Here is a 138,067-nt window from a genome sequence, read left to right as displayed (position 1 = left end):
TTATCATGTGGACATGGCCACACAAATGATCGCTGGATTGTCTATGGGGCCCTTACATTAGATGGGGAGATGAACTGCTGGTAAACAATTATTTTTAAGCATGTAGAAAAGGTACAAGCAAATGATTGATTGTCTGGCCTAGTTCGGCCTTAAAGTGACTGTACCACCAGGCCCGGGCTGAAGCACTGGAGGCGGGCCGACTCACCCCTAGTGGGAAGAATCATTGGAACCCTATCATAGAGGGGCTAGGGTTTCTTCCCACTAAGGGTGGGTCGGCCCGCCTCCAGTGCTTCAGCCTGGGCCTGGTGGTACAGTGACTTTGGGCAAGATGGCCACCTGTTCATCCCCAGCAACGCTGAGACAGGCTCCTCAGATACTGGCGGCAGCATCCCCTTTCGCCCTGTCACAGGACTTCCCTGCCCTATTACAGCCCACCGGGTCCCAGGACCATGCTGCTGAGGGTCAGCATCATGCCTCCCCCTCCACACAGGGACTCTACCTCCTCACACTACAAGCTCACATGGCGGCCATGCCCACTAATACAGATATGGAGGGGTACATAGCATGCATGGAGGCTGTGTGCAAAGCTGAAATCAGGTCGATGAAAGAAGATATAGGGACATTATCCACTACTGTGCATACTCTGGAGCAGGACACTGCTAATTTGCAAACAGCTCAGCTTTCTCATCAACAACAGCTAGACATGCATACACAACAAATCCAAGCCCTGTTTGATACGGTGGACGATGCGGAGAACAGAAACCGCCGCAATAACATTAGAGTGTGAGGGATTCCTGAGGCGGTTAAACAACCGGAAATCATGCCCACCCTTCAAGGTATCTTTAATACTCTCTTGTGGAAACCACTCACAGCCCCACTAGAAATTGACAAAGCGCACAGGACCCTGGGGCCACCGAGCACAGACCCTGACAGGCCAAGGGACATTGTCTGCAGAATCCATTACTTCCAGGTGAAGGAGGACATTATGAGTAAAGATAGGGAGGCGGGCTCAGTGGACTTTGATGGAGTCATGGTCTTATTCCTCACTGATTTGTCACACACTACGCTGGCTAAACGCAGAGCATTGCGCCCGCTGCTTAATCTCAGAGACATGGGGCTATCCGTTCCAGCTACAGATCAGATGTGAGAACCGCATTTAAAACCTGCGCACTCCGGCAGATCTTCCTCAGCTCCTGGAGGACTGCCCACAGTCAACATCACCGAGTGGCCTCCTCTCCCTCCTTTGCAGCAGAGAGCCCCACGACGTGTAGAGGGACCGTTCCCAGGGGCGGATTAACTTTACCATAGGCCCCGGGCTGTTCACCAAGCCTGGGCCCCCCTAACCCACTGTAACTATGTATCTAGTGTATTCCTCCTCCATAGTGCAGACTGTACAGGACCTGTGGTGATGACATTGTCACATGTTAAGGTCCATCAGCATGTTCTTTAATGTTACTGAATTGTCTCCTGGCTACAGATTTGCACTGATTTGTGCAAAATTGCTGTAAAAAAGCGGTGATTTTTTTTCAAATTATGGCAGAACTGCAGCCAGGAGACAATACACCATTGAAAGTATACGTTTGTTTGGGTGGCCATGGGCCCCTCAGGAGCTCAGGGCCCCGGGCTACCGCCCGAAACGGACCTATTATAATCCGCTACTAACCGTCCCTGGGTCCTTTTCCGAACAGGAGACGGAGGCAGCATTTGCCTGAGCGTGGTCCGACTCGGCCGGAGGACTGAGAAATTCCCTGTGGTAACAGGAGTATCTATGCAGGATACACTCACCGGCCACTTTATTAGGTACACCTGTCCAACTGCACGTTACCACTTAATTTCTAATCAGCCAGTCACATGGCGGCAACTCAGTGTGCAGTGTCCCAGAACATGCAGACTACTACTCCTATTATGGCCATTTCTATTGCTGTGTCCATGCCTGTTCTGGTAAGTGTTTGCACTGCAACTGCTGCTGGTTTTCCCCTAGTATTCTCATGTATTCCTGTGTATTATTGCATTGTACAGTGGTATGCAAGGCTGATGATCACGTGACCTGTAACCATGGTTCCTCCAATGGCCGACTAGCTCTGGCCAGGAGCAACCATGTGACCTCCTAACTTCCTCCTAACAAGTTAGTCTTCCCCCTGCTTCCAAGCAAGGAGGATGTGTGTCGTCCCTCTCCTGCCTCAGAGGAGTTGGGCTTTTTCTCTGCAGCTTCCACTTCACCACTAGAAGTGTGGATCAGGTGCTCTGCTATATTCAAGTCTTCGGCTGTATCTGCCTGCTCAAGTGTCCGGAGTCTTCTCTCTCATCTGGGTGTCATTCCGTTATCTCTCATCATCGCTACAAGGATTCACAGCAAGTATTATTCTCAAGCTAATCCACCCAGCAACGCTATCTCTCTCATACTCCTACTCCCATCATCCGGCACGTATTCTCACAGCCTATGCAGCACCACTCCTGCTTTATTTGTCAAAGCCTGCTATATACCCGGTTGCATCCGGACAGAACTGTTGCTACTGGTTACCTCATCTATAATAAAACCACTGTTACTGAACCCTGGCATTGGTGTCCACTAACTGGTGCCCTGACTAAGTGCAGCGAAGAATCGCATGCCCATCATCACCTGCAGATTCCACAGACCGGCTCTACAGCTGTGCCGCCCTCAGGCCTATACCGTGACAAGTATACACCCTGCAGCTGCCCCGGTCATTGCCCGCTCATAACACCAGCACTGCGGAAGTGGCCCCCAGGGGCCAGGGCATCGCAAGTGCATGTAGACATGGTCAAGACAATCTCCTGCAGTTCAAACCGAGCATCAGTATGGGGAAGAAAGGTGATTTGAGTGCCTTTGAACGTGGCATGGTTGTTGGTGCCAGAAGGGCTGGTCTGAGTATTTCAGAAACTGCTGATCTAGTGGGATTTTCACGCACAACCATCTCTAGGGTTTACAGAGAATGGTCCGAAAAAGAAAAAACATCCAGTGAGCGGCAGTTCTGTGGGCGGAAATGCCTTGTTGATGCCAGAGGTCAGAGGAGAATGGGCAGACTGGTTCGAGCTGATAGAAAGGCAACAGTGACTCAAATAGCCAACCGTTACAACCAAGGTAGGCAGAAGAGCATCTCTGAACGCACAGTACGTCGAACTTTGAGGCATATGGGCTACAGCAGCAGAAGACCACACCGGGTGCCACTCCTTTCAGCTAAGAACAGGAAACTGAGGCTACAATTTGCACAAGCTCATCGAAATTGGACAGTAGAAGATTGGAAAAACGTTGCCTGGTCTGATGAGTCTCGATTTCTGCTGCGAGATTCAGGTGGTAGGGTCAGAATTTGGCGTCAACAACATGAAAGCATGGATCCATCCTGCCTTGTATCAACGGTTCAGGCTGGTGGTGGTGGTGGTGTCATGGTGTGGGGAATATTTTCTTGGCACTCTTTGGGCCCCTTGGTACCAATTGAGCATCGTTGCAACGCCACAGCCTACCTGAGTATTGTTGCTGACCATGTCCATCCCTTTATGACCACAATGTACCCAACATCTGATGGCTACTTTCAGCAGGATAATGCGCCATGTCATAAAGCTAGAATCATCTCAGACTGGTTTCTTGAACATGGCAATTGTACTCAACTGTACTCAAATGGCCTCCACAGTCACCAGATCTCAATCCAATAGAGCATCTTTGGGATGTGGGGGAACGGGAGATTCGCATCATGGATGTGCAGCCGACAAATCTGCGGCAACTGTGTGATGCCATCATGTCAATATGGACCAAAATCTCTAAGGAATGCTTCCAGCACCTTGTTGAATCTATGCCACGAAGAATTGAGGCAGTTCTGAAGGCAAAAGGGGGTCCAACCCGTTACTAGCATGGTGTACCTAATAAAGTGGCCGGTGAGTGTATGTTGGTGTTATATTGAGACTGCTCAGAGATTTTCATGGAGACCTGTTTCCATCAATTTCCTCACATCACTTCGAGTGTGCCTTATATACTCTTTACATGTTATAATTTACTGTTAACTTAGGTCTACCCATAGACATACTGTAGGCTTGATTGTTATGTTATTCTTCCATGGGTGTCTTGCTCTGTCCCTACTGTAGGGGTTTCCTCTCCACTCCTCCCCCTGAAATGTAGGGGTGACCGAAATGGATTTCCTGTTCCGTATGGAGTCCCTGATGGCGGAAGACCACGACTGAGGGTCCAAGGTAGATCGCCTGTTGCTTCCATGGTCCTCTTTCAAAGAAAGCTTGGCCTTTCGCACTCCACCTCACATGAAGGCCCTCAGTGTGCTTTCATCTGTCCTGGCCGACTGATTTCTACCTCTCCGGATGATGTTCTTACCCCTCCTGAATTGCCCCCCTCCCCCAATCTTTCCTCCCCCCTCTTTCCTCTCCCCTCTGTTCCTGCCCCTATCCCTCTCCCTGTCCTCACTTTCCTTAAACATTTTTTCTCTACTATTCTCTCATTTTTATTTTTTTTTTCACTCTTTCAACACTGCTGTTTTTACTCCTTCAAATGTCTTTTTATTGGAGCTCCAGGTGACATCTGGCACTGTACATGGGTGTGATGTTGGCTTTTATTTCATGATACTCGTTATAGCTGAGAGGAATCAACATATTTTCTGCTCCATACCTCTGCACACAAGGTCATTGTCAGGACTATATCTTTGCGGAGCATTATGCGCACCTCGGCTCGTGCTGTGCGGCCGAGAAGGCGCTGATTTTCTTGCCATTCTGTTTCTGTGTTTTGTTTTGTAGTGTGTGAACACTGGTTATTTGCTCACCTTGAGAGAGACACCCGACTTCACCTGCTGAGTTGTGTCTAGCCATGTCTGGGTTAATCTGTGTTTTGGTTCTGCTGTGACTGACAGGTCTTCCTGCCAGTGGATCTGTTTTGTTATCAGGTGTCTGTGCTTGGAGATCAGGGGGATGGTCCAATGATGTTCTGGATCAGAACCCTGGCCTCCTATATAACTTCCTCAGTCTGGGATATCATTGCTGGTTATTGACTTAGTCTCTGCCTGCTTGAGTTCTGCTATTATCTGTCGTTACTCAGACCCTTCTGCCTTGTGTTCTGACCATCCTTGCTAGCCGCCTGCCCCTGACCATATTGCTTGTTTTTTTGACTCTGCTTATTGGATTGTGATTTTGTACTTTTGCTGCCTGATTGTTGTGACCCGGACTGTCGACTATTCTTCATTGTGTTTTGTCTGTCTGTCTTGTCTTTGTGTCCCACCTAGCCAGTGCAGGGACTGCCGCCCAGTTGCTCGCCGCCATCTTAGGGCGGATTGTGGCAAGTAGGTAGAGGACAGTGGGCGGGGCTGAGCTTAGGGCTCACTGTCTTGTCTTGTCCTGCTGTCCGGTTCCTAACAGTCATCTCCTTTCTCTTGTGAGATGTTGATGGCCCGCTTTACTGCATTTCTTTGTGTTGTACTGTTTATTGAACTTCTTTGTGGGGACTGCGTTCGCCTTTTGCATATTCTTCCGCTCTTCTGTGATAATTGTAAAATTCCTTATTAATAAACTCTGAGACTGTTCCCCTGCCCCTTGACAAGCTGCCTGCTCCACCCCTCTTTTCCCCTGCTCTATGGACCACAGAAATACGTCCTCTGGTGCTAGTGGTGTCAGATGGGAAGTACATTTTCAGCTTCTGCAGCAGGGCCAGTTGATATTGATTCACTCTCATACTGCGTTCCTCGGCAGGAATGAGAGTGGAAAAGTTCTGTTTGTACAGAGAGTCCTGGAGAGTGAACACCCAGTAATCGGTGTTGCCAAAAAATTTTTTAACCCGAGGGTCACAGGAAAGACAGCCCAACATAAAGTCAGCCATGTGCGCCAGGGTCCCAACACGCAAGAACTCCCTCTCCTCAATAGGCTCAATTTCCTCCTCCACCAATTCCTCCTCTTCAGGCCATAAGGATTGAGCATGGGTACCCTCTTTAGTCGCAGCAGCAGTCTGCTCCTTTTCTTCATACTCCTTATCCTCTACTCCGTGGTGAGAAACTGACGTCAGGGTGGTCAGGCTATCTAGCGGCAAGGCAAAGTCTCAGACTTCAGGCTGAGCAGGGAGGTTTGAAGCAGACACAGCAGTGGGATGGTAAGGCTGACCATCTGTGTTGACTCCTCAAAGGGTCCCAGTACCTGACAGCAGACATCCACGTCCACTCCTCATTGTAGATTTGAGGTAGCTGACTGACCTGACTACCGCTTGTTACCGAGGTTGACATCTGGCATTCCACAATGGCTCTGCATTGCTGGTAAACCCTGGCTACCATCTGGAAGGTGAAATTCAACCGAGTGGGCCTTTGCACAGCAGTCTGTGAGCCGGCAGTTGCAAGCGCCTTTGCACTGCCCTAAGGGTGGCAGCATCCGTGGTTGACTTGTGGAAATGCGCACAGATGCGCCGCACCTTGGTGAGCAAGTCAGCCAAATTGGGGTAGGTCTTAAGGAACCGCTGCACCACTAGGTTGAACACGTGGGTCAGGCATGGTACATGTGTGAGGCTGCCAGGTTGCAGAGCCGCCACCAGGTTCCGCCCTTTGTCAAACACAACCATGCCTGGTTTGAGGCTCCGTGGCACGAGCCAAAGATCTGTCTGCGCCGTGATGCCCTGCAACAGCTCCTGGGCCATGTGCCTCGTCGCCTAAGCTGAGCAGTTTCAACACCGCCTGTTGGCGCTTACCTACTGCAGTGCTGATGCAGCTAGCACTAGGAAATGGAGGCGACGTGCTCATGGAGGGTAATACAGAGGAGGAGGAAGAAGAGAAGGAGAAAGAGGTATACAAATCATGAGAGACCACGACCGAGGTAGGCCCCACAATCCTTGGTGTGGGCAGCACATGAGCGGAACCAGGGTCAGACTCTGTCCCAGCCTCTACCAAGTTGACCCAATGTGCCGTCAGGGAGATATAGTGTCCCTGCCCGCCAGCACTTGTCCACGTGTCCGTGTTAGGTGGACCTTGTCACTGACCGCGTTGATCAGGGCACGGATGTTATCCGACACATGCTGGTGTAGGGCTGGGACGGCACACCGTGAAAAGTAGTGGCGGCTGAGGACAGAGTACCGAGGGACAGCCACCGCCATGAGGTTCCTAGAAGCCTCTGTCTCTACCAGCCGATAGGGTAGCATCTCCAAGCTCAGCAGTTTGCCTATGTGCACATTTAAGGCTTGTGCGTGCAGGTGAGTGCCAGTTTATTCACGCTTCCGTGAGTGCTGCATGGACAGTTGAACGCTGCACTTAGACGCTTTGGTGGAGGGTGTGGAGCATAGTGAAGGTGAAGGGGTGCGTGTAGGGCGGAAGGCGCTCGTGCCTGGGGCCTTGGCGGGGGGACTGACAGAGCCAGCACGTGACACAGGGGAAGGAGCAGGGGTGCGACTTGCACTGACTGAACGGCCGTGGTTCCACTGAGTGGGGTGTTTAGCACTCATATGCCTGCGCATGCTGGAAGTGTTGGCTCCCCTGCTGATCCTTGCGTGGCACACGTTGCACACTACAGTCTGTCGGTCATCCGCACTTTCTTTAAAAAACCTCCAGACTTGGAAACATCTAGGCCTGGCCATGGGAGTTTGAGTCACAGAAACAGTTGCTGATCTACTCAGTCTGCGTCTGCTTCTCCCTCTGTCCACCCCTCTTCCTCTTCCAATCGGTCCTGCGGGTGAACTTGCCTCCACCTCAGAAGCACTGTCTTCACTAGGCTTTTCCACGCAGCTCGGGTCAGTCACCTTGTCCTCATCCACCAGCTCTTCCTCCAATTCCTCACTCTGCTCCCCACTTTGAGTTACATCCATGACAACAACCTCACTGTCTGAAACCGGGTCTCATCATCATCATCATCAGATATCTCTTGCAACCCCGCTTGCAAGTCCCCACTCTCATCACCCACTGACTGCGTGAGCTGCATAGTTTGGGCATCGGGACAGATCGACTGCTCCAGTTGCTCAGACTCAGGGAAGGGTCCAGAAAAGAGTTCCTGGGAACATGGTGGTGGATCTGAATCCCTTCTTTCCCTGGAGGGGCCAGTCTGTTGGGAAGGAGGCTGAGCTGCTGGAGAAAGGATTCCACTTCCTTGGGTAGCGTGGGTGGACTGCATGGAAGACTGGGTGGTGGATAAGTTACTGGACACATTATCCGCTATCCACGTGATCACCTGTTCACGCTGCTGCGGTTTCGATAGTGGCGTACCCTGAGACCCCGTAAGTTGCGAGAAGAAGCTAGGGAGTGAATGTCTGCGGTGTGCCACTGCTCCCTCCTCAATGGGTGCTGCTGTGTCACCCTGCCCTGAACCACGGCCTCTGCCAACTTTATCGCTTGGAACCCCTTGCCCACGCCCTCATCCTCAACCCTTACCCCTGGGGTTCATTTTATGGACACTGCACAGTATGGAGCTTAGATATGCCTTGAGTAAGAAATAGAGAAATCAGAAAATATACTAGTGGTGCCACTAGTTTTTGGGGGGCTGTGGGATACAATCTGTTGGTGGCTGCACACTGTGCAAGCAGTAGTGAACTTAGATATGCCTTGCGTAAGAAATACAGAAATCAGGAAATATAGTAGAGGGCCCACTAGTTTTCAGGGGGCTGTGGGATACAATCTGTTGATGGCTGCACCTATACACACTCTGTGACACCCCCTTTACACTGAACAAGCAGTAGTGCACTTATATATGCCTTGTGTAAGAAATACAGAAATGAAAAAATATAGTAGAGGTCCCAATAAAATAGTACTGAGCACTTCTTAGGAGTCTGTATGCAACACCTAATGTCCCCTTTCTGCCAGCAACCGATCACCACAGTGTGCTGCTGAAATCGTGGGAGCTGCACTGCAAGTCCCAGCCCGCAGTCTGTAGTAATACAATTTAAAAACGATTTGAAGCCCTTACAAGAGCTGTTTGGTTGTTTCGCTTGTATTCCCTCCCTAATGCTCTCCCTGACCAGCAGCAGCTCTGTCCCTAATCTCTTCCAGCATGCATGTGAGCCGAGCCTCTGCAAGCGAGATTTTTATATGGAAGGGTCATCTGATCTGGCCAACCAATCGCTGCTATCGACATGTATGGGTCCCACGTGATCGCAGGATGTACCATAAAAAGCGCAGAAACTTACAGGAAACGGATGATGAGATTTTCTCGAGTATTGCAAGATGCTCTTCCGAGTAATGAGTACCATCGAGTACCCTAATACTCGAACGAGTACCAAGCTCGGAAGAGCATGTTCGCTCATGATCCTGTAAACCTGAGCGGGGAACACGTCGGAAGACGTGGGGTGCATCGTATGACCAACCACAAGGGCCATAGTATCAGTAATTGATACACTGGATACAAAAAACACTTACTTAGTGATAGATTTTGAAGGCTTTTTTACTTTCTTTACTACTGAACCTACCAGAATACCCCGCCCTGACGGGACTATCCTAGAATAGGGTCATACTCTTTAAATTGGTCACTTGGACAAAGTAGAAACATAATCTCTATTTAGAAATTTTATGATCCACCACTGCAATGGCAGTATGTCACTTGTATATTTTACCAAATATACCTAATATAAGTTTGCATATACTTAGTAGTGTACTACAGTATTTCTTGCACTACTTCTCCATGCTTCCATGGTAACACATGGAGTCCCATAATGATAAGAGGGCAGAGTGCTAGTAGTAAAGGGACGTATTGCTTTGCACTCTTTTACCTTGGCTTCCCTATACATACCCAGTGTAAATCAAAACCAAGCCATTTCCCACTACCTGAATAAAGTAGAGGAACTTTCTGAAACTGTTCTTAACTTTTGCCCTAGACCCCTCAAGAGGCACCTTGAGGGGAACATCCCACCTTCGCTTACCCAACCAAGGCTCTTCTCTGGCACTCCTACATCCCAATTATAGGGATTACTCCTTCTAGTCTTACCACCATGACACCTATTCCCATCTAGATTACTTTTTCTTATAAACATTCAACAAAGGACTAGTTGGGGGTCCTATGCTCACTGATGGGCTAGTCCTACTGCTTACACAATATCTCCAACATAATACAAAGTTAAGAGTTTAGGTGGCTAGACTAAAATATAACTTTTTTATCATATAGCTAAAATGTCTTAGACAGCAGCTAAAAACCAAGTGTGTAAGAAAACAATACACACAAACAGAGACGGCCAGAGTGGAAGTGTTGTAGAGGGCGAAGGAGGGGGTGTGCACCCTCTGCTGGTACCCGGGATTTGGCCCTGCCTTTTGGGGTGACCCACTACCTTAAAAGGGTGGCCCCAACCATGGTGGCAGTCCCTACACTCCACTCATCTTCCTCTTTCTTCTCTCAATGGCAATTGAAATTGAACCCCTCATTCATCCAAAATTCTGCAGTACATCGGCCCCTAACAAACTATTTTGTACAAACGGCAATGGCACTTTATCTCCTGGTCAGGGCAATGCAGAGGGTGTCTCACTACTGTCAAGTTAAGGGGGCGCCCCGACCTTCTGAAGTTGCGGCCCCTGTGAACAGTGAACAGTGTGGCCAGCTACAGCTGAAGGCTAGTGCCTGGCACTGCAAGACCTGCTCTGGCCCTTTTACAGTTTAATGATGCAGCCCCCTGACCGACTGAGTGAAGCCATTGGCACAGGGTGCATCACCCCATCAATCAAAAGGGGGCGCTGCCGGGCGAACCCATCGGCACCCCCTTTTTAATGTCGGACAGACCCGCTGGAGGTTCAGAAGAGCCTGCAGTGGGCACCGACAGCTGCAGGGGCATCCCGGGAATCAAGGACACCTGTCTCGGATTCCCTGATGAGCGCTGCATTGAGACACACGGGAGGCGAGACTTTCGGTACAGGCAGTGTCTCCGACGCAATGTCTGTACCGTAGGAGAAGAGAGGAAAGGAGTGACGGCTGCCTGGAGAGGGGCTGCTGCGGTGGAGCCTGCCCTAGGTGAGTTTATTTGTTTGTTTTTTTATGTCTGTTGTTCATTGGGGGGATTACTATGGAGGAGCACAGGGGGGGATTAACATGGGGGAGCACTATGCGGAGCACAGAAGGATTACTATGGGGAGCAGAGCACAGGGGAAATTACTATTGAGGAGCCAGGGGGAAAGACACGATTACTTACGGGTAATCTTGTTTTCGGTAGCCCATGACAGCACCCCTGGAGAGGACCTCCCACCGCAGGACAGGAAACCTGAGAATATAAAAGCTTGACACACCTCTCCAGACCTCAGTTCAAATAAAAGTACTCCAGCGGAGGTAAAAAACAACATAGGTAATAATAAGGAAAGGTAAACAATATCTAGGCAACATTCGGTGTATATATATATAGGGTAGGGTATGCATGAGGGGTGCTGTCATGGGCTACCGAAAACAAGATTACCCGTAAGTAATCGTGTCTTTACCCTAACGCCCTATGACAGCACCCCTGGAGAATTAGAATAGGAGCTAATAACTAATTAGGGGGGGACTACTGCCGACAGGACTTTTCGGCCAAAGGATAAATCAGATATTGGCCTTTACTGTACTTTGTAGTGCTTAAAGAAAGTGTGAACCGAGCCCCAGGTGGCGGCTTTACAAATTTGATCTAGGGTAGCTTCAGCCCTCTCAGCCCAGGATGTTGCCATTGACCTAGTAGAATGAGCTGTGAAGAATGGAGGGGAATCTTTATTCTTACTAGTATAGGCTAGTGAGATTGATTGTTTTATCCATCTACTAACAGAAGCTTTGGAGGCTGCTTTACCCTTATTGGGTCCTGAGAATTGAATTAACAAATTTTCAGCAGACCTAAACTCCTTTGTTTTATCAAGGTATTTCAACAAGCATCTCCTTACATCTAGAGTATGGAAAGTGGCTTCCTTCTGGTTTTTAGGATTGTTACAGAAGGATGGCAAAATAATCTCCTGATTTTTATGAAATTCTGAAACTACTTTCGGGAGAAAGGTAGGGAGCGTTCTCATAATTACTCTGTCATCAAGGATCTGTGTATATGGAGGATGAGCGGATAATGCTTGTATTTCTCCTACTCTCCTTGCAGTTGTTATTGCCAAAAGGAATGCCATTTTGATTGTGAGCATCTTGATTGAGATATCGTCTATGGGCTCAAAGGGAGTCATCGTTATGGCATCCAGGACTAAGTTTAAGTCCCATTGAGGCACCAATATCTTTTTGGGTGGATTGAGACGAGAGGCTGCTGTTATAAACCTCTTTACTAAGGTATCTTCTGCTAATTTAAAATTTAGGAAAGAGCTCAAAGCTGAGACCTGAACTTTCAGCGTACTCGGACTTAAGTTCATCTCTAGACCGGCCTGCAGGAAGCTGAGTACAAGTGGGATGTTGGGTTTGTCTAAAGGATCCTGCTTACCTTTAGAGAACCTCAGGAAGGCACGCCAGACTCGAAAATAGATGTTAGATGTAACGTCCTTCCTACTTGCCAGGAGTGTATTGATTACATTGTCAGAATCCCCTTCTCTTTAGGATGCTCCGCTCAGCATCCAGGCCGTCAAGTGTAGATTCGGAGTGTCCGGGTGTACCACTGGGCCCTGCGACAGAAGATCTTTGATGTCCGGGAGTACCCAGGGTTGACTCACTGACATTTTCCTCAGGCAAGTAATCCATGGCCTTCTGGGCCAAAATGGAGCTATGAGGAGTATTGTCGCCCTGTCTTCCCGCATCCTCTTGATGATTTTCGGGATCAGGCGGAATGGAGGGAAGGCGTAACCTTTCTCATTCCCCCAATTGAGGGAGAAGGCGTCTACCTTTGTCGGGTTGTCCCGAGGGTTCAACGAACAGAACCTGTTTAGTTCTTCTTGTTGCAAATAGATCTATTGATGGTGTGCCGTACCTTTTTAGAATTAGGCGGAATATCTGTTCGTTCAGAGACCACTCCGTCTGCCTTAGCTGTATTCTGCTGAGAAAGTCTGCAACTCTGTTCTCCTTTCCCTTCAGATGGACTGCTGCTAGTGATGACAAGTTTATTTCTGCAAAGTAAAAAATTTGATAGGACAGATTCAAGAGTGTCTGGGACCTGGTGCCCCCCTGTCGGTTCACATAAGACACTGCGGTTGTGTTGTCTGAATAAACTACCACATGTTTGTGTTTGATTTGAGGTTGAAAGTTCTCCAGAGCTAGTTGTATCGCCAGTAATTCCTTGTAATTTGGAGAGCTTTGTTTGGTTTGTAAGGTCCAACGCCCCTGCCGATTTTGGTTGACTATGTGAGCTCCCCACCCCCATGGGCTGGCATCTGTTGTGATTCTCACAATTGGGTGAGGAGACCAATGGATCCCTGAAAAGAGATTGTCTAAGTTTAACCACCACCGGAGGGACAATCTGGCTTTGGAAAATAGGAGAAAGGGGCGGTCTAGGGTCTCCCTGGTTCTGCTCCAAGACGTCAGGATATTCTGTTGCAGGTCTCTGGACCTGGCTTGTGCCCATCTTACCGCTAGACCGACATGGCCTCTCTCAAGGATGGCTTGAAGGTCCAAAACAGGGTCTGAACTCTGTCCATGATTACCTGCTTCTTGATTTCCGGCAAAAAGGTCATCTGAACTGTTGAGTCCAGCAGGTACCCTAGAAAAATGCAGCGGGGAGATGGCGTCAGATTGGACTTCTTTAGGTTGACGTTCCAGCCTAGATATTTTATCATATCTAAAGCCTGTTCTAGATGGAGAAGTAGGGATTGAGTAGTGTCCGCCACTAGAAGGAAGTCGTCCAAGTATGGAATGAGAACTATATCCTTGGTCCTGATGAAGGCCGCCATATCTGCCACTACTTTTGTGAACACTCTGGGGGCCTGAGATACCCCAAACGGGAGGGCTTTGTACTGAAAGTGACACCATTGCCCCTTGATGTTTACTGCTAGTCTCAGGAACTTCTGATGCGATGGATGGATAGGGATATGATAGTATGCATCTTCTAAATCCACCGATGCCATCAGGCACCCTGGATAGAGAAGATGGATGGCTGATCTGAGAGTCTCCATACAAAACTTTTTGTATTTTAAGTGGACATTGAGACTCTTTAAATTGATGATGACTCGATAGGTGCCGTTTGGCTTTTTTACTAAAAACAGTGGGGAATAGAATCCCTTTCCCTGTTGATTCACAGGGACTGGGATTATAACATTTTTGTCTACTAAAGAGAGTACTTCCTTTTCTAGTGCTATCTGTTTTTCCCTGTCTGACATTAATCTGGTGGGAAGGTATCTGTCCGGGGGAGTGCTGACGAACTCCAGCAGCAGTCCCCAAGCTAAGGTACTTAACACCCAGGGACTGGAGGAAATTTCCTTCCAGGCTGGGAGAAAAAGGGACAGACGACCCCCCACCGGATGAATGTCATTAGGAATCTTTGGGTTTGTCTTTACCCGAAAAAAGGAATCCCTTCCCTTTTCCGGAGACCCTAAATCTTTTGCTGTTGTCCTGTCTAGGTCGAAAGGGCCTTTTGAAAGGTCTCTTCCCCTGTGCCGGCTCTTGAGATTTTTGTTGGCCTGGGAACTGTTTCTTCTTTTCAGATGCTTTTTCTAGCAGAGTGTCAAGAATTGGGTCGAACAGTAATTCGCCATTGCAAGGGATTGCACATAGTTTACCCTTAGAGGCTGTCACCTTTCCATGGTTTCAGCCATATCGCTCGCCTGGCTGAATTAGATAGGGCTGCTGCTCTGGCTGACATCTTCAATGAATCCACCGAAGCATCTGCCAAAAAATCAGCCGCTTTGGATAGAACGGGTAAATCTTCCAAGATTCTAGCAGGGACATTCTCATTAACCAGCTGAGTCTTTAGGTCTCCCAACCACAACCTTAAGGATCTGGCCACACATGTTGCTGCCACATTAGTTCTTAAGGCACAAGTGGACGCTTCCCATGTTTTGCGGTTGAAGTGGTCGGCCTTACGATCCATGGGGTCTGATAGGGACCCTAAGTCCTCGAATGGCAGGCTGTTTTTCTTGGCAATCTTAGCCACAGGAGCATCCACTGCAGGTGCTCTATCCCATGTCTTGCAGTCAGCTTCTTCAAAAGGATATTTCCTTTTAAAGACCCGAGGAATAAAAAATTTCCTATCCGGGTTCTCCCACTCTTTATTTATGAGGGTTTTAATGCTTGTATGGAGGGAGAATGTGCGGATCTTCTTAGGCTCTAAACCTTCATATAAGGCATCCTCTGCTGATTTAGGCTGTGTGACTTCTTCTTTTTTTTTTTTTATAAATGTATTTTTATTGAGAGTTTTAAAACATTTTATAACACAGTAATACACCAATGCGGACAATGCTAATAAAAACATGCCACGTGTGACAAGGTAATCCAGCATAGAGTTAAAAAGGCAAAACATCATCTTCCATTGAAAAGTACAATAGGAGAAATAAAGAGTGCAATAATCTTTAGAGTTCCGCTTCACACACCACAAGACAAGACTGACAGACAAACAAAACTAGGGGAGACATACCAGGAAATGGGGGGGGGAGGGGGGGGGGGAAGGAAGAAAAAGAAGCTCAGGTGGTCGCTCATCAAGTATAACCCTGTGTGGAAGAATAAGCATCCCACGGACCCCGCACCTGATCAAAGACTTCTATCTTTTCATGTAGGGAGGCCGTAAGGTGTTCCAAGGAGCGTATCTCTTTAATTCTGGACACCAAATCTGTGAAAGGAGGGAGGGTCTGTTGCTTCCAGTGCCGTGCGATTAAAGTTTTGGCCGCGGTCAATAAATTTAGTAAGAGTTTGGTAGGTTTTTTGCCAAACGTTTTAGGAATCAAGTTTAGTAGGCACATTACTGGGTCGCAAGGGATAGGGTGTGCAAAAATAGCAGAGAAAGCGTTGCAAAAATTTGCCCAGTAAGATTTAACAACCGGACAAGTCCAAAAGATGTGATATAGAGAACCTGTGGATTGTAGACACCTCCAACACATAGGGGAGATAGTCCCATTCAGTTTGTGCAAGAGCTCAGGGGTATGATACCAGGCCATTAGTAGCTTATATTGTGTCTCCTTGTAAGTCACGCAAATAGAGGAAGAGGCGGCCCGGTCCCAAATAATGCTCCAACACTCCGGAGATATCACCCGCCCCAAAGCCACTTCCCATTTATCCATATACTTGTGACGAGTTGGGGTGTCGTCTAACGGGGAACCCAGAATTCCGTAGATATCCGAGATCAGACCTTTGGCCGATGGGCTATTTCTAATCCGCTGCTCGAACGCTGTTGGCCTAGAAACTGTGGTGGTGCCCAAACACCCCCTCATATAATGTTGTAGCTGCAAATAAGTATACCTTTCAGAAGAGGGTATGTTGTGTTTGTCAGCTAGTTCCTCAAAGGGTAACAGCGTACGGGTAACCGGGTTAACCACATCAGCAAATTGAAAGAGTCTCCTGCCTCCCCAAACACGCACAACACTTGATTCCAGCCCGGGGGCAAAAGATGGATGAAGTAGAAATGAGATGAGCGGAGGGGCAGGAGACACAAGCCGAAATTTTGAGGTGCAAGTAGACCAGATACATCTAGTAAATGCAATAGGACCTAGTAGGCGTGTGGAGACAGGGGAGGGGGGAGTGTGGTGCCACAAGAGAGAGTTGGGGTGCATGGGGGCCAACCATCTCTTCTCAATTTCCGCCCATTTGTTATAAGCGTGATATCTGGACCAAGAGGCGACAGGCCGTAGATGAGCGGCCCAATAGTAATGCAATAGGTTCGGTACTGCCATACCTCCTTGAGATTTGCTGGACATCATAACCGATTTAGGTATTCTATGACGTTTATCATTCCATATAAATTTGAAAAGGGCAGTTTGGAGAGATTTAAGTTCACGCATAGGCACTTTAACAGGGAGGGTTTCAAAAAAGTATAAAAGTTTAGGTAAAATGGTCATCTTAACTGCTGCAATGCGACCCAGAAGAGAGATATAATGGCCTTTCCATTTAGTGAGTAACACTCTAATTTCTTTAAACAAATTGGGATAGTTAGCAGAATAAAGTGAGTTATAGGAGGGTGTCAAGCGAATGCCCAAATACCGTATGGAGGTGGAGGACCACTTATACTTGAAATTAGAACATAAAGTTCGAAAGATTGGATCAGGTAGGTTGAGGGGCAAAGCTTCTGTCTTAGACGTATTCACTTTATAGCCAGACACTAAACCAAAGGAGTCTAACAGGTCTTGTAAGATCGGGATGGTAGTATGTAGGTTAGTCAGTGTAAGGAGGACATCGTCCGCAAATAACATAATTTTAAATTCTTTCCCTCGAATGTTCACTCCAGTAATATTCCCATTGTCTCTAATGGCCGCCGCCAGGGGTTCTATACAAAGAACAAACAGCAATGGAGATAAAGGGCAGCCCTGGCGGGTTCCATTGGAGAGAGAAAATGTCTTGGATTGGTGATGAGCAGATTTAATAGATGCAGTTGGTCCAGAGTATAGGTTTTTAATGGCAGTCAAAAAAGGTCCCGCAAAACCAAAATGCCGTAGGGTCTCAAAAAGAAAGGGCCAACCGAGGCGATCAAACGCCTTTTCAGCGTCAAGGCTGAGTAACAAGGCCTGGTCCGATTGCAAATTAACCGCGTCTACTATGTCCACTGCTCTCCGCGTATTGTCTGCTCCCTGTCGCCCCAGAACAAAGCCCACCTGATCAGCATCCACTAGAGTAGGAAGCCAGTAACTGAGGCGATTAGCCAAGATTTTAGTAAACAACTTCAGGTCGGCGTTTAGCAGTGCTATAGGCCGATAACTGGCGCAGTCCTGCGGATCTTTGTCTGGTTTAGGGAGCAGAGTAATGAGGGAGTGCAGCATGGTGGGCGGTATGGGGGAGCCGTCAAGAAAAGAGTTAAAAAGAGAGACCAGGCGCGGGACTAGGTCAGCTGAATAAACCTTGTAGTACAGGTACGTGAAACCATCAGGGCCCGGTGATTTGCCCGGAGGCAGGGTCTTCAAGACCTCCTCCAACTCTTCAGATGTAATAGGGGAGTTAAGGTCAGCAAGCGCATCTACAGGGAGTCTAGGCAGGTGGCATTGAGCCAGGAAATTTCCAATCTTTCGCGCCCTGGCTTCAGGGTCTGAGGGCAGAGAAGATGGGAGAGAATAAAGCTTGGAAAAATAATCAGTTAGAATAGCTGCGGTGTCCGAGGGATGAAATTTAAGTGAACCATTATGGTCCCGCAGCGCTTGTGGAGACTGGGCAGCCGTGCGCTCCGTAAGCATGCGCGCCAGCAGGGTGTGGGCCTTATTTCCCTTCTCATAGAACCGTTGCTTCGAATAAAGGAGCAAGCGCTCTACTTTATGCATAGCCAGGTCCCGAAGGAGAGCTCGCGCCGCTATCAGTTTGCGCAGGACAGTCACTGAGGGTCTGGCTATTAGAGCCGCTTCCAGATCTTTAATTTTTTTGGTAGTATCAACCATCTGTGCCTGTCGATCCCTCTTGTGCCTGGCACTAAGCGCTATACAATGGCCACGAATTACAGCTTTGTGTGCCTCCCAGAGAACAGTCTGTGAGGACACAGAGCCTTCATTTTCTAGGAAATAGGAAGTTAGGCAGCTCTTAATGGAGTCTCGGGAAATCTGATGTTTCAATAGGGATTCATTGAGTCTCCAATGACATTGGCGAGTGGGGGTAAGGAGTGAAGCTAAGGTGACAATCACCGGGCCATGATCAGACCACGAAATCGGGCCTATATCTGAGTCTTTAAGTAGCCGCACCACAGGTACATTCCCAAAAAAGTAGTCAATGCGCGTATGTGTATTGCGAGGGTGAGAAAAGAAAGAATAGGTGGCCTCGGTAGGGTGTCCTATGCGCCATAGATCATACAGGCCATATAACCGAATCAGTTTCCGGAACTCCGTGGAGAGCCGTCCCTGTTCCGAAGTCGGGGGGTGACCCAGCATGGAGTGCCTATCAGCCCGCTCCGAGAAGGGCAGGTTAAAGTCCCCTCCCACAACAAGGGGGGCAGGGGAAGACTTGGCCAGGCGCTTAAGCACCCTCCTGAGGAAGGGGATTTGGAGCCTATTAGGGGCATAAAGGTTACAGAGGGTTACAGGCCTACCTTGTAGTGTGCCTTCTACAATAACATATCTTCCCCCTGGGTCGGAAAATGCAGCTGTGACTTGAAGAGGACAATTGCGTGAGACAAGGATAGCCACTCCTGCCCGTTTACAGCCCTTAGAGGCAGAGTATACCACTGGGTAGTGATGTCTAGCAAAATTAAAATTAGCAGAAGAGTCGAAGTGAGTCTCTTGGATGAATGCTATATCTGCATGGAGGGTGCGAAGCTCTTGTAGGAGGAGGCGTCTTTGAGAGTTAGAGTTAAGCCCCCTAACATTCAGAGATACTAGCTTAGCCATAAGATCCAAAACTAATTAAAAAATGCTGATTATCCAACTTACCCAGTAGTGTAAGTAGCGGGAACAACAGGGTAGGGATCAACTTACGCCCAATAATCGGCACCAGAAGCAACTTAGAAGGATCCACAGTGAGGAACACCTGTGCAGGGGGGGGAAGAAACAAGAGGAAAAGGAAGAGACATAGACGCCACAAGAAAACAAACAAAAACATGCACAACATAGCAAATGAACCAATGGCACTAGACCAAAAACCTACAGCAAAACCGGTAGGTAGGGGTAACACACCTAAAATGGTGTGGGACCACTAAAATCTTCCAAACCTAGCAAAGGTAGAGGAAGACTGAAAAAAACCCCAAGGGGGATACAGAAAAACCAACAAGGAGCAAAACTGAGTAAGGTGATATAACAATTAAACCGTGGACTCCGTCCACACAGTAATAAAGCAAAAGATATACTGGTAGAGAAGGCCTATGTAAGACTTATGCATAAGTAGGCCTGCCATCAATCATAAAGGTAGCCACTTCAAAGTTCAACTAAGGTGGGTGGTCTGGAGAGCCTTGGAGGGAAGAGGAGGGAGTGTGAGACTTCGATCTACGGCGTTTCTGAGCCACCTGCTGCCACACCGTAGCTGGGGGAGGGGGGGGGGGGAAGAAAGAGTCCAATCCTCTATCTGTGGCACTGGGATCTCTAGTGAGGTGCAAAAGGACTCCAGATCCCCCAAATCCCTGAGGGTGGCTGATCTTCCATCTCTGCGTGCCACCAATGCAAACGGAAAGTTCCAGCGATAATTAATCTGTCGCTCACGAAGGATGGCTAGGAGCGGGCGCAGGCAGCGTCGCTTTTGCAGGGTCACCCAGGAAAGGTCGGGGTAAAGTTGTATAAGTGCGCCATCAAAATCAAAGTCTTTGAGCTGCCGGGATTTTTGCATGATCCGCTCTTTTAGGGCAAAGTCATGTATGCAGCAAATGACATCTCGTGGGGTGCCAGAGGTAGACTTTGGCTTCAAAGCCCTATGAGCTCTATCCAATTTGATTTTATGTGAGGACTGCTCTCCTAAAATGCCGTTGAAGATGGCTTCCAATGTGTCCTGTAGGTCCTCATCTTGAGTAGCTTCAGGAAGGCCCCGCACCCTGATATTATTACGCCTTCCTCGATTATCAAGATCTTCCAGATGGCGTTGCATATTATTTAGTGCTGTGGATTGGTGATCGACAGTATCCCTCAGTTGGGCCACATAGGAGCGAGATTGATCATGCTCTTCCTCTAATGTCTCAACTCTGGAAGTAATGTGCTGGAGATCTTTCCGCAATCCGGAGATTTCCACCCTGCAAGCATCTTGTACTTTAGTAATGAGAGCGTTAAAGTCACTTTTAGTGGGCAATTGAGAAAGCAGCTTTTGCATGCCCCCCTGAGTTATTAGATCAGGGTGGGAAGAGTCAGAGTCCGAGTCCCCCTGTCGGGGCCAAAGGTCAAGTTGCGGGACTTCTCCTCTAGCCTTGTCCTTTTGTTTATGGGGAGTCTTTGAGGCCCTCTGCGCCCTAGTTTTGTCCCCCCTTGGGGGTTTGGGGGCTGCCGACATCTCGGTATCCCGCAATGTGGGATCTCTGGGAAAGGGCTCAGGGAGAAAGGTGCCACTAAAAAGATCCTGGGGGCCCCTCAGCAAGTCCAATCTGGAGCAGGAATAGGAAGCCACACACTCAGGGGAAGCCACACATTCAGGGGGTGTTGCAGGGGGGGAAGCCGCAGGACCACAGGGGGGCAGGGTAGGAGTATGGGCGGCAGGGGTTAAAGCAGGTGGCCATGTGCTTTGTGTCGGGGAGCTGTGCCCGGCAGTAGGCCCCAGGCAAGATGGCGCCCGCCTCTCTTCCCGCCCTGCTTCTCCCACACTCACTGTTTCCCCGCTGGGGCTGGAGGCTCTCCGAGGTGGCGACGGGGCACCGACCGATCCTTGCCCCTCCGGGCCAGCCACAGGTGAGCGAGTGTCTGGGGGTTGCCGGTGATCTCCCCGCGGTAGGCTGCGGTCCTCCAGGGAGCTAGGCGTCACGACGCTGTGGGGGCAAGATGGCGCCCGTCCTCCACTCCCTGCAGTCTCTTCGGCCCGGTCCGCGGCCGGGGTCGCGGCGGTCACCACCAGAGCGTGCAGGGGAGAATCCGCAGAGTCACACACAGGAGTAGCAGGGCGCCCAGGATCAGAGGTCCGGTGACGGTTTGGGACCAGGCGACGGCGGGGCCTCCTCAGATGCGGCGGGGAGCGCCGGGGCACAGCCGGATCAGGGAGCAGGTACCAGTCAATTGTCCGGTTGCCCGATTTCGGGCAGCAGACAGGTCCGGGTGGTTGCGGGGTCCCCTTAGAGGTCTTCCCCATAAGGGGAATCGGCAGGCAGGGCAGGTTATAGGCCTTTTTAGCTGGCTGTGTGGACGGAGCTCCTCACACACACGTCTGCTCACATCGGTGGTTCGCTCCGCCCCCCTGTGTGACTTCTTCTATGTTCATGGACTGCCTAATTGCTTTATTAAGCTGATCCGTATCATCTACAAGGCATAACGTATTACTAGTAGTAGGTTTCTCTTCTACTTCCTCCTCTTCTTCCCCCTGTTGCTCTACTTCTCCCTCTTCCACATCTACCCAGGTAATAGCTGGAGCCGAGTCAACCTGAGTACCAGAGGGACCAGGTATTTCTTATTGGGGGCCCTGGTCTTCACTGGTACCGGACTAGAGGTCTTTGAGCTTCTTTTTTCACCCCTTTCAGAGCAATCATGGCATCCTTTATCCCCTCCTGGAGGTTCCGACATCACTGCAGGAGGTGTACCAGCAGACCTTTCTGTGTAGTAGTAGGGCCGGCTGGTGGGAGTCTCAGTGCCTCCGGACGCAAGAGGCTTCAGACGCCGATCACAGCATCTGGGGCTTTCAAATAGGAAAATCCCGGGCGATACGCCGGAAGTGACGCGACCCGGCCGTGTCGTCATCCGGAAGCGCCGGACGTCACCACGCATGCGCACCCGCCGTGCGTCCTGACGTCATACGCCCGGGGAAACCGGAAGCCGACACTCACGGATGCCGGCGTTCCACCCCGAGACCACGCTACCCCAATGGCGATCATGGCGCGGTCCCACGGCCCAGAGCCGTGCGGTCGTCCGGTGAGTCCCCCAACAGACTTCCAGGCTGCTCCCAGGGAGAGACTTATGCCTGCAGGGAGCCTCATTGTGCAAAAGCAGATGGAGGACCTGCGGCCTGACTGGTTGTCAAACTTCTTTTTCTGCCCACATAGGAGCGTCTTCTCAGACCTCCCATCCCATCTGGGACAGGAAACCTGAACTGAGGTCAGGAGAGGTGTGTCAAGCTTTTATATTCTCAGGTTTCCTGTCCTGTGGTGGGAGGTCTTCTCCAGGGGTGCTGTCATAGGGCGTTAGGGTAAATTACTATGGAGGAGCACAGGGGGGATTTCTATGGGGAGCACGGGGGGATTTCTATGGGGAGCACGGGGGGATTACTATGGAGGAGCACAGGGGGGATTACTATGGGGAGCACATTTTGCCAAAAGCTAATTTTGCACAGGGCGCCATCTACCCTAAGGCCGGCCCTGCTCCCTATCCTGCTAACATGACGTAGCTGCAGGCAGTGATCACTCAAGCACCCCTTTCAGAGAAGAGGAGATGTGTTGTTGTTTTTTTTAATTTTGTTACGGAGGATGCCTTCAAGGGGGTAGTAAAAGGAGGGGGAGAGGGTAACTACCTACAAAGGGATGCTGCAACTAATGGTAGCTCACAACAAGAGCCCGAGGGACTTACAACATACAGGGGGATAAAGACCCCATATATGTTAGATAGAAACCATCTGAAGCTGGTGATTTTGGCAGGACCTACTAACTATATAATGCAATATTGTCCAACCTGTGGCAATACTACAACTTCCAGCATGCTCTGACAGTCTGATAACTCATTATTATTTTCTCCCCCCTCCCTGCCACCCCGCTCTGAACTGCCGCGATCCTGACTACTATCTGCAGCACGGGACCGCGGCTATTAGCAGGAACGGGCCAATTGCTGCTACCACTAATTAACACCGTTTGATGCAGCTGTCAAACATGACAGCTGCATCTCACAGTTTTATTTGCAGCCAGTGTCGGACTGGAGTGCCTTGGGCCCACCAGGGGAAATCATTCTTTGGACCCACCCTTCAGCCACCATACTTATCTATGGTAACATTAAAGGGGTAGTGTGTGTGTACATGTACATGTGTGTTATTTAGTGGATAAATGCTTTACACCGCACTACCCCTTTAATAAGGATCCAGTACAAAGAGATAGCAATGATTTTTACAGATGCACAGAAGATCAAATCAGCCGACTATGGGGCATTTGCTTGTCAGCTGATCTCTGGCACTTTTACATGGGGCTTCCTGGCTTGTATAATCGGGCTATAAGACAGTTTTCTTTGCATGATAACACTGTATACTTAGATACTTAGGTCATACAGCCACCAATAACACCAGTATATAAAGAGCAAATATCCCCACACATATTACCGATATTACTGATCAAATACAGTATACCAAGATTGATATTACCAATAATACCAGTATGTAGGAGGGACATATTATCACCATACATATTACCGCCATACTGTTACTAACCAGATCCTGTGTACTATGACCAATAATACCAGTATACAAGGGGGGAAATATTACCCCCACACCACAACCATCACTACCATATTGTTACTGACTAAATCCAGTATACTAAATGCAATAAAACACAGTACCAGATAAGTAACGAATAATACCACCACGCCATACTGACTAACACCACCGCTGCTACTGAATAACACCACCACATACTGACTAACACCACCACTGCTACTGACTAATACCACCACATACTGACTAACACCACCGCTGCTAATGAATAACACCACCACTGCTACTGAATAACACCACCACATACTAACACCATTGCTGATACTAACACCACCACATACTGACTAACACCACCACTGATACTGAATAACATTCACTGTGGACAGTGAATGCATATAGCCCCCTTATGTTGTCCAGATCCTCCCCTCCCCATATAGCCCCCTTATGTTGTCAAGATCCCCCCTCCCAATATAGCCCCCTTACGTTGTTCAGCTGCCCCCTCCCCATATAGCCCCCTTATGTTGTCCTTATCCCCCTACCCATATAGCCCCCTTATGTTGATCAGCTCCCCCCTCCCCATATAGCCCCCCTATGTTGTCTAGATCCCCCTCCCCATATAGCCCCCTTATGTTGTCCAGCTCCCCCCTCCCCATATAGCCCCCTTATATTGTCCAGATCCCCCTCCCCATATAGCCCCCTTATGTTGTCCAGATCCCCCCTCCCCATATAGCCCCCTTATGTTGTCTAGATCCCCCCTCCCCATATAGCCCCGTTATGTTGTCCAGAAGGGGGGCTTCTAATTAATGTAAAAGTGAAATGTCTTTATTAACCTCTTAGGGACATATGATGTACCCGTACGTCATATGTCCGGAAGAGGTGTTCAGAGCTGGGCCGCGCGGCGACCCCGCTCTGAACCGCCGCAATCCTGGGTGCCACGTGTAGCCCGGCTATTAGCGGGCACGGTCTGATCTAATCGGAGGCTGCTGTCAAAGTTGACAGCTGCAGCCGTTCCCTGGTGTCTAGTGGCAAAAATCGTTGTCCCGGAGTAGCGATCTCCGTGTCTATTACAGCAGCCGAAAGCAATCAAGTGCCGATCTCATCGATCTATGCTGTATAAGTATATACAGCTTAGATCAATGAGCGATCTGAGTGCATATACTAGAAGTCCCCCAGGGGGGCTTCTAGTATATGTAAAAAAAAAAAAAAAGTGTTGTTGTTAGTAAAAAGCCCCCTCCCCTAATAAAAGTTTGAATCACCCCCCTTTCCCCATGTTTTAAATAAAAGTAAATAAATAAATAAATGTTTGGTATCGCCGTGTGTGTAATCGCCCGAACTATTAATTAATTACATTCCTGATCTCGCATGGTAAACGGCGTAAGCGCAAAAAAATCCCAAATTGCACATTTTTGGTCGCATCAAATCCAGAAAAAATGTAATAAAAAGTGATCAAAAAGTCGTATATGCGCAATCAAGGTACCGATCGAAAGAACACATCATGGCGCAAAAAACTACACCTCACACAGCCCCATACACCAAAGGACCAAAAGCGTTATAAGTATGGGAATGGAGCGATTTTAAGGAACATATATTTGTTAACAATGGTTTGAATTTTTTGCAAGCCATCAGATAAAAGAAAAAGTTATACATGTTATACAGTACATCGTTGTAATCATAACGACTTGAGGAACATGCATAACAAGTCAGTTTTACCCCAGGGCGAATGGCGTAATAACAAATACCTCCCAAATAAAATAAATGTTTTTTTTTGTTCAATTTCACCACACATTGAATTTTTTCCTGGTTTCGCAGTGTACTTTATGCAAAATTTCAGCCTGTCATTGGAAAGTACAATTAGTGACGCAAATAATAAGGGCTCATGTGGGTTTCTAGGTGGAAAAATGCAAGTGCTATGGCCTTTTAAACAACGAACGAAAAAACGAAAACGCAAAAACGAAAATTGTCCCAGTCCTTAAGGGGTTAATAAAAAAACACTCCCCTAATAAAAGTCTGAATCACCCCACTTTTCCCATTTTATAAGTAAAAATAAATAAATAAATATGTTTGGTATCTACACGTGCATAATCATGCAAACTATTATTTATCACATTCCTGATCTCGCACGGTAAACGGCGTAAGCGCAAAGACCTGCCAAAGTGCAAAAATTGCATCAAATCCGGAAACATTGTAATGAAAAGGGATCAAAAAGTCGCATATGCGCAATCAAGGTACCGATAGAAAGAAGACATCATGGCGCAAAAAATGACACCTTAATCAGCCTTATAGACCATAATCAGCCTTATAGACCAAAGGATAAAAGCGTTATAAGCAATTTTAAGGAGCTTTTTTTTTTTCTGTAGGAGGTTTTATTTTTTTGAAAGCCATCAAATAATATAAAGTTATGCAAGTTGCATATCATTTTAATCGTACTGAGGAACATGTATAACATGTCAGTTTTTCCATAGGACAAACGGCATAAAAATGAAAAACCCCCAAAGAAGAAAAATTGCTTTTTTTTTTTCATTTTCACCGCGCATATAATTTTTTTTCTGGTTTCGCTGCATATTTCATGCAAAAATTAAGTCTTCTATTGCTAATTAGTGACGCAAAAATAAGGGCTCGTGTGGGTTTCTAGGTGAAAAAATGCAAGTGCTATGGCCTTTGAAAACACAAGGAGGAAAAAATGAAAACACAAAAATGGAAATTAGCTCCGTCCTTAAGAGGTTAAAGCTGGGACTTGGCTGCTGTTTAGTGCACATTCGGAGGAGGTAAGTGGCAATGTATAGCATTGGGCAAAGGTGTTGTCCAAGATGTCAGAAATAAGCCTGCTTTTTTTCCAAAAACAGCACCTCATCTATCCTCAGATTATATTGTGTATTTCAGCTCAACTCCATTGAAGTTAATGGGCTAAGATGCAATAAAAGTACAACCTAAAGTATGAACAAGCCAAAAAGACAGAAATGGCTGCACATCGCACCCATGGCTGACACGAAAGCTTGTTCAGCTACATTTAAAACCAACATCAGAAGTTAGTATATAATTTGGCCAAACCATATTGCCTCATGTACCACGTGCAGGTCTTCTGATACTCTGGTACAACCTAAAGACTGGCATGGAGCTATTTTGGGAAGGAAGCTTTTATTTTCGAATCATGGACAACCCCTTTTACCTTATTACATGCTGTGGGCCACATGCTCTACACCCAGATGCAATTTTTGGGGTTTTGAAGTGAGTGTATAAATAAACAGCTTTTCCCTTCTAGTTCTTCTGTTTACCTTATCTGAATAGGCGGACACAAGAGAGAGGCAACTTTAAGATGTGATTTATCCATTTCTACTACTGCTTTCATTATATATCTTGCATTATTGTTTAATCCCCTGAGGACCAAGCCCAAAATGACCCAGTGGACCGCGCAAATTTTCATTTTTGTGTTTTATTTTTTTACTCCTTCCCTTCTAAGTGCTCTAACCCTTTCATTTTTCTATCTTCAGGGCCATGTGGGGGCTTGTTTTTTACAGAAATAGTTGTACTCTGTAATGGCGTCTTTCATTCTACCATAACATGTATGATGGAACCCCAAAATTATTATTTATGAAGATATAAATTGGTGAAATCGTAAAAAAGAATGCAATATGGTAACGTTTGGGGGGTTCCTGTGTCTACGTTATGTACTATACAGTAAAAGTGACATAATACTATTACTCTATATGTCAGCCTGAACACAACCACTTGCAAGTTTACACAGATTTTTTAATGTTACATATATTTTTTCTTATTAAATCCTTTTTTTTTTAGTAATTTATTATTAAAAGTGGCCCTATTGTGATGCTTATAACAGCTTTAGTTTTTCACCTATGGGGCTTTATGGGGTGTAATTTTTTGCGCCATGATCTCTAGTTTTATTAATACCATATTTTTGTAGCTCGGATGTTTTGTTCACTTTTTAATACATTTTTATATATAATGTAACAAAAAAATCTGTAATCCTGGCGCTATTTTCCCTCTTTTCGTTTATGCCGTTCGTGATAATGATTGTTATATTTTAATAGATCGGACAATTACGCAGGCTACGGTATATAATATGTTTATTTATTTTTAGATTTTTTATTTATATAGTGGGAAAGGGGGGTGATTTTAACTTTTATTGGGGGAGGGGCTTTGGGGTACTTATAAAACCTTTTTTTTTACTTTTTTTTTAATACACATTTTAAGTCCCCTTGGGGGACATTCACATACAATTATTGCATTACATACACTGTACAATGCTATGCCATAGGCATAGATCAGTGTTATAGGCGTTCTGCTCATTGAACCTGCCTGTGGCAGGCTCAATGAGCAGAATGCCGATTGGACCGCACATAGAGGAAGGTAAGAGACCTCCGGCAGTCCGATACATCGATCTGGACTCTCGCAGTCAAACTGTGGGGGTCCCGATCGGTAAGTGACAGGGGACTGCACCTGTCACTTACACTTAAACGCTGCGGTCACCGCGGCGTTTAAGTGGTTAATGACATACTGCAGCATGATCGCTGCAGCCTGTCATTAACGGTGAGGGCCAGGTTGCTCACTGCAGCCGGCCCCCACCTGCTATGAAGCGCGCTTCATAGCTCAGGACGTACCGGTACGCCCAGGATCGTCTGGGGACAGGAACCCAAGGTGTACCAGTACAACAGGGAGCTGGGCCAAACGCTATGGGAAGCATGTAGAGGCTCCAACACCTGTAGTGGGGCAGGGCTGGAATATATAGGGAGTGATTGGTGCAACTAACCAATTAGGAGCGCACTGCCCCTTTAAATCTGAGACAGCCGGCCCTAGGAGGCCGAGACGCCCGCGCCGGCTGGCACAGTGAGAGACAGGAGCGGAAGAGAGGTGAGGCGCCCCCAGGGGCTGAACTAGCAGCAGCGCCGGGTCCCTGCACAAGGACCCCGGCGGCTGCATGGGGCAGGAGGAGGTCGCGGCGGCGGCCCAGAACACGGGAAGCCGCCGCGGCTGTGACAGTACCCCCCCTTTGGCCTCCCCCTCTTTCTTGCCTGCAGATGGCGGCAAATCAGTGATGAAGTCCATCCCTATGTGGTGCCAGGGAAGGTCTGGACCTGGCAAGGGCTGTAATAGGCCGGCAGGCCTTAGTCGGGAGGACTTGTTTTTGGCACAGATGGTACAGGAAGCCACAAAGTCCTTGACATCTTGGAACAGACTGGGCCACCAGTAGTGGCGGGAGATCCGTTGCCCGGTCTTTTGGACTCCAGGGTGCCCGGCCTCCAATGAGGAATGTCCCCACTTCAAAATACTTCTTCGAAGCGCAGGGTGAACATGGGTCTTTCCAGGGGGTATTCTCTGAAGAGTAGGTGACGACTGGTACTAGGTGATCGGGAGGTATAATGTGGCGAGGGGATGTGGATTTGTGGACGAGATCCTTCTGTAAGTTCTCCCGGATGTAGGAGGACATGGCCTCAGTCTCGGGTACGGAGAGAGGGTACACCCGACCTCGAGGAGAAGGAGTACCAGGAAAGAGGTCTTTGGGACAATCGTACGCCCGGTGAGATGGTAGAGAGTCCGCCTCCTCGGCAGAGAAGGCATCCGCCAAGTCTTGGTCTTACGCCGGTAGGCCGGATAGAGGCTTGGCGGGGTCAGGTGACGACATAAAGTACTTGGTCTGAGGTGACTTGAGACATTGGTTGGAACAGTCCTGACCCCAACTGAGAATCTCCCCGGTTCTCCAGTCCAGCTTAGGGGCATGTAATTGCAGCCAAGGAAGTCCCAGGAGGATGGCGGGAGAAGAATGGGGCAGGACGTAGAAGGATATCTTTTCCTGATGTAAAGAACCCACCTGGAGGACTAGAGGTGCGGTCTGGTAGTGCACATGGTCGGTAAGAATCTCGCCATCTTTGGACAAATGTTGCCGCAATAAAACTTCCTGCTGACCCAGAATCGAGAAGGGCAGTAGTCTGGTGATTTTGTCCTGAGGGTGTCTGGATGGAAACCGGCATAGACAAACTTGAAAAGGTGGCATTCACACCTAGGGACACCTGTCCCACCGGACCTAGGTGCGAGCATTTCCCGGACGCTTGAGGACGTTGGGGACATCTCAGCCGAAAGTGATCCGAACCACCGCAGTAGAGGCAGAGATTCAGCTCCAGACGACGAATTCTTTCATCAGGTGTCAGGTGAGCCCGTTCCACCTGCATAGGAATCTCAGGAGAGGGCTGGGACACCAGAATGTCAGGGTTCTGGAAGACCGGCGCCAGCTGGTGATGGCGACGGGACAGGCTTAGTCGTTGTTCATGCCGAACCTCCTCCCTCTCCGAAAAACGAGTATCAACTGTGGTGGCCAGTAGGATGAGTTCGTTCAGGGAGGTAGGTAGGTCTCGGGCGGAAAGCACGTCTCTCACCCGACTGGACAGGCCCTTCTTGAAGGTGGCTATTAGAGCGGCCTCATTCCAGTCTAATTCTGCTGCCAGGGTACGGAACTGGATGGCATAGTCACCAACAGAGGAGCTCCCTTGAGAGAGGTTGAGGAGAGCAGTTTCAGCTGAAGAAGCACGGGCAGGTTCCTCAAAGACGGAGCGAAACTCGACTAGGAAGGTTCGGAGATTGGCAGCAGCAGGGTCATCTCGGTCCCACAGCGGCGTGGCCCAGGCCAGAGCTCTACCCTCCAATAGGCTGATGATGAAAGCCACTTTAGAGTGGGCCACTCGGTGGGAAACTGACTACTTAAAAGTTCAATATGCATGGTGCACTGAGTCAGGAATCCTCTGCACAACTTGGAGTCACCAGAGTATTTGCTTGGGAGAGCCAGTCGAAGTGTAGAAAAAGCAGCAGGAGGTGGTGTGCGCTGGGCTGTAGTATGCTGCTGTAATGCGGCAGTGAGTTGCTGGATCTGCTGCGCCTGTTGGGCGACCACACGGGCTACGTCACGGATATCAGGCACCTCGCCGGGATCCATGGTTGGAGACTACTGTAACGCCTGGAGTGGTGGATCCACTGGACCGTCATCAGCGATGGCACTAACCTCACCAGGGAGCGGAGTCTAAGGGGCCGCTGGTTTTCACCAGAGCCCGCCGCAAGGCGGGATGGATTTGCTGCGGCAGGCGACACCCAGGTCGCTACCCCTGGCTTGGTTGCTAGTGACGGCAGGCGAGGCGTGGCAGGAGCAGTAGGCAGGAGATGGTGCTGGCAGAGGTCAGTAAGCGTAACCGCAGGTGACAGGCTGAACACGGGAGCAACGGTGTAACAGGGGAACAGGAACCAGGAACAAGGACTAGGGACCAGGTAGCGGATAGGAATCAGGAACAGGGACTAGGGACCAGGTAGCGGATAGGAATCAGGAACAACAGGGAGCTGGGCCAAACGCTATGGGAAGCATGTAGAGGCTCCAACACCTGTAGTGGGGCAGGGCTGGAATATATAGGGAGTGATTGGTGCAACTAACCAATTAGGAGCGCACTGCCCCTTTAAATCTGAGACAGCCGGCGCGCGCGCGCCCTAGGAGGCGGGGACGCGCGCGCCGGCCGGCACAGTGAGAGACAGGAGCGGAGGAGAGGTGAGGCGCCCCCAGGGGCCGAACTAGCAGCAGCGCCGGGTCCCTGCACAAGGACCCCGGCGGCTGCATGGGGCAGGAGGAGGTCGCGGCAGCGGCCCGGAACACGGGAAGCCGCCGCGGCCGTGACAAGTATAAATACATTTAGAATCTATATTATTAACTATATGTATAATATGTACTGTATTAGTGTCATTTTTTGCCATTTTGGTTGGTGGTGTGCCCCTGGATTTTTTAAGTATAAAAAGTGTGCCGCAGCTCAAAAAAGGTTGAAAATCACTGGTCTAGAGGTTAAATTTAATTGTATGAATTGGCTCCATCAACTACTGATGCCAATATCCATTACATTGTTTTTTAAATGTGATGGTATGGTATCTGACTCGACTTTTATTGCCCTCCTGTTCACAATCTACTATCTGTCACCCCTGCCTTTTCACATCTCCTCCACACCCACCCCATGTTTCACACATAGTACGAGTTCTTAGCTAGTTAATTCACTATATATTGAACTGCTCTAGTCATTCCTGACCATGGTCATTGCTGATTTGCTAAAGTGTATGAAAGAATTAACCCCTTAGGGAGGGACCAAGCCTGTTTGGGCCTTAATGACCAGGGTCATTTTGCAAAATCTGACCTGTCTCACTTTATGCGCTTATAGCTCAGTGATGCTTTAACATATGCTAGCGATTCTGAGATTGTTTTTTCGTAACATATGGTACTTTATGTTAGTGGCAAAATTTGGTCACTGTCTTATGTGTTTTTTTGTGAAAAACATCAAAATATAATGAAAAATTTGAAAATTTAGCACTTTACGAACTTTGAAATTCTTTGTTTCTAAAAAAAAAAAAAAAAAGGCACATGACAAAAATTAGTTGGTAAGTCACACTATCAATATGTCCTCATTATTCTGGCTTCATTTCGTAAACGTATTTCACTTTTTTAGGGTGTTACGGGGCTTAGAAATGTATCAGCAAATAATCAAATTTTCATGAAATTTACAAAACTGATTTTTTTAGGGACCAGTTCTTTTTTTAAGTTGATTTAGGAGGCTTGTATACTGAAAACCCCCATAAGTGACCCCATTTTGGAAACTAGACACCCTAAAGAATTAATCTAGGGGTATAATGAGCATTTTAACCCTACAGGGGCTGGAGGAAAGTATTCACAATTAGGCCGGAAAAAAATGGAAAATAGAAATTTTCCAATAATATATTTGTTAAGATTAAAGTATCTCATTTTCATAATAAACATGAGAGAAAATGCACCCCAAATTTTGTAACGCAGGTTCTCCTGAGTACAAAGGTACCCCATATGTGGGCGTAAACCACTGTAAGGGCACACAGCAGGCCTCAGAAGGAAGGGAGCGCCTATTAGCATTTCCAGTTCAGATTTTGCTGAAGAAATTTCTGAGTGCCAGGTGCGTTTGCAGAGCCCCTGTAGGGTCAGCAGAATAGAACCCCCCCAAAAGTCACCCCGTTTTGGAAAGTACACCCCTCAAAGAATACATCTTGGGGTGTGGTGACCATTTTGACCCCACAGGTATTAGAGGAAAGTATTCAAAAGAAGACAGTAAAAATGAAAAAATAGAATTTTTCCAATAATATGTTTGTTTAGTTAGAAATTTCTCAATTTCACGAGGAACAGGGGAGAAAACTCACCCCAATATATGTAACGCAGGTTCTCCTGAGTAGAATGGTACCCCATATGTGGGCATAAACCACTGTGTGGGCACACAGCGGGGCTCAGAAGGGAAGGAGAGCCAATTAGCATTTTCAGTGCATGATTTTTCTGAAGAAGTTTCTGAGAGCCAGGTGCGTTTGCAGTGCCCCTGTTGTGTCAGCAGGATAGAACCCCCCAAAAGTCACCCCATTTTGGAAAGTGCACCCCTCAAAGAATTCATCTTGGGGGTTGGTGACCATTTTGACCCCACAGGTATTAGAGGAAGGTATTCAAAAGAAGACAGTAAAAATGAAAAAATAGAATTTTTCCAATAACATGTTTGTTTAGTTTGAAATTTCTCAATTTCACGAGAAACAGGGGAGAAAACTCACCACAATATATGTAACGCAGGTACTCCTGAGTAGAACGGTACCCCATATGTGGGCATAAACTACTGTGTGGGCACACAGCGGGCCTCAGAAGGAAGGGAGCGCCAAGCATTTTCAGTGCATGATTTTTCTGAAGAAGTTTCTGAGCGCCAGGTGCGTTTGCAGTGCCCCTGTAATGTCTACAGAATAGACCCCCCCCAAAAAAAAAGTCACCCCATTTTGGAAAGTACACCCCTCAATGAATTCATCTTGGGGTGTGGTGAGCATTTTGACCCCATAGGTATTGGAGGAAAGTATTCAAAACTAGACCGTAAAAATGAAAAAAATTTAATTTTTCCAATAAAATGTTTGTTTAGTTTGAAATTTCTCAATTTAACTAGGAACAGGGGAGAAAAAGCACCCCAAAATTTGTAACGGAGGTTCTCCTGAGTACAATGGTACCCCATATGTGGGCATAAACCACTGTATGGGCACACAGCAGGGCTCAGAAGACAAGGAGTGTCATTTTAGTTACAGGCAATATGTGGGTGTTTACTGGTTATCTGGGGTGGCAACAGGCAATCTGGTGGGGTTATGGGCAATCTGGGGTGGTTACGAGCAGTCTGTGCCAATCTGGGTGGTTACGGTCAATCTGGGGTGGTTACGGGCTGTATGGGGTGGTTATGGGCAATCTTGGGGTGTTTACTGGCTATCTGGGGTGGTGATGGGCAATCTAGGGGTTTTCACTGGCTATCTGGGGTGGTGACGGGCAATCTGGTGGTGTTCACTGACTATCTGGGGTTGCAACGGGCAATCTGGGGTGGTGACCGGAAATCTGGGGTGGTGACGGGCAATCTGGGGTGGTTGTGAGCAATCTGGGGTGGTTGTGAGCAATCTGGGGTGGTTACAGGCAATTTGGGGTAGTTACAGGCAGTCTGTGGAAATCTGGGGTGGTTACGGGCTGTCTGGAATGGTTATGGGCTATCAGGGGGGATATGGGCGATCTGGGGAGATTACGGGCAATCTGTGGTAGTGACGGGAAATCTGGGGTGGTGACGGGCAATCTGGGGTGGTGACGGGCTGTCTGGGATGGTTATGGGCTGTCTGGGATGGTTATGGGCTGTCTGGGATGGTTATGGGCTGTCTGGGGTGGATACGGGCAATCTGGGGTGGATACGGGCAATCTGGGGTGGATACGGACAATCTGGGGAGATTACAGGCAATCTTGGGTGGTTACGGGCAATCTGGGGTGGTGACGGGCAATCTGGGGTGGATACAGGTAATCTGGGGTGGTTACAAGTAATCCAGGGTGGTTACGGGTAATCCAGGGCACTTGACTTTGGTGACAGGAGTAAAAAAGTGCCGGCACCATTTGGAACAAGCCATCAGTGGTATATAGTATATACCGCTGATGACTTGTACTGGGACCACACCGGGTGGTCACCGATCATTGCCCCATGCTCTCCGCCACCTCCGGTGGTGGAGAGAATGAAGCTTTGATCATTTTTAGGAATCCATCACTGTGAACAGAGTCTGTTCACAGTGATTGCGGTGGCCATTTTGGATCAGATGGCCGCCCAGGGAGGGGAGGGTCAGTGGCCAGGTCACTAGGGTTAATTCTGGGGACAGGGGGGGACATGTTCTCATCTCCTCTCACTGTGGATTCACTGTGAGAAGAGATGAAAGCGTTCAGCTGCACTGGCAATGCAGCTGCACTGCCGGGACTGACCCCACACTCTGCCCCAACCCCTCAGCTACCTACGATAGCTGAGAGGAGGGGGCTGCGGGCATTACCGGCGCTGCTGCACTATTCTGCACCATCGCCATAAAGAGCTGATGGCAGCAGTATAGAGCCCATTAGTGATCGCCGTAAAAATCCGTATCGGCGGTCACTAATAACATAATACATGTATTCTCTGGGTCGCTACGGTTACGGCAATACCACATTTGTATAGTTTTTTTTTAACTATTACCGCTTTGGCGCAATAGAAACCATCTTCCTAGCAAAACCCCACAAAAACTGTTGCCGCATTGCAAGATCCATAGCGTTCTCATCTTTTGCGTGACAGAGCTGGTTTTGGGCTTTTTTTTTGCGGGAAGACCTGTAGTTTCTATTGATACCAAGTTTTATATGTATATGACTTTTTGATCTCTTTTATGACGTATTGTCTAAAGTGGATTGATAAAATACAGCTATTCTGGTACTGTTTTTTTTTTGTTTTTTTTACAGCGTGTGTCGTGCGATATAATTATTGATATAGTTTTATAGATTGGGTCGTTACGGATGTAACGATACCAAATATGTATAGGATTTGTGTTTTTGATCACTTTTATGTAATAATTTATAGTGTATGGGGAATGTAATGCATCTTTATTATTGGGGGGGGGGGGGCTGTGTTGTGTTTGGTGCACTTTTTTTAACTTTTTTTTTTTTACTTTTACACTAGTATAAAATACTTAGATCATTGATACAATACATTGCAGTGCCTGATGTACTGCAATGTATTGTATCATGCCTCATGCTGACAGGCAATAGCCACAGCCACCCCTGTCAGAATGAGGCATCTCCATGGTGACCCCGGGGACCTTCATTAGGACCCCGGGATCACCATGGAGACATCGGGACCCCGGACGGCGCCGCGGGACATCGCGATCATGTAAATGGACCTGCGGCGCCGTCTGGGATCCACTGGGACCCGTTAAATGCTGCTGTCATGGTTTGACAGCGGCATTTAACGGGTTAAACTGCCCGGAGCGGAGAATCCTCCGCTCCGGGCAGTTGCAGGAGGGTGTCAGTGGTCACACTGACTGCTGATCACCCGTCCTGCAGCCGCTGCCGGGCGGTAATTTATTCCGATGCGCCCGTTAAAAGGCGTACGCATCGGAATAAAGCCCATTAGTGGCCGCCGTGAAAAGGCAGCATGGCGGTCACTAAGGGGTTAAAACCAGAATTGAACTATAAGGGAACTGAAGGTAAGTGCATTCCATGCACTTCTTTGCTTCTCCCCCCACATCCAAAAATGCTCATCTTTGCTATCACTATTGCTTCCCTAGTACTCAAACTCTGTTCTTACCCACCAACTCCTACATGAAGGAGGAGGATGAGTTATACTGCACTTTTCAGATCATTCCCCCTGCTGTCACAACACCTTTAAAACCACCCTGGACAAACTTGCACCCCATACCCCAAACAGCCTGACACAAATCTGGCACACATCTAAAACTTGTTTTCCCCGATAGTGCTCTAGGTGTGCCAAACTTCTGCAGAGGAAATCTAAAACTGAAAACAGGTTGGTGTGTACTCGAGCGCTGTCTGTGTGAACTAGCTGCGTACTAAGGACAGATGGGATCACCCGAATATCTCAATAGTAGTACAAAAAAACAACAAAGTAATTGTACCTGTTCCGCGCATATGATATATAGAACGTGCAATAGAAAGGCCTACACTATGGCTGTATAACCAGTACTAACCTCCAGATACATGTTCTATCCAGAGTGAGGTTTGTCGGGTAATCCACTGCCTGTATCCCCTCTGGGATAGTGTGAAAAAGAAGCTAGCAATCCTCACTCCAGGTGGTGGTGTAGTGATTGTTGAAGAGAGTTGCAGTCTGTTTGCTCCAATTGAAATATCCTCTTCACAAGGGACGCGCTCCGGCCGGTAGCGCATGCAACACTTGCAATGTAAAAGTCTTTTGCTGTGTAGTGTGACGTCACAAACTACTGAAGCTGATGGGAGACAAAACACCTTGACATGTTTCGGAGGATCCGCCCTCCTTTCTCAAGAGTATCTGCCTCCTGGTATCCTTGCTCTTAAGTAGTTTTGCCCGTGCATAGAGATTTACATAAATGCAAATAATTCTATTTCGGCATTCAGACCAGCTGGTTGAATTGTGTTTAGGTTGAAATATATTTGCTTTCTGCTCTAGACATTTGTTTGATGTAGTCTCCTCCCCTTCAGTTTTTTCTTATTATTTCTATACCTCTGAATAGTGAATTACTGGGAAGGGTTGTGGGGGGTTGATCAGACGGCCGGGGCTGCGGGGGGCGATCGGGGCTGCGGAGGGGTGATCAGACGGCCGTGGCTGCGAGCGGGCACTGGAGCAAGCAAATACTTTACCTGATCCCGGCTCCGGCTTGCTGAAGACTCCGGGAACCGCCAAAGCAAGCCGGAGCCGGGATCAGGTAAAGTATATGCTCCGGCGGCCGGGGGGGTAACGGGGCGGGCTGGGGACAAACTCGCAGCAGGGATCCCTGTTTTTGTCTAACATTGAAAGAATAGGGCCGGGATCCGCGAGAGGACTCGCTGCGGATCCGGCAAGTGTGTTTGTCTCCTAAGAGTGACTTGGGTACTTTCCCCTCTGCTTTGCTACTTTTCTGACTGACCTCTGCTACGTCATTTGGGTATCGGCAATCTTACTAATGTCAGTGAGACAAAATTGTTAAAGTGACACTGTCACCCACTTTTTGCATTTTGACTGCTCTCCACAGGTGTAAAGGGTAAATGTTACAGCTTTCATTACTTATTTTATATCACACCTCATGGTGCTTGTTCTGGTAAAAAGTTGTTTTTATCACCTGTGATTGGTATAAGTGGGCATCTGTGACATCATCGCCGCATAGGCCCCGCCCCCAAACAATTTTGTGTTTTCCATGAAAACTCACACTTATTCACCACCATACGTTGTGAAATGAATAGAAAATAGAGTCAAGACATTGACAAGGCTAGAAATAATGATTTGTATTTGAAATAATATTGTTTTTACATCAAACTTTGCTTTCGTCAAAGAATCCACCTTTTGCAGCAATTACAGCATTGCACACCTTTGGCATTCTAGCTATTAATCTGTTGAGGTAAGGTGGAGAAATTGCACCCCACGCTTCTAGAAGCAGCTCCCACAAGTTGGATTGGTTGGATGGGCACTTCTGGCGTACCATACGGCCAAGCTGCTCCCAGAACAGCTCAATGGGGTTCAGATCTGGTGACTGCGCTGGCCACTCCATTACCGATAGAATACCAGCTGCCTGCTTCTGCTGTAAATAGTTCTTGCACATTTTGGAGGTGTGTTTAGGGTCATTGTCCTCTTGTAGGATGAAATTGGCTCCAATCAAGCGCTGTCCACTGGGTATGGCATGGCGTTGCAAAATTGAGTGATAGCCTTCCTTGTTCAGAATCCCTTTTACCCTGTACAAATCTCCCACCTTACCAGCACCAAAGCAACCCCAGACCATCACATTACCTCCACCATACTTAACAGATGGTGTCAGGCATTCTTCCAGCATCTTTTCATTTGTTCTGCGTCTCACAAACGTTCTTCTTTGTGATCCAAACACCTCAAACTTGGATTCGTCCGTCCACAACACTTTTTCCAGTCTTCCTCTGTCCAATGTCTGTGTCTTTTGCCCATCTTAATCTTTTTCTTTTATTGGCCAGTCTCAGATATGGCTATTTCTTTGCCACTCTGCCCTGAAGGCCAAAATCCTGCAGCCGCCTCTTCACTGTAGATGTTGACACTGGTGTTTTGTGGGTACTATTTAATGAAGATGCCAGTTGGGGAACTGTGAGGCGTCTGTTTCTCAAACTAGAGACTCTAATGTGCTTATCTTCTTGCTTAGTTGTGCCATGCGGCCTCCCACTTCTTTTTCTACTCTGGTTAGAGCCTGTTTGTGCTGTCCTCTGAAGAGAGTAGTACACACCGTTGTAGGAAATCTTCAATTTCTTAGCAATTTCTCGCATGGAATAGCCTTTATTTCTAAGAACAAGAATAGACTGTAGAGTTTCAGATGAAAGTTCTCTTTTTCTGGCCATTTTGAGCGTTTAATTGACCCCACAAATGTGATGCTCCAGAAACTCAATCTGCTCAAAGGAAGGTCAGTTTTGTAGCTTCTGTAACAAGCTAGACTGTTTTCAGATGTGTGAACATGATTGCTCAAGGGTTTTCTAATCATCAATTAGCCTTCTGAGCCAATGAGCAAACACATTGTACCATTAGAACACTGGAGTGATAGTTGCTGGAAATGGGCCTCTATACACCTATGTAGATATTGCACCAAAAACCAGACATTTGCAGCTAGAATAGTCATTTACCACATTAGCAATGTATAGAGTGTATTTGTTTAAAGTAAGGACTAGTTTAAAGTTATCTTCATTGAAAAGTACAGTGCTTTTCCTTCAAAAATAAGGACATTTCAATGTGACCCCAAACTTTTGAACGGTAGTGTATATATATAGTTTCCACACTGAGGCCATTAACCCCTGAGGAAGTTCTAAGTGAGGAACGGAATGTGTGGGGAGCAGTGGACCCAGACATAGACCTTCTGACAATATGGTGGTATTTTGGTTATTTTGGGTATACCTGCCCTTGCTTGTTTTGCACATCTTTTGGTAGTTTTTCTACCTCATCATCATTGTTTACAGTAGTGGGGCATAGTCCTCACATCAGATTCATTGGTTATGGTTAATAGTCCTTGCCATTTAAGCTTGTTGAAGTGTCCTGGGGGCTTTTCCTTATATGTAGTGGGGCCCTCTTGATGTATTTTGTGTTTTTTAGATATTTTTAACTGTTTATGTCCCAGTGTGATGTTTGTTATTTTGATTTATGTGAAATAAAGATACATATTTACTTCTTCATTTGTTTGGTGTGCCTGTGAGTACATATGACAGGCCTTTCCTTCTCGTTTTGTTGGTACTATTTACATTCCTGTCTTCTTCTGAGCACCGTATAATTTTGGTGGTGCATAGTCCACATATTTATGACAGTGAGACTTTAAACATGCCCTCAAAACTCATCTTTTCAAGCAGGCTTATCAGGATCCCTAATTTGGTCGCACCACCACCACCCAACCATGTATTACAACATCTTGGACTGGATGCAATACAACATTATCTAAATTTACAGAGCAATTGATTTTTACTGATTTTGACTAGAGACTGCTGGAGGAGCCCAGACAGGTAAGTACTGTACATGTCTATTATTTTTAAACCAAAGCAAGGACTGTAAGGACATTGCTTACAATGTCTGCGCAGCCCTTGCTGCACAAATCAAGCAGTATATAGGCTTGGTAAGAGGCCCTCACATAGGGTAGAAGGGAGTGTATTTATACTCCTGTGGTATGGTAACTGTATATATTCCTTATGTTGCTGATGAACTATGGCCGATGTTTCTTATAAGTCATAGAGAAATGCATTGGATTGGATGTTAGCCATTTACTATTAAGCAAGGGTCATTGTTTAGACAATTTTTCTGGTCCCTTTTGTTCAGATTCATGCATTGTTGCTAAAGTTGGTTTGACTAATGGGCAAATTTTGGCAACATATTTATTTGTGAGGAAATGATACAAGCTTATTATGCTGAATAAGGAGTTACATAATATATTTTGACAAATTTATTAATAGAAGTAAAAGGTTAAATGTTACTGCCCCCCCCCCCCCCCAATCTGTAAGTGTAATATACATCTGGTAAAGTATGCTTCTCAAACTGTGAGGTGGGCCTCACCAGTGAGGCGCCCCCTAGTTGTTGGTGAGGCGCAGCTGAGGAGTCAGTATTCACAAAGTAACTATAAGCTGCACAGTCCTTTCCCTAAATGCAACAATCTCTGGTTAAGGAACATTATTGACTTATTTTAGGCTTATTTAATGTTGTACAGAGGTTAGGAGACAAATGAAGGGTAGACTGAGCAATAGTTTTTTTTTAATCTTTGCATGGACTTCCACACAGATGGTGAGGCCCAGCCTCTTTTTGGTCAGTTTGGTGAGGCCCAGGCATCATTTTGTCTATTAGGTGAGGCTCCAATAGAAAAAGTTTAGACCTTGGTGACTGTTTGATTTGTCACTTTTTTGGTCTATGTTGTGACATCTGCATGCCATGAGAGGCCAATTGCCACACGATGTTGCCACAACATCATGCTTATATTGGCCACAGTATGTGGGCATGTTTTTGCCTGTATATCGATGTCACAAAACCTGCCCACAACGTCCCTCTTCGTGACAAGGAATAAGATTTGTGGATGAAATCAGAAATGAAGAAAGGCAATGGCTTTTCAAGTTCCCTTCCATAACAAGGTGAGCAATGAAACATCTTCACTTCTTATATTTGAAGCTTGCACTTGTAACTGTTGTGCAGTATATGAGTTTTGCATATTTTTTTCAATGAACTTTTGTCATATTTAGTGTAGTTGCACAAACATTTTTGGGGACTTTTCCGCAACACAATTAGAGGTATAGACCCGGCACCACTAGCTCCTGGATCTGTAGTGATTCCTCTTCTAACACGCTAGGGATACATTCAGGAGGTGCTCTATAACAGCTGTGACCCATGTGCCGTGCTCCCTCTCCCTGTGGCTTTTTAAGCTGTTAATGCTTTGAAATAAAGAGGAAGATACACTACCGGGTGAGTGCCATATCTTTTCTCTCTATGGATTTATTATTGGGGACTTTTACTAAGGAGTCTAATGTGTGCACTTACTCTAATGGGGATTGGTGTATATTTTGTTCCAATATTTTGTGACTGATTTTTTAAAATGTAGCACTGCCATAGTGAATGAATCTAAGTAAAAAGTCGCAAGCATATTCACCTAGTACTGACCACACAGAGGCCTGCACCTGTTTATGCGACTTTTTAAAAAAGTCGCAATTGATAAATTGGACGCTAATCCTGGATTATGCAAACTTTTGGGTAAATACTCAAAGCAGGCAGATTAAAAAAAAAAGTTGCATCTAAAAAATATTTCACCCGTCGAATACTGGTTCATAAATAGAACTTAGACCAAAAATGGGTGAAAAACCTAATTATTCACCTAAAAATAGGTGCAAAACTCTCCTTATGACTTTTTAAAGAATCTAAAAAGCCACACAAACCAATCCTCCCCTTTAAAGGCAGAAGCTAAAAGCTTTGTAAATTTCTGATTTGGTTTAGCTTGAGGTGGCCAAGGCCTTCGACTCTGTAGAATGGGCATTTTTGTTGGAGGTGCTCCGCAGGTTCCGCTTTGGCCCCTCTTATTTCCTGGCATTTTAGATTGGGTAAAGGGACACAACAGGAGTGCTCCCTATGACCCCTCCTCGTTATCTTGTTTATCGAGCCCCTGGCAGTTTTACTTAGAGGAGATAGTGTTTTGGCGGAAGTTCCGCATTCTCTAGGTGAGGAGAAAGTTAGTGTGTGTGTGTGTGTGTGTTATCTCTCTCTCTCTATATATATATATATATATATATATATATATATATATATATATATATATATATATATATATATATATACACATACACACACACACACACACACTCACCGGGCACTTTATTAGGTACACCATGCTAGTAACGGGTTGGGCCCCCTTTTGCCTTCAGAACTGCCTCAATTCTTGGTGGCATAGATACAACAAGGTGCTGGAAGCATTCCTCAGAGATTTTGGTCCATATTGACATGATGGCATCACACAGTTGCCGCAGATTTGTCGGCTGCACATCCATGATGCGAATCTCCCGTTCCACCACATCCCAAAGATGCTCTATTGGATTGAGATCTGGTGACTGTGGAGGCCATTTGAGTACAGTGAACTCATTGTCATGTTCAAGAAACTAGTCTGAGATGATTCTAGCTTTATGACATGGCGCATTATCCTGCTGAAAGTAGCCATCAGATGTTGGGTACATTGTGGTCATAAAGGGATGGACATGGTCAGCAACAATACTCAGGTAGGCTGTGGCATTGCAATGATGCTCAATTGGTACCAAGGGGCCCAAAGAGTGCCAAGAAAATATTCCCCACACCATGACACCACCACCACCAGCCTGAACCTTTGATACAAGGCAGGATGGATCCATGCTTTCATGTTGTTGACGCCAAATTCTGACCCTACCATCCAAATGTCGCAGCAGAAATCGAGACTCATCAGACCAGGCAACGTTTTTCCAATCTTCTACTGTCCAATTTCGATGAGCTTGTGCAAATTTTAGCCTCAGTTTCCTGTTCTTAGCTGAAAGGAGTGGCACCCGGTGTGGTCGTCTGCTGCTGTAGCCCATATGCCTCAAAGTTCGACATACTGTGCGTTCAGAGATGCTCTTCTGCCTACCTTGGTTGTAACGGTTGGCTATTTGAGTCACTGTTGCCTTTCTATCACCTCGAACCAGTCTGCCCATTCTCCTCTGACCTCTGGCATCAACAAGGCATTTCCGCCCACAGAACTGCCGCTCACTGGATATTTTTTTTTTTTTCAGACCATTCTCTGTAAACCCTAGAGATGGTTGTGCGTGAAAATCCCAGTAGATCAGCAGTTTCTGAAATACTCAGACCAGCCCTTCTGGCACCAACAACCATGCCACGTTCAAAGGCACTCAAACCACCTTTCTTACCCATACTGATGCTCGGTTTGAACTGCAGGAGATTGTCTTGACCATGTCTACATGCCTAAATGCGCCGAGTTGCCGCCATGTGATTGGCTGATTAGAAATTAAGTGGTAACATGCAGTTGGACAGGTGTACCTAATAAAGTGGCCGTTGAGTGTATATATACACAACCTCCTACTTACATTATCGCTCCCGGACCAGTCCCTACCCAGAGCAAACTGGACTGGATTGAGAGGAAAAGGGAAAGTGACTCCTCAGATCAAAGAAGACGTCACCTGTGAGTCACTGTATGACCGTTTTCTTATTTTGTAGAACATTATTTAGTATGGGTGCCCCGAGGAAATTTTTTTTTTCCAAGGTGTGCCCAGAGGTGGAAAAGGTTGGGAAGCACTATTTCATTGTATATAAATGTTTGTACCTTACTGTCCATTTACACAGAAAGATTATCTGACAGATTATCTGCCAAAGACCTGAAGCCAAAGCCAGAAACAGACTATAAACAGAGATCTGGTCATAAAGGAAAGCCCGAGATTTCTCCTCTTTTCAAATCCACTCCTGGCTTTGGCTTCAAATCTTTGGCAGATAATCTTTCTGTGTAAACGCACCATTATGCTGGGTTTACACGAAACGATAATTGGCCCGATCGTACGATCAACGATGTCGGAGTAACAATTTTTTTTCCATAACGATCAGCGTTTAGACGGTACGATATATTGTACGGAAAAATAGTTTTGCAATCACGCGCCCGCAGCCTGGCCCCCCGCTCATCCGCAGACCGGCCCCACGGTTCAGTGAAATAGGGGAAACGATCAGCCGATGATCGTGTCATCAGCTGATCGTTAATTTAGGGCCAGACCTAACTGCGGAACTTTCGCACGACGACTTTTTACACGGAACAATCAGCGATTTTTTTGCGAACGACGATTTAAGAACAAGATAAAAGATCAAAATGAACGATTTCTCGCTCATCGTTCGCTGCGTTTACACGTACGATTATTGTTTGAATTCGATCGTTTTCGTGCAAATTCGAACGATAATCGTTCCGTGTAAACCCAGCATTAGACTCAGTAATAATCCCAATCATTTGGGGCTCATCCTGCTCAAAGTTAGAATTGGCAAAGCATCAAAGGCCCAAGGCCTTGGCTGGTATGGCTTTGCCTGTCATCTTTCTGTATTATCTTAAAGTGCATAAAGCGCAACTATAATTTTTTTTTTTTTGTTAGCCTAGGTCATAATAATAATTTTTGCAATTTATAGTAGTAACGAAAAGTGAACAGTTTTTGAAATACATGCAGATGAATTTCCCCTCAGAGCTGTGTTTGGCTCTGAGTTAGGGCCCTATTCCACAGTAACGATAATCGGCTGGATCGGCCCGATTTGGCCGATTATCGTTCGGTGAAATAGGGAGAACGATCAGCCGATGATCGTGTCATCGGCTGATCGTTAATTTAGGGCCAGACCTAAAATCGTTCCCCCACTGCGCATCGCTACGGTTGAATAGCGGTGCGCGACCGACGATTTGACAAGCAGCAGCATACATTACCTGTCCAGGCTTCTTCTCCGCGCTGTCTTCATCCCTGGGTCCCGCACGCTCTATCTTCAGAATGGCCGGTCAGCTGACGGGTCTGGGTCTGACCATGAAGAGCCTAATCAGTTGCATGTTCCTGACACGGATTTGGTTGATCCATGTTGGACCGTTGTATTTTTCTTATTGCTTTTACAATATGTATATCAGTTGATTGCACCGTTACTGCACCCTGTTACCCTGTAAGCTCACATTAAACTACTTTGTGTCACTCTTTGATAATTCTATTGTATTGCTCTTCTGTGATTTACCCTAATAAACAGAGTTAAAAAAAATTGCATATACACTCTACAAAAAACAAAAACAAAAAAAAACAATGAGTATACCCTCTACATCTAGATGGAGCCAATACTTTCAACAGATATGTAAGTCATAAAAGAAATCCACAATAAGTGCAAGGGCTGTTTATAATTCATTTTATTAATGACAATTATGATTAAAACAAATCAATGGGAGAGGAAAACAAAAATACACTGTGCTAGCACAAGCATTCCTGGGTATTTAAAACTCAATAACTACTACAGCAAAACAAATAAAGCCAGCAGATGCTTTTTAGTCTGCGAAGTAGACATGAGAAGATCTAGGTACTCATTCATCTTTGCGCAATATATTGGTGTTATTGAAGAGGAAACTCTAAATACACATTTTATTAATCTACTAAGAAAGCAGTGCAGGGTAAGGGAGAAAAAAAAACTTAAAAGGAAAAGAGCCCTTCGGCAACATTGACAAATAAAACTCCTTGTCTTGCAGGAAGGAAGGTGGCCAACGTCATGTAGGAATTTCCAAGTGCATAAACCAAGACTGAAGCTATACCTATATGGTACCTGTAAATCAATGGCACAGCGCATATATACAAACCCAGCAACTGCTGATTCTTTAAGCAGGAACTTAAAGAAATTCTTTAAATAGAAACTAAACATTGTGGTTTGTTTTCTTCACATCTGCCTACATAACATTAATACAATGGTGCAGGTGACCTAAATTATAAATACTAGGTTGGTGTTACAAGAACAATTCAAGTTGTATTTTATTTTTTAGACTTCCCTATTGTTACTGTGATAGCACTGGTATTGCCTATCAATTAGTTCATAGTAAATAGATCTTGGTTAGAGCACTAATGCATAATAGACAATTATTGGTATTGCCTTGCACTGGTCAAAGGCCAAGTCCTTTCAGTTTCTGACTGGAAGAGTGTTCAATGATTTTTATCGTACACCGACTGTAGGCCACCTTCCACACTGCCTGCAGTCCTGTTTGCTTTTCAACCAGTTTCAAAATCTATTAAGAAAACTTGACTTTCAAACCTATATAATCCCCAGTTTCCACTACTAGATCCATATCTGGGAGGGGAAATTCACAATAGCAGGCTAGCTTGTCTCTCCCTGACAGCTGGGTGCCGAAGGGCAGAAAAGATCTGTCCCTTTTTCAAGCATACGATTTGCCTAAACAAAGATTTGTTTTGTGGAGTAGAGTCCAGACAGTAGCCAATCAAAGCATACAGAAAACACTGAAAAAACCCCTCTCCTTAAGGGAGTTTGTATACTCCATTGCTCTGCTACACTGCTTTAGGAAAGAGAGGCTAATCATTAAGTCATTTGCTGCATCTGAAAGTCCCTGTTTGTGGCGGTGTTTCTAACTTGCCACATAGTCAACCACAATTGTCTTGCAGTACTCAGGTCCACTGCAACCAGCAGAATAAAAGAAAAGAAAATTCAACCAGCACTTCGTTTCTCTAGAAAGTTTAAAAACCAACTAGTACAGAACCTTTAGGTAGAGGGGCATGGTGGAGACCATCAGTCCCCTAATCAAAGCCAGCTTGAAAATCAACCCTGCATCTCAAAGTTGACCTCCTCATTTCTCAATAATACTGTGGTTTGTGTTAGAAACTAGAGAAGAAACTAGAATATGCTGTCTTTATGATTTAAAACAGACTCAAAAGAATCTATTTAAAAAAAATTAACACAACTCTGAGATAAGGAACTGTTTTCCTCCAGCTTTGATAACAGTGCCAAAGGAGTACATAACCAGCTGGAAAACAAAAGCTGTTCCTCTAGCCCTTGCCCAAGTTACGGTGCAGGCCAGAAAGCTCTAGCAGGCTGTTGAAATTCTTACAGCGGCAACTTGATGGCAATGGTTACTCCCATTTACTACCTATCCTGTTAAGGTGCGTGTGGCTTCTCTGGTGTATAGCCACGTCTCCTATCGTTCTCCTCGCCTCTGTGTGCTTGCAGTGGTCTCTCTCGCTTTCGCCCTTTCTCGATTTTATATTTTATCCCTCTCACGTTCCTCTCTCTCCTGTTGCTCTCACAGTGGTGCTTCAGTTTTAGCAGTGGAAAACAGGTATCCGTTTATTTTTTTATTACTCAGAATAAAATGTGGATGAACTAAGTTCCACGCAGGCTTAGCTCGTCTTCAACCTGAAAAGAAGAAAAATAAATCTAAAATAATTGTCAATAGAACAGAATAATGTAATTGTGTAAAAAAAAAGTCAGCTGATAAGTTTCTTAAAATACAAATTATGTTCTCACAAACAGTGACAGTTATTTGGCACTCAGAAAAACGGCTGTTTTGAGTATCAAACGACCAGTGCAATTTTAATTTATAACAGTCTATGTACAACAGTTGTAAATATTTGACATGCTTATTATTTTGACGGCCATAACTAATAACGCCCATTGTGCAATACATTGTGTAAAACGGCTGTAGTTTGCATTGACTTTTATGCAAATCATTGCAAAATGGCGGTTGCTTTATTTGAAAACAGCTGATCTTTTCATAAAAAAGTATGTTGTGTGAACACAGCCTCAGGTGGAAATAGTAATAACTTACACACTAGTACTGTGACAGCCCAGTCACACCTCCAAGTTGATAGGCGCGCTCCCCTTGGTAAGTAGAGTCTTGCGATAACGCAACATCAATCTGTGACTTAAATTCATCACCAAGGTAGCTATCCTGGAATGAGACAGCAAACTCTTTATTATACTGAAATGAAAATACAGTTAAACATAAATTATCACCTAGTATTGTTTTCCTTAGTGATTAAAGCCAGATACAGGAACATGTTAGAGACAGAAGTTTGTCGGCAGAAAAAGACCACTGGGTGCATCTAGTCTGCCCTTTTAGCATTTCCCTTCTTATCTTATAGATAGGATAGATATATGTTTATCCCAGGCATGTTTAACCCTTAGGGGACACAGCCAGGTTTCAGTTTTGCGTTAGTTTTTCCTCGTTGTGTATATAAGGCCACAGCGTGTGCATTTTTTTTTCACCTAGAAACCCAGATGAGCCCGTATTTTTTTGCGCCATTAATTGTACTTTGCAATGGCAGACTTAATTTTTGCCTATCATATGCCGTGAAACCAGAAAAAAATTATATGTGTGGTAAAATCGAAAAAAAAGAACGCAATTTTTTTTATTTGGGGGCCGTTTGCCCTAGGGTAAAACTGTTATACAAGTTCCTCAAGCCAGTATGATTACAACGATATGTAACTTGTATAACATTTTATGGCTTTTAAAAAATTAAAACCTTAAAAAAAAAAAAAATCCTTAAAATCACTATTACCATGCTTATAACGTTTATATCCTTTGGTCTATGGGGCTGTGTGAGGTGTCATTTTTTGCGCCATGATCTGTACTTCCTATCGGTACCTTGATTTGCGTATATGCGACTTTTTGATCGCTTTTTATTACAATTTTTCTAGATTTGGAATTTTTTTCTGCTTACACCATTTACCGTGTGAGATCGGGAAATAGAAGCCAGTGATGGGTGAGCAAGTGCTAGCTGTTGATCGTGGACTTTTACAAATGTCGAAAGATAAATCAGCTGTCGGACGCATACCTCTCCATGTACTAAGAGATGGGCGGCTGATGGCTGAACCATGTAATAGGCTCTGTAAGCTAGTCCCAATCTAGCAGATTGGATGCTATGTACAGTTTAAAACAGTTTTTGTCTTACTCAAATTGATAAATCTAAGCCAAAGATTTAACAAAATAAACTTTTTTGATACATATGTACTTTATAGTTATGCATTTACTATTCAGGTATCTGTTTAGCGCACAAATCACTAGATAAGTATTATATGACTGATGTCAATGTTCACACTGCTTGGTAATGGTCCCACAATGGAAAAAAGCCTTAATACCTGTGATAATTCTGGCTGAGAAAGCCCTGGCTGGCTCATTTGTGATGGCTGGCTCATGGATATGTAACCCTGGGTTAGAGGACCTTGTGAAAATGGCTGGGACACAACATCTTGACTGGCTTGACTATTTGGCATATTTCCCTGACTGATGCCTTGAAGCCCAATGCCTCTCTGTTTCTGGCGTCCACCACGGGTTGCTTTCCCTTTAGGCATTCCACGACCTTGGGAAACACGGTCAATGTATGAATGAGCTGCAAGATGATTAACACAACACTTTCAAAAGATTATCATAGGCACAAAACATTACTGTAAAATGTCATTTAGTCATGGCACAAAAAAACTGCAGTATATTACACAGAAGTAGATCAGCCTGATACCATTAGACAGCCTCATGTTATCAGACACTTGTGGTTTAACACAAGGAGAGCTGTAAGAGGTTAATAAAAATCCACCTAGCATGCACTTGTATCCTTAAAATAGCATACTGAAAACACTAGTCCACTGTACAGTATGGTCTGAACAAAAAGATGTTTTAAATGCTAGTTTATAGAGATCTGCAGACAATAAAAACTTCCCTAAAAGGAAAAGTCAGGCGAAAATCTTTATTTATAGTGACTCTGTACCCACAATCTGACCCCTCCAAACCACTTGTACCTTCGGATAGCTGCTTTTAATCCAAGATCTGTCCTGTGGTCCGTTCGGCAGGTGATGCAGTTATTGTCCTAAAAAAAATACCCGTGCCAAACGGGAGTATCTGCGCCCCAACTTTGCACAACCTCTCTGTCCCTCCTCCCCACCCTCTTCATCATTAGGAATGCTCCAGGCAGATTGCCTCCTATTCCCCACCTATGGCAGCCTGGAGAAAATGTTTGTGGCATTGCTAATGCTGAAAAGGGTGGGGAGGAGGGATGGACTGGCTGGTGCAAAGTTAGGGCACAGATACTCCCGCGTTTGGCACGGGCTTCAAATTTTAAAAGTATTTTTTTAGGACAATAACTTCATCACCTGCCAAACAGACCACAGGACATATATATTGGATTAAAAGCAGCTATCCAAAGGTACAAGTGGTTTGGGGTGGGTCAGATTGTGGGTACAGAGTCGCTTTAAGTATTGTATTGCCCCTCAAAAGTCATACCAATCGCTAATATACACTTACTATTGGAAATGCTTATAAAGTGCTTTTTTCCCTGCACTTACCACTACATCAAGGCTTCACTTCCTGGTTAAAATGGTGATGTCACGACCAGACTCCCAGAGCTGTGCAGGCTGTGGCTGCTGGAGAGGATGATGGCAGGGGGATGCTCAGTGTCCCCCTGCCATCATCCTCTCCAGCAGCCACAGCCCTGTGAGTTGGGTCGTGACATCACAATTTTATCCAGGAAGTGAAGCCTTGATGCAGTAGTAAGTGCAGGGAAAAAAAGCACTTTATAACCGTTTCCCATAATAAGTGTATATTGGTGAATTGTATAACTTTTGGGGGGAAATACAATACTTTAATAAAAAATTTTTGCCGGACTCCTCCTTTAACAAGTCACAGCTAGACTTTAGGCCCAAATATTTTACCTATACTGATCCACTGGACAGAAAACTAAACTGCTGCAAGACTGGTGGGACTAGTCTGTTTCTACTAACTGACAGATCTAACTATGGTGAGGGCCAGCTCACACTGAGCAAAAATGCTTGAATTTTATGGTGGAGCTCTCTGCTGCAGAATCCCGACGTGACATGTCAATTCTTTCAGCGGAAAGGGGAATTCCGCTGTTTCTGCTCAGTGTGAACTAGTCCCAAGGTAGCAAAACAAGGTTTATATTCTCATAGTATATAAGTTAGCAGGTAACAGACAAGTTTTCAGTCCCCTCAACCAACCATGCCTTGTACTGGGCAGTAACAGTATAAGGTGCATGATGAAGCATAGTGTAAAAACTGACCGCTTCATCAGTAAGGAAGCGGCTCCCACTTTCAACAAAGGAAAAACCTGCAAAGCGATTGTGGGTTCAGATGACTGGCTGGGCAGGCCTGTGATGTCACGAACCCTGAACACATAACTGGAATAGAGCAGTACGATACATATGGTGACGTGGAAGCCAGGGAGGAGTGTGCTGGTTATTGTTTTTAATCACTCCCTGCATATAACTAAACTCCCCTACAAGGATAACCCCTTCAATGCCAAAATTATTCTGGTCCTTAATGGGGTTATCTAGCGCTAAAAAACATGGCCACTTTCTCCCAGAGACAGCCGATCTCGTCTCCAGTTTGGGTGGGGTTATGTAACTCAGTTCCATTGAAGAAAATGGGGCTAAATTGCAAACCCCACCTGAACTGGAGACAAGAGTGCTGCTGTCTCTGAAAGAAAGTGGCCATGTTTTTGTAGCACTGAATGACCCCTCTAAAGGGGAACTATCGGCAGGTTTGTGCAAATGAACCCGCCGATATCTTCCTGCAGCTGCGTACCTGACGTTTGCGTGGCTGTGCTTCTCATCTGTCTGTCCCGTCCTTTTTGTTCTGTTTGATTAAGAGCAAATATGCTCTTTAGGTGCACTGGGGGCATTTTTCGGCTCCACAAAGCACCCCAACAGCCCGCCCACCGTCTCCCTCAGTGACTCCTTCCCTATGCATATTCCTGCTGTTCTATAACGCGCTTCCTGACTAGCATGATTTTCTCCTCAACATTTCTAGGCTATGTTCCCACTATGTCTTTTTTATAATAAATGCTCATGATCATGATCATGATCATTAATAACGGCCATTATTATAAAAAAACATCAGTTTTTGAACATAGCCCTAGGCTGACAGAAAATCACAGTAGACTCACCAGGTTAAAGGGTTTAAACAGATAAATCTTTCCAATCCACTTAATATAATAAAGTGTAACAGTAAGTACCTGCAGTTGGTCCATTGGCCTGTCCAAAATAGCTTGGTGGAGGCATTGGAGGCATGACCAGATTAAATGGTATTGGAATGTTCATTGCAGTTACATGACTGGGTCCAGAGCTAATCATGCCAATCTGATCATGAGTTTGAAAGTACATGTTTGAGGGTCGAGCTTAGGGAAGTAAAAAGCATATACATTAAGAAAAATTATATAAAACACTAATTTGAATTACAATAACTATTATATTTGTATAGATTGGTGGGAAAACTATGGGTGTTTTGCTTCTCAGTCAGGACTCAGCACTTGGGGGTTGGCCACTTTTTAGTAAAATAGCTCAGTGTACAGCTCCCTGTGTACCTCAGAACTAAAATCAAGCTCCCCTCCTCCAGGCTGTGCTGCCCTGCTCAATGGTGAGTCTGTCCATAAGATGGCCGACATGGTGAAGCATGTGACCATGCCCCCCCCCCAGCCAGTATATGCCTATGGAGGATACTGGATGTGGGCCTTGGTCACATGTTCCTCCATGTAATGTTTTGCAAATGTAGGCAGGCAGTAATTTGTGGTATGTGATATTTTTAGCAATTCAAGGACTGTTTCACAATATTCAATCCTTTAAAGTGTACCTGTCCGCTGACCCAATTGGCGCATGGAAGTTTAGTACCCATGGCTACAAACACACCAAGACCATAAGGTGCGCAATCTTATAAACTTGTCAGACACATGTTAAGCTTTTTTTTTTATGCTAGGTTACTACATTCCAAGGCCAGGGATCATGTTACTACATTCCCTCTAGGTATTTTTTGATTTATAGTACCACTTAAATGAAAAGATTACAATAAAAACTGAGGTCGTCTATTTTTTTACCTTGACTACTCCGATCATACACAGATCCAGGTATTATTGCTTCACGGGCATCATACATTGCTGTTGTCATAAAACGTGCCCCCTGAAATACACAGTAAAAACTTGATAGCCAAGGAGAAAAACAAACAAACAAACAACCCCCCCCCCACACACACACAAACTGTATAGCTTTTATTCTCTGGACAAACATTTTCCTAACCAGACTTTAAAATCAGAATGCAACCGTACAGCGTTACAGCCATTCGTACCAAATTTTGACATTATCGGAAACGTCAATTTGCTAATTTTTCCAGGTGTCATGTCTGAGACCCAACTGTGGTGCAGAAAGCCGAGGAGATCGCACAGCAGCGCATGCCTGAAGACAAATTTAACTTGTTATCTCCATAAACTTTCGCAGCAGTTTTCGAAAGTGACACCTGTTAAATGTTACAACAAATGACAGTAACTCATACTTACAGGGTTAATAGTGTTTACAAGTTTTCGAGGTTTGCTAAACTGCATGAGACTCTCCCTAAGATTGTTTAGTGGTCCTTCAACAAGGACTTTTTGTTCCTTGTAGTAATTCAGAAGATGATTCCACAGGGGCTGCTTTGAAAGTGCCTTTGGGTTTCCTACAATTATTACACCATACCTAGGAAAAAAGGGAGATGTTAAACCGCATCTTAATGCTATTTTTATTTTATAGATAAATATTGGTTTTACAGAACTCTGCAAACGAAAAACAATTTTCCTTCCTAATTTCAACCTTTGCCTTAAGGGTGCGTTCACACTACGGAATTCTCACGAACAACATCCTGCGTATTCCGACGCTCATTCCCACTTGACTCTCCACCCGTGTCAGACACCATTCTATGTTCATGTCAATTCTAATGACATGTCAATTCTTTGGGCGGTGTCTATGGCACGGGTGGAATCACAAGAGCGCGTGGGGGAGAGCAGAGGAATCCGCGAGAATTCCATAGTGTGCGCCCTTGAAGTGACACTGTTACCTCCTTTTTGCATTCTGACATCTCTACACAGGTGTAAAGGGTAAATTTAGCGTTTTTCATACCTTATTTCATATCATACGTCATGGTACTTGTTCAAGTAAAAAGTCATCTTTTACCAACTGCAGATTGAGTTAAGTGGGCGGGGCCTCACGGCATTAGCACCACTTAGCCCCACCCACAACGGCACAGTTGGCCCCGCCCCCTCGCCGGCCATTGGAACAGGCTGGCTGAAAGGTCTAGACCCTACCCCCTTTACGTCGGCCAACCAATGGGCATCAAGGGGGCGGGACCAACGGTGCCGTTGTGGGCTGGGCTGAGTGGCGCTAATGCCGCGAGGCCACGCCCACTTAATACATTCTGCAGTTGATAAAAGGACACTTTACTTGAACAAGCACCATGACGTATGATATGAAATAAGGTATGAAAAATGCTAAATTTACCCTTCACACCTGTGTAGAGATGTCAGAATGCACAAAGGGGGTGACCGTGTCACTTTAAGGAACTAAGAAGGTTAGAATACTAACAAGCTGTTATATTCCCACAGTGCATGAGACCCAGGGAATAAAGGCATTAAATTTGCATTTCACTGTAAAATAGAGATATTTTAGCTACAATTTTGACGGAATTGCGGCAAAAATATTTATATTCTATAGCAAATTGCGCTAATTAAACATGTATTAAATGCTATGTGTGAACATAGCCTCAGAGTGGATTTCGTTAAATCAATATGTAAATTAGGAGATTTGGTGCACTGGGGCAGAACTAGCGTCTTCAGTGCACTGATCCATCCCTCCTCATGAATATTTATCAGGCGCTCTTCAGTGATAAATATTTATGAAATGACAGGGGATGGGATGTTAAACGGTCTAATTTACTTATTAATTACTCTAAAGTTATAATGAAAACCATGCTGAGGAAAAAGGTAAGAAAATTGCCTTTATTCTCTGGAAATATAACAGGAGGCTACAGTCTTTGAACCTGCTGTTAGTTTCACTTAAAGGGGAAACCTCCCACTTCCCCTTATGTTCTGGTTTCATTAGACTTCCTCAATAAAATGTAATTGTCAGATATTACTAAATCACTGGACATTTACCTGGCTCTAGTCAATGCCACATTCAAACGACGGGGATCATTTAAAAAACCAATACCCTGGTGCTCATTTGCTCGAACACAAGAAAGGATAATAAAATCTTTCTCTCTTCCTTGAAAGGCATCCACACTGGCGATTTCCACCTCCTACAGAAAGTAAATACGTTTACAGTGTCAGCAAAATGCCACTTGTAAACCATTATGAAAAATGATGGAGTATAATGTATACTATTTAGCATTGTACCTGGTAGAGTTTAGTGTGCAAAGAGCCACTAAACTGCATGTACTGAACCAAATAGGATCTCTGTCCTTCATATGGAGTAATTATCCCAATCTGGTCTGGTTTGGCACCTGCCTTTAAAAGTTTGGTTGTAATCTTCTCAACATTAGCAGCTTCAGTCCTAAAAGAAAAGTAATGAGTTGTCCATAAAACATCCACTTGGGTTACAGACATGAGGCCTAACATGCCTTTTCCTTTACCTGTTTAGATAAGAGGTTCCTGAACTAGCAATCTCTTCTTGTCCCTGGGTGACATAAAAGAACATTGGCTTGTCTGGCTGTGGCCACTGAAAGTCAAAGCCTTTCTTCACACGATCCGCTACATAAAATTATAAATTAAAATTATACACATTCTAGTATCGATACTTCCAAGTGCATAAATCAAACATTTTTTCATTGTATAGTTGCATTACCTGCAGTTACGCCATTTTGAAGGGAACCTTCATAGAAAATGTTTGATGGAAAAGCACTGAGGGCAGGATGCATCCTGTACTGAACCTGGAGGCGAATTGGTCTGATGCCTAGAACCACAAGTCTCTCAAACAGGGACTGAGACAGCCCAGCCTTTGCAGCTTTTTTACACATCACAACTGGGCCTAGCTGACAGTGATCTCCTACAAGTATTAGCTAGAAAACAAAAAAGGGTTTTACCAAGTTGTACTATGGATTTATGTAGAGTATACACTGATGAGGGAAATTAAAAATGTTATGCTTTAAAAATAGTACGGAAGAGCAGAATTCAATCCAAAAATAAAAACCGTGGCAGAGTTATCATGCTTTCTTATAGCAGGATTTACTGCCCATAGCAGCCAATAAGAGCTTAAAAGGGGTATTCCGGAAAAAAATCTATAAATTAGCAATGGAAAGGGTTAACCAAGGTTAACACTTTCCTAATATACTTACCTGTCCGTTTTTGGCCCCCCAAGGAGATGTCCGGTCACGTGATGGTCCAGGCTGACACTCGCGGATCCTCTTCTCCTTCCGGTCCGGTGACGTCACCATACCCGGCCGGCATCCGGCTCTCCTATTAGCAGCAAAGCACTGAACCCTGACTGGATTGGTAGCGTGTAGCCAATCAGGGTTCAGTGCTCTGCGTTCCCCCACATGCTGTACGAAATTAGCTGATGTCCCAGGCATAGAGACTCTAAGGGTGCTTCCACATGTTCTCCGCAAACAGCCCATAACATGGACAGTGTCCTGTGGAGTGGATCTCGGAACTCCCCACATTATAATTTATCATGATGTTGAGAGCACGGACACTGTCTGTGCTACGGAAGTTTGCGGAGAACGTGTGAATGCACCCTTACTAAAAAGACAGCCTGATAAATGTCTCCCCCCCAGCTTCTCCAAGTGCGATTAAAGCAATTACCTGCTTTGCTCCCAGGACAACTGGTACCATACACTCAGGCTCTGTGGCTTGAGTACTTTCATCAATCAGAATTGAACGGAACTGCATTTTAGCAAGCCTAGGATCTCCTGCTCCAACACATGTACAGCAAATCACATCAGCATTCTGCAAGAAAGGGAGATGACAGGAGAAAGCACAGTCATGTTAGGAATAGTTAAGACCACATCATGAAAATATTGATAACAATCAGCACATTAATAGGATTGTCAAAATAAAATTAAAAACATTTTGCAGCAGGGGGTGCTATAAAAACATTAAACAAGTCACACTTACCAGTCTTGGTGCTACCTGCACAAACAGTGACTGAGACACAGCGGCAGCCGCTGATTGGCTGAGTGGGCAGTAGGTGAGTGTCACTGTTTGTGTTACAGCATCCCCTGCTGGCAAGATTTTTTTTATTTTTATTTTGCCCTGGCAATCCCTTTAATAAGCTCAAAAAAAGGCTACTTCACAATATAGTGCTGTCCCGTTCCCAATATTAATCGGGTTACCAGGGTTCTGCTGATCCAAGTGCTGTTCTACTGTTTGGTTTGTTACATATAGCGTATACTTTACATACCATATTTTCCTTTGTATAAAACGACTTTTTAACCCCCAAAAAATCTTCTTAGAAGTAGTCGGGAGTCGTTTCATACACCGGGTACGGTAGCCCCATATGGTGGGCGAGCAACCACTACATGGGGCGACCACTTCAAAAAAACAAACAGTTAACTCACCCGTGACCCGCTCCCAGCAGCCATGCGTCTTCTGTCCCATTCCCGGCACAGGCAGTGTGATGTACCTTGCCTGCACAGTTGATCCCTGAAGCTCTTCCGGGCAGCAGAGTGTCTCATTGGAGAAGCTCGGAGATGTTCCACTGCGGGGAGAGCTTCGGGAGAATGACAGAGGCGCTAGAAGTTCCCGAAGACTGTTATTCTCCTAAAGCTCTCCCAGCAGCCGAGCGTCTCAGACCTTCTCCGATGATATGCTTGGCTGCCCGGGAGAGCCTCGGGGGATCTTCGGCTCAGCCAGGAACAGGATAGTAGATGCACGGCTGTCGGGAACGGGTCACAGGTAAGGTAAAGCGGAACTCCAGTTAGAGGTTAAAAAAAAATAAATGAAACTTCTGCAGAAGCATAACACATTACTTACCTGTCTATCCCAGTTTTGAAACTATCAAAAATCCATTTGTTTTGTTTTTTTTTTTGCTGTTTTGTGTTTCTGTTCTTCCTGGTTTGGCATTTCCCAGAATGCAATGCTTTCCCCTCATGCGATCATCACAGGCCCACCCAATACAATCAGTAAAATTAGTGCAGCAGCTGCTTCTGTCCGGTTAGAGTTGGTGAATCAGTCAGGGGATTGGGTCATCCAGCCAAGCCTCCTGTGATATCACGCCCTGCCCAGTCTGCATCATCAGCAAACACACACAATGTGAGACAGAGGCATGTAAGATTTGTCTCTTAAGGGGGGATAGCAGCAGGAGACAATGTGAATTGGCGCAGGGGCCATTTTTTTTCCACTTCTTGGATTTCTATCAGCTGCCAGTGTGGCAGAACTGTACAGATACAGTAATACATTGTATAGACACATCTATATAAAACTTTTAATGTACTTTTAATAGAAAAAAGTTTTTCTTATCCGGAGTTCCCCTTTAACTGTTTGTGTTTTTTTTCCTTTAGCTGCAGTTAACCTCTGCCTGGCCGCATTTTCCAGCGTTTAAGCGAACCCCTGACAATCTACTTAAAAACTAGGGTTCTTATACGCCGGAAAATACGGTAGGTATTTTTCATTTAAATACAACAGCTAATATATCAGTACCATAAGTAATTCTCTTTCTGCAGTTCTTTTAAGGGCTCTGTATCTTTTCTCATCAGCCGATGACAGTTCTCCTGTCTCATCTTTTAACTGCTGCAATTTCTGAAGTTCTGGCATACTAAAAGAAAAAAAAAAAAAAGTGATAACCTATTTTCTATACTTCAGACCAATATTTCAAGGCCAGATTCACAGATCGACCGTCGGCCACTTTTATCGTGCAGGATGTCAGCGAACAAAAAAAAAAAAAAAAAAAAAAAAAAAAATACTGTGAGCAGTTCTTTTTCTGTCCTCTGTAAAATAGAAACCAGTAAGAAACCCAACAGACTCCAGTAGTCTTAATTGGTAATATCAGTTATTGAAATAAAAAATGCCCAGCTTCGTTCTGGGGCATCAGATAGACCCTCCAATGGAGGCTCCAACATAAATGTGAACCTAGCTTAAAACAGATTAATAATTTTCTATAAAAAGTAACACCATTCCCTGCAATAAAGAGCTCCAAAGCATTATTCTCCCATTTATTTTCCTAGACAAAACTTCACTCCCTTCCTAACTTTCTCCAGAAAACAAGTTAAAGGGGTTATCCAGCGTGGGGGCACTTATTTGGGGGGGACCGGGGAGGAGGTGGCTGAAATAAAAGACGTCCACTTACCTCCCCGGTTCCAGCGGCAGGTCCCGCAGCACGGCGCTCCGGTGCCCGGCCGCTTCCGGGTGTCTGACACCGCCCGAGACGCTACGTTGTTTAGGGCCGCTCAGCCACTCAGTGAAGGAGACGGGATCCGAGCGGACTTCAAACGGATCCCGCCTCCTTCACTGAGTGGCTGAGCGGCCCTGAGACATAGCGTCTCGTGCTGCGTCAAGACACCCGGAAGCGGCCGGGAATCGGGCACCGGAGCGCCGTGATGCGGGACCCGCCGCTGGAACCGGGGAGGTAAGTGGACGTCTTATTTCAGCCACCTCCTCCCCGTTCCCCCCAAAAAGTGCCCCCACGCTGGAGCACCCCTTTAATCACCTAGGAAATCCCTAGAAATCCCAATAAATCGCTTATGCTAGGCTCACATTTGCAGCTGATGTTTTCCTAATTTTTTTTAAAATAAAAATATAAACATGAAAAAAAAAATAAAAAAAAAAATTTGATATCACTTTGTGCAGAATCGCCTTAACTATTAAAAGATCAAATTTCTAATCACTAATGGTAAACAGCAAAAGCACAGCAAGTATGCTAAACTGCAAAATTGTTCATTTTTGGTCACATCACATCCCAAAAAATTTTTACCAAAAAGTGATCAAAAAATCGTATATACGGAAGTGAGGCACCGATAAGTACAGATCATGGCGCAAAAAAATTAGTTATCTAAATGAAAAACTTAAATGCAAAATGAAAAAAAAAAAAAACATGTATGGTAACATGTCATTTAGTTAGTGTACAAAAGAATATGTATCAGAATAAGACATCACAAGTTAGAAAACAGTAGCATACCTTTCCATGTTGCGGATCTGATTGTGAAGTGCCAAGAAAGAAACTGGAGAATCAATAGCTTCACGGCTCTTTGCACAGAGACGAACAACTTTGAGTCCCGTTTGGTGTATTTTCTCAGTCAGTTGATCTACAGCAATATTGCTTGGGGCACATACTAAGACAGGGCTAAAAATAAAAAATAAAAATTATCAATGTAGGATATAAAACTATTTTTCTAAATTCCTGATTAAATCAGACATGTTTTAACAATTTCATCAATACCAGGGCTGTGGAGTCGGAGTCGTGGAGTCAAAACTAGTTTTGGCTGGAGTTGGAAAAAATGTACCAACTCCAGCTTTAAAAAAAAAAATCTTAAAACAATTTAAAACTGAGTTTTGATATGAATTTTATAAGTTTTGCTCATCAATACATATTATGAGCAACATTCTAACAGGACACTGGTTCTATTAGATAAGGGTGGTCGAGGAAAAGTAGTCGGTCACTATTTGGCAGCTTGTTTCTGAGCTGGAAAAGTCCATTGTGTGGGGGGAGATCTGTGCTGTTCACTGGATCCTGAATGACTGTATATGAGCAGCAGTGCAATATGAAGATATCCTGAGTAATATAGAGGATGAGGAGAAGACATAAGTAGTGTAGCAGTAACCTCTGTCCTAAATGTGGTGTTTCTCTACAGTGTTCTATGGCTGCAGGTGTGTGTGTGTGTGTGTGTGTGTGTGTATGTGTGTGTGTGTGTGTGTGTGTGTGTATATACTATGGCTGCAGCAGGCTGTGTGTGTGTATGCTATAGCTGCAGGTGTGTGTGTGTGTGTACTATGGCTGCAGCAGGCTGTGTGTGCGCTATGGCTGCAGCTGTGTGTGTGTGTGTGAGCTATGGCTGCAGCAGGGTGTGTGTGTGCACGCATGCTATGGTGTGCCCCCACACCCACAGTGACTCCTCTATATCACTGTGTGTGACCCCTCTCTATATCATTGTGTGACCCCCCCTATAACACTATGGCTGACATCTATATTACAGGTATCAGGCATTGTTAGCGGTGTTTCTGTGTGTATGGTGAATATTTAGTTAGAAACATAGAAGATTGTCAGCAGGAAAAGACCACATGCTCCATCTAGTCTAGTTCTGAGTTGTTCAGGACATGGAGGCTGGAGACTGGCTGCATCCACTGCACACACAGGAGAAGCTGCTTTATATCTTTCCTCATTCCCTCAGAAGTCACTCCAGGATCATGAAGGACATTAGGGAGAAGCTGCTGAGCCAGAGTGATAAATAACTCCCCTGGTATCTAACTAGCCATTTCTGAAGGAGCAGGAGTCAGTCCTGATAAAATGCAGGAGTCGGAGCTGCGGCTTACCGACTCCACAGCCCTGATCAATACTACAGTGCATATTACGCTACAGACTAATGATTAGAGGGGACACTTTGTTACCAGTATGGCCTTTGATTGAACAGCTCTTTCAACTGCTAATAACCACTCCCCCCCCCCCAAAAAAAATAAAAATAAATATATATATATATATATATATATATATATATATATATATATATATATATATATATATATATATTTTTTTTTTTTTTTATTTTTTTTTTATGCAAAAAAGGGGTCCGTGGAGCCTCAGTTACGAGTCTCAAAACACGGGAATGGCCAGATATCCCTCTCTCCAGAGAAGGAAGCCCATTGCCAAGGGGTGCCTCCTAGTGGGGAGAGCACCAAACCCCAGGGGCCAACCCTGGTGTTTCCCTATTTAGGTCCTAAAGCTCGCAACAGAGTGAGGACCTGAGGGACTACGTATCAGGGTGGTTTGGTGCTCTCCCCACTAGGAGGCACCCCTTGGCAATGGGCTTCCTTCTCTGGAGAGAGGGATATCTGGCTATTCCCATGTTTTGAGACTCGTAACTGAGGCTCCACGGACCCCTTTTTTGCATATTTAAATTTTGTATGGGACAATCAATGGAGACTCGTAAATGAGTACTCCATTGGAAGTTTTCACTGTTCTCCCTGAGTTCAGTGATTGTTGTGTTTTGTTGATAGATATCTATATCTATCTATCTCTCTCTCTCTCTATATATATATATATATAGCTATAGATATCTATCTATATAGATATTTCGTTCTGGGACTTTGCTTGTAATCCAAATCCACTCTTAAACCAAAGCAAATTTTCCCTTAAGAAATCACTGATATGCAGACAATTGGTTCCACACCCCAAAAATAATGATTTTATATTTTGAACAACATGTAAGTCAAATGAAACAAACATTTATAAACAGCTGAATATGTAATATTATAGGTTACTGTGCAGTATAGCAATCAGCATGTGGAGTAAAATGTATAATAAGTGCATAAACCTGAAACACAGCAGCAGTTTGTAGATACTGGATGGAACTGCAGATCCCTATAATGCAGTAGCCTAGTACAACATGCTAGAATAGAGAAGCAGGACTGTCAGAGATCTGTGTGGTCACATGACAGCAATGAAGAAGGGGTGAGTGCTCAGCATGGACTCATCAGGACTGACAGACTGCAGGGAGCATGAAGGACTGAGCAGTACAGATGTGGGTACATACATGCAGCACTCTGTCCGGGGAGAGAGGGGTTACAGCTATGAAAAGATTACCTTCACAGTCCTGTCCCCTGATGTAAGCCCCAGCCTGAAGTGGATCTGCTATGATTTGGAAGGCAAGGGAGACTTCCTGGGTCAGAGTACAGTGCTGTATACCCCGCTATATAGACCATGTCCCTCCCCAACACGCGCTCCCACCTAGTACAGGGAGCTCTTAAACCAAAACAATGCTCTTAAACCAAGTCACAATTTTGAAAAACTGTGAGCTCTTAAACCAAAACGCTCTTAAACCAAGTTACTCTTAAACCAAGGTACCACTGTATATATCTATATCTCTGTATCTACACAAACATTTAAAGTGTCCAGTCACAACTCAGCGCTTCTCAAACTTTTCTACAAAAGCCTCACCTAACGGAGCAATGTGTTGCCTGAGCTTCACCAGACTGCCCAAGAGGATGCCGGGGCCTCACTACCTGTGGTGGGAGTCCACATACAAATAAAAACTATTTCTCAGTCTACCCTTCATAGTGCCCAAAACTCTGTATAACATCAAAGTAGGAACAAAAGTCAATAATGATGTTCCTAAGGGTGCCCTTAAACCTACTGGATCCACAGCGGATTTTCATGCTGCGAGTTTGCAGCGAAATCAGCTTCGGATCCTGTACTGTGAAGCTCAATGGGTCCCATACACACTGCCTGCATGGGACCCGGCCCCTATAACCCCCTGCACCGCCGCTGGCCGCCCGCAGCTTACAGCCCCGGCCCCCTTAAACCCCCGCACGCCGCCCCGCCACGACCCCCCCCCCCCCGGCCGCCCGATTGCAGCCCCGGCCCCGAGCATACATCACCTGCTCGGGGCCGTGGCTGCGTGATGTATGCTCGGGGCCGGGATGGTGATCGGGAGTGCGGGGGCCGGGATGGTGATCGGAGGTTTAAGGGGGCCGGGGCTGCAAGCTGTGGGCGGCCGGCAGGTGTTAAAGGGGCCGGGTCCCATGCAGGCAGTGGATCCGCTGCGTGTATGGGACCCATTGAGCTTCACAGTACAGGATGCGCAGCTGATTTAGCTGAAAACACGCAGCATGAAATTCCCTGCGGATCCAGTAGGTGTGAAGGCACCCTAAACCAGAGTTTGTTGCATCCTGGGAAAGGACTGTGTAGCTTATAGTAAATACTTTAGTGAATACTACCTCCCTAGCAACTAGGGGGCGTCTCAGTTTGAGAAGCACTGGTGTAGATAATCTGCTGTGCCAACTGTGATATACAGCGAGAATCATGACTGCACAGCTAAGACATACTGGAACAAAAAGTTTTAAAAAGATGTGTCATAAAAAAACTGTGTAATAATCACCACATGCAGGAAAAACCATAGCCCACGTATCACATGATGCAGCTAAAACATTGTCCCAGATTTATCAATCTGCCAGAACATTCTGGTTTTGTTCATAGCAAGAGATCAGAGTTCATATCTTAAAGCGAATGTTATCAGGTACATCCCTTTAAGTTTGTTTTTTTTTTTTTTAAATAGATTAGGGCGGGGATGCCAGTGCCATGGGTCCTTTTTTGAACCGTGGCCTGGTTCCCGCACACGGCGCAGGCCTATTCCTGGGCACTGGAGGCACTGACGAATCACCCTCAACTCTGTGACACAGCTTCATTACAATCAATAGAGCTGCGAGGGAGTTTCAGCACACTGGGGATCCGGCAAGCCCGCCTCCAGTTCTTCAGGCCAGGCTGGTGCTCGGGAATAGACCAGCGTCGTGTGCGGGAATCGAGACGCTGTTCAAAAAAAAAAAAAACACCTCAGCATCCCTGCGCTGGTCTATTCATGTAGAAAACGTACACTCACTTTAACAAATCCTGGTAAAATGAAAGCTGCACTGTATTTGGTTGCCAGAAAACCCAGAAAGTTGATTTAAGGGATATTATATCTCGACAACAGTGTGTAAACTGGCCACATAATATGGATGTGGTTTCGCTGACATGCAGCATCACAGGATAAAGCCAACTCTGAGTCTCAGCCTGCCACTGTTAAGCCAGATGAGAAGGTATCAGGCAGAGGGGAGACCAAAAAGGAAGCTAACCACTAGAGCGTATAATTGTGTCCTGTTTTCAAGTCTCTGGATAATGGCTTTATGGAATGTTCCCCCAAAACCCCAGTTAACTGAACAGAAAGGAGAACATTTAGCAAACCTTGTGGAGGGGGGGGGGGGGGGGGGGGGGGTGGGGGGGGGAAGTGGAGTGGAGTAGATGCCCATAACTACCAAATTCCAGCTATGGGCTGCTACTCCACTGTTCCTTTGCACAAGGTATGGATAAAGCTCCCCAATCTTTCCTGTGGAATAACCTCCTAAGTTTTAAAAGGGTTCATCCATGATTAGAAAGAGCATACCTACTTTTTCTAAGCCTGGATCACACCTTTGGCATATGGAGGCTTGTGTTTGCAAGATGTTTTCTAATATGAGAGCCATAACTCATTGCTCCATTGATAGTTGCAGGAGGGCACAGTTGATCACTTTATTATATTTTTTTGGGAGAAGAGGTCTATAAACAGTACTTTTGGCATGTTTCTTCTTACTCAACATTACAGTGTAACTATCTTCTTTAAAAATGTCTAACATGTCAAAGCGACGTCAGAAGTTTGCATAGGTGGGGGCCCTTAATGCAGAGGCCCCCACCAAACGCTAGAACGAAGGGGCAGATGCACTCAGCAGCACTATCTCAGCTAATATGAGTGGTCTGTTATAATGGAAGCCTAGGAGACTTCAGTATACAGAATTGCTGGAAGTTCCATAGGATTCCATTATAATTCCATAGACTGTCCGTATTAGCTGTTATAGCAGAGATGAAGGGGCAGGGTGTTTGCTGCAGAGTGTCTGCCCCTTTGTTATAGCAATCAGCTGGGCTCTCAGCACCCAGATCCCCATCAATGCAAACATCTGACATTTCACTATGACATGTCAGAAGTTTTCTTTAAATGAGTGTTACACTTTAATTTAACCCGACGGTGACCGCCAACTGTCTTTTTACAGTGGTTTGGTATTTTTACAGCAGGCTCAGGAGCTACACCTGCTAATGATGTACATTTATGTAATATGTCGGGACAAGGTTTAAAGCAAATGTACTATCTGTACTGTGCATGGTGTCAGTCTATTCTGCTGACAATCTTCTAGTTTTCTAACTAATATTGACCATACACAAAAAAACACTGCCAACAATGCCAGATACCTGTGATATAGGGGTCAGTCAGTGATATAGAGGGGTCAGCTATAGACCCAGATTTATCAGCTCTGTCAGCATCCGTGCTCCTGAATCATTGTGGCCCTGCAGGAACTACCTGCTCAGTGACTGCAGTGGTACCCTGCCTCAATCACTGATTGGCTGAGCAGGCATTTCTGAGTGGGGCCATGACATCACAGGATTGAGAGCACGTTGCACTGTGGGGGCACAGGGTACCCCTGTCCCCCCTGAATTTTTCACTGTTGCCCAGAATATCCCTTTAATGTCTGCCTCTCTAACACATACGCAGCCTGCTGCAGCCATAGCGGACGCACACGCAGCCTGCTGCAGCCATAGCGGACGCACACGCAGCCTGCTGCAGCCATAGCGGACGCACACGCAGCCTGCTGCAGCCATAGCGGACACGCACACACACAGCCTGCTGCAGCCATAGCACACACATACACAGCCTGCTGCAGCCATAGCGGACACGCACACACACAGCCTGCTGCAGCCATAGCACACACATACACAGCCTGCTGCAGCCATAGCGGACACGCACACACACAGCCTGCTGCAGCCATAGCACACACATACACAGCCTGCTGCAGCCATAGCACACATACACAGCCTGCTGCAGCCATAGCACACATACACAGCCTGCTGCAGCCATAGCACACATACACAGCCTGCTGCAGCCATAGCACACATACACAGCCTGCTGCAGCCATAGCGCGCACACACACACACACACACACACACACAGCCTGCTGCAGCCATAGCCTGCACGCTCACACACACACAGCCTGCTGCAGCCATAGCTTATTATAAAACAGACAGATTTTTGAAACCTCTTTATCACTACCTGCATTTATGTTTTACAAAGTTTTCTATTTTGTGAGCTACTTACCCGTTCCCCTGTCTAGCAAGATGATAAACAATTGTTGCAGAAGTTACAGTTTTTCCAGTACCAGGTGGTCCCTGAATGAGACTAAGAGGTCGCTGTAGAACGGTCTTCACTGCATAAACCTAGTAAACACAGAAAGATGGTAATTCTGTTTAAAATAAATTCTATGACAGAAGACAAGATATTACTGTAAAAGGTGCAAGGGATTTATAATGTTTTAAAAGCTAGGGTCTATCCTTAGGCTAGGTCATCAACATATGATTGGTAACTTAAAAGGGAACCTTTTAGCTGTAAATAATGTTTCAAACTGGCTACACTGTTAGGGCAAGGGGGCACACAGTACCTTTCATGTATCTGCTTTCATAACGTAAAGAAAAGCTTTTATTCTCTGGTACAAAAAGAATCAAAGAGGCTTTTCCAAGCTCCTGAAGTTCTAATGTCTCCTCCCCCTGCTTGACACCTAGAAGCCGAGCCCCAAGCAGGATCAGGTATGGGAGAGGGTATAACAAATCTCAATACAATTCTGAGTAAACAAACGTGAAAAATCCCACCAAGGCCAGATTCACACGTACCGCATCCCCTTGCCTGTTAGTTTCTATGAGAATACATACTGTATGTATTACATACATAGTAAGTTACAGTCCCCTTAAACCCCCCCCCCCCCCCCCCAGACGCCAGAAACCCCCCGAAGCAAGGGTTAAATTGTGGTTTTGATGTTGATAAAGTCTGCTAAAGAGATTTCTGAATTAGGCCGGAGCATACTGTACCTGCTCCACGCTCCGGCCTAATTCAGAAATCTCTTTAGCAGACTTTATCAACATCAAAACCACAATTTAACCCTTCAAGACTCAGCCCAAAATGACCCGTATGACCACATCAATTTTAATTTTTGCGTTTTCATTTATTCCCCCTCCCCTTTTAAGAGCTCTAGCACATTTTTCTATCTACAGGGCCATGTAAGAGTTTGTTCTTTTCAGAAACAAGTGTACTTTGTAATGGCGCCTTTCATTCTACCATAACATGCATGATGGAACCCCCCAAAATAATAGTTATGAAAATAAAAATTGGTGAAGTTGGAAAAAAGAATGCAATATTGTAACATTCAGGGGGTTCCCGTGTGTATGTAATGCACTGTACGGTAAAAGTGACATACCACCATTATTCTATAGGTCAGTACTGTGCCCAGTGTCATAAGCAGAAAAAAAAATGACAAGAATTAGAATCTGAGCAAAGGCCAAATTGTAATGGCTAAATGTCTGGGCCAAAAAAATCTAAAAAATGCTTAGCACCCACTAAAAGTAGTCCAAGAAAAGTTAACTGGTTCACAAAAATAATATCCCACACTAAAATATTCAACTATTTTCTCATTTTACCTGCGAATGGTTGAGATCTGGTAATCCTTGTGCTGTGAACCTCTTGGGTAGCTGGCATTTTATGATTACATCTTCAACTTCATGCCCCAGCAGCTTGTGATAAATGTAACCAGAAACCGAAGTTTCATCTACTGCAAAGGTTTTCAGTGCACTCTGCATTCTATATTAACAAAAAACACAAAACTGCATGTATTTTCTACATATAGAACAGACAAACAAACAGTGCTTCAAAAGGGGTTTGTCAAAAAAAAAAAAAAAAAAAAAGATAATACACATAGCGGCTTTCTTTTTAAACAGCACCAATCTTGCCTGCAGTTTGTGTGTGGTACTGCAGCTCAGTTACATTTACATGAAAGGGGTGGTCCAGGGTTGAAAAAAATATAGTAGCTTTTTCCTAAAAACAGCACCCCACCTGTCCTCGAGTTGGACGTGGCACAGTGTTTCCACAAAAATTTATGCTTCAAAACAGGCACAGTCTTATTTTTGGGGTATGTCTTAATTCTCTCTCCCCGGGAAAGAAATAAGAATTCCCCCTGGAACACTCACATCCTTGCAGGAGTGCATCAGCAGTGGGACGGGCAGCGGCGTGCAGTCCTGGGTGGCAGCAGGTGGCCTTACTTTCGGGAGGTGCCTTTTTTTGGGGGAGGGGGCATGCCTTAGTTTAGGCTAGTTGGGAGGGTAGTTGGGGTGTCTTTTAGGAGGGCGTCTCATATTCAGGGAAACGCGGTATTACAACTCTGCTTCCTTCACTTCAGCGTCACTGAGTTGCAATGCCAAACACAAACGGAGGATAAAGCAGCCATATTTTTCTAATTCTGAATAACCTCTTGAATAGAGCAAAGTTTTAGTACCACGTATAACCTTAGGTAAGGTGTGGTGCTGTTTTTGAAAGTAAGTAACAGTTTCCTATTCTGGTTAACCTCTTTAATTAACCCAGCCTTCATTACTTGAACTTCTTTGATGTATGCTTTGCAGGCAAACCTCATTTGATGTTCAAATCTGTTATGACCTAACACCTATCTGTAAGTGGAATTTTTGCACTTACAATACCACACATTAGAAAGGTTGTCACGTGCCATGGTAGAGGAGTGACAAACTTGTCTGTAAGGCGTTTTTCATCCTTGAATATTAGATCAGTATTTTAAATCAAATCAGATGTGTATTGAAAATAGTAGTATACCTATTTATACAACATTTTTTCTAAGTTAACAAGGTTATTTAGTCATTCTAGGTCATGGTAACAATTGTTAGAAAGGTTAACAATCATATGCAGTTATAAAAATAAATAAATAAATAAAAAAAAAAAAAGTTGAGACACAAAGGTTTTCCATTTTGCCATTCAAGTTAAATAATGCACTGTGCTACTTCCCGATATCTGTCAGTTAGTTAATGATGTTGTATAGCTTTTCAAAAAAAATTATTTTAGAAGTCTATTTAAAGTTACGTCACTTGCTTAATAAGTTAAAGAAGTTCCTGTTTTACACAAGCACCAAGACTATATATATGTATCTAGTTTCTCTCCTGCATGCAGTCTAAGGACCCTATTACACGGACCGATTCAGGCTGATTCGCCTGATTATTGCTCTGTGTAATAAAAGGAGTGATGAGCTGTTGAAATGATCACTTTCTTTATACTAAAATCATTGGCCACCAACTGTGCATTGCTATATGTAAAAGTGATGACTGTAGTATAAATAAGTATTTACCCATCTTACCACATTCCCAGTGCCCTTTGGTCTTCCCTGTTCTCTGCAGCGCTGTCTTCTGTTCCCTTCTGGTTCGGTCTCTGCACTGACAGTCCGCTCAGCCAATCACTGGCAGAGACAGGACCGCAGCCAGTGATTGGCTGAGGGGCCTGTCAGTGCAGAAACCGGACAAGAAGGGAATAGAAGACAGAGCTGCAAAGACCAGGGAAGGCCAAAAGTTACTGGGAATATGGTAAGGTAGGTAAATACTTTTACACTAAAGGCAAGGACTGCATGGACATCGTTAACAATGTTTGTGCACCTCTTGCTGCCCGATAATCCAGTGTGATTGATCAAAAAGGAGCGCCAATCTAGCAGATCGGCACTAGTTTACACTTTATGATCGGTCCGTCTAATAGGACACTAATAGTCCTTTTACACTTAAAGATATCAGTGGGCAGCCGCAAACTAGCACTCATTAGCAATATAGGTGCTCTTTTGCAGTGCCTTTAAACAGCACAACAAATCAAGACAGCACAGATGTATATATATTTGTGCTGTCAGTTTCCAAATGTCAAGCGGTACATAGTTACCTTCAGCGCTGCTTGTGATCCAGCAACAGCATCTTCAGGCCCCACCCCCTCCAGCTGTCAAACATCCTGATGGAGGCAGCTGCCTGAAGATACAGGAGAGCCGGAACACCAGCAGCACTGATGGTAAGCATGAACTACTTGTGATTTGGAAACAGCATAGAATATACATATCTATGCTGCCAATTTCACTTGTTATCAGCCACACATCCTTTTTACACAGGAAGATGTTTGGCCCATAACTATCAATTTTTAAGCTTGCTCTAGAGACACAATCGTCCGAGGAGCAGGCATTTGTGTTACCTTTACATGGGCCGATTATCGATAGTCAATATAAAAGACCCTTAAGGGTCTGTCTTACCAGGCGACTTCTAATTATTTAAAGGGATTATCCAGTGTTAGAAAAACATGGCCACTTTCTTCCAGAGTCAGCACAACTCTTTGGGTGGGGTTTAGCAACTCAGTTGAAATGAATGGAGCTTAATTGCAAGCCTTAACTGAACTAGAGACAAGAGATGCCATCTCAGGAAGAAAGTGGCCATGTTTTTGTAGGGCTGGATAACCCCTTTAAATACAACAAAGAAACCTGTCATCAGGGCCACTGCCGAATCAGCAGTGTATTCCACTCTGTCAGTGGAAGTTCATCTCTCCATGGCTTCGAAAACAAATGAGACCATAATGACCACATTACGCCTGCAAAGTGAAAATCACAGCTGAGCCAGCAGATCAATATGCCATATGCAATTCAAGTTTCAAACTGTTGACATTGTTAGATCTCCATTAGGTCAACAAGACAAACTGCACCTTACCTGCTCCCCTGGAAGTCCTCCTGTGAAATTTTCAGGACTATTGCTGAACCCCCTGGCAGCTACTTCTAAAATAGACTCCTCCCTGAAGTGACAGACCACTTGCTCAGCCAATCATTGGCAAAAGCACTGTCCTGCTTCAGTGAGTGACTGACTAAGTGGGCTGATGAAAGAAGTCTGTCTCAGAAGTAGGGACCAGGTGTTCAGCGAGGGGCCCAAAGAAACACAGGATGACCCCTCCAGAGCATGTTAAAGGAGAGTATGGGTTTATTACTATTTTCTCTGCAACCCCAGCAAAATATATAAATAGACACCCCTTTAGCTTAACATACTGCTTAAAATTGGCTCCAAATGTGTAAAGGCAAATGTAATACCTGTCAAATGATGTTGACTTCCATACAAAATCCACTTGGAAATTGTGAGTTACTTCCACTGGAGCACCAACACTGCTTCTCAGCTCTATGGCAATTTCATCACCATAATCTAAAAAGTTCTGTTAAGTCTTACAACAGCTTTAATCAGGAGGTCTTTACAGCAACATCACAACTGCCAACATTATAACACCACATTAGCTTGAGATAATACAATGGTTGAACTATTAGTTTTGTGGCAAAGATCACCATGTTGTGCTGCACTGCTGTGAATGTTGTCAGTAAACTTGTAGGCCACAACACGACCACATTCTCTTTCATTAATGGTATGGGGATCTTTTCCAGAAAACATGTTGCAGGACCAAAGTTGCTATGTAACTCAACCTTAGGCTTACTGGAAATAGTCGATAACATCAAACAGCCAAATTTAATTTTGATTATAAACAAAACTTTTTCTTCCGATGTGTTCTTTTTCTCCAATATCACTTTAAAAGGTCTAATATGTATGGTGTTTACGCGTGTTTGTCTGTTCAGAAAGGCATTTTTTATGATATACGGTATATCTTTAGGTGTATGTTTTCTGAAAGTTCTGACTATGACATTATTTTTGTGTTCATTTTCTATATATGTATAACTAAAAATACAACAAACAAAGATTGAGGTCCAGATTTATCGAAGTGCAAAATGTGTAAAAGAGTACCTGGTGTAAATTACCCAATAGTAACCAATCAGAGCTCAGCGTTCATTTTCCCGGAATCGATAACTGAGCTCTGGTTGCCATCTTACACATTTTGATAAATATGAGCCTATAATTGCCCAAAGCTGACAAAGAATTCCTTTTTGACCTTGGTCCATAGTGAAAACACACTAACACACACAATGTGCAAAAAGGCCCAAAGGGCCCACAGAAAACATGATTGATTGTCATGGATTAAGGTGTATATACACAAGCCAAAATTAAAATGCAACCTATATGATCAGGGGTGGTAAGGAGTCACTGGTAGAAAGACGCTGTTAGGATCATTGATGGCAGTTCCCATATAAAACTGCTGGAACTGTAAAGGGTCTTAACTTGCCAGGACAGTGTCACTTAGTAGAAGGGAGCAGCTGCAGTTTATTTCCAACAACAAAATGTTTTTCATTATATTAAAATTAAACACACCAACGTAGTAATGAAATTAGATTTTTTTAAAACTGAAAAGCCTAGGAGCTGTGCGATCATTTTGTTTTACATTGGCACATTTTAGCTGCATTAGGTTTTTCTGCAGGATGAGTGGTAGTTTTCAACGGTGCCATTTAATTCCAGATACTAACACAATATCTGGAATTAATAATAATGGACATTATTTCTAGCTGTAGCCTTAGGGGGAGGGGGACATTTATCATTACTTTTTGGGGGGGGCTAGTATTCAAATTTTGTAATGTGGTAAAATCTGTGCAAGATTTATTTATATTTAGTTTCTGCAGCCTGCGACTTTTTAAAATTTTTGCACTGGGAGCGGGTGTGATTTTCTATTAGCTACTTCCGTTTCCGTTAGATCTGTCATGTGAAATTTTCAGTTTTTGAGCAAAATATTGTACAGAAGTACTAAACTCCTAGCCTGGCGTAGTTTATTAGCCAAGATGCATCTTTGAGCTGTGAAGTCTTTTTTTTTTTTTTTTTTTTAAACCGTGCAGAATTTATGATGGCCCGTGCGCCTTTTGATAAATTTTGCATAGTCACTGGTAATTTTTGCACAGGTGCTCAAATATTTCCATAAGCACAAGCAAATAGATGTGTTGGCACTATCAATGACCCGTGATTTGTGTGGAGCTGTTTATGTTTTCAGATTAAGTGTCTTTGTGAGATGAGGAGCGTTGTAGTCTTTGTTGGCTGAGTAATCTCAGTGACATTCATGCATTACAGTGGTGCTCAGCGTAAGTGAGAAAGCAATTCATTTAATCAGCACAAGCCATTGAGGAAGTAAAGACCAGCGGCACTCACCGGGTTAATGCAGTTATGATGATTTATTGATACGATGTCATCTTGCAGTTAAGCTCAGGGCAGGGGGAGACAGGTCCAGAGGTGCTGTGCACCGTGGCGACGGCCGTTTCGCGGGCTAACTTTCCCGCTTCGTCTAGCCTCCGGGGGTTTGAATCGGTTGTCAGTTTAAAGCCTCTTCTTCTGACGTCACCGATGAGGGGGTGTGTGTGATACACGTATTCCAAAACATGACACCAAGTGAACAAGTGTTACAATAAAAACAATTACAACAAGATGTGGGGATCTGAGGAACAAATGGGATAGTTATTGCACTTATAAATCAGTGCTAAAGACAGTAATGAATGGTTTACGTACTTAAAGGGTTCGCAGAGCCGATACAATAACACATTGCGTAAGGCTCATTGAAAGAAGGTAGTGATATACATATGCTAGCCTATGAGGCTGCTATCTCAGATTGAGCTGTCACGCTCCGTGGATTTACGGGTGAGAACAGAGTGTTAGAGATCTACGGCTCCCTGGGGCTGCCGGATCGCTGTGTAGTCTATCACTCTGCGGGGGGCGTGTCTTCCGTGACGAGCGCTGTCTGGCTGAAAGAAACATGCATCACTACTCTGTTTACAGGAAGGCTACGAGTTCATTTCTTTCATTTAGTCCAAGTCCTCCCAGGGCATCAGTACGTGCAATCCACTTAGCTTCTTTCCTTAGAAGGAGTTTGTGTCTGTCCGTGCCCGGGATCCAGGAATTAACCCTTTCAATGCCGGCAAAGGATAAGGTATTGGGGTCGCTGTTGTGAGCAGTCCTAATGTGCTCTATCAAGCGATGACAGCCTTGTCCCGTTCTTATGGACCTTAGGTGCTCCTGAAACCTTTTGAAGAAGCTCCTGATGGTGGATCCTATGTAAAATCTTCTGCAGGGGCAGAAGATGACGTAAATAAGGTAGTCACTTCTGCAGCATATTGGTTGGCGTATTTCTACGTCGTATGCTCCTATTTTTGTGTGGTTACCTTGCTCCATGAAATCACAGTAGTTGCAGCGCCCACATTTTTTGTTTCCTGGGGGATTTAATTGTTGCAACCAGTTGTTCTTTTTTTGGGGGGTATCTTTAAAATTGCTGGATACTAGCATATTTTTAAGGGTTCTGCTTCTTCTGAAGGAGATTAGTGGCTTTCTTGCTGCGATGTCTCCAATTGTGTTGTCATTCTCCAGGATGTGCCAGTTATCTTTTATTGCTTGCCGGATGGCATTTGCTGCTGGATTGTATCTAAAGGTAAAAATGAACCTTTGTTCTAAATCCTTTTTCTTCTTTTTTTTGAAGAGTTCGTGTCTTGGGATTTTTCTTACTCTGCTGAGAGCGTCATTTATTGTTTGTAGGGGGTAACCTCTCTGCAGAAGGTTTGACTTCAGTTCTGCTGCTTGGACTTCGAAATCCGCTTCTGTAGTATTAACCTTTTTGAGCCTAATAAATTGCCCATACGGTATAGCAGTTTTTACATGGGTCGGATGGAAGCTGTTATAGTGCAGGTAACTGTTTGTTGCTGTAGGTTTTCTGTACCCTTTGGTGGTGACCCCTGTGTCTGTCTTAAGCACAGTGACATCTAGGAATTCAACAGACTGTTCACTGAAGTTACTTGTGAAGAGCATGTTGAATTCATTAGTGTTGTTGAGATAAGCAACAAATGCTTCGAACTCTTCTTTTGTGCCTTCCCATGCTATAAAAATGTCATCCACAAATCTGGTGTATTTCTTGATTTTCAAGATAAAAGGGTTGCTTGCATTATAGACGTATTTTTCTTCAAATGCAGCTAGATACAGATTAGCAAATGTACAAGCTACTGGTGTCCCCATCGCGGTACCTGACCTTTGTGTATACCATTGCTCATTGAAGCTGAAGCAGTTATTCATGAGAATGAGCTCAATCCCAAGACACGAACTCTTCAAAAAAAAGAAGAAAAAGGATTTAGAACAAAGGTTCATTTTTACCTTTAGATACAATCCAGCAGCAAATGCCATCCGGCAAGCAATAAAAGATAACTGGCACATCCTGGAGAATGACAACACAATTGGAGACATCGCAGCAAGAAAGCCACTAATCTCCTTCAGAAGAAGCAGAACCTTTAAAAATATGCTAGTATCCAGCAATTTTAAAGATACCCCCCAAAAAAAGAACAACTGGTTGCAACAATTAAATCCCCCAGGAAACAAAAAATGTGGGCGCTGCAACTACTGTGATTTCATGGAGCAAGGTAACCACACAAAAATAGGAGCATACGACGTAGAAATACGCCAACCAATATGCTGCAGAAGTGACTACCTTATTTACGTCATCTTCTGCCCCTGCAGAAGATTTTACATAGGATCCACCATCAGGAGCTTCTTCAAAAGGTTTCAGGAGCACCTAAGGTCCATAAGAACGGGACAAGGCTGTCATCGCTTGATAGAGCACATTAGGACTGCTCACAACAGCGACCCCAATACCTTATCCTTTGCCGGCATTGAAAGGGTTAATTCCTGGATCCCGGGCACGGACAGACACAAACTCCTTCTAAGGAAAGAAGCTAAGTGGATTGCACGTACTGATGCCCTGGGAGGACTTGGACTAAATGAAAGAAATGAACTCGTAGCCTTCCTGTAAACAGAGTAGTGATGCATGTTTCTTTCAGCCAGACAGCGCTCGTCACGGAAGACACGCCCCCCGCAGAGTGATAGACTACACAGCGATCCGGCAGCCCCAGGGAGCCGTAGATCTCTAACACTCTGTTCTCACCCGTAAATCCACGGAGCGTGACAGCTCAATCTGAGATAGCAGCCTCATAGGCTAGCATATGTATATCACTACCTTCTTTCAATGAGCCTTACGCAATGTGTTATTGTATCGGCTCTGCGAACCCTTTAAGTACGTAAACCATTCATTACTGTCTTTAGCACTGATTTATAAGTGCAATAACTATCCCATTTGTTCCTCAGATCCCCACATCTTGTTGTAATTGTTTTTATTGTAACACTTGTTCACTTGGTGTCATGTTTTGGAATACGTGTATCACACACACCCCCTCATCGGTGACGTCAGAAGAAGAGGCTTTAAACTGACAACCGATTCAAACCCCCGGAGGCTAGACGAAGCGGGAAAGTTAGCCCGCGAAACGGCCGTCGCCACGGTGCACAGCACCTCTGGACCTGTCTCCCCCTGCCCTGAGCTTAACTGCAAGATGACATCGTATCAATAAATCATCATAACTGCATTAACCCGGTGAGTGCCGCTGGTCTTTACTTCCTCAATGGCTTGTGCTGCTCAAATATTTCCACCTGCGCAAAAAATTGTGCAGATAAATCCCGCACTTATACTTTTCTTCCCACTGGTCACCATGCAGAATAAACGGTGAATTATACTCACCGATAATTTTCTTTCTACGAAGTCTCCACGACAGCACACCTGAGACTGCCTCCTCCTGATCAGGGACAGGAAAAACACCAGAGAGGTTAAAAACCCCACCCCTTTCTCCAAACACCAGTGTATTTTAAAGAACACCGAGAAGGAAGACGTGAATTATATTATTTAATGAAAACCTTAACCAAGTGAATAGGGTGGGATGTTAGGGTGCTGTCGTGGAGACTTCGTAGAAAGAAAATTATCGGTGAGTATAATTCACCGTTTCCCCCCTTGTCTCCACGACAGCACACCTGAGAACTAACAGCGAAAACACCTAGGGTAGGACAACAGCACTAAGGACTTTACGTCCAAAGGCCGTGTCATCAGCAGAAGAGATATCTAGACGATAATGCTTAGAAAAAGTGTGCAAACTCGTCCAGGTACTGTAGCTGCCTTACAGATTTGCTCAACTGAAGCTGAAGCCTTTTCCACCCAAGAGGTGGACATAGCCCGGGTAGAGTGGGCCTTAAACAGGGGGGGGTCTGTTTCATGACACTATAGGCTTCAGATATAGCGAGGCGAATCCATCGGGAGATGGAGCTCTTAGATGCTTTTTTCCCCTTGTTCACCCCCGCAAATTGGACAAAGAAATTCTTATCTATCCTCCAAGACTTGGTAGCATCTATGTACTGTAGTACTGCCCTTCTAACATCCAAGTTATGAAAAGACCTTTCTTTTTCATTTTTTGGTTTAGGGCAGAAGGAGGGGACCACAATATCCTGGGACCTGTGAAATTATGTCACTACTTTAGGTAAAAAGTTAAGGTCTAATTTAAAGACTAGTTTGTCCTCCATAATTCTCAGGAAGGGTTCCTGAATGCTGAGGGCCTGGAGTTCGCTTACTCTACGTGCCGACGTAATAGCTACCAGAAATATAGCTTTTAAGGTAAGTTGTCTGATTGAAATGGAATCTATTGGTTCAAAGGGGGGGCTAGATAGACCAGATAGAACCGTATTGAGATTCCATAGTGGATGAAGATTCCGGATTCTGGGTCTTATGCGTTCTGCCGCCTTCAGAAATCTAGTTACCCAGGAGATATCACACAGTTTAGAGTCGTATAGGGCACTTAGAGCAGATACTTGCACTTTTAGGGTACTTGGGGCAAGACCCAGATCCAGGCCTGATTGGAGGAAGTCCAGAATGAGCGGGATATCTGGAGAGTCAAGGGAGAATTTTGGACCACACCAGGAAGAATATTTTTTCCAGATTTTTAAACATATCTTCGTGGTAGAGTCCTTGCGACTGAGGAGAAGGGTATCAATAACCTTGGGGCGAGAATCCCTTCCTTTTCAGTATGGATTTCTCAGTATCCATGCAGATAGGTGAATCCTTTGGACTGGAGGGATGATGCACCGGGCCTTGCATGAGAAGGTCTTGCCTTTCTGGAAACATTATGGGATCCTCTATCGCCAGGCTTTTTAGCAGAGGATACCACACTCTTTTTGGCCAAGCTGGTACTATCAGTATCAGCGTGGTCTTTTGAGTCCTGAATTTTGCTAGTACTCGGGATATTAGTGGAATCGAAGGGAATGCGTATATAAGTCCCTGCGGCCACTGCTGATTTAACGCATCTGTCCCTGCTGGAGAGTCCCTTGGATTGAGGGAGTAGAACTTTTTTACCTTTGCATTTTTCTTCGTTGCAAACAGGTCGAGTATCGGCACTCCCCATTTCTCCTTTATTAAGTCGAAGGCCCAAGGGGCTAGGGACCATTCCCCTGGGTCTATGGTCTGACGACTTAGAAAGTCCGCCTCTAGGTTCCAAGACCCCTTCAGGTGAACCGCTTTGAGGGATATTAGGTTTTGTTCTGCCCACTCGAATATTCTCCGTGCTAGATCCTGGAGTGAACTGTGATAAGCTCCTCCTTGATGCTGGATGAATGCCACTGCCGTCACATTGTCGGAATGTATCAGAACATGATGTCTTTTTGTGAGATGCGCTGATGATTTTAGTGCCTTCCATACCGCCATTAGCTCCCTGAAGTTTGAGGATCTTTTTTGAATCGCCTGGCTCCATGTTCCTTGAAGCGACAGACCTGGAAGATGAGCCCCCCATCCTGTCGCACTTGCGTCGGTCGTTATCTCGACTAGGTTGGGTTGATGCCAGTATACTCCCTTCTCTAGATTTTCCTTTAGAAGCCACCAATGAAGAGACAACTATGTCTTTTGGAAGAAAGATTGTTTTGTCAAGGGACGTTTGTTTCTTGTCCCACTTGGACAGGATGAACTTCTGGAGTGGCCTGGAGTGGAACTGGGCCCATGCCACTGACTGTATGCAGGATGTCAGGTGACCCAGAACTGACATGGCTAGACGTATCCGGCAAGCTCTTTGACATACAAACTTTCTTATGGAGAGTCTGAAGGTTTGATTGTTTCTCTGCTGGCAGGAAGGACATGTGGAGACGGGAGTTTAGTAGGGTTCCCAGGAAGATTTTTTTGTGACTGGGAGTTAAATTTGATTTCTCCATATTCAGGATCCACCCCAGAGATTGAAGAAGTTGTAGGGTTCTGTGAAGGTGGGTCTGTAGGACAGACTTCGAGTCGGCAATCACCAGAATGTCGTCTAGGTATGGGATGATTACAATCGCTTCCTCTCTGAGAATCGCCATCACTTCTATCATGACTTTGGAGAAGATTCTGGGAGCAGAGGAGAGACCAAATGGTAGACACACAAACTGGTAATGAAAAATCTGTTTGTTGACCTTTATTGCAAACCTGAGATACTGTTGGGATGTCGGATGTATGGGTAGATGGTAGTAGGCAACCTTTAGATCTATAGTTGCCATGACAGCCCCCTTCTTTATTATTTGTGATGCTGTTTTCACTGTTTCCATTTTGAATTTCCTGTAGGTCACGAATCTGTTCAGTGGCTTTAGATTGATGATCGTGCGTGATTTTCCATTTGGTTTTTGGATTGAGAACAGGCGGGAATAGTGACCCTGACCTATCTGATCCTTTGGAACGGGACAGATGGCGCCTAGTTGGATAAGCTCCTGAACACCCTCCAGTATCTGACTCTTGAGTGTGATGGCCCTGAGTTGTTACCACAAAACGAGAGGGGGGGGAGTTGAACTCTATTATATAACCCTGGTTGATTATCTGGGTTATCCATGTGTTTGGGATTAGAGCACTCCATGTAGGGCCGAAGTGGCGAAGTCTCCCCCCCACCCGTATGGCGTCATTGTTTGGAAGTGGATTTATCTTGCTTGGGGTTAAAGATAAAATTTTTTCCCCTACCCCCCTTATTGTAGGACCAGCGACCTGTTTTACTCTTAGTCTTTTGGGACTGGTCTGATCATGATTGGCCACGAAAGGAAGATTTATTAGGTTTGGGCTTATCTGTAGAAAGCACCTTCTTTCTATCCCCCGCCTTTTCTAGGATTTTGTCTAAGTCTGAACCAAAGACAAACTGACCGTGAAACGGGAGGGAACACAGCTTATTTTTTGAAGCCATGTCTCCAGTCCAGGATTTCAGCCATACAAGTCTTCTAGCAGAGTTGGCCAGAGCCGAAGCTCTGGCCGACATCTTAACTACTTCTGCTGAAGCATCCGCCAGAAAACTAGTGGCCATTTTAAGTACTGGTAGCGACTCTAATATTTTACCTCTAGGAGTTTTGCCCTGGAGATGTATTTCTAGCTGGTCCAGCCATACGATTAGGGTTATGGCTACACAAGTAGATGCAACATTTGGCCTTAGCATAGTTGTTACTACTTCCCAAGTCTTTTTTAGGAGACTCTCAGCTTTGCGATCCATGGGATCCCGGAGCTGGGTAGCATCCTCAAATGGAATAGAGGTATTTTTGCAACCTTAGCCACTGAAATATCAATCATTGGTACTGTATCCCAATCTGTACTGTCCTTTTCTTCAAAGGGGTAACGTCTTTTTAACCCTTTGGGAAGGACGGAGCTTTTTTCTGGCTTAGCCCACTCGGATTTAATCATAGCATGGATATTTTCATGTACTGGGAAGGCAATAGGCTTACTGGAGGCAAGACCACCAAATGTTTGATCTTGAATAGTTTTAGGCTTCTCCTCCTCAGTAATATTGAGGGTAGCTCTAATTGCTTTGATTAATTCCTGAGTGTCTTCTGGACTAAAAAATATTTCCTGGGGACACTAGAATCCTCCTCCATACACTCCCCTTCTTCCACATCACAGATAGGATTGTCATGGTCAGAGTTATACACATCTATGGCGAGATTAATTTCTTCATCCTCAGAATCAGAAATAATAGTTTTCACACGTTTCCTTTTAGGAGGAGTGGAATGTTTTGTGGCAGATGGACCTGGATTAGAAGCAAGTGCCGAACGAATCTCATTGCGAATCAATGTCTTTATATTTTGCATTAAGCTTGGAGATTCATTTTTAATGACTGAGGCAGTGCCTACTCCGGGTGCCGTAGCCAATGCGGGCGTCCCCTGGATCTAGCCTGAGGCCGTCTGCAGGGGACGCAAAATTAGCTGGAGAGCTGCGATTCAGTTCCCGAGCGAGCGGTGGGCCAGCCAGGGGAAGGATAACGCTCTCGCCCGATCCCCACCGTTAGTTTTAAACAACCACCAGGACCCCGCAGAGCCCTAGCACCTCTCTGACTCCTGCTCCTGAAAGGGACAGTAAAAACACTGGTGTTTGGAGGAAGGGGTGGGGTTTTTAACCTCTGGTGTTTTTCCTGTCCCTGATCAGGAGGAGGCAGTCTCAGGTGTGCTGTCGTGGAGACAAGGGGGAAATACTTTTATTATTTAGGTAACCAAGTAGTTCCCCTCCCCCAAAATTTCTACCAATATTTGTTTCTTTTTTTTTTTTTTATATAAAGATTGTCTTGGGGTTATCCAGGGATACAAAAAGATAGGTGCTTTCATCCAATAAACACTATCATGCTTTCCCTTGAGCCCATGACTGTCCCATGAGCCAATGAGTGACAGCAGTGGTATCCGGCCCCAGTCATCTTAAGTGAGTTGTGATAGCCTAAGGAGATCCTGGAGCCTGGCAGGAATCCCAAAACAGTAAGACAGTGCTGCAAAAGCATGGTGAGAGGGAAGTAGTGATTGTTTACCATTCCCCTCATTCCCCCAACGAACTTAGTTGTAATAGCACATTAAACCTAAAGACCGGTATGGCGCATTTTTTGGAAGAAAGAAGCTTTTTCTAAAGCTGGATAACACCTTGACCTTGTTTGAGATTACGGGTTCAGATCCTAAAGAGTCCACTGATATATTTCCTTCTGATTACTATCAGATGAACTGTATACAGAGACCCCTTAAGTGAATCCAAGACACTAAATACAAAATCTTTGTCTAATGACAGTCAACGGCATACATACTTTCGTATTTGGCAACTTAGATACGTGCAAGAACGTTATAACACTGCACTTGACAGATTTTAGACCCGACAATTTTAATACAATCTCAGCTCCTGTATGTATATATTTATCCCCAAACATTCACCTTTAGGTCCCCTGACAAAATTTAGCATTCATAGGTAACTTCCAAAGGATACTGTCTGGAACCTTTATCACATGTCCAATTCCTTTCCATAAAGGTGCAAGGTCACCTTTGTATCTCAAACATATTTCATCTCCTTGCATTAATCGCATATCTGAAAGATAAAAAAGGCTTTTAAACTGATGGTGAAACAAGGGAATAAGTGTGCAAAAATATTAGATTAAAGGGAATCTGTCAGCTGTAACTCATGTTCTGCTGACACTGATCAGGAGCTTGCTGCAAGCTGGACACCCGCTTGACTGACACTGGTCCCAAGTCCCAAGCAGGGTCAGGTATGGGGTAGGGAAGGGGGAGTAAGGTGGTGTTAAACCTTACACCACCTTACTACTCCCCTTGCCTACCCCATGTTCACACTACATGCACGGAAATTTCAAGCAGAGGCTGCACAGCAGACTACACTTGAAGTTCCACCTGTCCCAAAGAATTGACATGCAGTGCGGTCCTCTCCCAGCTTGTTCTCCCGATTGTTATGGGTCTAAATAATCAGATCTAAACCAATCAAAAATTTTGATATCTCTTTGACATGTTTTCTTTGCAACGACAGGTACATTTTAACTGTTTCTGACATTGCTGCATCATAATGATGGGGAATAGGAGGAAAACAGCTGGTATTTAAAGGACAACTCCGGCACGGATATAAAAAAAATAAATAAATGAACTGAAGCTCCACTGAAGTCTTCATTTTTTCTTCACTTCCAGGTTTGGGCTTTCCCATGATGCACTCTGTCTCCTGTGATGCCCAACTGTCTCTCTGTAGAACTGTTAGATGGCTTGCAGCTTGCTCAGCCATTCAGAGCTGAGCAACCTCTGTCATTTAACAAAGAGGCTGGCCTAACAGGGCTTAGACCTGTTTCCCTCTTGATGATGTCATTGTCACAAAATGGCTGCCACACAACAGCCTGGGGTCAATAGTCATTAGGTAAGAATGAGTTTACTTCCCTTTCTGGTGGGAGGTTGAGTGGGGAAAGATAGGGAAGGGGGCAGATAGTTGAAGCATATTACAAAGTTATATAACTTTGTAGTGTGTTTCAATTACTGGGAAAAAGCTTTTCACCGGAGTTGTCCTTGAATTTGACAAGCTTACCTACAGATCTGTGTAGACAAATATCTTCCCAGCACTGGGCATTGGCATTTCTCTAGCAAAGCTGCAACACACAGACTACTCTAGCCTTATTAATATGTAATCCTTTATCATCTGTGCCAATTCCACCTTGACTAATAGCAGCAACCTAACTGCCAATACTTCTACTATCCCTTTCTACTAGTGTGGTGAAAAACTTTCAAAGTTATACAACATGGTAATGTGTGTTATTTATGTGAATGGCCCCCTTCTCCATGTTAACCCCCCCCACCCCACCCCCCGACGCTTGACCCGGAATAGTAATACTGCATACTCACAGAATCACTCTAAACCCCTTCCTTCACAGCTGCCATCTTGGGATAACTACGTCACTCTTCAGGAGGCTGACCTGACTGCTCCAGTCCTCCCTCATGCCAGCCCCCCTCCAGCACACCATCAGCTGCTCAGCCGCGATTGGCTGAGCATAACAGAAGACGTCTAAGGCTACAGCCAATCAAAAGGCTGCAGGTGAGCATGATTGGCTGTAGCCCCAGACATCTTCTGTTATGCTCAGCCAATCGCGACTGAGCAGATGATGCTGCGCTGGAAGGAGGCCGGCATGAGGGAGGGCTGGAGCAGTCAGGTCGGTCTCCTGAAGAGTGACGTAATCGTCCCAAGATGGCGGCCGATGCGGAAGGGGTTGACAGTTATGTGAGTATGCAGTATTACACTTCCGGGTCAAACGTCGGGGCGGAGGGGTGGAAACATGGGGTAGGGGGCCATTCACAAAAAACAACACACATTACAATGTTGTATAACTTTGTAATGTGTGTTTAGTGAAAAAAAGTCTTCCACTGCACTACCCCTTTAAAATATGTCTGCCTATCTGCATTGATAGACTAATTTTCCCAAAAATGTGCCCACTGTTTTTTAGGTTTGTGCCACAATGAAGGGAAACAAAGTATACCTAATTGACGTGCATCTATGACAGGCAGCAGGGTATAATTCACTGGCTGATGATCAAATATACCAAAGTAGGCAGTTTGCATAAAGGGGTGTTCCAGCTTCTCTTTCCCTATAAGACGTGCACAATACTTGAAGGCATCCGAAGGCTGTCTTGGCAACGATTATGCCCAGGTAGCACTAGTAGATTTTCATGGTTTAATTGGTTGGGTGAGGGGGGCTAAACAACCCCTTTAACCCCTTCCTCCAATATGACGTCCAGGGACGTCATGAAAAGCAGTGCCAGAACGCATCATGACGTCCCTGGACGTCATGCCTTCTCTGCCTCCCCCCACTGTCACTATCAGAGATCGGGAAGCAGGAGGAGGCTGTGTCACACAGCCTCCCCCGGCTGCCACTGCCCGGAGGGGAGCTGTGTTCCCCCCTGGACAGTTAACCCCATAGGTGCCGCGGTCGTTGTGACCGCAGCATCTATGGGGAGATCTGCTGTCTCCCTCGCCGATTGGGCAACAGGAGGAAGCTGCGGCACATTGCCTCTTCCTGCCGCCACTACTGATGTCCTCCCCAGGCCCCCCATGCAGCTTCCCCCGTCCCCCCCCATGCCTCCAGCCTGCTGCTCAGGGCTTAGAGCGCCACCCCCGCCCACCGGTGCTTTCAACCCAATCCCCCCCCCCCCCGAGCTTCCAGCGGCACCCCCGCCCGGCCGCCCGCCGGAGCTTTCGACCTCCCCCCCTTGCCTGCCCGGAGCTTCCAGTCTCCCCCCAGCCGGGAGCCTCCAGTTCTCCCCCCCCCCCCCCCCGAGGCTTTCAAACAGCCGGATCCCGGAGCCGCGCCTCCCCCTCGGGTTACCATAGTAACCCAGACGCTACCCGGTGCGTCTGGGTTACTATGGCTAGTGACGATCCGGTCCCTGCACAGTGCAGGGACCGGATCGTTAGAATGAGCCGTCAGTGTGCAACATTGACAGCCCATTCACTATATAATGCAGTACAGCACCGATCAGGTGCTGTACTGCATTATACAAGTACCTGCAAAAGTAAAAGTAAAAACACACACACACACACACACAAATAAATAAATACATAAATAAATAATTGAATGAATAAATAAATAATTAAATAAATATAAATAAATATACACATTCCCCATCCCCCTTTATAAATGATCCCCTATAAATAAGATACACATTTGGTATCGCTGCATCCGTAATGACCCCGTCTATTAACCCATTACATCAATTATCCCACCCGATGAACACTGTAAAAAAACAAAAAACTAACCAAAATTAAAATTTTTTGTTAATCCCACCCCCTATAAAATATAGGACAAAAAGCTATCAAACTGACATATGTACCCAAAAGGAGTACCACTAAATATGTCAGCTTATGCCGCAAAAGAAAATCCCCTACGTAACTCCATTTGCAAAAAAAGAAAACTATTACCGCTGTTACAATATACAAGACACAAACAGTATTTATAGCATAAATGTCATAAAATATAACAAAAGCTATATAACATGGATATCACTGTAATCGTACCGACCTGACGAATAAAGATAACATGACATATGTGACGGATAGTAAACAGCGTACAAAAAAAATGGTGAAAAACAGCTGCTAAATTCTGTTTTTTATTCGTACCACCTCATTAAAAATTAACTAAATATTGATCAGGGTGTCACACGCCCCCCAGAATGGTACAGATGAAAACGTCAACTTGTCTTACACAAATATTTTGGCACCGCAAGGCCTCGGTGACATGGTATAATGGCTAAAATAAAACTGAAATAAAAAAAAGGCCCCAAAATTCGCCAGGTCTCTGTCATGTCTATGGCCTATGGTTGAGTCAGGTGACGCACTGCGGCCACATATGGGAGATTTCTAGAAACACTGGAATAAGTGGAATAAATAGTGAGTTCCATTTCTCAGTTAGTATTTGCTGTGTTAGAGGGAAAAATGGATTAAAATGTAATATCTGCCAAAATAATGAAGATTTTGAATTTCTCTTCCAACTTGCTTAAATTTCTGCGAAACACCTAAAGGGTTAATACACTTATGAAATGTTACTTTGAATACTTTGAGGGGTGCAGTTTTTACAGTGGAGAGATTTATGGGGATAACTAACATACAGGCCTCACAAATCCACTTCAGAACTGAACTGGTCCCTAATAAAATCAGAATTTGACATTTTCCTGAAAATTAGAAAAAAAAAAAAATCGCTGCAAAATTTCAAAGCCCGCTAACATCCTAACAAGTAAAAGGACGTTCACCAAATGACATCACCATAAAGCAGACATGTTGTAGATGTTGCAGTAGTAATTAGTTCATGTGACATGACTATCTTTCTTAGGAAAAGAGAATTTTGAATATAAAGGATTGTAAATTTTTCAAATTTTTGCGCAAATGTTGTGTTTAAAAAAAAAAATAAAATACTGAGTGTATCAACCAAAGTATACCACAAACATAAGGAGGAATATGTCACGAAAAAACAAATCTCAGAATAATCGCAATAGTTAAAAGCACCGCAAAGTTATAACTACATAAAGAGAGACTGGTCAGATTTGAAAAATAGGCCCTGGTCATTAAGGCCAAAACAGGCTGCGGAGGCAAGGGGTTAAACTTTCACACAAAGTGTGCCATAATTCACATATACTGTGTAAATCTTGCATTACCATCATTATTCCTTTAGTTATATGATTATCTTCACTTATTTAAAAACTGACAAGTGATTAAAGCACAGAAATTTACATTACCTGAATCAGTTTTAGGCAAAGTGAAGTAAGCAATCCTCTTCTTATTTAGGCCAAGGTCCCATCGTACTGTTATATTATCTTGTGTCTAGATAAAGTTAACAAGTTACATTATTTTCTAAGTTGCGATACTGTTTTTCTAAAAAAATAAATAACTCGCCCCACATGTTCAAAAGGATATTTTAATCTGACAAAGTTATCCCCCACAGGGATAGGGGATAACGTGTGGACCGGTCCGCTTGGGGGATAAGAGATGACATTGCATAATGCTGCATTATAATCTGACAAGCACTGAACAATCAGTGCATTAGGAACTGATACCACTAGGTAGGAACCTCTGTACTCAACTCCACACTTGTCTGCTACAGGAGCTGTCTGTGCTCATTTGTTGGAGCAAATTCTCATTGCATGTTCTGGGATATATGCAAAACATGTTCAATAAAGTTACAGCAGGGCACTTTTGTGGGCCAAGGCATTGGGTAGAATTGTTTTAGAATTGTCCTGTTGAAACATGGCACTATGACCGGGATAGACCTCAAGAAGTTATAAGTTTAGACAGTCAGGTGATAGATCCAACATTGACCATTTCAAGGATTGTGGTATGATGAGGGATTCTTCACTCTCGACCAGGGGTGTCAAACATTGTAGTTTTGTAACCGCTGGGGGGCCAGAGTTTGACACCTGTGTTCTAGACCATGAGTGTCCAACCTGAGGCCCTTCAGTTGCTGAAAGGCAACAATTCCCATTATGGCTGGACAGAAAAAGCTTTGTCTGTCCAGGTATAATGGGAACTGTAGTTTTCCAACAGCCCCCCCCCCCCCAATGTTTTAGATGACCTTCTACCATGCGTACAAGATCCACTGACATCTTTTCTTGGTCCTTGCGAGGCATTGTTTGCAATGATGCAGGGCTGTTAGGGAAACCTTTACCTGCCTGCAGTAACTGAATCCCTTCCGAAGGAAAATCCAGCGCTGGTTATTGTATAAATTTGTGTTACTTGCCTGCTACCAAACGTGCCACCCAACGCTCAGCTCTTGGATCAACTACATGTGGCCGGTTGTTGTGTGATCTTATGTTGGATCTCTGTCTATGGGTCATCCAGTCTTGGTACACGCTTTATACAGAAACAGTCATAAGGGCAGCTGTTTCAGAAATACTGGCCCTAAAAATCTTAGAGACACTCATGTCATCATGTTCACCCTTGACTGGCAAAACGCTGCCTTCTGCTGTGCAGAGAAAAAAAAAGTCAGCCCATCATTTGAGAACCAACTGACATGGTAACCATATGGTAGTAAGGTTATTGGTCACAAGATGGCAGGCACCACCAGCTCTTCCTAATGCACTGATCACTTAGGGCCACATGTATCATCCGGCGAACGGATGATTTTTGGCGGAAAGTGCCGATTTGCGTATTATTTTATACGCAAATGGCCGATTTGCGAATAAAATAATTGCAAATCGGCACTTTCCGCCGAGTACGCCAGGGGGCGGAACGGAGGGCGCGGACTCAGAGTACGCGCAATGTATTAATGTACGCCGAAAACCTACTCCAGTCCTCAGCTGGCGTAGGCCGGAGCTGCGGGGGCATTTTTAAGTCCGGCGTAAAAAACGCCGGACTTAATAAATGCCTCCCTTAGTGTGTATATGAGGAGAAAAAATTAAAAAGACCACACTCCCCCATTGCAGTCACCAACAGCTAAACAATGTTGCCTGGATGGATCTGGGAACACAGTCTATATAAGTTTCCTGACAAACTGTCAAATTAGACAGGAGACATTACAAAGACTAAAGAAAATAGAAATAATGCAGAGGACACTACTCACCTGAGATTCCTTCAGTTTTTTGTCATAGTCAGCTTCAAGCTTAACAAGGGGCCCAAATATATTTTGATACTGATAAGCATCTTCATACCGTAGCAAAACATGCTGTGGTTCCTCATCAACACCCGGCTTTTCCAGGTCCTCCAAAGTTGCAGAAGGATTTTCCTTAAAATGCATATAGAATTTCAATTACATAAAGTCTCAAGGAACTTGCTAGGATAGAATAAACCAGTTTTGTTACAATGATCTGAATTCTAGAGATTCCTTGCTATCTGCTAAGAGTGGTTTCACACACAGTGTGTCTATAGAGAAACTCCACTGCAGTTTATGAACCAAAGCCAGGAGAGGACCCAACAGAAAGGAAAAGCCCTTAGATTTCTAACTTCTAGAATCCATTCCCGGCTTTGGCGTAAAATATGGAGCGGCATTTTGTACAAAAAAAAAAAACCAAAACACATTTATGTGAAATCACCCCAAAGAGAGGAAACCCAACAAATGCTTGCATGCCGTAGAGTAGGATTTTGTATTAAGGGACATAGTATATTTTCTACCTTCCATAATTCTTCCAGTTTATTTATTTGCTGAGCAGTAATTTGGCGAGCTCTGAGCTGTTCTTGTTCAGACGGAATCTTCACCAACCAGGACAGGAAGCAACGGTCCTGAATAAGAGGCTGCCACTGGGAACTGTCCCAATTAATGTCTTTCAAACTGCTCTGACTTGCACACGGTTGCCTAGGGAAAAGACAATCACTTGTAATGTGCAAAAAGGGAGCATATGCAGAAAAAGCCTTCTCAAGCTCATATGAACATTTTTTCCTACAGCTTTTCAATTCAAGTGAATCAAAAACATTAATACTATAACTAAACAGAACAGTCACAGGTAAGCTGAAATATCAAAACCAATGCAACGGTTATGTATCCCATAACAGACGACATGACTAGGGATAATATAATCCTCCCATAAATCTCACCTGCCTAACACAACAAGAAGTGGGGAGACGCCTTAAAAACATTAAAATCCATAAGTCACCGGGCCCAGAAGATATCCATCCTAGAGTTTTGCAAGAATTAAATACTGTGTTAGGGTATATTCACACGAACGGGCTCGCAGTGAAATTCTCGCTGCGAGCCCGGCAGTTCCCATACACTACATACTTGCTGCGGTCTAAACGGCAGCAGCGAGTATGTAATTCTGCCGCCCTTAATCCCTTCTGCTCCCGCGCGGCTCCCCCGCTGTAAGCATACTTTACCTGTACTCGCTGCACGGGTCCGGCGTCCTGCTCTCCCGTCCGGCCAATTAGTGTGTTTCCCAGCCGCAGCCACTGATTGGCCGGACGGGAGAGCAGGACGCCGGACCCGTGCAGCGAGGAAAGGTAATGTATGCCTACAGCGGGGGAGCCGGACGGGAGCAGAAGGGGTTAAGGGCGGCAGAATTACATATTCGCTGCAGTCATTTACACTGCAGCAAGTATGTAGTGTATAGGAACTGCCAGGACCTGCCGGGCCCGTCCGTGTGAATATACCCTTAGACAGACCCTTATTCCTAATATTTAAAGATTCTATTACGACAGGGATTGTTCCACAGGACTGGCACATAGCTAATGTGGTACCAATATTCAAGAAGGGGTCAAAGTGAACCTGGAAACTACAGGCCCGTAAGTCTAACATCTATAGTAGGTAAAGTATTTGAGGGGTTTGTAAGAGATGCTATACTGGAGTATCTTAATGAAAACAATCTTATGACGCAGCACCAGCATGGATTTATGAGGGATCGATCCTGTCAGACTAATCTGATCGGCTTCTATGAAGAGGTAAGTTATAGACTGGACCTGGGGGAGGCTGTGGATGTTGTGTATCTGGACTTTTCAAAGGCATTTGATACTGTGCCGCATGAAAGGTTGGTCTACAAAATGAGGATGCTGGGACTCGGGGAAAACGTATGCAAATGGGTAAGTAACTGGTTGTGTGATAGAAAGTCCTTTTAAGTCCTTCTATAGGACTATTACATGGAATTTCTTTTGGTTACTGGCACTATTCAATGCTATGCCATTGCATAGCATTGATCAGTATCATCAGTGCTCTGCTCAGTCTGCCTGAGGCAGACTCTATGACCGAATTGCCAATCAGACAACACAGAGGTATTATACCTCCTGCAGCCAGGAAACACATCTGTCACTGACATTTAAAAGCTGAAACTTGCTGTATTTTCAAGGTTAATGGCGGATGGCAACGCAATTTCTGCTGCCCATTATTAACTGAGGACCTGGCTGCTAAAAGCAGGAGCTGAGCTCACTTCATAGAGCCCCTAAATGCATTCTGGTGTTCCGTTACATCATAATGCGGAGTCACTGACTTGCATAGCGTACTGATATGTCATTTGTCAGGTAGGGGTTAAAGGGGTGGTGTTACAAGTACAAATGTACTGTTTTGGTAAAATAACTTACATCCCTGTTCCCTCTCTAAATTGTGACCCTGCTGTTTCCATGCAACAGTGCAGACACTTTCCCCAATCGCCCTTGCTTGCACTGAAGTGAAAACCAACTGCCAGTACTAATGGGAAAGTTCATGTGACTGATTGAACAGAGCATGAGTGACCCAATTTAGTGAATTCTCGGCAGGCCTTAACCAAGGACAACAGGCACATGGGGGGGGGGGGGGGGTCTATATCTTTGAACAATTTGTTTTCAGAAATGTTTATAAGTTTGAAATATATTTCATTTAACATCACTATAGACCTAGTATTCTTCCTGACACCACCTCTTTAACCCTACTTGACCACCATGCCAGCTATTTAACCATTTAGATGCAGCTGTCAAAACTGATAGCCTTGCTGTCATCAGTGATACGGAACAGCGATCCGTTGTCAGTGCAGCTTGTGGCCTCTGCTAGGCCTCTCTGGCTACCTGACAACCTACAGCAAGCTGAACCACAGTGCTGAGATAGTGAATCAATGCTGTACATAGATACTTATTGATATAAATCAATGCAGTAACTGCTCGTAAAAAGTCCACTAGGGGCACTACAGAAGTGCATAAAGAAATGGGGGTAAAATTTTAGTTTTTTTAAATATAAATAAGTCTATTGCTTTTCCCATTTTTAAAATGTGAAAAATCAAACATGTTTGATATCACCATGTGGGGACATATCTGATCTATTAAAATATGTTATCAAAAGCACACATTGTTAATGGCATAAATGTGAAAAAAAGCTATAACTGCATTTTTTATGGTGCCATCATATGTCCCAAAAAAAAGAATAAAATGTAATCACAAACGCCAATCTGTGCACACATAGTACAAATAAAAACTACAGATTATGTTGCAACAAAAGGACCCAACAGGACAGAATACGGCAATTTAAATTTCGGTTGGTTTAATTTAAATGATTATCAATTTGTACATACATACTGCACTGATTTAATTGATCGGTATTCCATTGGTACCATCCTGCTGTAGGTAGGTTGTTTTAGAATTATGTAGTTCAATGGTAATCAAATGTAACTTTGGCAGGAATAGGGAGAGATGTGTCCATGAGGGTCAAGAACCACCCTGATAACTTGGAATCAAGTTCCCAGCTGATGTTACATCAATGATTACTCTGAAATGGCACAGCTATTCAAAAGGGAATCAGAGCTCACTTTGGTTAAGGGAGCATGGCATTGCTTCATGCTGCCTGAGGTTCAGTCAGCATGGCACTAGTGACTGGTTCCCTTTAAACCAGGGGTGGGGAACCTTTTCCATGTCGAGGGCCGGTCGGGCATTAATAAAATCATTCGAGGGCCGCATACCGTGTGCGGCAATTAGTAGCGTGGGTTTGCAGCACCCAGGGCAAAGTATTGTTCCCCTAGTGCCCCTGCTATTGTAGTTAATCCCCAGTGATGCCCCTTGTAGTCTAGTCTAGCCAAGTCATGTCCCTGGTAGCCTAAATAACCCCCTATCAGTCATGTCCCTGGTAGCCTAGTTAACCCCCATCAGTCATGTCCCTGGTGGACTAGTAAACCCCCATCAGTCATGTCCCTGGTGGACTAGTTAACCCCCATCAGTCATGTCCCTGGTAGCCTAAATAACCCCCATCAGTCATGTCCCTGGTGGACTAGTTAACCCCCATCAGTCATGTCCCTGGTGGACTAGTTAACCCCCATCAGTCATGTCCCTGGTAGCCTAAATAACCCCCATCAGTCATGTCCCTGGTTGACTAGTTAACCCCCATCAGTCATGTCCCTGGTTGACTAGTTAACCCCCATCAGTCATGTCCCTGGTGGACTAGTTAACCCCCATCAGTCATGTCCCTGGTAGCCTAAATAACCCCCATCAGTCATGTCCCTGGTTGACTAGTTAACCCCCATCAGTCATGTCCCTGGTTGACTAGTTAACCCCCATCAGTCATGTCCCTGGTGGACTAGTTAACCCCCATCAGTCATGTCCCTGGTGGACTAGTTAACCCCCATCAGTCATGTCCCTGGTGGACTAGTTAACCCCCATCAGTCATGTCCCTGGTGGACTAGTTAACCCCCATCAGTCATGTCCCTGGTGGACTAGTTAACCCCCATCAGTCATGTCCCTGGTAGCCTAAATAACCCCCATCAGTCATGTCCCTGGTGGACTAGTTAACCCCCATCAGTCATGTCCCTGGTGGACTAGTTAACCCCCATCAGGAATGTCCCTGGTGGACTAGTTAACCCCCATCAGTCATGTCCCTGGTGGACTAGTTAACCCCCATCAGGCATGACCCTGGTGGACGAGTTAACCCCCATCAGGAATGTCCCTGGTGGACTAGTTAACCCCCATCAGGCATGACCCTGGTGGACTAGTTAACCCCCATCAGTCATGTCCCTGGTGGACTAGTTAACCCCCATCTGTCATGTCCCTGGTAGCCTATTTAACCCCCAAATAAAAAAAATAAACATCCCACTCACCTTACCTCCGTTCCCACGCTGTCCAGGTCCTCTTCTCTCCCACGTCCTCTTATGTCCCAGGTCCTCTGTGCCGGTCTTCTCCTGCAGGCGGCGCGCGATGAAATGACGTCATCGCGCACGGCCCGCAGGAGACTGAAGACGCGCTGCTCTGCTGGGGAAGAAGCAGGCATAGACACAGGAGGATGCTGTGTGCGCCGGCTCCTTCCTCCTCCAGAGCAGCGCGCATTACTGGGGAGCTGCGGGCCGCATCGGGAGGTCTCAGGGGCCGGATGCGGCCCGCGGGCCGGAGGTTCCCCACCCCTGCTTTAAACAGACAGCACAAAACCAGTGACAAGTTTCCCTACTAAAAACTTTGCTGAAAAATATTTTGGGGGGGGGGGAAAGCATGAATACTCACCGACAAAGCAGCACAACAACAGAATCTGCTTTGGCCGGAATGAATCCCAGGAGAAACACATTTCGGCACCCACAGTTGTAACATTCCAACACAGTCTCGCCAAGAGGCCCATCTTTGTGCAGAGTAACCTCTTTACACTTTGCTCTCACCAAATGATTCACAATGTGGCTGGAAAGGACAAATTAAAGAATTAAAGCTGGCCCCTATATCACGTGAATCCTGCAAAGCAAGTGTGGTTAAGTCATTACAGCAAGGTTATCTGTTCTAAAGTCAATATTTTTCATTTTAGCATTAAAAGAAGAAGTCCATGGAAATAAGTCCCCAGCAAGTAGGAGGGTGCAAGAACATAAAGAATGTATACTTAACCATCTTGTGCCCCCATAGCTCTGCTCTTGAACACCTTCCAGATGTTTTTTTTCTCCTGGCTTTCTGGAACGTCACAGTCCCGCTGATTGATTGCCTGCTCAGCCAGTCAGTGACTGCAGTGGTGTTCCACCCTAGTCATTAAAGGGGTTGTCCGGCGAAAAAAAATTATTCACAGAATAACACACATTACAAAGTTATACAACTTTGTAATGTATGTTATGTCTGTGAATGGCCCCCTTCCCCGTGTCCCACCACCCCCACCCGTGTACCCGGAAGTGTGGTGCGCTATACATTACCTGTCGCGTGCCGACCACGGTCTCCGATCGTCAGCAGTGACGTCTTCTTCGGGAGCTTGGCGGATCTTCCCGAGTGCCGGCCGCCCTCTGCAGCGTCATCCGAAGCTCAGCCGCGATTGGCTGAGCATAACTGTGCTCAGCCAATCGCGGCTGAGCAGCTGATGACGTGGCCGCGTCATCAGCCGCTCAGCCGCGATTGGCTGAGCACAGTTATGCTCAGCCAATCGCGGCTGAGCTTCGGATGACGCTGCAGAGGGTGGCCGGCACTCGGGAAGATCCGACAAACTCCCGAAGAAGACGTCACTGCTGACGATCGGAGACCGTGGACGACACGACATGCGGTGAGTATAATGCACCACACTTCCGGGTCTAGCGTGGGTGGGGGGAAACACGGGGAAGGGGGCCATTCACAGACATAACATACATTACAAAGTTGTATAACTTTGTAATGTGTGTTATTCTGTGAATAATTTTTTTTCGCCGGATAACCCCTTTAATTGGCTAAATGGGCAATCCATCAGATGGATACATGACGTTGCAGCTGCAGGAGGCCGGTGGCTGTCAGAGATTGGTAAAGCAACATTGCAGGAGCAGGGGCATAGGTAAAAATACATTATTATATTCCCACACCACCCTGCAAGTGATTTTTATTTTCGCAGGACTTAATGGATTTGAAAAAACAACTGCCCACTGGGTTAATATAACAACTTTGATTAGTCTTATTTTAGCCACAGTGGTGAATTTATTTAAGAAGCTTATGAAATATTGCTTTTTTGGAAAATAAGGCAAAGGTCCAACTTTTCTGATAATTCCAAACTATATTGTTAGTTTGCAAGCGAAATGGTGAAATTAAATTTCATGCATACCTTCCAGAGGTGTTCCCACGTCCATTGCAAAACCATTTTTTACTTGTGTTGCAGTAGACTACACAAGCTGGATCATGAATTCCACAATAGCTAAATATAAGAAAGTATTAAGTTATCAGTTCAGTTTGGCTTGGTTTACAGTTGCATTAAGAGGACGCTAAAAGCAGGTTAGATGACTACCCTGCTGTTATGTTACCAGAATAAGGATGCAGAGTTTAAAAGTAATTTTCTTACCTTCATCTTCAGTTTAGTTTTAGCTTAATCTTTAATTGATATGTAAATTGGGTTGTTTGGTGCACTGCTGAGACCTGTGGCGAACCTGATATATAGGTCGGGGTGAGTGTGGCATCTTTCCCTGGCTATCTGCTTCATTACAGTCTATGCCAGCCAGAAGAGGAGCGAACTGTCATACTCTCTCCTCGGCTGTATCTCTGGATCGCAGTAATGAGACCTGCTGTGATCAATAACTTAATACGGATTGCACTTGATCCTGACAACCTTACACTTTTGACAAGTTGATGTCCACATTTAAAAAAGTTACAAATAACAGTAATGCTCAAAGCTACATTTAAACACAAAACAGTCAAGAAAAGTTACACCATCACAGTGTTGCCAAGCATAGAAGTGTCTAAAGGCCTGCAACTGTAAATGTTATAAAGGATGTGGTGTGAAGGTATGAATAGAATACTATACATACACTGCAACATTCCCCAAAACTTCTATTGTTGACATGCTTGACAATGTGCAAGGCTGCACCTAATAGGGGTAGGGGAAGTTCCAAATTTTTTTTTTTTCTTCAAATCAACTGGTGCCAAAAATTAGTAATTTACTTGTCAAGTATTTCAGTACTTAACAGCTGCTGTATGTCCTGAAGGAAGTGGTGTACTTTTTTCCATTCTGAAGAGGAGAGGTTTTACATGGGGATTTGCTACTGTTCTGGACAGTTCCTGACATGGACAGAGGTTGCCTCAGCACTGTCAAACTGAAAAAAAAAAAAAAAACACCACTTCATGCAGGGCATACAGCAGCTGATAAGTACCTGAAGACTTGAGATTTTATTAGAAGTAAATTACAAATCTCTGGCACTAGTTCATTTGAAATACTTTTGTTTTACGTTACCATTATTTTCAATGTAATTTCAAAGTAAAAAACAAAGTCGTCCACGTAAGCTGCTCAAACACTTGCCTTACATTTGCATTCTTAGGGCCCGTTCACACTGAGGAAACACTGCGTAATTCCGCGACGGAGCTCTCCGAGGAATCTCGCCCCGCTCAGCGTCCTGCTTTGAGCGAATGGGAGAGCGCGCACTGTTCCGCTTCCTCTCCGCTCAAAGAATGAACATGTTAGCTCTTCAGGTGGAGAGCGGCGGCAGCGGTCGAGCGTGCGCCCTCTCCATTCACTTACAGCAGCACACTCCGATGCAGGATTCTGACGATCTTGCTCAGTGTGAACTGGCCATTAAACTGAAATAAACACTGGGCACAGTTGTGCAATCTGGAGTATAAAATAAACAGTTCTATTACTAAATCAGGTGTTGTGATAGATATTAAGACTACAGGCTACCAACCTGCAGGCATGCACTGGAAGATCCTTTGTATAATATGTATCTTCTTCATCTTCCTCAAAGTTCAGCTCACCCAGCAATTGACTTGTTTTGCCCACACCATCATCCACTGTGCCATTTTGTAGTATACCATCAGGGCCATTAACCTACAAGAGATATGAAAAGATCTATAAATATCCAAGGAGGTTTTCACAGAACTACACACACAAACACACAAAATAAACCATAATCATATTTTTCAGATTGCCATGCTTCTCCACCATGTCAGCCATCTTATAGACAGACTCACCACAGAGCAGGGCAGCAAAGCCTGGATAAGGGTAGTCTTATTTTAGCTTTTTGACGTAGACAGGGAGCTGCTGTCAGTAAGTGCAGTGAGTACAGTTACTAATACTGTACACTGAACTATTTTACTATAAAGTGGCCAACCCCTTTAATGCCAAACTGTGACAAGTGCATCTGTGAAGGACAGGGGATCTAGAAGTCTACCACATAGAATAGATTCACAAATGTTACATGGTTACCAATGAAAAGATTATAAATAGACACAATAGCTGCCCGGTTTATGTTACCAGGTATGCCTGTCAAATTGTACACTGCAAAAACCAAATTGTAATAAGTAGCTTGCAACACCACAGCATTAGGGCAAATACTTTTATTTCTAGTATAGTACAAAGCAGTATTCTATACAATAATTTATGTTCCAGAGAGAACAATAGATTTGTGTCTGCCATGTAACAGGTACCAATTTATACCTGGATATCCTGGTCACAGAACTGGTTAGACAACTTCTACAGGAATATGTACACAGGGCTCTCAAAAACCGTTCAGCATGTAGCAGTGTTCAAGGAATCTTTTTGCATGTGCAAGTGGAAGAATTGCCCTCTTCTATTAGTAACAAATTAATCTATTCCCTACTCCAGGGCTCTAGACTAAAAAATTTACCTGGGAGCCATTGGCTCCTAACCTGAAAAATTTAGGCGCCAAATAGAATATTTGGTCGCCAACATTTTAAACCATGTAAAATTAATGTTATGTTAAATGGGACTTACTGTGTGCAGAGGCCACGGCAGCATCCTCCTCCTTTAGATTCTTTTCTTAGGGTACAAACCCACACACCGTATATGCAGCGTATTTACTACTGCGATACGCAGCAAATACGCAGCAAATACGCAGCAAATACGCAGCAGATTAGATCTAAATAACTGAACACAGCATCAAATCTTCACCATCACGTCTGCTGCGTATTTGCTGCGTTTTTGCTGCGTATACGGTGTGTGGGTTTATAAGCTTAGTTTGAAAACGTTCAACATGGAAACTTGCAACTTGACAACCATATACAGTCTGACTCAGTACTTCAGCTTCACTTGGCTAGCCTTTTAATGAGGCTTACTCTTCTGAACTTGAACTTAAAGGGAACCTGTCGACCACCGTGCCGGGGTGACAGGCTCCCAACCCCCCTATACTCACCTCATCGCGCCGGGTCCCGCTTCTGAAGATGGCCGGGTCACGGAGATCTCAGCCGCTGCAGCCCGGCGTGCACACTGAGAGATGAGTCCAACGCTCATAGAGAATGACGGGAGAGTCCAGCGCTCCGTCATTCTCTATGAGCGTTGGACTCATCTCTCAGTGTGCGCGTCGGGCTGCAGCGGCTGAGATCTCCGTGACCCGACCATCTTCAGAAGCGGGACCCGGCGCCATGAGGTGAGTATAGGGGGTTCTAACGGGGGGTTGGGAGCCTGTCACCCCGTCACCGGGGGTGACAGGTTCCCTTTAAAAGCTTGCAACAGTCTATACATACTGAGCTAGACTTATGACTGCAGCCATAGCGACCCCCCACAAGATGTGTATATAAATAGATATATCTCTCACCTAGTGACTAATGCAAGTGACCCCCTACAATACAGACACCTGAGGGGCCCTGATAATAATAATTGTGCATATATCTATCTCCCAGTGTCTGCAGCCAGTTTGCCCTACACTTATAGATGACCCCCCCTACCCCCATTATAGATGCCCCCTCCTCTCCCCCATTATAGATGCCCCCTCCTCTCCCCCATTATAGATGCCCCCTCTTCTCCCCCCCTTATAGATACCCCCTCCCCTTATAGATGACCCCCTCTACCCCCATTATAGATGGCCCCCTCCCCCCCCCCTTGAAGATGGCCCCTCTTCTCCCCCCCATTATAGATGCCCCCCCCCCCTTTCCTCTATGCTAAGCGGTATTTAAAAAAAACAAACACACAAACTCACCTGACAACCCGCTCCCCCGGCGATCCTCTTCTTCTTCAGGCGCTGTCCCCGGCTGATGCGCGGCTGCCGGGGGTGTCCCGTCCTATCCCCGGCAGTGTGGCGCGTCAGTGAGCTCCCTGTACGCCGGGGCTGTGACTTCTGACACAGGAAGCGTCTCTGACGTGCGCTTCCTGTGCCGGATGTCAGGACCCCAGGCAGCTCACTGATGCGCCGCGCTGCCGGGGATAGGATGGGACACCCCCGCAGCCGCGCATCAGCCGGGGGCCCGGACTTAAAGAGACAGCGCGCCGCCGGGGCCAGTCGCAAATGGCGCCCAGATTAATAAATCTGGGCGCCATTTGCAAAATGTCAGTCGCATTGGCGACCATTTTGGTCGCCATCTGGAGCCCTGTACTCACACCCAAAATCTGATAGGAAACATACTATTAGAACTATCCAGTATTGGAAGGAAAATGAAAGTCAGTATGAAATGTCAGATAGACAGAAGGGCACCCCTGAACTGCGTTAGGATAAGTTTGTACGTTCAGGATTTGTCTGCACCACTACTTCTCGATTCAAGTCTTCTGGTCCTCAGGCCACAACAACAGGTCATGTTTTCCATACAAAGAGCACCTGTGGTAATGTCTGATGCACAAAGTATAATTATATCACCTGTGAAATACTAAGGAAATCCTCAACACATGACCTGTGGGTGGCCATGAGGACTGGAATTGAGAAGCACTGGTCTACAGTATTTTACAAAATATCTTAATAGCTGCAGATCTGCACAAGGATCTGTCTCAATGTAGTGGGGACTAGCAGTGTTTTTTCTGTATTGTATCTGGACAGATATTACTATTTTACCTCTCCAGCTACCTCTCCTGGTTCACCTATATACACTCACCGGCCACTTTATTAGGTACACCTGTCCAACTGCACGTTACCACTTAATTTCTAATCAGTCAATCACATGGCGGCAACTCAGTGCATTTAGGCATGTAGACATGGTCAAGACAATCTCCTGCAGTTCAAACAGAGCATCAGTATGGGGAAGAAAGGTGATTTGAGGGACTTTGAACGTGGCATGGTTGTTGGTGCCAGAAGGGATGGTCTGAGTATTTCAGAAACTGCTGATCTACTGGGATTTTCACGCACAACCATCTCTAGGGTTTACAGAGAAAGAAAAAACATCCAGTGAGCGGCAGTTCTGTGGACGGAAATGCCTTGTTGATGCCAGAGGTCAGAGGAGAATGGGCAGACTGGTTCGAGCTGATAGAAAGGCAACAGTGACTCAAAAAGCCAACCGTTACAACCAAGGTAGGCAGAAGAGCATCTCTGAACGCACAGTACGTCCAACTTTGAGGCAGATGGGCTACAGCAGCAGAAGACCACACCGGGTGCCACTCCTTTCAGCTAAGAACAGGAAACTGAGGCTACAATTTGCACAAGCTCATCGAAATTGGACAGTAGAAGATTGGAAAAACGTTGCCTGGTCTGATGTGTCTCCATTTCTGCTGCGACATTCGGATGGTAGGGTCAGAATTTGGCGTCAACAACATGAAAGCATGGATCCATCCTGCATTGTATCAACGGTTCAGGCTGGTGGTGGTGGTGTCATGGTGTGGGGAATATTTTCTTGGCATTCTTTGGGCCCCTTGGTACCAATTGAGCATCGTTGCAACGCCACAGCCTACCTGAGTATTGTTGCTGACCATGTCCATCCCTTTATGACCACAATGTACCCAACATCTGATGGCTACTTTCAGCAGGATAATGCGCCATGTCATAAAGCTAGAATCATCTCAGACTGGTTTCTTGAACATGACAATGAGTTCACTGTACTCAAATGGCCTCCACAGTCACCAGATCTCAATCCAATAGAGCACCTTTGGGATGTGGTGGAACGGGAGATTTGCATCATGGATGTGCAGCCGACAAATCTGCGGCAACTGGGTGATGCCATCATGTCAATATGGACCAAAATCTCTGAGGAATGCTTCCAGCACCTTGTTGTATCTATGCCACGAAGAATTGAGGCAGTTCTGAAGGAAAAAGGGGGTCCAACCCGTTACTAGCATGGTGTACCTAATAAAGTGGCCGGTGAGTGTACATGCACGCTTGGCTGAGCTTGCATGTGTTCTGAACTGGGAGAAATCAGCAGGACAACAAGTGACAGCTGCTTATCTCCACTAGCAACAAAACATATCAAACAAATTGAAATCTATTGTGACCATCCCTTCTCTCCCAACATCGGTCACTGGGAAAATGCAGAACTTGCTAAATTATGTTAGATGGTCTGCCAACAATAATCAGGCCAATTGTAAATGCCCTATTACAAAAGTAACAATGAAGCGAAGAGCCAATCATGTCCTATAGCAAGTAAAAAAGGACACCTGTCACCCCCCGTGCCGGGGTGACAGGCTCCCGACCCCCCATTAGATCCCCCTATACTCACGTGATCCTGCCAGGTCCCGCTTCCTGAGCCGGTCGGGTCACGGAGATGTCAGTGCCCGAAGCCCAGCGCACGCGCTGACAGCAGAGTCAGACGCCCATAGAGAATGAATGGGGAGTCCGATGCTCCGTCATTCTCTATGGGCATCGGACTCTCCCGTCAGCGCGCGCGCGCCGGGATTCGGGCGCTGATATCTCAGTGACCCGACCGGCTCAGGAAGCGGGACCCGGTGGGATCAAGTGAGTATAGGGGATCTAACGGGGGGTCGGGAGCCTGTCACCCCGGCACGGGGGGTGACAGGTCCTCTTTAAAGTTGGCGTGTTTAACAGTGATGAGCGCCCGACAGCTGAAGTGTAAAATATTAAACATTATACCGACCTGTCCATGCTCCCCAGTCCCCATTCACTGCAGCTGTTGCTTAAGTGATGGGCTGTTCAGCCAATCACTGGCTGCAGTACTGTCCTATCTTAGCCAGTGATTGGCTGAGCGGCCTGTCACTGCACAGAGCTTCAACTGTGGCTGCAGTAAACGGGGAACAAGGAGACAGGACACTGGGAAGCATGGACAGGTAGGTGTAATGTTGATTACTTTCTATATAAACCAAAGGCTGCATGGGCATCGCTAATGATGCCTATGCAGCATGATAATGCAGTCGTTTGATAGGCTCTATAATCTAGTACCAATCTAGCAGATAGGCACTCACACTGCTAAATGGTCCATGTAATAGTCTGAAGGTGACAATACATTTTCAATTACTAATGGTCAAACACTTCTGTTCCTGATTTCCCCATATACATGAATGTTCAAGAATGGCCAACGTTTACGTGTTAGCTATGGGGAAGGAAAGGGGAAGGAAGGGGTAAGTCGCAGCTAGAAGGCTCTGGCATCAAATGATCCCTCCTACACATAATTATATATATATATATATATATATATATATATATATATATATATATATATAGGGCTGGGCGTTACCGTCACAATACCGATACAGTCTGTGGCGTTGGTAAACCGACCTCAACTCTGCCAGGACGGTATCTGCGGTAGGATGATAGATAGGAAGGCAGTTTGAAAACCAAGCAGTGTCTTCCCATAGGAAATAATGTAAATGTGATTAATTGGTTCCAGCAGCCACCAATAATTACCTACAATACTCATTTATTACACTGATAAGTGCTCAGTATAATCACTACAGTACAGAACAGCACTATACTGTACAGGACATTAAACATAAGAAATGTTCATCAGAACCAGCAATTATAGTACAGTAGTCACCAACTCCTCACCCATCCTTTACTGCATAGCGTCCCCCCCATCCAAGCACTGTAATGTATGGGAGATGGTGGTGCACTGCCTGTACTACTACTGCACTGTATATGCACTCCAGCAGTCTTATACAGCACTGTACTGTACGTGAAGTCTCACCACTGCTTACCTCGCCAGGTACAACCCACCGTCCACGCTCGCAAAAATGTCCAAAAACCGAGCTAAGTTCAAATTCCAAACACTACTTCTGGGTAAAGGTATTACTATAATATATATATATATATATATATATATATATATATATATATATATATATATATATATATATATATATATACACACACACACACACTGTATATAGATAGAGCAAAAAATATAGACAGCACACTAAACGAACTGTGGGTGCCAGCAGCCGTAAAAAATCAGTTAGTAAAAAATACTCTGATGGTAATACAAACGTGAAAACGTGAATTTATTCCATATAACGATGTGCAGCAAACTTCACAAGTAATATACAACGTTTTGGCATCTCCTATGCCATTTTCGAGTGCCACTTGAAAATGGTGTAGGAGATGCCAAACTTATGAAGTTTGCTGCTCATTGTTATATGGCATAAATTCACATTTGTATTACCGTCGGAAAATGGGGTTTTCAAAAGGGGTGTGACTTAAACATACCAACAACAGTGTGTGCCAACCTTGTGAAAACTTACAGAAAACGTTTGACCTCTGTCATTGCAAACAAAGGATACAAAGTATTGAGATGAAATTTTGTTACTGACCAAATACTTATTTTCTTACAAAATCAGACAATGTGATTTTCTGGATTTGTTTTCTCATTTTGTCTCCCATAGTTGAGGTCTACATATGGCGTCAATTACAGGCCTCATCTTTTTAAGTGGTGGAACTTGCACTATTGGTGACTGACTAAATACTTTTTTTGTGTGTGTGTGTGTGTATATACATATATATACACACACACACACACACCTGGTGCATTCTTAAAAGGGTTATTTCCATCTGAACTAACAGGTACACATGTAGAACTCATCAAGTTAAAGGAGAAATCCAGTGTCAGGCATTTTATTTTTCAAATGAGCCGGGGAGGAGGTAGCTAAACATAACATGCACCTACCTACCTGGGGCCGAGTCATGAGGTGTCATAGTGGGGTCCCTACTCAGGTGCTGACAGGTGCTGACTGGCTCTGACACATCACAACCCGGGTCCCCGCTCAGTTCAGGAAGGTGCAAGGGGACCGGAAAGCAGACTGGGGGACAGCGGAGCCCTGTGCTGTAGCCGGGGTGGTGGTGCATGTTACGCTCAGCCACCTCCTCCCCAAGTGGTTGGATTTATATAGATATAAAGCATAGGGATATGGGAATTTATCATTGCTGTATGCCTGTTGGAATAGTGCAAAGTGTCCATTTATTGCTCCAAAATTTGCTCCAACTCTTTGCGACTTTTTCCTACCCTCATGTCTGTTGTCACTCAGTTAGGCATGGCTCATAAGGCTACATTATCGTTTCCCCACCCGGCATTACATATCAACATCATGCGGGCAGCGGGAAAGTGTTTGAAACTGTGCAGCACTGTAATGACAGTTGTTACAGTGCCACGAAGATTCAAACATTTCCCCCCTTTCCCGGCATGGTATTAATACATCACGCTGGACTGGGAAACGCTCCATTTTAGAGCTTCCCTGTCTGCAAAATGTTAAGATGTGGCCTTACAGTTGTCTTTCGACTTTAGAGCACATTTATAGCGAGTTTTGCTAATGCTGGCACAAATTGATTCCAGTCCGAATCACTTAAATAGCTACATCTGTAAGCTTAGTGGACCAACAACATTCAGCTACACAGTGGACTTAAATATATGAATGTGTGCGCACCTTTTGATAACTGGCGCATGGAATGCAAAGACCCCCTATATATACGAATACATTAACACCTCCAGTAAAAAAAAAAAAAAAGTAAGAGATTACAGGAAAATATTGTGCTCTCCTGTCATCACATCTACTACTCACCTATTCCCCCATGCAGACCAGCTACAAGTGCTTACTGGAAGTGGCCTGGACTACACTGCTGGGAGAAGGTAGCGCAGTTCAGGCCACTTCTGGTGAACATGTGCGCCGGTCTGCACAGGAGAGTAGGTGAGCAGTAGATGGGGTGACAGGAGAGCACATCATGAATCTCTGCGGCCGGGTGGCGGGGGTGATAGGTGCCGCGATGCGCACTAGGACATGTCCTATTTTTATGCGGTGCAGATCACGGCACTGATCATGTGAATGGCTGCATTTAGTTCAATGGTCCCTAAAATTGTCCGGATCCGCAACCTCGGACAATTTTACAGGACGTGTGAATGCAGCCTTAGTAAAGGCAATACACCCCAACGTCTTGACAGGGCCTGACAGGGCCGAGAGGAAGCGTGCACGTCAGCACACGAAACAGGCTGTCGCCCGTTCACTCACCCGACCGCGTCCTGCTTTCCTATGAAGTTTTTCTAATAAAGTAACCTTATATACATGGATGAATGAGTGCCTCATCTCTACCTTCTAATTGAAGTGGTTCCTGCATTTGGTCTGTTGCTACGGATGATTGAGCACCATTGAGTCCGAGGTGGACTAGCCGCAGTCTACACGCTGAGGTCCGTGACTCCAAGTAGTACCGAGGTGAGACTATCTTCAGAGATTTGTTGTATTAGTTGATCGTTTCTTTAGGTTCAGACCTAAAAATCGATCGCAGACGGTGCTTCGCTACATGGCCGCATATCACTATTATGACGATCGCCCAAACATTTAACACTTCACCTGTCTACTCCTGCGCTATGTATGGGTCCTGGCACTGTGCGGTGTGGTTTCAGAGCGGCCTGTCTGAGCTGACAGGCCGCTAAGCCGATCACTGGCTGGGACCGCCGCCACCAGTGATTGGCTGAGTGACCTGTCAGCTCAGACAGGCCCCTCTCAAGACAATACGGGGGGCCCGGACGCATACAGAGTGCAGGAGAAAACCGGGAGCATGGACTGGAAGTATTTACCGTTTGGGCAAAGGCTGCATGGACATCGCTAACAATGTCCATGCAGCCCTTTGTAAACAATTCTTGGGCCATGTAATGGGCCCAGTAAACGAGCGCCGATCTGCTGTTTGCAATGATCGGGCCTCCATTGACCCGTGTAACTCCTCATTACACTAGGAGACACGAGATCATAATCCTCTGCATAGACTAACTATCAAAAGGTACCATGCTCACTAGAGGACTGTCAACTACAGCACACTGGCAGCACTTCAGGTAGGGCCCAGGTGCTAACAGATTGCCTTTAAAAGGTGTACGCCAGCTTTCCAGCATCAAGTAGTTGCAAATTTTTACACAAGCAGTTTCATACAAAAAAATGAGACTTTACACCCCCCTTGCCACTTTTTAAAAACTTGGTGGGGCTTAGTATAGTGCCAGGGCCTCCCATACCTGCTGACTTTACTATCATTCATGACAGAACACTAGGATTAGTTGTGGCTGAAGTCTTCACCAGCTCCTAGCTGGCACAGATTTCAATGGTTTGCACTGACTGCCACAAATGTGACTACTAATATATTAGGAGCAGACAAAATAGCTGCAGAGGAGCTGAAAGACCAGCATGGAAAACCACCAGTCTGTAGTCAGTTTGCGGCACAAGGGTTAATCTCTCACCTGGTAACGTATATAAACACTGGTTCCCATCACAGGCTTCCCTCTTCCTTATCTATTTAAGGGAACCTCTCAAAATTTTTTTTTTTACACTGCCCGACCCACGGACATTAAGCAACATACACAGGCTCCTTTGTTACAATGTGCTATTTATTCTGAATTACTGCAGTATTTAAGCTGACATAAGCTAGTAGATGGGTATGATGCAAAGGGGCAGCTCTTTGCCAGACCTGATGGCCTATACCTATTAGATTGGCCACCCTTCAATAGGCCATTTGTAGAAGTCACATTCACTAGAAGGGGTTATCTGGGTAATTTTTTTTAACTGCTGCTCAGGAAGGTGACAAAAATCAACCCTATACTTACCTTCCTCGCCCCACACTGCTGCAGGTATCATGAAGCTGGGGAGCTGCTCCCCAAATAACACTTTTAGGGTGCCTTCACACCTACCGACTCGCAGCGTTAACGCTGCGAGTCGGCTAGGTCCTGGCAGATCACTGTCAGTACATACACGCAGCGGTCTGAACGACCGCTGTGTGTATGTATATCTGTCGGCCGCTTAACCCCTTCTGATGCCGGCCGCCTCCCGCTCAGCTCTGTATACATTACCTCCTCGCTCCACGGGGTCCCGGCGTCCTGCTCTCCCGCCCGGCCAATCAGTGGCTGCGGCAGGGCAACACCCTGATTGGCCGGGCGCGAGAGCAGGATGCCGGGACCCCGTGGAGCGAGGAGGTAATGTATACAGAGCTGAGCAGGAGGCGGCCGGCCAGCATCAGAAGGGGTTAAGCGGCCGGCAGATTTACATACACGCAGCAGTCGTTCAGACCGCTGCGTGTATGTACTGACAGTGATCTGCCAGGACCTAGCCGACTTGCAGCGTTATTAATGCTGCGAGTCGGTAGGTGTGAAGACACCCTTAAATGTGACAGCATGACAAGCACTGTTTATACTGAGCCAAATGAAGCCCCATAGTAAAGAGCTATTGCGCAGCTGGCAGAACATACCAGCCGCGTCTGCAGCAGCTTTATAATGTTGAAAAAATTATTCTGCCACATGAGGCATGGAGAGGGGCAGCAAATAGTAATCTGGGTGGAGAGCCGGCTGTAACTAGTCATGGCTCATGTCAGTGGGATGATTGACAGGCAGAGACCCATTAGTAGCCTCTCTGACTGTCAATCCATCTCCGCACCTACAGGTTGTCTGTACACCTTTACTTTTAAATTCTATTGGTTTGAATATATGTAATTTTTATTCAATAAAGGATATTCAATTGTATTATTCTGTCCGGCAATTTTTGTTGTGGTTAGGAGATATAAAGTTTTGATCAGCTGGGGTGCTCGTACCTGCACCAATCATTTGTGCCAGGAGAAGCGGACGGCTGTGCACTTCACTCTTCTGCTCACGTGTGTGAAGCTACCCTCAATTGTAAGTCTATGAAGACAGTTCCCTACATTTTATATGTGGATAATTGCTTATAAACCTCTGTTAGACATTAATAATTTATCCATTAAAATTTATAATAGAGATGAAAAGGCACAGAACAGTACTGGTCATTGAGATATATGACTGCAATCTATTGTGCTCAGGTTGTGCTCACACAAGCTGCAGTATTTGAGGGATCAGTCACTAAAGGAGTTTTCTTGTCTTAACATTGAAGGTCTAAACTCTGGTAAGTGTGGGTATGTGCACACTAAGCAATTCTTGTGGAATTCCGGCCATTTAAATGCAACATTGCTCCTTTCTATAAAGCAAAATGGGAATTCCGTCTGTGCACACAGTGGAAATTTCCGTCCAGATTCCGCGTTCCACCTGGGTTCATTCTTCGGGCGGATTCTGCTAGAGGAATCCTATAGAAGTCAATGGGGCTTAAATTCTGCTCGAATTCCGCTTGAATTCAGCTCCTATTTAGCTGAATAGGTCAGGAATTTCAAGCAGAAATCTTTCAGCTACAATTCCTGGAGAATTCCTCAGTGTGCACATACCCTAACAAGGCATCTTTAGGAAGCTGATCGCCAGGGTTACCAGACTACTATTAGTATATTGATATTCTACCACTTAAAAGATGGGGCAAGCACCGATCAAAGGCGACCCCGAATGGCTATCAAGTTTAATAGTATCCATCAGGTCTCCCTGGGGAGCAGGACAGCACAGCAACTTCCCCTGCCTGTCAGAAGCAACAGTAACAAGCTGACACCGAGTACGAGCTATGTGAGATGAGAGGACAGTGAGGATAGAAGCTGCAGACACATCAGCACGGAGCAAGCACATGGCCGTGCCGCCACACCGGCATCTGCTGACAGGTGGCGAGCTGCGCCCCGGGCCCGTGGCACCAGGCACTTCACGTGAGCGCGCAGGTGACAGAGCAGGCCGCTCTCCTCAGCACATCCCGGAAGCAGCCACATACCTGCCCGTCCAGCTGGCTTTGCGTCTGCCCCTGAGTCTGGGTCTGGCTGGGCAAAGTGAAGTCAGTGAACTCGAACTCCGAGCCCTGAGTGTCGGCTCCGAGCAGCTCGGCCTCCTCCGTGTCCAGGAAGGTGAGAGTCTGCGAGCTGGGCCCGTACGCCTCCACGCTCATGATGGACCGACTGATAGGCGGCTCTAGCGACGTCGGGATCTTTCAGAAAGCTCTGCACCGGGAATGGCTTCGCTGCTCGACCTCTAGCTGCTCACGTTTAACCGTCACCGGACGCGGGCAGTACTACCAACCGCCTGAGATCCAGCACCCTCCACCGCAATTGACGTCACACGCTGCCGCGCAGAAAAGGTGCGCGCCTGCGCGAAAATGTGACGTCAATGCGCACGCAACCGTACGTTACCCCTCCCCGTTACTATGGGCAACACGATGTTTCTTGCTGGCCTCTGCATACTGCCGGAAACTATAAAAGGCCTGTAGTAGCTTATGACAGACCGATGGCGAGCCCATTGCTTTGCCGGGAGATTGGAGCTGTGGGCCCTAGAAGGAAAGGCTGCTTTGTTTTCTACCACATGCTTCCTCGCCTCACGCTAAGCTCTTACCCTTTTCCCCAGTGTGTACGTTTTAGACCGGATGAGGAAGAAACTGGGCCCATCCTCAGTCTAGTAGTGATGGGAAATCTAGTTCGTTTTGATGATTAGTTCACTATGAACTAGTTCACTGAAAAGATTAGTTCATTTAGTTCAGTATTTCTCTGGATTCTGCTGAGAAGATATTGAACAGTTCTAGTTCATTACACAGAAGCTGTGGCTCCTAGGGGGAGTTATAGTCTTGTTAAAATGATCAGATCTAGTTAATACATCTGATCATTATATAACAAACTTTTGTTAAAGGGGTACTCTGGAGAAAATAAATTCAAAAGTTATTTATTCAAGTTAGTAATTTCCTTTTTTTTTCTTTTTTAAATATTTAAACCTCCCAGTACTTATCAGCTGCTGTATGTCCCACAGAATGTCATGTTGCAAGGAGCTCTGTGTCAGACTGGGAAGATTACATGACTTCATGTGGGGCATACAGCAACTGATAAGTACTGGACTTTCATCATTCTCCAGTTCTCTCACTTGCCAGAGCAATATCAGAAAGCTGAGCTGTGATTGGTTGCTATGGGGGCAAAGAAAATCTTCCTCTAAAACAGCCTGCTGATTTTCCACCCATATCCTATGCAGGACTCCAGACTAAAAAAATTTACCTAGGAGCCCTAACCTGAAAAATTTAGGCGCCAAATAGAATATTTGGTCGCCAACATTTTAAAACATGTAAAATTAATGTTATGTTAAATGGGACTTACTGTGTGCAGAGGCCGCGGCAGCAGCCTCCTCCTTTAGATTCTCTTTTCTTAGTTTGAAAACGTTCAACATGGAAACTTCGAACTTGACAACCATATACAGTCTGACTCAGTACTTCAGCTTCACTTGGCTAGCCTATTAATGAGGCTTACTCTTCTGAACTTGAACTTAAAAGCTTGTAACTTGACAACAATATACAGTCCACTAGAATGTGTGAGGTGGTCTACAAGTCAGGTTCTGAGTCAGTGTATATACATACAGACACTGAGGGAAGTGGTACTGTGCAGTGTATATACACACAGACACTGAGGGAAGTGGTACTGTGCAGTGTATATACACACACACTGAGGGAAGTGGTACTGTGCAGTGTATACATACAGACACTGAGGGGAGTGGTACTGTGCAGTCTATACATACAGACACTGAGGGAAGTGGTACTGTGCAGTCTATACATACTGACACTGAGGGAAGTGGTACTGTGCAGTGTATATACACACACACACACACACTGAGGGAAGTGGTACTGTGCAGTGTATATACAGACACTGAGGGAAGTGGTACTGTGCAGTGTATACATACACACACACTGAGGGAAGTGGTACTGTGCAGTGTATATAAAGACACTGAGGGAAGTGGTACTGTGCAGTCTACATACAGACACTGAGGGAAAAGGTACTGTGCAGTGTATATACATACAGACACTGAGGGAAGTGGTACTGTGCAGTCTATACATACTGACACTGAGGGAAGTGGTACTGTGCAGTGTATATACACACACACTGAGGGAAGAGGTACTGTGCAGTCTATACATACTGACACTGAGGGAAGTGGTACTGTGCAGTGTATATACAGACACTGAGGGAAGTGGTACTGTGCAGTGTATATACATACAGACACTGAGGGAAGTGGTACTGTGCAGTGTATATACACACACACACTGAGGGAAGAGGTACTGTGCAGTCTATACATACTGACAATGAGGGAAGTGGTACTGTGCAGTGTATACACACACACACACACACACACACACACACACACACACACTGAGGGAAGTGGTACTGTGCAGTCTATACATACTGACACTGAGGGAAGTGGTACTGTGCAGTGTATACATATAGACACTGAGGGAAGTGGTACTGTGCAGTGTATACATACAGACACTGAGGGAAGTGGTACTGTGCAGTGTATACATACAGACACTGAGGGAAGTGGTACTGTGCAGTGTATACATACAGACACTGAGGGAAGTGGTACTGTGCAGTCTATACATACAGACACTGAGGGAAGTGGTACTGTGCAGTCTATACATACAGACACTGAGGGAAGTGGTACTGTGCAGTCTATACATACAGACACTGAGGGAAGTGGTACTGTGCAGTGTATATATACACACACACACACACACACACTGAGGGAAGTGGTACTGTCCAGTGTATATACACACACACACACACACACTGAGGCAAGTGGTACTGTGCAGTCTATACATACTGACACTGAGGGAAGTGGTACTGTGCAGTCTATACATACCCCGCACCCCACACGCACTGACTACCGCACCTGGCCGCCATCACAACAGACACTACCAATCAGCCGCCCAGGCCGCGGTCCCCCCACACAGATTAGTGGCCGGCCGCCACCCCTGCCGTCCCTCCGGTTGTACTCACACACACTATCCACAAATTGGTGCCGCTGGGGTGCACTTGAAGAACCGCCGGGTGAGGAGAGGCGGGAGAGAGGCGCTGGAGGAGTGTGGCGCCTCTGCGGCCGTCCGTCCAATGAATGACGGACGTGCTGGATGACGTCACTGGAGAAGCGTGTCCCCGCACACGTCATCCAGCACGTCCGTCATTCATTGGACGGACGGCCGCAGAGGCGCCACGTGCTTCGGTGCAGCGTGCGGAAGTCCTTAAAGAGACAGCCGCTGCCGGGGCCAGTCGCAAATGGCGCCCAGATTAATAAATCTAGGCACCATTTGCAAGATATCAGTCGCATTGGCGACCATTTTGGTCGCCATCTGGAGCCCTGCTATGAGGAGCTGATAGAGAGAGGCATCATGTGACCTGTGAACCAAATGAACTAGATGAACTGCTGAACAAAATGGTTTGAGAGTGAATCAGGACAGTCTAGTTCAATGTGATGCATATCTCTGAGCCCAGCACTGCCCTCTGTGGTAGTGTAGAGTACTGACTCATAATGAATGTGTATGAGGGAGCTGAGAAGCAGATCAGCAGCCACCATTTTGAGTACAGAACGAGCCAGGGGGTAAAGATTTTAACAAGACTGATCTTCTAGGCTACAGGAGGTTGATCTAATCACAAAGACAGGTGAGGGACATGAACCACATATAGAAACTATCTCTCTCTCTCTCTCTCTCTCTCTCTCTCTCTCTCTCTCTCTCTCTCTCTCTCATACACACATATGGGCTGTGTCTGTCTACTGTGCAATTTCAATGTTATTAATATTATTACTATTATATTTGTATGTGATGTGTGCGGTATAGTGTTTTACTACCTTATTTTACAGCATCAGGAGCTATAGAGCAAGTGTGAGAGCAGGGAGCTTGTTTCCTGGAGCTGGATGAGGGATCACTGTCTCCTCCCACTTTCTGTTTAGTTCATAATGAACTAATCTCTGTCAGGATGGTGAACTAGATGAACTAGTTCACTCTGAAGATTAGTTCATTTTGAACTAATCACTCACGAACTACCCATCACTACAGTCTAGTAACTGTTGCTATAGGGGGCAGCTTCCTAATGCCGCATGCTTTGGTCTACAGCAGTGATTTTCAACCTTTTTTGAGCCGCGGCACACTTTTTATACTTAAAAAATCCCGGGGCACACCACCAACAAAAATGGCACAAAATGACACTAAAACAGTACATATTATACATATAGTTAATAATATAGATTCTAAATGTATTTAAACTCACTCAGTGTGAAACCTGGGCCTGTTTTCTTCTCCCCCCTGTGCTTCTCTCCTATGCTTCTCTCCACCATACTTCTCCCCCCTACTTCTCTCCTGTGCTTCTCTCCACCATACTTCTCCTCCCTGCTTCTCTCCTGTGCTTCTCTCCACCATACTTCTCTCCTGTGCTTCTCTCCCCCCCTGCTTCTCTCCTGTGCTTCTCTCCCCCATGCTTCTCTCCTGTGCTTCTCTCCCCCATGCTTCTCTCCTGTGCTTCTCTCCACCATACTTCTCCCCCCTACTTCTCTCCTGTGCTTCTCTCCACCATACTTCTCCTCACTGCTTCTCTCCTGTGCTTCTCTCCCCCATGCTTCTCTCCTGTGCTTCTCTGCTCCATACTTTTCCCCCCTGCTTCTCTTCTGTGCTTCTCTCCACCATACTTCTCCCACCTGCTTCTCTCCTGTGCTTCTCCCCCTGCTTCTCCCCCATGCTTCTCTCCCCTCATGCTTCTCTCCACCATACTTCTCCCCCCTTCTCTCCTGTGCTTCTCTCCACCATACTTCTCCCCCCTGCTTCTCTCCCCCATGCTTCTCCCCCATGCTTCTCTCCTGTGCTTCTCTCCCCCCATGCTTCTCTCCACCATACTTCTCCCCCCGCTTCTCTTCTGTGCTTCTCTCCACCATGCTTCTCTCCTGTGCTTCTCTCCACCATGCTTCTCTTCTGTGCTTCTCTCCACCATACTTCTCCCCCATGCTTCTCCCCCCTGCTTCTCTCCTGTGCTTCTCCCCCCATGCTTCTCTCCTGTGCTTCTCTCCCCCCATGCTTCTCTCCTGTGCTTCTCTCCACCATACTTCTCCCCCCTTCTTCTCTCCTGTGCTTCTCTCCAACATACTTCTACCCCCTGCTTCTCTCCCCCATGCTTCTCTCCTGTTTCTCTCCTGTGCTTCTCTCCCCCATGCTTCTCTCCTGTTTCTCTCCTGTGCTTCTCCCCCCCATGCTTCTATCCTGTGCTTCTCTCCCCCCATGCTTCTCTCCTGTGCTTCTCTCCACCATACTTCTCCCCCCTTCTTCTCTCCTGTGCTTCTCTCCACCATACTTCTCCCCCCTTCTTCTCTCCTGTGCTTCTCTCCCCCATGCTTCTCTCCTGTGCTTCTCTCCCGTGCTTCTCTCCACCATACTCCCCCCCCCCTGCTTCTCTCCTGTGCTTCTCTCCCCCATGCTTCTCTCCTGTGCTTCTCTCCACCATACTTCTCTCCTGTGCTTCTCTCCACCATACTTCTCCCCCCTGCTTCTCTCCACCATACTTCTCCCCCTGCTTCTCTCCTGTGGCTCTCTCCCCCCTGCTTCTCTCCTGTGCTTCTCTCCACCATACTTCTCCCCCCTGCTTCTCTCCTATGCTTCTCTCCACCATGCTTCTCTCCCCCACACTTCTCTCCTGTGCTTCTCTTCTCCATGCTTCTCTCCTGTGCTTCTCTCCCCCATGCTTCTCTCCTGTGCTTCTCTCCTCCATGCTTCTCTTCTGTGCTTCTCTCCACCATACTTCTCCCCCCTGCTTCTCTCCACCATACTTCTCCCCCCTTCTTCTCTCCTGTGCTTCTCTCAGCCATACTTCTCCCCCCTGCTTCTCTCCCCCATGCTTCTCTCCTGTGCTTCTCTCCCCCATGCTTCTCTCCACCATACTTCTCCCCCCTGCTTCTCTCCTGTGCTTCTCTCCCCCATGCTTCTCTCCCCCCTGCTTCTCTCCTGTGCTTCTCTCCCCCATGCTTCTCTCCCCCCTGCTTCTCTCCTGTGCTTCTCTCCCCCCTGCTTCTCTCCTGTGCTTCTCTCCCCCATGCTTCTCTCCTGTGCTTCTCTCCCCCATGCTTCTCTCCTGTGCTTCTCTCCCCCATGCTTCTCTCCTGTGCTTCTCTCCCCCATGCTTCTCTCCTGTGCTTCTCTCCCCCATGCTTCTCTCCTGTGCTTCTCTCCCCCATGCTTATCTCCTGTGCTTCTCTCCACCATGCTTATCTCCTGTGCTTCTCTCCCCCATGCTTCTCTCCTGTGCTTCTCTCCACCAAACTCCTCTCCCCCCTGCTTCTCTTTGCTGTTTCTCTCCCCCATCCCCAGGTTTCTCTCCCCCCTTCCTCCACACCTCCTCCGAGATGGTCGCCACTGCTGTCCGCCTCACCTACTGGCCGCCCGTAGGGCCCGGATGTGCACCTCCAATCAGCGGAGACCGGGAGCGTGGTGCGCTGCGGCACGCAACCGCCCACATTAGAATCCGCCACTGATCGCTTCGCATTGCCAGGGAACAAAACACATTGGCACCATAGTTTAGGGAACTTTCCCTGCGGCACACCCGACCATGTGTCGCGGCACACTAGTGTGCCACGGCACACTGGTTGAAAATCACTGGTCTACAGGACCTACAAATGTTATCAGATTCCCTACTTTTAGTATGTTTCCATTAGTGTAACAGTATGGGAGTTTAACCCCTTCGTGCTGCAGCTAGTTTGGGCCTTAATGACCAGGCTAATTTTTCAAAATCTGACCTGTCTCACTGTATGCTCTTATAGCTCAGTGATGCTTTAACGTATGCTAGCGATTCTGAGATTGTTTTTTCGTGACATATGGCACTTTATGTTAGTGGCAAAATTTGGTCACTATTTTGTGTGTTTTTTGTGAAAAACATCAAAATATCATGAAAAATTGAAAAAATTTGCATTTTATGAACTTTGAAATTCTCTGCTTCTAAAAAAAGAAAGTCGTAGCACATAAATTAGTTACTAAGTCACATTACCAATATGTCTTCTTTATTCTGGCATAATTTGGTAAACATATTTTACTTTTTTAGGGTGTTATGGGGCTTAGAAATTTATCAGCAAATTATCACATTTTTGTGAAACTGATTTTTTTAGGGACCAGTTCTTTTTTTAAATGGATTTAGAAGTCTGGTATCCTGAAAACCACCATAAGTGACCCCATTTTGGAAACTACACACCTTAAAGAATTAATCTAGGGGTATAATGAGCATTTTAACCCTACAGGGGCTGGAGGAAAGTATTCACAATTAGGCAGTAAAAAAATTGAAAATTTAAATTTTCCAATAATATATACGTTTAGATTAAAGTTTCTCATTTTCAAAAGGAATATGAGACAAAAAGCACCCCAAAATTTGTAACGCAGGTTCTCCTGAGTACAATGGTACCCCATATGTGGGCATAAACCACTGCATGGGCACACAGGAGGGCTCAGAAGGGAAGGAGCGCCAATTAGCTTTTTCAATGCAGATTTTGCTGCAGAAGTTTCCGAGCGCCAGGTGCGTTTGCAGAGCCCCTGTAGTGCCAGCGGAGTAAAATCTCGCCATAAGTCACTCCATTTTGGAAAGTGCACCCCTCAAAGTATTCATCTTGGTGTGTGGTGACCATTTTGACCCCACAGGTATTAGAGGAAAGTATTCAAAAGTAGACAGTAAAAATGAAAAACTCAAATTTTTCCAATATTATGTTCTTTTACTTTGAAATTTCTCAATTTCACGAGGAACAAGAGGAAAAAAGTACCACAAAATTTGTAACGCAGGTTCTCCTGAGTACAATGGTACCCCATATGTGGGCGTAAACCACTGTATGGGCACACAGGAGGGCTCAAAAGGGAAGGAGCGCCAATTAGCTTTTTCAATGCAGATTTTGCTGAAGAAGTTTCCGAGTGCCAGGTGTGTTTGCAGTGCCCCTGTAGTGCCAGCGGAGTAAAATCTCGCCATAAGTCACCCCATTTTGGAAAGTGCACCCCTCATAGAATTTATTTTGGGGTGTGGTGAGCATTTTGACCCCACAGGTATTTGAGGAAAGTATTCAAAAGTAGACAGTAAAAATGAAAAACTCGAATTTTTCCAATAATATGTTCCTTTAGTTTGAAATTTCTCAATTTCATGAGGAACAGGAGAGAAATGTCACCCCAATATATGTAAAGCAGGTTCTCCTGAGTACAACGGTACCCCATATGTGGGCATAAACCACTGCATGGGCACACAGCCGGGCTCAGAAGGGAAGGAGCGCCAATTAGCATTTTCAGTGCAGATTTTTCTGAAGAAGTTTCTGAGCGCCAGGTGTGTTTGCTGAGCCCCTGTAGTGTCAGCAGAATAGATTCCCCCCAAAAGTCACCACATTTTGGAAAGAGCACCCCTCAAAGAATTCATCTTGGTGTGTGGTGACCATTTTTACCCCACAGGTATTAGAGGAAAGTATTCAAAATTGGCCAGTAAAAATGAAAAACTCGAATTTTTCCAATAATATGTTGGTTTAGTTTGAAATTTCTCAATTTGACGAGGAACAGGAGAGAAAACGTACCCCAAAATCTGTAACGCAGGTTCTCCTGAGTAAAACGGTACCTCATATGTGGGCATAAACCACTGTATGGGCACACAGCAGGGCTCAGAAGGGAAGGAGCGCCAATTTACAGGAGCAAAACCGCAGCTAGTAATGGTTATTAGAATAGCGCAGTTACTAAAATAAAATGAAAAAAATGAGATTACAGGTAATGTGGGGTGGTTACGGGCAACCAAGGGTGGTTATGGGCAACCTGAGGTGGTTACAGGTAATCTGGGGTGGTTACGGACAACATGGGGTGGTCACGGGCAACCTGCTGTGGTTACAGGCAACGTGGGGTGGTTACAGGCAACGCGGGGTGGTTACGGGCAACGTGTGGTGGTTATGGGCAACGTGTGATGGTCACGGGCAACCTGCTGTGGTTACGGCAACGTGGGGTGGTTACAGGCAACGTGGGCTGGTTACAGGCAACGTGGGCTGGTAACGGGCAACGTGGGCTGGTTACGGGCAACCTGCTGTGCTTACAGACAATTCGGGATGGTTACGGGAAACGTGGGGTGGTTACGGGCAACCTGCAGTGCTTACAGACAATCTGGGGTGGATACGGGCAACGTGGGGTGGTTACGGGCAACCTGCAATGCTTACAGACAATCTGGGGTGGTTACAGGCAACGTTGGCTGGTTACGGGCAACCTGCAGTGCTTACAGACAATCTGAGGTGGATACGGGCAACGTGGGGTGGTTACGCGCAACCTGCAGTGCTTACTGACAATCTGGGGTGGTTACGGGCAACGTGGGGTGGTTACGGGCAATGTGGGGTGGTTACGGATAAACTGAAGTTCTTATAGGCAATCTGGGGTGGGTACCTGTAATCTGACATGGGCACCGCAATCTGGAGGGGGTCATTGGCAATTTGGGGTGGTCAGAGGCGACGTGTGGTGGTCAGAGGCAACGTGCGGTGGTCAGAGGCGACGTGCGGTGGTCAGAGGCGACGTGTGGTGGTCAGAGGCGACGTGCGGTGGTCAGAGGCGACGTGCGGTGGTCAGAGGCATTGTGGCGTGGTCAGAGGCATCGTGGCGTGGTCAGAGGCATCGTGGCGTGGTCAGAGGCAACGCGCAGTGGTTACGTGCAATCTGGGGGGGTTACATGTAATCTGGCATGATTACGGGGAACCTGGGGGGGTTATGTGCAACCTGGAAGGGTTACAGACAATCTGGGATTGTTACTGATAAACTGAAGTGCTTATAGGTAATCTGGGGTGGGTACATGTAATTTGGGGTGGTTACGGGCAATCTGGAGGGGGTCACTGGCAATTTGCGGTGGTTACGGGCAACGTGCGGTGGTTACGGGCAACGTGCGGTGGTTACGGGCAACGTGCGGTGGTTACGGGCAACGTGCGGTGGTTACGGGCAACGTGCGGTGGTTACGGGCAACGTGCGGTGGTTATGGGCAACGTGCGGTGGTTACGGGCAACGTGCGGTGGTTACGGGTAATCTGGGGAGGGGTTAGGGGTAATTTGGGAGTAAACTGCAATTATTACTATAATAAAAAGTGTGTGTTTTATTTTTTTGTATGTTTGTCACTTTTTGTACTTTACATATTCATTTTCACTGTATTACTATGATTACTGTGATATTTTCTATCACAGTAATCATAGTTCAGTGACAGAGACCAAATTGGTCTCTGTCACTTTAAATTTTCAGAGTTGGCTGGTTGTGAAGCGCATGCGCACTTCATAACCAGCCAGGACACCGAAGAGGAAGGAGCTCCGTGGATCCGGTGAGTATATGGGGAAGGGGGGGTGACTGGGGGACGGGGGTGACAGGGGGGGTGGGGGGCGACTTGGGGGGTGGGGGGACATCACTTTTTATCCCCTGTCACCAATCATTTATGGTGACAGGGGATAAAAAGTGCCGGGAGCACATGCTACAAGCGATCAGCGGTATATAGTATATACCGCTGATCGCTTGTACCGGGACCCAACAGGGGGGTCCCCGATGACTGCCCCATGCTCTCCGCTACCTCCGGTGGCGGAGAGCATGGGGCTTTCATTCATTTTAACTTTTTAATCGCTGTGAACCGACGTTAGTCGGTTCACAGCGATGGCGGCGGCCATCTTGGAAATGATGGCCGCCGGGGGAGGGGGGTTAGTTTTCGGGGCACTAGGGGGGTCTGATCTGGGGTCTGATATACACTTATTTCATCTCCCCCCGCCGTAGATTCACGGCGGGGGGAGATGAAAGGCGGCGGCGGCACCGGTAATCCCCTTTACCGACGGCCGCCGCTATAACGTTAATAGCGGCGATCGTCGGTAAGGGGGGGGGGGGGCCGGGACGGACCTCACACACTGCCCCAACCCCTCAGCTACCTCCGGTAGCCGGGGGGATGGGGTGGGGGCCGTCCCGGCCCCGCAGCCTTATTCTCTGCCATCGCCGTAAAAAGCTGATGGCAGCAGAATAAGGACCATTAGTGACCGCCGTAGAAAGCCGTATCGGCTGTCACTAAGGGGTTAAAGAGAGTTTAACCCTTTGAGGACCAGGCCCAAAATGACCCAGTGGACCTCGCAAATTTTGATCTTAGTGTTTTCGTTTTTCCCTCCTCCCCTTCTAAGAGCTCTAGCACTCTCAGTTTTCTATCTACAAGCCATGTAAGTGCTTGTTTTTTACAGGAATAGTTGTACTGTGTAATGGCGTCTTTCATTCTACCATAACATGTATGATGGAATTCCAAATATATTATTTATGAAGATATAAATAGGTGAAATCGTAAAAAAGGATGCAATATGGTAACGTTTGGGGGGTTCCTGTGTCTACGTAATGCACTATATGGTAAAAGTGACATGATACTATTATTCTATAGGTCAGCCCGAACACAACCATATGCAGGTTACACAGATTCTGTAATGTTATATATGTATTTTTTTTATGAAATCCTTTTTTTTTTTGGCAATTAAATATTAATAAAATGGCCCTATTGTGACGCTTATAACGGTTTTATTTTTTCACCTACGGGGCTGTATGGGGTGTAATTTTTTCCGCCATGATCTCTAGTTTTTATTAATACCATATTTGTGAAGATCGGATGTTTTGATCACTTTTTATTGATTTTTTTTTTATATATAATGTAACATAAAATCGGTAATCCGCGCACTTTTTCCTTCTTTTCGTCTACGCCATTCTCCGTTCGCAATGACGCTTGTTATATTTTAATAGATCAGACAATTACGCATGCTACGGTATATTATATGTTTATCTATTTATTCATTTTTATATGTTTTATTTATATAATGGGAAAGGGGGGGTGATTTAATCTTTTATTGGGGGAGGGGTTTTGGGGTAGTGTAATAGTGTTTTGAACTTTTTTTTTTTTTTTACACATTTGAAGTCCCTTTGGGGGACTTTTACATACAGTGCTTTGATTTCTACACTGATGATTGCTACGCCATAGGCATAGCATTGATCAGTGTTATCGGCGATCTGCTCATTGAGCCTGCCTGTGCAGGCTCAGTGTAGCAGATCGCCGATCGGACCGCACGGAGGCAGGTGAGAGACCTCTGGCGGTCCGTTTTACCGATCGGGACCCCCACAGTCACACTGCGGGGGTCCCGATCGGTAAGTGACAGGGGACTCCCCCTGTCACTTACACTTAAACGCCGCGGTCGCGCAGCGATCGCGGCGTTTAAGGGGTTAATGACACGCGGCAGCGCGATTGCTGCAGCCTGTCATTACCGGTGAGGTCCCGGCTGCTCACTGCAGCCGGCCCCCACCTCCTATGAAGCGCGCTCCGCTCCGGAGCGCGCTTCATAGCGGGAGAAACACCCAGGACGTACAGTTACGTCATGGGTCGTCTGGGGACAGACTTCCATGACGTAACCCTACGTCCAGGGTCGTCTAGGGGTTAAAGAGAGGGAGGTTTTTTTTTTTTTTGCAGAAATCAATAGTCCAGGCGATTTTAAGAAACTTTGTAATTGGGTTTATTAGCCAAATATGCCATTATCTGCATGTAAAAAGCCTTTTCCCAGGTCCCCCCTCCTTCCTGTTTTCCATCCACTCCAAAAAATCTGAAAATTGTGACTTGTTGCATGAGTCGTACCCTGTCTGCTCTAGGGAGAGGGGAGGGGGGAGGAGGAAGGAGGAGGGAGTTAGCAGATAACAGCAGAAAGCAGATAACAGAGGATTACAGGCACATAGCTGGGAGACAGCTGTAATCTGAGCTCAGACAGGTCAGTGGTGACTGTCAGAGGAGATAACGGGTGAGGTATTTGTAGATTAACTCGTTGTTGTCCTGTTTTGGTCTTTTCTTTAGCTCTCTCCATAGGAGAACAATGAAGACAGGGAGGAGGGTTTCAAACTGCTTTTTCATGATAAAAATGCATTTTTTGGCTAATAAACCTAATTACAAAGTTTCTTAAAATCGCCTGGACTATTGATTTCTGCAAAAAAAAAAATTCACAACAGTGACACTTTAATATTTCTATTTCTTTTTAGTTTTGCGTTCAGACCCACTATTCCCTCACCTCTATCTGTGATTCCAGAGTGTCTGTCAGCTATCGCCTCTCACTTTCTAAAATTTAATGGGGGAGAGATCTAAAGACCAGCATATTCGTATACTGGTCTTAAATAAAGCCCTGTGACCATGCAGTCTGCTGGATATACTAAGAGGATGGTAAATCCAGTGGGACCTGCACCAGCTGCTTGAGGGTGCCGAAATTTTTAGGTTTATTCCTGTTTCCATGATAAATCAGGTGTCTTGCCGCACTCCCTTAAGAGAAGTCCGGCGACAAATTTTATTTAAAGTGTCACTGTTTGGAATGTATTTTTTTTTTTTTTGCAGAAATCAATAGTCCAGGCAATTTTAAGAGACTTTGTAATTGGGTTTATTAGCTGAAAAATGCATTTTGAAGCTCCCCCCCTGTCTTCATTGTTCTCCTATGGAGAGAGCTAAATAAAAGACCAAAACAGGACAACAAAGAGTTAATCTACAAATCCATCACCCTTTATCTCCTCTGACAGTCACCACTGACCTCTCTGAGCTCTGATTACAGCGTTCACCCAGCTGTGTGCCTGTAATCCTCTGTTATCTGCTTCCTGCTGTGGCTAACTCCCTCCTTCCTCCTCCCCCCTCCCCCTCCTCTCTCCCTAGAACAGACTGGGTACATCTGATGCAACAAGTCACAATTTTCTGATTTTTTTGCAGTGGATAGAAAAGAGGAGGGAGGGGGGGACCTGGGAAAAGGCTTTTTAAACGCAGATAATGGCATATTTGGTTAATAAACCCATTTGCAAAGTTTCTTAAAATTGCCTGGACTATTGATTTCTGCAAAAAAAACAAAAAAAAAACGACAGTGACTCTTTAGCCCCTTCGTGCTGCAGCTAGTTTGGTCCTTAATGACCAGGCTAATTTTTAAAAATCTGACCTGTCTCACTTTATGCTCTTATAGCTCAGTGATGCTTTAACGTATGCTAGCGATTCTGAGATTGTTTTTTCATCACATATGGCACTTTATGTTAGTGGCAAAATTTGGTCACTACCTTGTGTGTTTTTTGTGAAAAACATCAAAATATCATGAAAAATTTAAAAAATTAGCATTTTATGAAATTTTTTGAAATTCTCTGCTTCTAAAAAAAGAACGTTGTAGCACATAAATTAGTTATTAAGTCACATTACCAATATGTCTTCTTTATTCTGGCATAGCTTGGTAAACATATTTTACTTTTTTAGGGCGTTATGGGGCTTAGAAATTTATCAGCAAATTATCACATTTTCGTGAAAGTTTCCAAAACTGATTTTTTTAGGGACCAGTTCTTTTTTTAAATGGATTTAGAATTCTGGTATCCTGAAAACCCCCATAAGTGACCCCATTTTGGAAACTACACACCTTAAAGAATTAATCTAGGGGTATAATGAGCATTTTAACCCTACAGGGGCTGGAGGAAAGTATTCACAATTAGGCAGTAAAAAAATGGAAAATTAAAATTTTCCAATAATATATACGTTTAGATTAAAGTTTCTCATTTTCAAAAGGAACATGAGAGAAAAAGCACCCCAAAATTTGTAACGCAGGTTCTCCTGAATACAACGGTACCCCATATGTGGGCGTAAACCACTGTATGGGCACACAGCCGGGCTCAGAAGGAAGGGAGCGCCAATTAGCTTTTCCAATGCAGATTTTGCTGAAGAAGTTTCTGAGCGCCAGGTGCGTTTGCAGTGCCCCTGTAGTGTCAGCAGAGAGAAAAAAACCCATATGTCACCCCATTTTGGAAAGTGCACCCCTCATAGAATTCATCTTGGTGTGTGGTGACCATTTTGACCCCACAGGTATTACAGGAAAGTATTCAAAAGAAGACAGTAAAAATGAAAAACTCGAATGTTTCCAATATTATGTTCTTTTAGTTTGAAATTTCTCAATTTCACGAGGAACAGGAGAGAAATGTCACCCCAATATATGTAAGGCAGGTTCTCCTGAGTAGAACGGTACCCCATATGTGGGCATAAACCACTGCATGGGCACACAGCCTGGCTCAGAAGGGAAGGAGCGCCAATTAGCATTTTCAGTGCAGATTTTTCTGAAGAAGTTTCTGACGCCAGGTGCGTTTGCAGTGCCCCTGTAGTGTCAGCAGAATAGATTCCCCCCAAAAGTCACCCCATTTTGGAAAGTGCACCCCTCAAAGAATTCATCTTGGGGTGTGGTGACCATTTTTACCCCACAGGTATTAGAGGAAAGTATTCAAAATTGGCCAGTAAAAATGAAAAACTCGAATTTTTCCAATAATATGTTGGTTTAGTTTGAAATTTCTCAATTTGACGAGGAACAGGAGAGAAAACGTACCCCTAAATCTTTAACGCAGGTTCTTCTGAGTAAAACGGTACCTCATATGTGGGCATAAACCACTGTATGGGCACACAGCAGGGCTCAGAAGGGAAGGAGTGCCAATTTACTGGAGCAAAACTGCAGCTAGTAATGGTTATTAGAATAGCGCAGTTACTAAAATAAAATAAAAAAAATGAGATTACAGGTAATGTGGGGTGGTTACGGACAGTCTGGCGTAATTATGGGCAACCTGAGGTGATTACAGGTAATCTGGGGTGGTTACGGACAACATGGGGTGGTCACGGGCAACCTGCTGTGGTTACGGCAACCTGGGGTGGTTACAGGCAACGTGGGGTGGTTACGGGCAACCTGCAGTGCTTACAGACAATCTGGGGTGGTTACGGACAACGTGGGGTGGTTACGGGCAATGTGGGGTGGTTACGGATAAACTGAAGTGCTTATAGGTAATCTCGGGTGGGTACCTGTAATCTGGCATGGTTACCGCAATCTGGAGGGGGTCATTGGCAATTTGGGGTGGTCAGAGGCAACGTGCGGTGGTCAGAGGAAACCTGCGGTGGTCAGAGGCGACGTGCTGTGGTCAGAGGCGACGTGGCATGGTCAGAGGCAACGTGCGGTGGTCAGAGGCGACGTGCAGTGGTCAGAGGCGACGTGCGGTGGTCACGGGCAACCTGCTGTGGATACGGCAACCTGGGGTGGTTACAGGCAACATGGAGTGGTTATGGGCAACGTGGGCTGGTTGCGGGCAACCTGCTGTGCTTATAGACAATCTGGGGTGGTTACGGGCAACCTGCAGTGCTTACAGACAATCTGGGGTGGATACGGGCAACGTGGGGTGGTTACGGGCAACCTGCAGTGCTTACAGACAATCTGGGGTGGTTACGGGCAACCTGCAGTGCTTACAGACAATCTGGGGTGGTTACGGGCAACGTGGGGTGGTTACGGATAAACTGAGGTTCTTATAGACAATCTGGGGTGGGTACCTGTAATCTGGCATGGGCACCGCAATCTGGAGAGGGTCATTGGCAATTTGGGGTGGTCAGAGGCGCCGTGGCGTGGTCAGAGGCGCTGTGGCGTGGTCAGAGGCGCCGTGGCGTGGTCAGAGGCGACGTACGGTGGTCAGAGGCGACGTGCAGTGGTCAGAGGCGATGTGCGGTGGTCAGAGGCGACGTGCAGTGGTCAGAGGCGATGTGCGGTGGTCAGAGGCATCGTGGCGTGGTCAGAGGCAACGTGCGGTGGTTACGTGCAATCTGGGGGGTTACATGTAATCTGGCGTGATTACGGGCAACCTGGGGGGGTTACAGACAATCTGGGATTGTTACTGATAAACTGAAGTGCTTATAGGTAATCTGGGGTGGGTACATGTAATTTGGGGTGGTTATGGGCAATCTGGAGGGGGTCACTGGCAATTTGGGGTGGTTACGGGCAATGTGCGGTGGTTACGGGCAATGTGCGGTGGTTACGGGCAACGTGCGGTGGTTACGGACAACGTGTGGTGGTTACGAGCAACGTGCGGTTGTTATGGGCAACGTGCAGTAGTTACGGGTAATCTGGGAGGGGGGGTTAGGGTTAATTTTGGAGTAAACTGCAATTATTACTATGATAAAAAGTGTGTGTTTTATTTTTTTGTATGTTTGTCACTTTTTGTACTTTATACATTCATTTTCACTATATTACTATGATTACTGTGATATTTTCTATCACAGTAATCATAGTTCAGTGACAGAGACCAAATTGGTCTCTGTCACTTTAAATTTTTAGAGTTGGCTGGTTGTGGAGCGCATGCGCACTTCATAACCAGCCAGGATGCAGAGGAGGAAGGAGCTCCAGGATCAGGTAACGTATATGGGGAAGGGGGGGTGACTGGGGGATGGGGGGTGACAGAGGGGTGGGGGGCGACTTGGGGGGTGGGGGGACATCACTTTTTATCCCCTGTCACCAATCATTTATGGTGACAGGGGCTAAAAAGTGCCGGGATGCACGTGGCACAAGCGATCAGCAGTATATAGTATATACCGCTGATCGCTTGTACCGGGGTCCCCGATCACTGCCCCATGCTCTCCGCTACCTCCGGTGGCGGAGAGCATGGGGCTTTCATTCATTTTAACTTTTCCATCGCTGTGAACAGACATTAGTCTGTTCACAGCGATGGCGGTGGCCATCTTGGAAATGATGGCCGCCGGCGGAGGGGGGTTAGTGATCGCCCTACAGATTCACGGCCCCGCTATCTTATTCTCTGCCATCGCCGTAAAAAGCTGATGGCAGCAGAATAAGGACCCTTAGTGACCGCCGTAAAAAGCCGTATCGGCGGTCACTAAGGGGTTAAGTATTGTATTTCCCCCCAAAAGTTATACAAATTACCAATATACTCTTATTACGGGAAATGCTTATAAAGCTGCTGGAGAGGATGATGGCAGGGGGACACTGAGAGACACAGGGCACTGGAGGGACACTGAGCATCCCTCTGCCATCATCCTCTCCAGCAGCCACAGCCCGCAGGTCGTGACATCACCATTTTATCCAAGAAGTGAAGCCTTGATGCAGTAGTAAGTGCAGGAAAAACTTTTGGGAGGCAATACAATACTTCTCCTTTAAAGTCAATGTACTGAAGGTATTGCACATTTTTGGTCACATTAAATCCAGAAAAATTGTAATAAAAAGTGATTAAAAAGTCGTACATACACAAACAATGTACTGATAGAAAGTAATGATAGTAATGAAAAAATGACACCTCACACTGCCCCATAGACCAAAAAATAAAAGCGTAATAAGGATGGTAATAGAGCAATTTTAAACACATTTTTTTTTTTAAGGCTTTTATTTTTAAAAAGTTGCATATCGTTGTGATCGTACTGATATGACAGTACTGATATGGCATTAACACAAAACTCCCTGAAATGAAAACAAATTCCTTTTTATTTTAAATTTGACAGAGCAAATGATTTTTCCCGCAGCGTATTTTATGCAAAAATTAAGTCTGTTGCAAAGTACAATTGGTGTTGCAAAAAAAAAAAAGAGCTTATGTGGGTCTGTAGGTAAATAAATGCAAGTGTATGGCCTTTTAAACACAAGAAGGAAAATGCAAAAGTGCTAAGAAGAAAATTGGCTCAGTCCTTAGGGATTAATGTCCCCATTTACACAGAGATTTATCTGACAGATTTTTGAAGCCAAAGCCAGGAATGGATTTGAAAAAAGGAAAAATCTCTGTCTTTCCTTTATGACCTGTTCTCTGTTTCTAATCTGTTTCTGGCTTTGGCTTCAAAAATCTGTCAGATAAATCTCTCTGTGTAAAGGCACCCTTACGTGGGGGGATGGGGGTTGGTTTCAAGGGGAAGTTTTTAGACTTTAGTATATAATTGTAAGGGTCTATTTACACAGAAAGAGTATCTGACAGATTATCTGGCAAAGATTTGAAGCCAAAGCCAGAAATGGATTTGAAAGGAGGAAAAATCTCAGGCTTTCCTTTATTACCTGATCTCTGTTTATAGTCTGTTTCTGGCTTTGGCTTCAAATCTTTGGCAGATAATCTGTGTAAATGGACTCTTACAATACATGGTTTGTATTATGCATTTTAACTGTCCTTGTCTACATCAGAGATTCTCCTACTACATTCGCATTTGTTTTTTCAGATATGCAATTCAATTTCCACATCTTATTGTTTTGTAAATACTTTTAAAAATTTCAATGAAAAGATGGCGCAAAAATGATTCCCCAAACAGCCCTCTAGGTTGAAGTGGTTAAAAACATAAATTAATATGGAATCCCAGCCTGCGTGTATACACACAGTATACACTCCGGCCAGGATTCCAAGTGGCCGCACAAGACTGACAGAGCAGACAATATAAAGTCCGGCTCTGGCCTCACTTTACATTGTCGGCTATGGTGATTTAAGATCCGGCACACCAGAACGTGCCCACATTCCAAATCGATCAAGAAATGAGGTTCATTCGGCCGGCCCTGCAGTACCGGTGGGATGAACTTCACTGACAACGGCTTGTGTCATACGCTGTGTGAACCCGGCCTTAAAACACGAGGAAGAGAGCATTGCCTCAGTGTGACCTGGGCATACGTGCATTAATGACCTCTGATCATGAAGGTGTTAAAGGGGTATTCTGCTTGACTGTTGTTTTACAATAACAGTAATTATTTCAGACGCCCATAGAGATTGACTGGAGCAGTCATTCTCTATGGGCGTCTCACTCATCTCTGGTGAGCGCATGCACGGCTTCTGACGGGGATTTCTCGGCGGCAGGACGGGGTCCGGCACTTCGAGAGGGGGGTAAGTATAAGGAGCTCCACCGGGGAGTCGGGCGGTCTTCACCTCGGCAGGTGACAGGTTCCTTTTAAAGTATATGGAAAAATAGCCATGTGCGCAATGTGCAAACTGCCATTTTTCTATAGACCTTAATGTAGCATATTGTAAGATTCGAAATATTGCCATGTTTTATATTTATTTTACTGTTGTATTTTGCTCGTGGTATCATAGCCTAAGACTGGAGTGTGATATATCTGTCTTAGTAACCTCCCTCTTATGCATAAAAAAATTAAGAGACAAGACAAATGTAAAGAATACAACAAAAAACATGACCTGTTTTTATTGTATTCAATTTCATTACATTGCTGAATGTACATATTCGTTTCTTGTGTTAGGGTGCCTTCATACACACCGGATCTGCAGCAGATTTGATGGTGAAGATTTGATGCTGTGTTCAGGTATTTCGATGAAATCAGCTGCGGATCTGCAGCAGAAAATCCACTGCGATACGGTGTGTGTTAGGGTGCCTTCATACACACCGGATCTGCAGCAGATTTGATGGTGAAGGTTTGATGCTGTGTTCAGGTATTTAGATGAAATCAGCTGCGGATCTGCAGCAGAAAATCCACTGCGATACGGTGTGTGTGAAGCTACCCTTAATGTGAATCATTAGTGATCTTTCACTTACGCCACAATGTTTTTCTGGCAAAAGTTTTATTGATAGCATTGATCACCTCTTTGTTCCTCAGGCTATATATAATTGGGTTTAATACTGGAGATGCTATGGCATAGAGAGCAGATACGACTTTGTCAGCTTCTAAGTGGTTGCTGAATGCAGGTCGCACATATGTATAGATCACACCACCATAGAAGATAGTCACTACTGTGAGGTGAGAGGCACAGGTGGAGAATGCCTTCTTTTTCTTTTCTGCAGATTTAATTTTCATAATTGTAGAGATGATATATGTATAGGAAATAACAGTCAGTATGAAACAAATCATTCCCAACAGCACATCTGAGGCCACAATAACAACATCATTGACATAGGTGTCAGAACTGGCTAACTTTAGCACTGGAGGAATCTCACAGAAAAAGTGATCAATAATGTTTGTTTCCTTAAAGGAGAGTTTTAATATAAGACACGTATGTGTCATTGAGTTCACAGAGCCCAGAATCCAGGCTGCCCCAGCTAAACATACGCAGGCTGTTCTGCTCATTATTGTCTTGTATCGTAAAGGGAAGCAGATTGCCACGTACCTGTCATAAGCCATAACTGTCAGAAGAATAAGCTCAGTACTCAGTGCTGCAGTAAAGAGGTATAATTGTGAGATGCAAGTAGAGTAGGAGATGTTCTTTTTATCTACTGCAAGTATCTCAAGCATCTTAGGGATGGCAGCAGTTGTGCAACAAATATCTAAGATTGAAAGATTAACAAGAAAGAAATACATTGGGGTGTGAAGTCGATGATCAGCACTGATAACTACAGTTATCAAAATATTCCCAGTAAATGCCAACATGTAGATCAATAAAAATATTGTAAAAAAGAGGGGCTGGAGATCAGGATAGTGGGACAAGCCTACAAGGAGGAATTGTATAAGTGAAGTCTGATTCATATTGAATGCCATTTTATAAAACCTGCAAAACACAAATGCTGAAGGACATTGAAAAAAACACACATATACCAAATCAATATTTCTATGGACTAATATCATTACAAACTCATAGCGACATATAAGATATTTCGACTTTGGATACCAGTTGTGTGCAGACTACTGTGCCTGCCTATTTACGATCGTCACCACTTGGCTCTGCTCACTGATTAGCATGAGCGGTGTACAGATATGAAGTCCATAGCCTTTGTGTCAATCAGTGCACCACTTGTGTCTCTAGGAAATTTGGGTATTTATTATATTGTTATTTATCTAATATATAACATACTTTATTTATACTCTCTGATATTAAAGGGGTTATCCACCTAAGAGCTAAAAAATTAAATGCTCCCAAACCTAGCTGGTCTTAAGCCCCTATTCCACGGGTCGTTTAAAGGAGCAATATCGTTCGTATTCGGCTGATATCGGCCGCTACGAACGATATTCGTCCCGTGGAAGAGTGCAACGATCAGCCAACATCGTTCATGTCGGCTGATCGTTGCAGTCGCTTGTTTTTCAACATGTTGAAAAACAAGCGACTGATATAGCAGCGATCTGCTGCCGTCGCTCCGTTGAATAGGAGCGTCGGCAGCAGATGCTGCTATATCCTATGGGCTGCCCGGACGATCAGCGATCCTCCGAGCAGCCCCTCCCGCACTCACCCGCTCGCTGCAGCCGCGTCGAATAGCGGCGGCAGCGAGCGGGGAACGAGGAGCAAACGAGCGCTAATCGCGCTCGTTTGCTCCTCCAAACGACTCGTGGAATAGGGGCATTACTCACCAAGCTCCCTGAGTATTTTGAGCCATCTCCCATCTTTCTAGCTGCTGCCATTCCTGAGTTACAAGTTTTTCTAAAAGCCAACCTATATCTAAGATGGCGCTGGCCAGGAAACGACATTTCCCATCATGCATCTCCCTGATTAGTCTATTTGCGTTCTTGCCCCTTTATTTTTCTTTCCTGCCCACTGATATTACTATTATTGCACAGTAAAAACAGGACTTTTTTTCACAGATTTTGCATCACATCACCCCAGTATGCATTGCATACTAGCTGATGAAGTAGCAGAGCTGATGCATGGTGTAGTAGAGCTAATGCTTCTAAGAGCTCTAGCACTCTCAGTTTTCTATCTACAGGCCATGTATGGGCTTGTTTTTTACAGGAATAGTTGTAATTTGTAATGGCATCTTTCATTTTACCATAACATGTATGACGGAATTCCAAATATATTATTTATGAAGATATAAATAGGTGAAATCGTAAAAAAGAATGCAATAGGGTAACATTTGGGGGGGTTTCTGTGTTTACGTAATGCATTATATGGTAAAAGCGACATGATACTATTATTCTATAGGTCAGTCCGAAAACAACCACATGCAGGTTTACACAGATTCTCTAATGTTATTTTTATTTTTTTTAAAATTAAATCCTTTTTTTTGGCAAATTATTATTAATAAAATGGCCCTATTGTGACGCTTATAACGGTTTTAGTTTTTCAACTACAGGGCTGTATGGAGTGTCATATTTTTTCCGCCATGATCTTTAGTTTTTATTATTACCATATTTGTGAAGATCGGATGTTTTGATCACTTTTTATTAATTTTTTTTAATATATAATGTAACATTAAATCGGTAATCTGCGCACTTTTTCCCCTCTTTTCGTGTACGCCGTTGGCCGTTCGCAATGACGCTTATTATATTTTAATAGATTGGACAATTACGCACGCTACGGTATATTATATGTTTATTTGTTTATTTATTTTTATATGTTTTATTTATATAATGGGAAAGGGGGATGATTTCAACTTTTATTGGGGGAGGGGCTTTGGGGTAGTGTATTAGTGTTTTTAACTTTTTTTTTTTTTTTTTTTACACATTTGAAGTCCCTTTGGGGGACTTTTACATACAGTACTTTGATTTTTACACTGATCATTGCTATGCCATAGGCATAGCATTGATCAGTGTTATCGGCGATCTGCTCATTGAGCCTGTGCAGGCTCAGTGCAGAAGATCGCCGAACGGACCGCACGGAGGAAGGTGAGAGACCTCTGGCGGTCCGTTTTAACGATCGGGACCCCCGCAGTCACACTCGGTAAGTCCCGCAGTCCCGATCGGTAAGTGACAGGGGACTCCCCCTGTCACTTACACTTAAACGCCGCGGCCGCGTTTAAGGAGTTAATGACACCCGGCAGCGTGTCATTATCGGTGAGGTCCGGAGCGCGCTTCATAGCCGGAGAAACACCCAGGACGTATAGTTACGCTCTAGGTCATCTGGGGACAGACTTCCATGGCGTAACTATACGCCCTGGGTCGTCTAAGGGTTAAAGAGACAGAGAAAGGGTGCAAGATGGGTTATACATGTATATTAGACATAGGGTGGTATTGGGAAGGAGGATCGTTAGAATATTTTTTTGTTACACAGATAACCTCTTTAATGACGTCTTTCAGGAAAAAATGTTTAATGTCCTATTCACAGGAAGCTGACAACTGACACCCCCACTAATCAGTTGTTCAAGTAAGACATATCTCCCGGATGTAAACAATGCACAGTCAGAAGCTATAAGTCACAATACATTGTGTAGTGGCAGTGCCTAGTTAATCCATTGCAGTGCCGATTCACTCCAGTGAACTGGCACGGCCACTACAAAATGTAAAAAGTTCTGTCTCAGAACATTGTTTATGGCTACTGAAATACTGGCCCCACAGCCTGTCTGCTGCTTAAGAGTTGGCACCCTGACAACCTGTAGATAAGACATTAAACAGTTTTCCCTGGAAAGACTCTTTAAGATCAAAGAGATATATAGGGCTCCTTATGCTAAATCAGGAGATGTGTTCCCCTTGAGGTTTAAAGGGGAACTCCGGATAAGGAAAACTTGTTTTCTATTAAAAGTACATTAAAAGTTATATAGATATGTCTATAAAATGTATTACCATATCGGTGCGGTTCTGCCACACTGGTAGCTGATAGAAATCCAGGAAGTGGAAAAAAAATGGCCTCTGTGCCAATCCACATTGTCTCCTGCTCCTTCTGCTATCCCCCCTTAGGAGACAAATATTCCATGCCTCTGTCTCACATTGAGTGTGTTTGCTGAGATCAGGCTGATGATGCAGACAGGAGGCAGGGCGTGATGTCCCAGGAGGCTTGGCTGGATCCCCCAATGCCCTGAGTGATTCACCATCTCTGACCAGCCAGAAGCAGGTGTTGCACTGATTTTCCTTACTGTGCAGAAGTGTGCAGGGAAATTAGGGCTGTGTTCACACATGTTGGAGTGTCATTGCAGTAACACAGTAAATGATGCTAAACGGCAGAGAGGATCAGAGCCTTATTGTGGGGCTCAATTTCAAAGATAAAAGATGCTTGATCATAATATGTGCGTGGAAATGAAAAGAAAAAAAAAATCTAAAAGTTTAAAAGTTCTTTACTTTATTCCAATATCAGTATTACAGGTAGAGAATACAGTGTGGTGTTACAGGTAGAGAATACAGCATGCTGTGTGGTGTTACAGGTGCTGTGTGGGTGGGATGAAATGATAAAGTAATGCAAATAATTCAGTAACACAATGAAACTGCAATGTGTGAACACAGCCTAGATGTTCTGCAATATATTTGGGCAGGGAATGTGCAGGGTGTGGGACTGTGATGAACAGCTAAGGGAAAGCATTGCATTCTGGAACCTGTAGTACTGTGTACAACTGCTCAACCAGGAAGTGCAGAAACACAAAACAGAACAAAACCCCCCAAAACAAATGGATTTTTGGTAGTTTCAAAACTGGAATAGATAGGTAAGTAATGCTTTATGCTTCTGCAAAAGTTTTTTTTAACCTCTACCTGGAGTTCCCCTTTAAATGCCCAGCACTATTAGGCATGTAAATCTACAGTAGTAGATATAAGGACATTGGTTAGGAAATAAGGGTATGTTCACACTGAGTAAATGTGGAAGAATTCTGCGGCAGAACTCCCCGCCGTGGAATCCCGCCTGTCTCAGTGTGCCATAGCCTGGCTATGAGAGGGCTCGCACACCTTCACTCAAGCAGCTCTCCGCGCAACGAATTGACTTTCCGCCCATCCCATAGACTCCATTCTATGCTTGGGTGGATTCAGTTGTCCGCCCAAAGAATTGTCATGTCACTTCATTGGGTGGATGACAGAATCCTTCTTTCCATAGCATGGAGCCCAAGGGATCGGCAGAACTTCAAACGGGAGCACGGAGAGACTGAATCGGCGTTTTCCGCGTGATTTCCTCAGTGTTCAAGGGCCCTAGTCATGAATGAGTTGTACTTTTTAAAGGGACCATTTTAGGCAACATATAATATATTGAATAACTTTTTTCCCATAAGGTTGAAAAGTTAAAGGGGTAGTGCGGCGTTTAACATTTATTCACTAAATAACACACATTACAAAGTTATACATTTTTGTAATGTGTGTTATTTAAGTGAATGGCCCCCTTCCCCGTGTTCCCCCCACCCTGGAAGTGTGATGCATTATACTCACCGACCCTGGCCGCCTTGGGTCGACAACGTCATCTTTGGGAGGCCGTAAAAAGTGCTTTAGCCGTCTCTCATGCCGGCCCCCCTCTGCCGCATCATCAGCTGCTCAGCCGCGATTGGCTGAGCATAACTGTGCTCATCCAATCGCGGCTGAGCAGCTGATGCACGGCAGAGGGGGGCCGGCATGAGGGAAGGCCGGCCTCCTGAAGATGATGTCGTCGATCCAAGATGGCGGCCAGGATCGACAGCAATTGTATACCACAATTGTATAGTAAGTATACCGCACTACACTTATGGGGTGGGGGGGAACACGGGGAAGGGGGCCATTCACTTAAATAACACACATTACAAAGTTGGATACCTGATTTTGTGGGTGGATTTGGTTTTAAAATGAATCTGTCAGCTACAACTCAGGTTCCAAATTGCTGACACTGTTACATGTCCCGAGAATGTCCTGAGTTCCTGAGGTGCAGCAAGCTGTAACACCTCCTATCTTTCTTCTCCCTGCTTGGGACTCAGCTTCCAGATGGCAGTCATACAGGAAGGAGGGAGAGAGATAGCACATACCGGCTCCCGGTATGTGTGATCGGGTGGGCAGGGAGTCAGCCATGGGATAGTGTTTAAGTTTGGCCGGATCCAGGAAGAAGAAGGAGGAGGGGGGAGCGGAGGGGAATGATGGCTGCACTGTGATGAGCGGCTCCCCCCTGCGCAGCATCAGCAGCATCAGCCATGTAATAGTGATAACCAAGCTACTACCTCCCATCACCTGCTCATGCTAAGAGCAGTTGATGGGAGTAGTAGTCCAGAGCGGTGGCGGGTGGGCGGGCTTACCATGGAGATCGGCCATGGTACTACTCCCCCATTATCTGCTCATACTATGGGCAAATGATGAAGGAGTAGTACAGTGTGTATGTATGGCAGCAGCACCGAGCAGGGAGGGAGGGGGGAGGTAGATGCACCTCTCTCCCTCCCTGCTCGGTGCCCTCCAAATGTACTGACTGATTACATTTATGGAATACTTTGGAGAGCAAGGACACTTGCTTCCCAAAGTATTCCATAAATGTATTCAATCAAAAACATACTGTATATTACATTCACATACACATCCATTGTAATTCCAATGGAGTGTCCAGCAGGGGCGCACTATATATAGAAGTCAATGGTACTCATTGACTTCTATATATAGTGTGCCCCCTGCTGGACACTCCATTGTAATTACACCCCCGTTTCGTGACGTCACAGAATTTCAGAGAATCTGAAGTCTCCCAGATCTACTAAATTAAGGGAAATAGCCCTATATGTGCATTCCCATAATTAATGTACATTAGAAATAGGGATGCACGATGCACCGAAATATCGATACTACTATCGATATTTCGGGCAAAAAAACGATTCGGTACCAGGATTTCCTGGTATCGATACTTTATATTAAGCTGCCTAATAACGCAGCTTAACATAAAGTATAGAGCAGAGAACACAGCCGGCGACTAGCAGAGCGCCGGCCATGTTCTCTGTGTGCCGCCCCCGGCCCCCACTTCCTCCTCCTCCGCCCGCCCCTTCCTCCGCTCACTGCAGTGAGAAGTTATAGCCGGCACACAGCGATCGCTAGTGCCGGCTATATAACTGTGCAGAAGCCGCTGTCACAACTGACAGCGGCATCTGACCCATCCTGAGCCTCTCCAGAAGCAGTGGGGGTCGGCTACTATGTGTAACAGACCCCCGCTGCTAATGACTTGCAGCCCGTCACACCTCAGCCTCCTGTACCTCCTGGAATGCAGCTGGTGTGAGGAGCTGCGTCTAGGGCTACACTTAGTGTGAGGTTGGTGAGACTGACTGATGCCGGCTCGCCCTCCGTCCATCTGCAGAGCTGTTCCTATGCATATTCATGTGTGCACACTCTCGGTGGCTGCGCTTCTTGACCGGCCTGAGTGTGCACACATGAATATGCACGGAGGAACGGAGACCTGACAGCTGGGAGCTTCCCGGAGCTGAGGGGAGGGGGGATTTGTAAAGGGAGCTAATTTAAGGTGGAACAGACAGCCTGAATCTTGGCCAGCAGCAAAGGTTAATCTTCCTGCTGGCCGAGGTTCAGGCTGTCTGTTCCACCTTAAACTCCCTTTACAAATCCCCCCTCCCCTCTGCTTTGACAAGCCTCATGCTTTGAGTGGTACCGCAGTGAGAGCCCTCTAGTGTGCCCCCCCCCCCACATCCCTGCCCTCTGGTGTGCCCCCCACATCCCTGCCCTCTAGTGTGCCCCCCACATCCCTGCCCTCTAGTGTGCCCCCCACATCCCTGCCCTCTGGTGTGCCCCCCCACATCCCTGCCCTCTGGTGTGCCCCCCCACATCCCTGCCCTCTGGTGTGCCCCCCCCCACATTCCTGCCCTCTGGTGTGCCCCCCCCCCACATCCCTGCCCTCTGGTGTGCCCCCCACATCCCTGCCCTCTGGTGTGCCCCCCCCCACATCCCTGCCCTCTGGTGTGCCCCCCCACATCCCTGCCCTCTGGTGTGCCCCCCCCCACATCCCTGCCCTCTGGTGTG

At 45.5% G+C, this 138,067-nt stretch overlaps 2 protein-coding genes across 3 annotated transcripts; both read right to left on the bottom strand.

The window, feature by feature from the left end:
- Positions 1-45,786: 45,786 nt before the first annotated feature.
- Positions 45,787-110,118, bottom strand: UPF1 (UPF1 RNA helicase and ATPase). 2 transcript variants are annotated; one of them, XM_069962522.1, is made up of 24 exons: positions 109,746-110,118; positions 97,717-97,859; positions 96,150-96,239; positions 94,622-94,789; positions 89,861-90,041; positions 89,313-89,474; positions 87,493-87,577; positions 82,713-82,811; positions 71,815-71,923; positions 68,360-68,519; positions 66,990-67,108; positions 60,299-60,463; positions 58,825-58,939; positions 56,989-57,132; positions 56,033-56,246; positions 55,821-55,938; positions 55,585-55,741; positions 55,345-55,487; positions 53,719-53,893; positions 53,263-53,344; positions 52,408-52,569; positions 49,527-49,747; positions 48,214-48,336; positions 45,787-47,801 (listed from the first exon to the last, which is right to left on the bottom strand). In XM_069962522.1, exons 1-23 carry the CDS (start codon positions 109,914-109,916, stop codon positions 48,217-48,219), a joined length of 3,303 nt encoding a protein of 1,100 aa, XP_069818623.1. In that variant the 5' UTR covers positions 109,917-110,118; the 3' UTR covers positions 45,787-47,801; positions 48,214-48,216. The 2 variants fall into 2 exon arrangements, with proteins under 2 accessions (XP_069818623.1, XP_069818621.1); XM_069962520.1 differs by having other exon boundaries at positions 49,527-49,777; positions 109,746-110,117.
- Positions 110,119-130,075: 19,957 nt separating this feature from the next.
- Positions 130,076-131,020, bottom strand: LOC138786536 (olfactory receptor 13G1-like). The gene has a single exon (XM_069963517.1). The coding sequence runs from the start codon at positions 131,018-131,020 to the stop codon at positions 130,076-130,078; it is 945 nt and encodes a 314-aa protein (XP_069819618.1).
- Between the last annotated feature and the right edge of the window lie 7,047 nt (positions 131,021-138,067).

The sequence above is a fragment of the Dendropsophus ebraccatus genome, chromosome 3, assembly GCF_027789765.1.
Source record: "Dendropsophus ebraccatus isolate aDenEbr1 chromosome 3, aDenEbr1.pat, whole genome shotgun sequence".
NCBI lineage: Eukaryota > Metazoa > Chordata > Amphibia > Anura > Hylidae > Dendropsophus > Dendropsophus ebraccatus.
The sequence above is the reverse complement of the archived record's forward strand: the minus strand, read 5'-3'. Positions and strand labels throughout refer to the sequence as shown.

What these genes read in the sequence shown, in the direction of transcription:
- UPF1 (XM_069962520.1), bottom strand. Translation starts at nt 109,916, where the DNA reads ATGAGCGTGGAGGCGTACGGGCCCAGCTCGCAGACTCTCACCTTCCTG. An exon ending in AAAGCCAGCTGGACGGGCAG is followed by an intron (nt 97,860 to 109,745) that starts GTATGTGGCTGC and finishes TATCTCTTGTAG; the next exon opens with GTTAATGGCCCTGATGGTAT. An exon ending in AACTGGAAGAATTATGGAAG is followed by an intron (nt 89,475 to 89,860) that starts GTAGAAAATATA and finishes ATGCATTTTAAG; the next exon opens with GAAAATCCTTCTGCAACTTT.
- LOC138786536 (XM_069963517.1), bottom strand. Translation starts at nt 131,020, where the DNA reads ATGGCATTCAATATGAATCAGACTTCACTTATACAATTCCTCCTTGTA.